Below are 128,666 nucleotides of genomic sequence, written 5' to 3' on the forward strand. Positions count from 1 at the left end.
TAGTGTGCTTCCAAAACAGATGTGTCTCTTTTTGTAAGAGGGAAAAGCACTGGATTCATGGCTTTTGCACACATCATAACCCAACTAACTCATTTTTTCATTCTGACTGAACCTGAATGAACATCCCCAACATAAAATTGCATTAAGTGACACAGCTTTATATTTGAATACCTGACATCTGAAGTCAAGACCACACACCTGCATCACGATAAATCTATTACACAACCATAGCTAACCAGGATGCCTGCTGTAGTCAATTGAGTTTATCCTCTAAATCTAAGTGCGACCCATCCAAATAGCTCTGGCTTGGCAAAGCTCACATGTTCAGATTTGCTCAATGCTGCCTTGGGTTACTCTGCATGCTGTACAGCACAACACAGCTCTGCTCGATTCAAACAAACCCTGCATTCAGGAGAACAGGTGGCGGCACTCTGGGGGGACAGAAAGAAACGAAGCCCATCTGCTGAGACCCCAGCATCTGTAACCCCGGGCAACACCCAAGAAATGATGCAGGTCCAATGGGGACCAACCAGATCAAAACATCAGCACGCTGGACATGATGTACTATCTAAACCCGTGTGCCCAAAATAAATCCTTCTGCTACAGTTAAAGTATTCACTTATAACTTACCCAGCTTCTATGAATTAAACATACAGTAAGTGTACCAACATGCGAAACGTGTCACACGTTTGGTAAACAAGCATTACACCGACAACCAAATAACACAAAAACAACCATATAAACAGATCGAAAATTCAACACTCACCTGCTACAAGCTGATGGTTTGGATATGCCTGATATGTCCACAAATCAATAATAATGTTCAAATAATAATATCACCTATACAAAATAATGACCCCACTGATGGCTGCAAAACAAAGAAAAGTTATAGATTTCCATTAAGAGACAACCCTACGGATAACAGCAACAACACTAGCTGGTGCAGACAACCACAGTAAGATGCTGTACAATAACAGCATCCCCTTTTCTGTAAAGGATGGATAAAGGAGGGAGTGACAACGAACTGGAGAAACAGAGTTGGGGGGAGGAGGGACACTACTGAGCATGCTCGGTGAAATCCCTGGGCATTTCAATGTCACATGACCCGCTCTGCGCTGTCAATCATTACGGGTTAGAAAATGAAAGGAGGGAGAGAGAAGGATATAGAGATTGACGGGGGACCATTATGCTGATGGGTACAGCAGAACTGCGGGTGGCTGCATTACAGCTGTCGTTTTTTTACGATTAATTAAAGAAAGAGGGAGAAACAAACCTGTAATCTCTCACAGCCCACCCCCAGGCAGACAGCCCACCAATGGCACTCATTTTCCCAGTTTAGATCCATGGATTAAGAGTTTTAAACCAAGCAATGTCTGATAAGAAAAAAGGCATGATATAGTAAAGTTAAATGTTTTAATTGTGTAATAATGTTTAATTATGTAAAAGTGATTCAGGTTGTGAGGAAAGAAATGATACGGTGTACAATGCATTAAATCTTAAAATATATTAAAAATGCATTTTAAGAAAAAGGTCAAAGCATAAGTAGTCAACGAAAGAAAGTGCAAACGTTTAGGTGCTGTAACTACTTCTAATTTGTCATGAAGCGTTAAGCGTAAATACAAAAAAATATGATATATTGACTTAAGAGAGAAATATTGTTCCCAGTACAGTAAGCGTGGAGTCAGTGGCAGGTGATCATGCTCATATTTCAGCTGCTGAACGTACAGCTGGATTTCATCTGCTCTCTAATACCTCACATTCCACACGCTCACAACTGTAGCAGACACTCGGCCGAGGCCCCTGATAAACACACGTCACTTCACGTTCACAATCTCGACATGTTTGACATTCAACTATGGATACAAAAGATTACCGCAATTATATTGGGCCTAATTCATGAAACATTCATAAATATAGGCCTATATATATATATATATATATATATATGAGACACATCTGTTTTGGAAGCACACTAGCTCTCTGTCCCTGACACCACATGCTGCAGAGATATGTTTGTGTTGCCACTCTCTCTCCCTCTCTTCTGTTTATCTGCCGCGTGATTGGTATATATACGTGATATATATATATATATATATATATATATATAGTGTGTACATTTTGTGTAAGTTACGCGTAAAACGGACCTTCCCGAAAACGTCTGATTTGATAGTGAAATGTGTGTATGTTAATAAATTCCAATCACTGGTAAACAGGGCGCGCAATTAGCATACTATCTCTGCAATTAGCATACTATCTCCGCATACAGCTACGCAAATGACGTATCCAGGAACGCTGGAATCCTCTTGACTTCATTCTCTGGTTTGGCAACATTATTGCATAACTGCATAATAGGTTATATGCGTACCAATAAATGAATAAATGAAACTGTGTCCAGCAAAGCCTTTCAGCCAGCTGAAATAATGCCTGGCGCCCTTCTTAAAATGACCAGATGGTGGCGCTTGGAGCGCTGCGCGTTTTTCCGGAGACACGTTGCGTTGGTTGCTGTGATTTTGAATATCCATGTAACATGTTACTAGTGTCTTCATTTAAAGCATTTTTATAAAAATGCCATATTAACTTATCCGTTGTTGTGTGTGATGGTTGGTCAATGTAGTGTTTGTCCCGCCTCTCCTCCGCTGTGGTTGGATAGCTGTGCAAAAAGGACAGTGACTCACGTTTTACCCAAAGTTAAAGAGTTAAAAAATGAAATAAGACAGGGCAAAATAACTGGTTAAATATAATTATGACACACGGTGCGTCAAAATGCAGTGTCATCAGTTTGTCTAAAAGACTAACAGAACGTTGAATATTTTAAGCACCATTTACACGTGGTATGCAGCTGGTGTACATTTCCATACTTTTCATATATTTCATACCAACTCACATTTTGAAATTACGAACATGTTCATGAATCCGAACAATTGCGTCAAAACGAGTTAACGACTTCGTGTTGCATGATGGAGGCGCAGTTGTTTTTTCTAGAGGGGCCACTGATTCTAACATTCAACATTTGGGGGCTGTCATTTGTATTATTCCGTAAAGAATATATATTTTTCTCTCTCAGAAAAGTCTTCCGAAATACAAAAGCATTTATTCTTGTGGAAGACGTTTTCATCATCAGACAGTAGCTCCATCTAGTGCCTGCAGAATTGTTGGAACGTAAGAGCACGTCTTTTAATCCGTTTCTAAAAAAAGGCTTTTAAAATATCAAATTCTTTCTAAAATAATAATATAATACGATACTAAATGTACCTAAATATGATGAGTGCCTATGGAATTCATTTTGACAATACAGCGTTGGAAAACTTGAAATTCCCATATCAACCCGGAAATAACTTATGGAACGGAACAACTTTTATCGTCAGCAGATACGTGTAGTTTTAAGGCTACTAAATCATTAGTTACATTAATGTTGCTAAATACTTTTTCTAAATCCAGACGTTACTTCCGGGTTAAAGTGGAAATTAGCGAACTTTCGAGAGCACGTTAAGGCAGCATTACATGGTAGGCTAATTTAAACAATGTGCGACCAAATGACACATCCCATCATCCAAAGTGGCAGTACGACTGTTCTAAAAACACAAATAAAGTACGTCATCATTAGAGCTCCATTTTTGTCGAGTCTCTTGGCTGCTACTGTGCTCGGCCTCTCAGACGGCACGCCCACTGACAGACCATAGTCAAATTTGAACTGGGCTCATCCGTTGACCAATGAGAATGTTCGAGAGGCGGGATCATTTGTGATGTTGGAAATCCTATTCGCTGGTTTCCTCCTACAACTCATAGATATAAAACAGCGCATTCGACGTCAAAGGCAACAACGAGAACATCTACAATAAAGTGGCGTAGCTTTGTCTGGTGTCTAAAAATCGTCATTCTTCTTCAAACTTCTCCATATATATATATATATACTACAGACTATTTACATGATAGATGGTTTGTTTATCTTATATTGCTTTAAGTCTGTTAGATCTGTAGATCTTCATATATAATGTAAAGTGTACATGGAGTGTAGTTAATTGTTATTGTGAATGTATGGAACTATGGAATTGGTGATTCAAATATGTGACACTACAATTATTTTATACTTTTCACTTGCCTCTGTTTTTTGTTTCATTTTTGTAGAATAATAAAATAAAAATGGAAGAATAGTTTCTCAAATTGTGCACAGACCTTCAAATAAAAACAAATCTTAATCTACTGAGCCACGTGCAAAGCTTTAACAAACAGTTTGGGGAGTATGATCTGATGCAGGCTAGTGTACAGTTGCAATATAAGAGTAAACAACGAGTCACATTTCTTGCATTACTTTTTAATTAACAATAATTAGGACTAATATTTCTGTCACAAACTCAAGATGCTTTACTGCTAAAATGTATTATAAAAATAAAATGCCTTTGTTAATTATAGTGATTAACAAATTACCTTTATGCTTCAACATCAAGCATATTATGTAGTTCAGCTCAAAAACATGCATTTTGTCCCTGCATTTCACCCTTATAGTCAAGATTTTACTGTACGTCACAGCTGCCACAGTTCAAAGCACAGAGAAAATACCCCGTTATACAACAGTGATTTCCACATATTAAGCAAAATGGTTGTCCAATATCTAGTCATAGAGAAAAGACAGTCTTACCATTTAGGATCATGCAAATACGTTGCACTAAGGCCCACGTCCATATATCTTTACTCTAACACAGGAACAGGTACTGAAGCATTGCTCGGCTCCGGTAAATACCACTAGATTCAATGTGGGTATGAGTGTTGTCACTCTGGAGGATCGGCATGACCCTGTGGCTTGAAATACTGAGGCCTGGCTTAATCATCTTCTCCAGAGCAGACATATGTTCTCTTTGGCTTTGAGGTTACAACACAAGGGGTTTGTAAAGTGACCTGCTAGGCGAAAACAATAGTAAATGAAACCTAACACTTAACATGGGAATATTTTCGCTTTCCTTTTACCCAAAAATGAAATTAACAAATTTTGCTTCCTACATACAGGTGAGGTTAGTGCATTTCTGTGTAATATCTGTACATCATTTAATAATTCTCTAATAAGGACAACATGTCAAACAGTTATTTAAACCTTGGTTTTCTTCTGAACTAAATGGGATTCCTTTAATTTATTTTTTCCCTTAAAATTAAATCACTGCTATTAGGCGTTGAAAGGACAGTGTGACTCATGACAAAGTAAAAAAATAAAACAAAATGCATATTTCCAAAATCTACTCAACAGTTCAGCACAAAACACGTGGACCTTTAGCGATTTAAGTGAAGTAAGGAACTTAAGAGTTTCTTGAATTTGTGACGCGTGAGCCCTTGAAACATTAAAGGGCTTTCCTGATGCGCTGAATTAAACTATTGATATATTATTTCTTATTCATTGTTAACATTTATTGTCAAACAACAAACAAGGCTTTTAATTAACTAGCATTGAATAGTCTCTGAAAAACGACCAAGCGAAACATTGGAGAAAGGCAATAGCTGATAGTCTCTTCAACTTCCTGCACACGGCGCTGAAAACGACACCGGTCCCGGGCAATTTCCTCCCAGGGGCCATGGCGGTCCTCATCACTGCTGGCATAGAATTCCTCCACCTCTTCAACAAATTGCACCTGTGAAAGAACAAAAAATATTTATATTGCTGCCAGAGAAAGAGTTATAAAGACAATGCAAAGTACTGCAACTCATTTAGCATTCTGTTCATCTACACCAGGGGTGTCCAAAGTCGGTCCTGGAGGGCCGGTGTCCTGCAGAGTTTAGCTCTAACTTGGCTCAACAACCTGTCTTGAAGTTTCTAGTCTGCCTACCGAGACCTTGATTAGCTGGTTCAGGTGTGTTTGATTAGGGTTGAAGCTAAACTTTGCAGGACACCGGCCCTCCAGGACCGACTTTGGACAGCCCTTATCTACACCATTGCATTGCTATTAGAGTTATATAACACTGCATACTGTGTCATTAATCTCTGGGACCCATATGCTGCCATTTTTGAGCCACCACTTTATTACAGTGACTGATAAACCACAGGTTATGAAAATCTAAATAAACATGAAACCTTATCTCTTCTTTGCTTTACAGTGGGTTATCTTGGGAGGGTAAACGTGGGTAAAGGTAAAGAGCAAGACAGACAGCTGCACAATTTATTTTTTATGCTCTTTCCAGACTTGCAGTCTCACTGTTGCTAAGTAACTTGTAATTGCACACTTAATTGTTAAAATAATGAGCAAGTACATGATGGATAACCTCAATCTGAGTGGTTGGGAGTGCTATCCCCAGACCAAAGCTAATGACTGTGGCTGCTGGTGTGATGCCAGAGTCATGAAATCCGCCACACCATCAAGTGATAATGAGTAATGGGCAGAGTAAGAACTCATGTCTCCTTGGAGACGGCAAAATGGAACCATTGCATCAGATTAGAACAGGCAGAGGGAAAAAATAAAAATGATATTGCATGGCTTTACATCATTTTCACAGACTGGCTTTTACAGCCATGGTGGAAAGGAATATAGCCAAGATATAAAGCCAAATGACAGTATGAAAGAAAACAATGTGTTGCAAGCATTGCAAGAAGAAAGTAATAAAGGAGTTTATAAATACTCTATAAGAAGACAAAGGCTGAATTTAAGATGAGGACAATATAGTCTTTTTAATGTTATTCACCATATGCAAGGCTCACTTTCCGTTATCTACATCTCTTAGGCCACTTTCCCTTAAGGTCTCAATTTCCTCCAGAGGGGCAATAAAGTCTTCATATCTTATCCATCTATAATCATTTCGAACAGATTGTGCCTGTTGACAATTTAAAATGAATTTGCCTCAGATTACTTTCCCAAACTAACACTGACTTTATTACCAGAGTTACAGTAGCTGTAACAGTACAGATCATAATTTTAAACCTTTTGGTAATTTGAAATGACAAAGTGGAGGCACTTTGTTATCTCTGTATCAACTAAACACCACAACATGTATATGAGTCAAGGAAGGAGTAGTTTTATCCATCTGATTCATTCGTCCATTCCAAACACATAAGTAAAGTGCTCTTAAGCTCCAACACCACCCTTAAGTACACCTTTTATGCAAACACAACATTACATGACTACATTACACAAGCAGTTTCAGTTCAGAACATGCATGTAATGCGTATAAACTGATAAAAAGTACAAACCTTTTTCAGCTGAACAACCATGACACCACTCGAGCATGGGCCAGAGGAAATCTCTGAAAAACCACTGTCCAACCTCTCTTCAGCCTCCTCTCTTTTGTAGTATGGTGGCGTTTTCTTTTGACAAGATTTACGAATCTTCTGAGTCTGTATAGGGGCCTGAAAGTTGAGGAGACTGTAGGGGTCTGCTGAGCAACTAAATGAGTTCCACAGTTTTAGGTTCTCGTCCTCATCCACCTCACAAGCCTCTTCGCTCGACTCGTTCTCAGAAAGCGAGGGTGACAAAGGAGAAGGTGAAAGGTGGGAGGACATATGCACCGGTGGGGACTCAGAGACCGGAGATTCTGTAGCAGGGTTTGGCTTGGAGGCCGTCCTTATCGGAGCTGTAAAATTCCTAGGGTTGTAAGGGTCCTCGTTTTGGCACAGAGAATTCCACAGTCTCTCCGTCTCAGAGTCGGCATCCTCTTCATCCGTATCTGATTCATCGTCGCTGTTGTCTTCCGACTCTGATAGGTCGGATGAACCTTCACTGTCAAACCCATCATCATCATTACTGTCCCAATCGCTATCATCTTCAGATTCAGATTCGTCACTGCAAGGGCTGCCCATGATATAGGCGATGCTTTTGTTTTGACAGTGAGGATTGGGCAAAACGGGTGGGTCATCAGGTGCTGGAGATACAGAAGATGATCCCTCGGACGCCTTGTCAGTCTCAGACTCAGAATCTTTCTCATGTTGCTGAATTTCATCCTGGCAGTCGCCAGGCTCAGTATTAGAGTTTTCTACAGATTCATTCCCTGTAGTGTTACTGTGTGAAGAGCTGTCCCCGGAGGCATCATGTCCATCTGATTCTGACAGCACCTGCTCCTCAGTGAGCAGCCTCATACTACAAAGCTTAATATTTGAGTGTTCTTCTTCCAAGCTAGAATAGCCATTATCCTGATCTGGGGTCAGAACTGCCACCTCACTGTAGGTTGTATTACAAACTAGAGGTTGAAAAACATTTAGCTGCTCATCATCTACTAAGGGAAGCTGGTGTGAGTTTGTAAGGAATTCCGTGCGTAGGCCTGCATTGTGGACCACTGTGGAGCACGAGGGTCCAGCACTTTCGTTGTTCATTGACGCTCCATCATCCCTACATACACAAAGTTCAGTCGTCATGGCGATGGAAGCCTGCGAGTGACTCTGACAATAGGAAATACTGTGGTGTTCACCACAATGCTGCCAGTTTGTACCAGTCTCGTTTGTATTTTGCGGTTGACTTAGCAGCCAGTTCTGATAGCTATCCTCAACTCCCAAAGGTCCATTCCACCACCTGCCGTTGGAAAGGCGGGCGGTCGCCGTATCCGTGCAACAAACGACTTCCGGTCGGTTTCCCTCAGCTCCCTTCAGTCTTTTTTCTTGCGCGGTGGACGCGTTCATAAACACCTGGCTGAGAAAATTCCTCGCCGTTCCGAGGTATCCGACAGATGCCTGCCTTTGCGTGTTGAAATCCGTTTGTGTCCCGTGCTGGATTCTCAGTTGGCTCAGCGAATCTTGAGTCAACCAGGCCAGAGTCCCCGGGTCTCCGGGAGACGCGCACACCTCGTTGTCACGATGGCAGTGGAGGTATGCAACTTTCAGTGAGGGGTCGCCCAGACCCCCAACTATCGAGTTTCCCATATCCGCAGTCTGGGTTCTTCCTGGTAAGTATTTCTGCAGGAGAGACCACGCGGGCCTGGAGACCATAGAAAACACGCTGATCCACGAGCTGTCATGACTCCTGTCACGCACGGACCGCGTGTCCTCTTTAGAAAAGTGTCCATGTGTGCTCATACTTCCGAACATGCTTCGCCTTAGAATTAAAACGACTAGATGAACTTAATATAACATTAACAAGCATAAACGTGCTGGGCTTTACAGAGAACCTTTTTAATGATAATATGAACGTTTACTAAGTAGCAGTCTGTCAAACACAATTTCGAGTTGGCGAACGCAGCTAGTTGCGAACTAGGCTTTAATGTTTAAACACAAATTTGCGTTTGGCTAAATGTTAGCTACGAGAAAAGGAAAACTGTTAAATTTTCATTGCTTTCAGCTCTTGGCAATCTCCATTTGTACTGTTTGAAACTCTTTAGGGATACATGAAATAGTACATGCCGTTTATTGTGCCTCGAGTCCGACCCGGCGCCAGCGAGCACCATCAGCGTCCATATTGACCGCGGCATTAACTCCAACTCTGTTGTCCTGAGGAAAATAACGCAATTTATTTCGGCTTGATGGAATTGTAGAGACGGCAGGAGGGCAGGAAAGGTGCGTTGAAGCTGTATGAGAGCATTGTAGACCAGTGCATTCCAGGGTAAAGCTCGAAAAAAAGGCCATTTTGTCGTCCGAGAGAAGAAGTGTACGTTCCTCAGCTGTCAGTATTATGTCACCTCGCTCGAGCCCGACCGCCGCGTTTTTCTGAAAATACTATAAAGACGGTTATAAACACCAAAAACTTGCCTATGCGATCCCCATACGATGGGAAAAACGGTTTCGCCTTAAATGGTAATACTTTATCGTTCAGGCTCGTTGGTATTCCCGTTCGGCTCGTCGGAGCTAGCCGCTGAGCTAAAGTGGAGAGATTTCATCAGAAACGTTGTAAGGGAGCGTCTGTAAAGTACAGGAAGTCTATCGCGGTTAGGGACCGTGGTAAAATGTAAATCTCCCGTATGGCTTGATAGGCGTTTAAGATATTTAGTGCATGACTCCTAATGAATACTGAAAGTATTATTATTTACCAATTACTTATTTATTTTACCAATGCAGTCAAGCGAGACTGAGCATGCATCTCGTCTGACAAATCTATTTATGCTTGGCCAAATATTTTTAGAGGACGTTCCTGCATACGATCTCTGGAACTGGTTAATGTTGCCCTCAATGTGCGTGCTAAAAACAGCATCATGTTGAGCCGCTTTCTGGTAAGATTTTCCTTCACAGTTTAACAGACAGACATGAGATACACAGTTTTGAACCAAAGTCTGCATTCAAGCTCTTTAAAACATTTCAGTGCATTTTATGCGAGTTTATAAAATGTCCGTTTTTATTTACAGGCTAAATTATAGATTAAAGCGTTAAATAGAATTTTATTCCCAGGTTGTCTTAATTTACTGTACTCTCAGTGGGATGTATTAATATATATTAACACGGATGGATGAGTCATGGTTCTCTAGAGATTTGTCTGAACAATAATGAGTAACGTGGAAGAACACAGTCTATGCAATTAAGTCTTGATGAACTCAAGCCTGATGTAATTCTTACCTCAGGGTGAACCAAAACAGCACATGGGATAAAGCAGATTGTTGTGGTCAATCAGCACATGTTTGAAAGAGGGGAACTTGTGTGAACACACCAGACAACATACATTTCGTGTTACTTTCATCATTCATCGGTGTTAATTGCACCACCTTAGAGCGAACAAAATAAGCAGTGTAGTTGAAAAATAAAAGCAAAATGCCTGCCTGCCAAGGCAAAAACATTCAAATGGGGTCAAATACGTTTTCCTGTGCATTTATTAAGTGCAAATAAAGTAAAAAACATTTTAAAATTAGACAGAACACTTTACATTTTTCTTAAAATAAAAGCGGGATAAAGCACATTTATATCCATAACTCGCATCAATTATATTCTTGGCATACTGGGTTTACTCTTACATTCTCTTTCAATATTAAAATAAGGGTCACAGATGTTATAAAAGTTCCATACTTCTAAATCAACTCTCTTCTGCACATTGACAAAGATACCATTTCCAAAAATCACTTTTTATTATTATTGGACTGCATGAAAATAAAGAAACTGTCTATTCAATATGTATTTTAACATGCCTGAATAAAGCTTGTTTGTTTTGTTAGAAAAAGGTATGGAACACTCCTTTGACCTGGATGACAGTACACCTTGCTTAAGGCTAATGGATTGTAAGAGCACCTTGACATATAAAGGGTTTCACTTTCAATTTGTAGGTCACTTGAATAATTTAATAGGTTCCTGCCATGGTGTACATTTCAAAGGCAAGAGTTACACAAAACAATGCCACTGGACATTTGTATGTGTATTGGACACAATTTCCAATCTCTCCATTATTCCATTCAATGCTACCTTTAGCTATATCTTTCTCAAATATAGTTATTTCTTTCTTCTCAAAATTAAACTAAGTGCAAAGTAAAGCAAATCGGGATTTGTGAAAATCTTTACACTGGGTTCCCAGGGAAAGAGAAACTACTGTTGTATATTTGGCATTACATTTGCATGCCATTTGACATTAAAAGGAGGAATGGAAATACTGACAGACTTGCTATAGTCCAAGCTTTCATTTTACTCCCTTTTAATGAAACCAAAAAAAAAGTTAAATTAACCAATAAAACTTGGAAAATGTGAAGTCAATGTACTTGACAAACAAATGCAAAAAAGCAATATTTATCCAGTAGTATTTCACAGCATGCAAATCAACCATTTTCGAAAACATTTCTTGTCGATTACGCTTGTATACCAGTAAGACAAAATCAATGACCCTAAGCTCAAGTCCTTCAAAACCTTGTGTGACTTATCTTCAAGAAATTAAAGATCTATGAAAAGAAAATAGCAGTTTGTGTCTTTTGTTCACTACAGTGTACATGCACTTTGGGTTTGTATTTATGTTATCACACATTTTACACAAAGCAAAAAATCTGCATTCACCGTTTTGAAATTTCCACTGCAATTGGTTTAAGCAAGTTGCTAAATCAGACATTTGTTTTTCAAACTTTGAGTGTTTTTATCTTACTTAGGTGTTGATGTTGTATCAGGCAAGTATCACAAGCAATCTGCACTTACCTGTCATTTTACAATATGAAAGCAGTCCCTCATTATTAATTACAATGTAAATCTGATACATAAGGACATAACCAATGTCACAAGACACAGAATAGCCCAAAATTGAGCTGCAATAAAGACATCTTAATGAGACAATAACTTAAATTTGAACGTTTCCGGACAGCAAAGGATATGGACAGCAGACCTTAAACAGATCCCCACCTCTTGGTTGTCGTCTCATCGTATTAGCAAGAACCTCTTTCTGTAATCCAAGGTCTGATTAACATGGTGCACAAAACCCCACTAGAACCGTATCAAGTGATGATGCTTCATCACAGACTCCTGGGTAGGAGAATCAAAAACCACACAAACACCCCCACTGGGGGAAACAGCCTTCTGAGCAACTGGGCATCTTCAACTTCCCGACCCTTAAGCAAAGATGGACAACAAACACGTGCATGTGATGGACATCAGTGAAACTCTTCACTTCCAATAGGCGTCCACACAAGTACATGCCAGTTTTAGTATTCTCTGTTAGCTCAGCTGGTGCCAATCCACCCAGCGATGGCCTGGTATGATGTCTTTTAAGTGAATGATGGTTTCGCCCAGCAGGGTATTTTCCCAGAATGCTCCCTCACTCAGTACTCGCAGGTGAATGGTTCTCTGCTGCAAGTCCCCATGCGGTATCTTGTCATATACCAGCTACCAAGAAAGACAGAGGAGATTATGTCATTGCTAAACTGAAGATTCATGAAGGCAGAACAATCTCATGTGTTGACTTACCATCTCATTATAAGTGGGGTTGCATGTCCGTCGGGCTGCCTTGGTCTTCCTCTTGCTAGTTTTCTGAGGGTCGGGGAGGAGGTACAATTTGACGTATGGATCTGGATCTGTTCCGTCCTGTAGAGTTTGCTGAAGAAAGGTGCATAACCCATTAGTTAAGACTATAATAGAGTAGGGGTTCTCAGTTTTGCAGAGCTACGATTTTACAAAAAGGGTCAGCACTAACATTACCAAAACTTTTGTTTTATAAAAAGGAAACCAAGGTATACTGTTTTGAGGATGGAGGTCATGTTATGCAACCTGTCCACCTGCCTAATTTAAATATGAAAATTTCACTCATCTAATACTCACCAAGCCTCTAATGTGCATCACCATAATACAAAGCTTTTCGCTCTTGTACAAAATCGAGAGCTTCACTTCTCCTGCCACTTTACCGGGTACAGTAGCACAAGACACATCTGGGAAACAGAAACCATATTTAGTGTTGAACAGCTGCATGCATGTGTCTACAAGGCAGTTAAAGTGGATTAGGTAAATAAAGCGATTGGATTTTCAGTTTTACAGCCCAGACTAACAAGACACTAACCTTTACCACAGATCAAATTTTGCCAAGATAGGTATTGACATTGATCCTTACATAACTTAAAATCGTATTATCTCTTCCAGAACAAGGATGTTGTTCTATGATCACGTCCTACTAAATCGATATCTAATAAGCTTTAAAATATCAATGCTTTTTTTTTATAAATTATTCCAAGATAACAACAGCAGATTTGTACACACGAAGACTCTGTCAATTTTTAACTACTTGTGATAAATTAATAGTGAGTGAAGTACAGAAATGCTTACTAACTCGTGTTGGGTTGACCCTGCATTCAGAGTACATGCTGTGTGATTGCAGGCACATTGCACTAGCGGTTAAAGATAAAACTCTGGCCAGTAACCGGGTGTGACACTTACTCACACTCATTGTCACATTGTTTCGGTGCATCTGATTGGATTAAAATGACTGTTCTATGACTGTTATGAGTTTGTGTAATAATGTGACATGATGGTGGACTAAAATTTATGAACTTTGAATTCATCATATGATGTGAAAGCATCTACAGTTATAATTCACATGGTTGAGTACGAGAGCGTGGTAAAGAGACAAATAAGGAAATTAACCTGCTGGCTTATTGTGGAGAGCATTGACAATAGTTCCAACACTTCCCGCCCGCTCATCTCTTGGAAGAGGGTGGAAGAAGGTGTAGATGAGATCACACTGAAGGTAAAAGGAGAGGGTTACGTTGCTGACGGACAACCACAAGTAATTCCTAAGCAGGTACCAAAATAAACAAGCAAACGAATACCAAGACAGGGAGCAGCCTTAGATTTTAAAGCACTGCAGTATGGACGCGATGCTATCTGGTTGCACAAGGTACAGGAATAAGAAAACTGAAAGTGTACACTGTTTGGCAGCTGGTTATGACAGACTTGGCTCATGATAGAGGCCTGTGGACAGGCTGTTTACAGACAACACGTGTCTGTTTTCACAGAACGTGTGGCTGAATTCCAAGAAAAAAGCCAGTCAAATTGAAACCCAGTCCTGACAGGTAGGGATGGGCCGGTATGAGATTTTGATGGTATGATTGCACAAACCTATCACGGTTTCACGGTATTACTAAAACATCTCTTAAATGTGTAATTTTTCCAATAAAAACTACTTTTCCACTGAACATAATACATTTTATTTTGAAGAAACCTATACAACATTTTGGAACAGTAAACATGTCAGGTTAAATAATTTAAATGAATAATGCGAGTTCTTCTAAATTTGTCATCACAAAAATGCTCTGAAATCCATTATTGTTATTTCAGTGTTGATTGCTAGTGTGTTGCAAACACACAAAGGGGCTCTTTCTGTACATTACCAGCAGTTTGCATTTTTAAATTTAGTTATTAACAGATGTAACATTACACAAATTACGGGAGCCTTAAAAGTATAAACGTGAACGGGATTTCAGCTAAATTGATGTATTAAACTCGTCCCCGCTCTGTGAAGTAACGTGAGGGAGGAAACTAGTTCATGATCGGCTAGTTGATTAGCCATGTTATGTATGTAACCCCCACTCTCCCCTCTCTGTGTGGGCTTCTATGACGGCATTACAATGCCGAATGGGAGACAGGCGCTCTAACGAGGAGGCTAAAGACCGCAGTCGCATCTCTCTCGGTCAGGGAGTGAGGTTTTACACACTGCACAGCTCTTCACTAGCTGTCCTCAGTTACATTTGCTTGGCGTAGAAAGCAGAATAGTATTTATTTTAACAGTGCTAAACACGCAAACTCTCTTAGATGGTTGCAAATGTTTATTTAAAAAGACAGCATTGCCTTTAGCGAAGAGTGATCTGTGGTGCTCCTGTAGATGGGCTATCATATCATATAAGTTGGATGTCCTTTCTCCTCCAAGCCGCTGCCGTCTGAACTTTTTCGGTACCAAAAAAATTCCCACACGGCAGACTTCGTCTTTTTTGACGGGGGAAAAAGTTCGAAAGATTCACCTCCTTCAGCCATTCTCCATACACGTGACTCACTCCCTCTTACTGCGTGTATCAACCGGAGAGGGATGGGTCATGTGACTCGTTACGTTCGCACACAACCTGAGGGATTCCTGTAACTTACTTTTCGTCTATGCGGAAGAGAAAAAGCTGCGCATACCGCAGAGACGGTACAGCGGACATTTTTAGTGGTTTTGAAACCGCGGGAATATTAAACCGCGGTAAACCTTGAAACCGGTTATCGGCCCATGCCTACTGACAGGTAGTGTCTGCCTATTGACCAATACCGTATGACTATTTACAAATAATATTACAAGTTGGTGTGGTTAATGACTTTAAGATTACAATTCACATAACATTAACATGAATAAGGACTGAGAGGGTCCAGTGCTTAAAGCAAGGTCAAAGGTTACCTGTGCCACCTCATGAGCAGCATGGATAAGATGCCAAACATATCCATTGAGCTCCTCCTTCCTCCTGTCTGCCAGGGCCTCCCCTCGAGATCGACCAATCCCAAAGCGGCTGGGAAAGCTAACGGGGTATTGCAATAGATATTATAGCTACCACACGTTATACATTTATTATACATCATACCATTTTGTGCTTGACTGTGAGAAGATCGGCAATGCTGTAAGCACTGAGAAGTTTTTTAAATGTGCAGCTTTCATTTAGTTTGATAACTTATCTCTTCCAGACTAAATATATCCATTGACAGCAGAAACCTGCATTATTTTCCACTATGGTAGAGTTTTTCTGAAGCTCGAGGCACTAAGGTCTTGTGATTGAATTCACATCACCAAAATATGTTTTATAATACCTGGGGAGTTTGGAGGATGGGAAGATGAGCTGAAGTTTACTGTGAAGCTCATGGAACTCTTCAAAGGTCCTCTGGACTAACGTTGATCCCTGTTGACCTTCCCGCTCCACTTTCACAACATAAGACTGCAAAGAGAGGAAAAATGTCATGATTGGTATATCAATTATTATAGAACTTAAATGCATTTGGGATACAATGGAGTGTAAATGCTGTCGACTTACATAACCCTTGCTTGGGGTACAGATTTTTATGTGTCTGCAAACAAACAGACTGCGGATCATGCCATCCGTTTTCATGGTGTAGACGCGTGGAGCAAATGAGAGAACAGGGCGTTCCTCGGAGGAAGCAAACTTCATCTGTGCCAGGTTATGGATGAAGAAGTTCAGCTTTGTCGCTACACTTCCAAGACTGGACTCAATCAGCCTAGGACAAGAGAGAGGATTGAGATAAACGGACAACAATGCACTTGTTTACAGAAAACAGAACTCTAGTTTGTTCTCAGAGACATGTGGGAAGAGATTCTAATGATAAACTATTAATATACATTACATCAATGTTAAAGTCACATTTTTCATAAACATTTTGAATTGGCCTGAAGATGTCCTCACCTGGTGAAGTGCATTGTAGCATCCGCTTCAGACTCATGCGGTCGCAGGGCATCATACACATATTTCAAATCATCCACATCAGACAACTCGGGTATTCCGCTAGACAGCATCTGCAGTCAAACAAGAGGTTACTAATAGTTTTTTGATTTAAGGCACTTAAGATGCAATGCAATTCTAAAACACTCACCACCACCAAAAAACTAATAAAACCCCTCATTTAAGCAATAACTGTTGTGGACTCACCAGGCCGAGAAGGTTAAGAAACAGATGTGCATGTTTCCTGATGAGATTATAGGCCTGGCAACACAAATCCACAAAATCATGGAAACGGCTGGATGGCTTGTCACCTCCATTGATGACATAGGCCATATCAGAGGTAAACACGAAAGGTGCCCGGTCCCTGCAGAGAACAATGGTGACTTTTACTATCAACACTCAGATCTGCTTTAGTTCAAAAACGTTCCTCTTGTTGCAATGCTGAGCCGGTCTACACTGTTCTACCACAACAAATCCAAATCGGAGACAAAAATTACTTTCATCATCTTTTGTATTCCTACCGTTTGATGTTGCCAAACATCTGCGCGTGCCCCAGGAACTTGCCAAAGTCAATATGGAACATGTGTCCGCTAGTTTTGAGCATGATGTTGTCGTTGTGGCGGTCACAGATGCCCAGAATGTATGTAGCCACGCAACAACCAGCACAAGAGTAGATAAAGTTTTCAACAGCCTGTGAAGACACACAACAAATGACCGATGTGAGAAAGAGGCATTCATGAAACAATCAATTCTTGAAACAATCAATTCTTATTAAATTCTACTTCGTGATAGAGATTTGAGTGAAGCCAAAGCTTGTCATTTCTGCACCACCACTGAGCATATTACCGTTATTAGCACATGAGATATTATAACATGATGCAACCTAATGCAACTGAAGCGGCGGTGGCGCTTTTGAAAGGTTTAATAAAACAGTTGGGTCCTTGTACGTATCAGTTAGACAAACAAGGCTTTGAAGTGTGAAGATAATAAAAAGAATGCAGCTCTACCTTATCGTACTCCTCCTCAGTGGGGTTGTGTTTCTGTAACCAATCTGCCAATGGACGGTCTTTAAAGGACCCGGTTACTCCATGCTCAACCTGGATCTTTCTGAGGGTTTCTGCACTGGGAATCATCTCAACCATGCCTAAAAAGACAAAAAGTACAGAGAAATTTAAAAAAGGAACCTAAAACAATTCACATCATTAAATCCAAGATCAGCTATTGTCTGTCAAATAGTAACAACTGGTGCAACAGTTCAAATCACAGTTTTGTGTTCATATTCTCATGTTCTGTTTAGTATTTACTTTGGCTTATAATCGTTTAAGGCCTGTTTTAAGTATATACCTTGATTTCAATAAAGCACATCCTTAATAGTAAGTACAAAGTCTGCACTTTTGAGTCGTTACCTCTGCCCCTTCCAGTAGAGAAGCAACGGAAGATGACCATCCTCATATCCAGTCCCTCCTGGATCCAGATCTTATTCATGATCCGTATGATCTGCAGGGTCAGCATGTCCTGCCGCAGGTCATCGCCCGCCTGAGAGAGAGAGGAGAAAACAACCACAGGTGACAAAGAAGAACATTTAAAAGCATCAGGAAACAATGAGCTGTAATGAACACAGCAGGTACCTTAAAGATGACATTGATGTTGTCCCCCAGAGAATCCTGGTTCTGAAATGATAGCTTCAGGGGAACTGCATTCGAGTTGAAGTAGGAACAAGACTACATAGAGAGAAAGTGAGACCTGTTGTGATCCTGAAAAGCTACACAGAGATGTCTACGTGATATGAAGTTGTTGTTTGTACCTGTATGTTGATGCCCTTGACAAGCAGGCCCGGGCTCAGGGGAAGTCGGCAGTTGCTGTTCACAGTGAAGAAATGTTTGACTTCATCAAGACCCTCACGGAGAATAGCCTGAACATCAGAGGAACGACAAATGAAAATAAATGTGGTGACCACATGGTGTCAAGAATATAATCCCCCCTTAGGTTTTGGCACTGACTTGGTTCTTTTAAACTAAATATAGCACAAGCTTTGTAATAAAATTAGAACTGTAGAAGAATGTTGGCCAATTACGTTTCAGTTACAAATTGTTTCCTTATGAACAGATATGAAAACACATGGAGACTCTTCACCTGGTACATTAATACGTGTGATGGGATATTAAAAAGAGGGGGAAGCATAGTGCAAAAAAAGTGTTTTAACGTTTCTATAAAATGTATCTAGCAATAAAACAAGAATACTCATTGCTTGAATTGTCACGTATGATTGATGGGGATGAGCGGCTTTTTGGAGTAGTTGGAGACACAATATAGAAAACGTGTGGTTTGATCAAAGGTGCTAAATTTATTATTGACCGGTGTAAGCGAGTCTAACTGACATTAGGTAAAGTGAGGAAGGTTAAATCTGACCTGTCTGGATGAAGGCGATGCATCTCTGACTCCCTGGGCCACTTTAGCCAGTATGTTAACCAGCCAGCCCTGCCGATCAAAGTCCTCCCTTAAACCCCGACCAGAGCAGCACAGCAACGCCGCCAGCAGATACTGATACCGCACACTGAACTGAGAGTCCTGAAGAGTATCTTTCAGTAACCTAGACACACAATGAATAGATGCTGTTTTTATTTTAAATTACAAAATAAATACTCCAGCTGTACAGCAGATGGCGCTGTGAACCAATTTCACACACTCATAACAAGCACTCTTTCATACATGCATAGAGGCTTTTGCATCTAAAATAATTCAAGACTTCAGAGGAAAAAAATCAGACACTTAAAATATATAGATCAGACACTGATCCTTATGGAATAACTTGAAAAAGAATGGAACATTTTCATCAAAGAGAAAAAACTGAACCTTAACATTGGACAAATTTTGGAAGAAAGTTTCTAACTGTATACGGGGCTTTTGAATATCACCTTTTCATATACTCGTTGTAATGAAGATAAATTAGGTAGCAGTTTAACACTTGCAAATGTGTTTGTTCTGATGAACACATAGAAAGAGATATTTGGAAGAATGCTCGTAACCGACTACCATAGTAGAAAAAATAACAATGGTAGTCAAAAGTCCCCAACAAGCAATCTTCCAAATATCTTTCTCGGTGTTCACTCGGTTTAGAACAGCTTGAGGGCGAATAAATGACTAATATATGTGAACGGTGTTTTTGATGTACAGTATAAATCAGCGAGAGATGACACACCAGAACAGGTAGTGAGCCACTCGCATATCCCCTATGGCCCTCCTCAGCAGAAACCGCAACAGGTGACTGTCCAAATAACACTCATACTTCAGAGCCTGTTTAACACAAAAAGACAGAAAGAGAAAGCATTTAAGAGCTGGTTTTTAAATGGGTGGTGGGAACAGGGGAACAAAAAGAAAGGAAGGTAAAACACAGACATACTATAGACAAACCAGATTAAAGTAAATGAAATGACAATGCTTGGATAAAAGCAATACACGAATAGGAAGGGAGTAAGAAAATGGGAAATGGCCTGTTACCTGTACTAACTGAGGCAGAAAGTCTAAAAGCTCAGGATCAGAGATGGAGTCCATCCACTGCACGGCCGTGTGCCGACACTCCTGATCTGGAAACCTGGTTTAAAAACATTGAAATAACTCTGTTGTTGCATTGTGAATCAGCCTTTAAACATCCACATAAATGTTGGTTGTATTGTTTATTAACATTGACCCAAAACAAGTCTATAGTTAAAAATCACGGTATATGTTAGATGACGAAATGTAAAACCAGCAGCTGACAGCTGACAGTAAATGGTTTTACATGATTTTAAATCAGTCCAAGTTAGTTTATATCATAAGTGATTCTGCTCATCATCAAAGTAATCATGGTTACAGCTAAAGGACCCATTTGGCTAAGCCCGTATGACCTGGTTAACCTTTTAAAACAACCCATAGATTAAGCTACTTGATCAGTCTAACGATTTTAAGCTGGTATGACCTGTTTTTCTACCATGTAGTTCTTCTTACGATAATATTTCTAACACCATTAAAGCTTATAAAATCATGTCAGTAATTACAGTGTGTTGGATGTGATTATCTATCCTGGCTTCTGCACATGTGTTCTGTTGGACAAAAGCAAAGGTCAATTCTTCATGGTCTACTCAAATCAAGCCTGTGGCCAACTCGACGGTCAAGCTCAACTTAACCTCCAGCTCAACAACAGAGTGGTTGCCATGGTTACCGGAACACTCACGAGGCATTCAGCAGGCCCAGGGCATCCAGGTGGTTCATGCACCCCCACTGTCGAAGCAGGGCGTAGATGTCGGGGAGACACGCCCACTCCCAGCTGGGTGCGCTGGCCAGAACCAACGGCAGCCGGCTGGCTTCCACATGGCAGAAATAACGCTTCTCCCACAGCAGACGCCGGTCTTCTGGAGACAACCTAGATACAGGAAGTCAGTTGATAAATTGCGATGAAGACATCAAAAGGGATGTTCTTCAGTCATGTGGGACTGTTGGAAATGAAGACATAAACAGACATCTCAAACAAGAACTCCAGCAAACAGAACAGAGGCTTTAATGCCGGCTTCCAGAGAAGTGGTCATGATTTACAACCTAGGCGAGAAAGCTAACGTAGCCTAAAAATAAGTTTATCTAATCGAAAAAAGCATAAAGGCGAGCAATCTTTCCATCTTAACACAATTAAAAAACAGATACCGAGATAAAGACTGTAAACCGTGTGGAGGAAGGTCAGTGCGTTGGCTCTCCTTGTAGTAAAGAATGGAAAATTACCAAACTGCATCTCTTGCGGATTTATTCTGGAATGTTTACCTCCCGATTCAGACCTCAGGGTCTTGTACACCGGTGGAGAAGAAAACACACAAAGACTCCAAGAAAGCATTTTTCTAACCAAAACTAAGGATCCTGAGGCTATAACCTGAACTCACACACTATCCAATGCTTAAAATTATGCTTAAACTTTAGGCGTTAGCACATACGGTCATATTCTCATCGGTGGACACCAGTTCATTTGAATGACACGTCACGTCATTAGCCAAGTCACCTGAACCAAACATCCCCACTCTTCTACTTTGTTTCTCTGCCGGCTTATGCGCTCATATTTGGGTGGTGGCTTCTCCCTCCAAGGATGACAGCCCTAGGGTTGGACCCTCAGATTACATTACCGCCGTGCCTGCTGGGCCACAACCATACGGAGTCATTAGACAGCTCCATACACTGGGGGAAGGGTTCAGAAAGCTGTATATGGTCACACCCCTGTTCTTCAAAGCAACAATCATGACCCTCATTGGGAGACTACATATCCCACAATTCACAGGGGACTGGAATAGTATTGATTCCAGACTGCAGTTGCCCGAGGCAACCCTGCGGCCCCTCTGTGAATCAATGTATAAAATGAAAGAGCAATTTAATGGGCTTGAACAATGAGGCAATAATCCATTTCATTTTCATTGTGTCGTACACTCCTTTGTTCCAGTAAGAACAAAGACCAATTAGAAGCTAAACGGAGTTTCATTTGATCGCCTGGTGGCTTAATAAGCATGCAAGTCAGCTTAGAAAAGTAGTAAACGTACCAGCAATACGCTGTACAGTGTGAGGTGTCATGTCTATCATTAGAGTGCCTGAATACTAAATGTGGCATTTTTTTCTAAATCGGTCAAGCAAGTATAATACAAGCAAATATGTTTTTTAAACTAAAGCTAATATGTCAACACCCACCGTGGTTCATATATTCACAACAAAGAAGCAATGAAACAAAAGAAGCTCAAAGTTCAACGCAAAGTGAGATATTGTCTTTAACAGAATTCGGCTGGAATTGGACTACAGCCCTTTACTTCCCAGGTACATGTCACTATTCAGAGTTTTTGAATAACCTCTGCCCAAAGGAATATGCCAAAAAAAGGGGTTAGTCCTTCCTTAGAGAAGAGACGCTGGAGTGTGTGGTTAGAGAGAACAGCTTTCACAGCCGATGTTAAAGAAAGTTATGTGTAATACACTGAGATTGTGTGTGCGCGCATACCTCAAATACTTCAGCAAACGTCTCCTAGTGCTTGTTTTATTACTCTGTTTAGCCTTTTTATATTGGACCCAAGTTAACGCAATCGATTCACATGTTTTTAACGGATGAAGTGAAGTTGATGTCCTTGTTACGGTTTATTGCTAAAAGCCAGAAGCTCGCTGATATGATATGGGTGGGACATCTTCAGACACAAGCTCTAAAAGGGGGGAACCAATCACAACAGACTGATGTCAGCTTTACCAATCAGAGCATTTCGGAAGGAGGGACTTTGAGGGAAACCAGAAATAAATTATAATTTTATGAGAAGAGGGACAGCGGTGAACAATAGACTTGAAATATAAAGCATTTTTGGAAACTATAAACATGAACATCCATAGTTAAACACCCAAAAAATAATCAAAGCATGGCATCTTTAACTTTCTGCTGACGCAACCCTGATTTTAGAGTTCAAACGTGTCATTCACTAAACCTTTGATCCGAGACCTGGAGACAATTTATGACTGAAAATTTCCAGGCTAGATTTTACACTGCAGCAAATGTTTAAGAGCTCCGCTGAGTCGGAGCACTAGCAGCAGAGATGAAAAAAATGAGGAACAGGGAGCAGCTGGAGATATCCACAACAGCCGCCTACAGTAACAAAGTGATTATTGTAAAGCCCCAAGCCCTGCTGTACACCAACAGCATATTTATTAGTGCTGGGCGGTATGCCCATAAATTAATAACAGTATTTTCCAGATTTATAACGGTTTCCGGTACATGGCGGTATTTTTTTACCACATTTTATATTGATTGAGGAAATACTAAAGTTGATGGACTTTAAATGTCCTTTTATACAGTCATGGTGAGTGAATATTATAGAAAAATGCCTCACTAGTATTATACAGGTCAGCAAGTCCCACAAATGATAGTGTTTATAAAGAGGTGGCATTCATGATGAAGGGAAGGAATCAGGATGCATGACAGTTCCAGTCAAAATACAGAACCTTTTAATTGGGCAAATTTCACAAACAACTGTTGTAAACAATCGACTTACCCCATTATAACTGCAAAGCTTAGACTTCTTAAACAACTGAATAGCATGCAAAGGTAACTTGCATAGATTTTTTTAAGCAAATAAATAAAAAACCTCGAAATTACATTTTTCCTGGGTAGCACCATATCTGTGGGTAGCACTGGTGCTCCCAACTTCAAGAGAATGTGCACCCTTCTGAAAATTAATACCATCTGTCTGAAATGTTGAATCAAATTAGTAACAATTTGGCCATTAAAACATGCATGTGATGTCTGCTGTGTTTAACATATTTCACAATGGCTTCCTGATTTCCTGAAATCATATTTTTAAATCATAAAACAACGGCTGAAATTAGATATGTGAGGAAATCGATCGCATTAGGCTGTCAATCCTCATAACATACACACAAAACAGTTAAAACTAGAAACACATCATGTTATATGGTTATATTTAGCAGGTACGAGGGGAACACGATCGCTTTTTGAAGATTTTTGCTTGTGAGTGAATTTAATATAACGTAATGCAAACGTTATAGCTCTCGGTGCATCTCTACATACCATACATACTGTAGATACATCATGTGTTCATTAACAAATGTTTGATTTCTTTAAGAGTATTTCCATGTTCGTTCCTTTACAGTGATCTACAAATGTTCAACCTGTAGAGTCATTATAGAGTCTGAGCTTCATATTCTCATTCACATCTGAGATCAGCTTCTCCATATCACCATTAGTCCATCCTCTCCTCCTACATGGACACGCCTGTGTGAAAGCCGAATAGAGATTTATGCCGAGCAATGCCAAAATTTGAATGAGTAAACCCAGCTGAAATTGAAGACATGTGCTGAAGAATTCCAAATCTACATATAGTAGACTTTTTCAAAGCGACTTACAAATGAGGTAAACAATGGAAGCAATTGGAACAAAATAAGGACAACAAAAAGCATAAGCCACACTGTAGCTTCACTAAAAGCATAAACCACAATGTAGTTTAACAGAGATGAAAATGAAATTGTACTTCAGTAAAATAAAATGATAAAAGATTTAGGATTTGGGCTTTTTTGTATTTCTATCAGGATCAGTGTTCAATGCATAATTTAATTTTATGAATACCTGATAAACATGACCGGTAATACTTTGATGCTAAATTCGTAGTTAAGGGTTGTAAATAGCTAAATTAAAGGGATAAAGGGTTCATCCAAAAATGAAAATCTGTAATGTATAAAAGTTTGAAACAACCTGAGGGTGAATACATGTATTTGTTCCAATGAACAATCGAAAGATATTTGGATAAAATGTTAGCAATTTTCAGGTCTGGGACATCATCCTCTATTTTTTTCCTACTATGGTATAGTATTATTTTACTTCTGTTGAACAATATATTTTGAATGACTATGGTAGTCTATGATGTCCCGGAACTGAAAATGACTAACATTGTTCCGATGAACACCAAGAAAGATATTTGGAAGAAAGTCATTTATACAGGTATGAATGACATGAGCGTGAGTAAATGATGATAACATTTTTGGATGAACTATCCCTTTAAGTGTGACCACATGACCACCGAACTAAATCCCGTAATGGCGAAACTATCAGTGTAAACAATCCAAACCTTGGAGGTTTATCTAGCCGATGACAAAGGATCTGTTCACAGCAAGACAATATCTACCTCATATACTACTGTTCCATGGCCGAGCTAGAATGACATGTAAATAATAGCTTTCAAAAGGTATAGAAGCTTAGCAAATACTCATCTAGTATACATATAGAAGTCAGGATTGCACAAGGAAGCAAAGTGCAAAATTAGATGACAATGAAGGAAATGGCCGAAGCTCTCTGTCAGACAGCCGACTCACCAGAAAAGGGACTTCTTGTGCAAGACATCGTGTAGCTGCCGCTGGCTGACTTGGTCTAGACGGGAGATGTCGTATTGTGGACTGAACTCTGCAGGAGGGGGGGTGCTGAAGTGCACTTCGAATGAAGAAGTGGGAAAATCCACCTGATAACACAAAAAGTGTTTGGTAAAAATGTCCTTCGAAGGGTTAAGATAAAAAACAAACAGTTTTCACAGGTACATCATCTCACAGGATTACATTTGGAGATGTGACGCGAAGCAATTGAAGTTCACTACCATATGTGCTACGTGTGACCTAGAGGAGTACAGTTGAGGCTTTCACCTCAAACATGCCAAATGAAACACCACTGAACACATAAGCCAGAGATCAAACGCACACAACTGCAGCCACGTGGACTCAAGAAACCATATTGGTGCAATGAAAAAAGATTTTTTAATGATCAGACATCTGGGTGCGTTTTCACACTTGGGCATATGTCCAATCTCTATTGCCAAATGCCTCTCAGCATCACACTTCAGCCATTACCAGAGCAGAACACACCACAGCTGATCAACACTAAAGTCCCTCATCAGTTTCATGAGCGTAACCCCAAACGTACCATCTGGAATTGTTATTACGCACTACACTGCATACAAAAACCCATTGGGGAACGTTAGTTCACGTGGCCATTAGCTTATGGTCCAGGCAGCATAATCTTTGCGCAGGAAATAGGCGAAGATGTACAGCTCCTATATACTTAAATCTTCAAAACAGGATGTTTTAATTCATTTAAGCAACAAATTTGAATCTAAATACATTTCTACAGGGCTTTTCGCTGTATGGCATCGTCGCCGTGGTGTTTTACTGTAAAAACAAACATTGATACACAAGTGACAAAAGTAGAAAAACAGACATTTTGTAGATGTAGTTTTTTTACTAATACATTGTATTATTTCCTAAGGTCTACACAGCATTGCATGTTTTTTTTAAGTATACACAATAAAATTGCAAGAAAGCTGATGTTTGCAAGATAACAATTTTCTAAATACAAAGGTAACTAAATTTAATTTTATTTAAATACATTTTTGAGCCTAATTCGATTCTGCGCATGACCAAACAAACAGGAAATGCCTTTTTTTTAAATGGACCATTTAAAACGCAGAGATGCTGTATTTTTGTATGCATTTGTACGGGTGTCTTAAAAACACCGGTTGCTAATAGGCATGGCTGGAGATTCATTCCCGGATTAGTCTCTGGGAACATGTTTTTAATAAAGTTTGAAAAAGTTGTCAGAGGCTTGTTGGTGGTGACGTTGTTATCGAGCGACCGTAAAACCTCACTTAGTTGTTTACTTCTGCTGATTGTATTTGGGCTTCAAAATAGCAAATGTGGCAATTTGTAAAGATTATCTTAATAGACAAAACATGTTAACAACAAAGCCTTTGAGGAAAAAAATGGAAAATAAATTTGACCTGTGATTAAAGTATATAGTATGTGGAAAATGCACAGGCTTTCGGTCGAGGTAACCAGTGTTGCGCTAATTTCTACTAAAAGCTTGGATTTGGCCGGTCTTAGTCAAATCGTGTTACAAACTGACGTAGAGTCGCCGGCGTGTGGTTACACGAGGCGTTTCAGGCCGGTCTGGGTTGAGCATTCACTTCTAGTTAAAATACATCTTTTGTTCTGGCACTTACATTTTTGCAATTGTATGTGTCTATGACATGCATGGGCAACTTATAACCTACCAAAGACAAAGAAAAACACATTTCCAGCAAATCACCCCTTTAAGCCACTTTTACCTGAAGCGCCTCATGTTAAAATTTAAATACGTGAGAATTCACTAGCACACGAGAGTGACCACTTACCAGTTTCAGTATTTATTGCATTAGATCTAACTCCATCAGCGGCAGGTAATGAAGTACTGTAGTCTTACTTTTTTTTGCTTCTTGGCTAGGTGTGAAAATCTTAAACAACCCCAAAGAATTTAATGAAAACTGAAGTGCAAAAAATAATGTGAATTAGGTCAAAGAAACAGAGCGAGAGGAACGCAGTAACGGTCAGGACAGGAAGAGAAGCTAAAGAGAGCAAGCACATTACTCAGGAGCCTTAATGAGCCCCAGATGTGCTATAAGACCCAGATGCATCTTGGCAGTGGGGCAGCTGAACGGGCAGATTGCAGGTCATGACTGAAGGGAAATACACATACACGCTCTTGCGGAATAACCTGAATAACCCCAGCACCTTAAGCGCCAGAGCCTACTGAATAGGAACAGGACCAGGCTGAGCTCACTGTTAATACTGCACAGCCCACTGCCCTCAGACAAAGCCGTGCCATTCGGGTACAAAAGAGGCCTGTTGGCACTGCCATGGCCTGGCTTGGCACACAGAGATAGCAGAAATAGGGTCTGTATGGGGGAGGCCAGAGCAGGGGGTGGGAATTTTATGGAGGCCAGACCGGTTTTTGAGAAACTAAGTTTTACAGAGCAGATTCAGAACAAGTCGTGGGGTGCTGTTTACAAAGAACTGGTTAAATGTCATGACTGAACGTGTAAAGACACAGATGCGTGTAGAGGAAGTGATGACTGACGGTGCACACGTAGGACTGTAGGGATAGAGCTCAGGTGCTTGCCAAAACAAACTCATGCACGGTTTCTTGCACTGCTTCTGCAACCGCAGCAAATGAATCATAGTCGGATTCAAAATAAACATAGAACTGTGATATTTCAGTGCTGTGCTTAAATTGTGGTGTTATCAAGCTTAGTATTAACAAACAAATGTGTGTAACTACTTCACATCAGGCTCGACTTAACATAAATTTCCTGACCCCGTAAAACTAAATAACAAACTAATGATTCACAAATTTAGTAAATAGTTTATTGAACCAGCACCGGTGCAAAACAAATGAAAAATAAAACAGAAGTGTTCACTATCTTTGGACAAAAGACATTCAAAATTAAAGTGCAGATCAAGCAGCTGAATAAAACAACAGCTTCACTAGCTTGATAAACGGGTATAAATGAATGGAAACAAAATCTGTTAATTTTTTAGAAAGTGCAAAAATAATTTAAAAATCAATTCGCAATAAAGCAGCTGAAATTGAGCAAAAAAAGTAATAGCTTTACTGCTTTAGATATTCAAAATAACATGAATCAGATCTTTTTAATGCTTTAGTCACTAAAGCAAAGTCCACTTAACTAAACTAAAGTTTAGAGAAAATACAATTTAACATCCAACACAGAAACAGATGAATAAAACACTAGCTTCCCTAGCTTAGTAAAACTGCACATGTTTGTTGCATTTAACGTGGCATTTTGTGGCACAAAATTCTCATCCAACCAGTGTGCGGTTAAACTTAAAAGCGACACGGGGGACACGTCGCAGCTCCAGATATCTGTTGTAAAACTTACCGCATTGACATCTTTAATTTTTTCGGATTTGTGTTTGCAGACTTTTCGGTACAGTTCAGGTAGAGAGAAATATCAGGTAAATATTTACGCTTCGGCGTGTCGTACTGCGGCTCCAGGTGGTTTATAAGGAGTCTGAAGCCATTATTCGCAACAACGGACAGCAGTTGCCCATCCATAACAATGAAAGCGATCGCTCTATGCTGTTCGCTGCTATATGTTCACTTGTTCACGTGCACTACGTACAGAGCACGTTGCTAGCGTATGATGTCGCACGTTGCGCAAAGCACAGCCACGAGAGTGTTTAAGCGCCGGTGTCTCCATGAACTTTTACATCGTCTAGCACAAATTTTATGTCAGATGGGGTATCGGTGACAAATTGCACCGATACCCGATCTAGAATTTTATTACGTATCGACGCCGATACCCGATACAAATATCGGATCGGAGCATCCATACTTGTACGATTTGCACTTTGTTTTGCCCAGGGCTGTTTAGATGGGTTTCAAGTTGAGATTTTCGATCTCTCTCACTCTCTCTCACTCTCTGCAGATCTCTGACCTACTTTTAAGACCTTCTGCAGGCAGAGGAACAATCCCTCCCTACATTTCCACTAACACACCAGCCCAACCATATTACCATAAAAGTTATAAGTTAACCGTACAATATACCTTTGATATGGTCAGACACATCAGCAGCGATAACATCACACATCTAGACATACACGTACACAGGGTTAACCTATAAAAAACAAACGGCTTCCTTGGTGTAAACATTAAGTATCTGTGTGTATCCTTGACTTATTCGTTTATTGCACAAAATCCATCTGGCTTGCATGTGCATATGAAAATTGCTATTTTAAACAGGAAGGCTTATCTGATGGTGGTTTATTTGGCACGTCACAGCCTCCTTGATAAAACACTAATCTGGCAAAATAAAAGCAGACAATGAGACAAATGACTGCGTGTGGAAAAAAGGGTGTGTGTGTTTAAGTACACCATTGGTGAGTCAGAGCTAACTGTAACGGATTAAGTATGATAAGCAGAAGACTGTTTCCTGTATGATGTGAAAGAGAAAAAGGCCAACCTGGAGGATGACGCTATCTGGTTGGCTGAAGTTGGGCGTGCTGGATCGAGCGTTTCCACTGCCTGGGGTTGAAGGCCAAAGACCGAGCAGCTTCCTCCCACACGTCAGGATACTGAGGAAGAAGGACAACAGCTTTGCTTAAACAACACCTAACATCCGCTCACAGATGCGTGAAAACAAGTGGCAACAGGATAAGTACAAAGATGAACTTTGCAAATATTTAGCTTTGCTTGTAAGATAAATATCACGTTTTGCTCACAGAGTTCATTTTTTATATGGATCCCACAGACAAATGGTTAAGCTATGTCTTGTCAAGTCCAAATCTAAGTGCGTTTTGTGTGAAGTCACCTACATCTTCTGAAATGTTGCATTCAATTGAGAAAGACACATGACCTAGATTTAAAACTATTTAGCTATGAAGCTGATTCATTAAATATTTCTGTTTGGCTGTGTCAAACTAATTTTATCCTTGTCATTCTTAAAGGATATAGCCAGTGTCCTAACCAGAACATGAAAACCCATTTATATGTGATGTCAGAATTTCTCAATATAGTTTTTCTTTTGAGGAACTGACACATAAAAGACGTGCTGTTTTTAGTGTGTGTGGTGGTTGTAGGCCAACGAACGAGTTGCAGAAGTCGGCCTGTTCTGACCAACACAACATGTTTACTGTAGGAGGTGAGTATCAGCAGAACTCTAGTGCTTAAAGAGTCTGTTTTCATGCCCTCCAGGAAGTGATGCATTTTAGTATAATGAAAAAGACAGATCTGTGCTTACTGTCTAAAGTTAAATAAGGGCATAGTGACCCATCCCAGAGCTTCAATATTGCGTTTCTGCTTGCTCTTGTCCTCTGTCCCTCCAGGCGGCGGTAGAGGGGTAGCGTATAGAGTCACAGTCAGTAGCGACTCTCTGGGCAACTGGTTGATCTGGACGGGGAAGCAAACTCTGTATTTTAAAGTAAAAATATAAATAAAATTAAATATGCAATTCCAGTCGGAACAACGTCAGATATGCAAACTCAAACGACTTTTTAAAATCCTTTATGTACATAAAATATATGCAATACAAACAGCAAGTCATTGTTTTATTTACACAAGCTTGTTTTATTTTCGCAAGCTAGTTTTATTTTAAGACACCTACATACCTAAACACGTTTAGAAAGATGTAGAAAATAAACTTCCATTGTCTACCAAAATACTATGACAATACCAGTACTCTACAACAAGGCGTCTGACTATAAAAAATAGCCACAGGAAGCCGAATTGGATGAGCTATTTTAAAATTGTCGCCTGTAGTAATGGGTAAACAAACCAAGATCCAACATGAATTCAAATGTAAGCGCTTGACCCAGTAATCATCAAGTACAACGCATTTATTTTAACAAACAGAGAGATTGTGCTCAGGCGTAAGCTCACCTCTGGTCCCAAACCACCAGGTGGAAAAGATATTTGCTGACCGACTGTTTACTGGTGTGCTGGGGGGCACAGAGCTCCACACTACCATGAGTGAGCGAACACGACAGGAAGAAATTTTCATAGCTGTTGTGTTTGGAAGAGGAAGAGAAACAGAGAGAAAGAGAGAGAGATCAGTAAATACATCTGAAAGATGACTTAAAGGAACGGTTTACCCAAAACTTCCATAATTTACCTTTTCTCCAGACTGACTTTTTTTGTCGTTTTAGTGTGTGTGTGTGTGGTGGTTGTAGGCCACAAAAGATTTGCAGAAGTTGGCCTGTTCTGACCCCCACATCATGTTTACTGTAGGAGGTGAGTATCAACAGAACTCTAGTGCTTAAAGAGTCTGTTTTCATGCCCTCCACTTAAAATGTAATGCATAATTCATACTAATAATCACTTTTATCATCTCATAGAGGGTTTTTGTTCATTTTGAAACTTTAAGGCTCCAGTCATTCGTTGAAACTGTGCAGAACCGTTTTCTCATACGTACATTCTTCACAATTTCTCTATATGTTTTCCACAAAAACAAGTGTGTCATAGAAGTTTAGAATGGTATGAGGAAATGTCATTATAATTTAAAGGAACAGTTCACCAAAATAAAAAATGAAATGCTGACTTTCCTATAAAATATGAGGTAACTGAAGATAAGGGTATAAACATTATATGCTCATTACTTCCAAAATAAATCGTACAATTTGACTCCTAAGGAAACCCCTCACAATTATTACTTTGATCATGAGAAAACAAACAATCCCCTTGACATCTACATGCCTGTTTGCCTTTAGATTTAGCTATCAAGCCCCAACTAAACTCAAACACGTATTTGGGTTAGTTCATAGCGGTGACCACCTTTGTACTCCTAATCCCAAAATGATCCAACATTATATCATTCATCCTCAAACAAAACTCTTAGAGACTCCAAAATGGGATCAACTCTCTAGAGACTGACACAAATAGAAGAGAAAAAAACATTCCCAAGCTAAATAAATCCCAGAGAGGAAAGAACAACAAGCCATTGAAATGCTAACGTTACTAGTTTGGAATACAAATGCGAGGAAAACCCAAGTAGCGAAACACTCATGGCTCTATGTCCCTTTTTGGTTATGCTCAGTGTTCATCTGATGGGACTCTAATTGCTTGGACCAGATGGCACGCAAAAGTCTCAGCCCTCCATCACACAGGTGCCTGGTACCCAGCCTGCCCTCTGCCTGGACCACACAGGTCAAAGGTCACACACAGTTCTCATGTACACGCCTTTGTAATGACTCGTTTCCCAGTCAGCATCAGTTTCAGAGCGAGACAAAGAGCATCAGCCCAGGTCACTGGGTGGGAGAGACCATTCCTATCATGTGCGGGGGAGGGAAGGGATGTATTATTTTATTACTGAATGGCCGGGTGAGGTGTGGTGAAATGTAGGGTTTGGTCTGCATGGTGGGAGCAGTCGCCTCAGTTTGCGCTGTTTTGGGTTAGTAAAGGTGTGGAAAGGGAAAAAAAATAAGGTATGGCATTCTCAAGAGATCCCTTGCTATCAGCACTATAATGCTGAATAATCACGCTGGATTACTGAAGGAGATCAGCAGTGAACAGCTGGTGGATAGCTGCGTTTGTTTCACATTCCTTTACTTCGGTCTCCACTAGGGTCAACTTTTCCTACAGCTTCATCATTTCCACAGCCCCCACAATTTAAACAAAGAATCCAACATTTAGTTACGTTTGCGTGGCACCTTAACATATTAGTACTTGGCTTGCCACTCCAGTACACAAAAAAAAGGCCAAATAAGGCAAGCAAGAAAGATGATATGACGAAAAGCCTTGTCAAAAAACCTGTAATTCCAGATCTCTGTTTGTCTTTCCAAAACAAACAAGACGTTTCGCAAACGTGAACTCGCATGACTCTAACAATCAACTCCTATTCATGGTCTACATGACATTCATATCACAATGTTTAAAGCGTTACAGAAGAAATCTTTATTTCACAGAATGATGGAACCAGAGGAAGGAAGCATTACCTGGCAGCCCATGTGATTGGAACGCGATGAGCCGCGTACACGCTGAAGGACAGGACGTTGGTGACCATGCCAGCTTCCTGTATTGGGGCCGTTGCTCTGCTGCTCTGTGGCATGGTGTGGAAATTTGCATTGAAAGTGCTACAGTACAGCTCCACAAGATCCAAGATGGCTGCGGTCAATTTCTCTACTATTTTTGCTGTAATGGGAAAAAAACACTAGGGGGTCACAATGCTTTTTTTGCCCACAGAGCACCAATCAATCTTTACATTTGGCCGTTGTCAGACATCCATTGTGCTAGCAGTTGACTCTTGCAACACTATACATGTGTCTCACATAATTCCAAACTGAATCAATATTTCAGGTCCATTTATTTGGCAAATAGCCATGTAAGGAGTAGGATAATGTACAGTGGACATTATCGCAAAATCACCCCCTCAGGATGAGACGAGATCCCTCACCTACATTATTATTATTACTGAAAGGTATTAAATAGTTGGTTCTTTGGCCATCTAAAGCTTTAATAACACCACTTTCCATTCGGAATACAAATATAGATTTTAAAACTGCGCTCGCGGTCTTACTAAAAATTCATGTCCATACATTTATACACATCCACATCACAACACAATAACATTGACAATACCCATAGACCCCCATACATTTGCCATTCATTTAGAATCCCAAGATCTACTTTGTTCCCCAACTTTGATTCATCAATTTTATCGACTGATAAAGATTTTTAACAGATATAAATCTGACCAGTCTAGTTTGAACAGAAACCATACTGTATGACACTTTGTATCACCGATTGAAAAAACTAAAGGATCTGTTTGCTTGCACCAAAAGATCTTAACCTCCCAAGACAGTATATACGTTGTTGTAAATTACAGCAAACATAGTCCATATGTTCACAATCTCAATTTCTGTTTTATGTAAAGTCACTTTGGTTTTCCAGAATATCCGCATCAAACACAAAAACACAAGACAATTTCCTTTTATATCTTCATTTATAACAAGTAAATTCATGTCACACCAATTCACTTGTCTGTTTATGCTAAACTGATGCTTCCTGGAGTCATCTTCAACCCCAGAATAAAAATACCATCTGGAATTTTTATATATGCGTTTATATACAGATGAGGATCAAACTGACAGTGTAGAGTAAAAATAAAGCATACGATTGAACCTTTGAATAGTTTAAGTGTGTGTGGTGGTTGTAGACCCCCAAAACTAGCAGAAGTTGGCCTGTTCTGACCCCCACATCATGTTTACTGTAGGAGGTGAGTATCAGCAGAACTCTAGTGCTTAAAGAGTCTGTTTTCATGCCCTCCAGGAAGTGATGCACTTTTGTGGTCATTACAGAATATATAGTTTATCCAAGCTATTCCCTGAGAGTGACAGAAAGTAGAAAAGAACAGTATATGTGCCGTACCTCGGTTTTCTTTCTTCGCCAAGACGCTAACATCCTATGAAAGCAAACAGACACACACACATATAAGCAAGCATACTAAAGTGATACACACAAACTGAAATTTCTCTAATAGAAACAAAACATGCACGGGTGAAACGTATCTTCAGCAACATTACAAGTGCTAGCGGTTTAGGAAAAGCACAAAATTATATGTCTGGTCATTTGAGGGACTAGAAACTGCAACAGTGACACATCAAGAAACAGCAGTTCTGAGGAACAGCCTGTTAATACATGCTTATCAGATGTCAAACTCTTCTCATATTGCGTGTGACTGTGTAGGAGAAAGTAATCAAAGGCACCACCTTCTGCACTTTAGGCTGTAGTCTACAGGGGCACGCTGGCAGCTGGTTCAGGGCAGCAGTGATGTCAGGTGTCTCGACAGCTGCTAGAGAGCTGCACAGGGCCTTTACTGACTGAACTAACCGCTCCACATGCAACGGCAACTCGGACTGTGAAAGACAGAAAACCAGATTAAAGCATAAAGTGCAAATTCAAAATTTTAAATGAAGAACCTTTTTTGCTTTATATGCAGATCAATTTCATTTTTCAAGAAATTAACCACTAACAATAACAAGGACAACAATATTGTCTTAACCAATAATATAAGTTTAGGTGTGTGGCTGTCTGCTTGTCCAATCAATTGAATACGAGTTTGAAAGAAACGTCTTTGAAAAGCGTGATATTTGCAATTCCATTTGGTAGGACAGACAGCACGTTACCTTTATTATGAACAGTATCAGTTTGATTTAGCTTACCTCTGATAAATGGAAAGATTCAGCTTCATTATAAAAGGTATCCAGAAGTAATGTCAAGGCCTCCCTGTGTCACACAAAGAATTATTATGCATCAAATAGTAGATAGTCAAAACTCAAAGACAACAATCTAAACCTTTCTTAATCTCTTCTCACCTGGTCACGGTCTGTTTCACTGGCCTTTCTTGCAGCAGAATGTTATGGTTCATGGTGGATTGAGTCTCATCATCTTCGGTCTTTTAGATAAAATGCCATAGATGTTAACGTTGTGCGATGAATGTTTGCGTGTTGTCAAAGTGCAAAACTTTCGGTTACATAATCATTTCACACATGCATTTATTGCACTCCTAGAAACCTTTAAAGATTTTTTCTCTTGGCTGAAGTCATTAGAGTGAAGAAGTAGTTTAATAGTCTTCAATGTTAAGTTTAAGCCAGGATATCAAATACAAACAAACTCGATTCTGGGAGGTCTTAAGTCACAAGTACACAACAGGAAGATTTTGGGGGTTTTGAGGTCTAAAATGTTTCCTACAGGTGTTTTCTGTGGTTCCAACAGATCGAACGAAAGAAAAACACGTGTCAACTCGGATCTTACCGTTCGAACGAGCTCCATGTTGATTGAACTTCTTTTGGTCAGAATGAGTCGAATGTCCCAGTCGAACTTCAGACACTGTTGGGTGTACTCGAAGCTCACCAGAGTCTGATTGCTAAGCAGAACGAGAAATGACAAAAGAACTTTACACTGCTGCCCTTGAGTCAATTTCTTGGTTTATAAGTTTACAAAGCAATTCAGGCCTTCATTGTAACTGTGTGTTCACACAGAGCGCGAATGAGGCGTCAAGCGCGAGTGATTTACATGTTAAGTCAATGCAAAGACGCGATAGACGCCCTTGCGGCGCGAATAGCGCGAAAGAGGCGGCGCGAATGGCGCGAATGACGCGTATTGCGCGAGTTGAAAAATCTGAACTTTGGCGAAAATTTGCGCCGCGTTAACCAATCAGGCGCCTGCTCGAGTAGTGACGTAGACGACGTAGCGAGCAGAGGCAGAAATAAAAAATGGAGGACAAGCTCATCTCAGTGTGTGGACACCCGGAGCTATATGATACGTGTTCATAAAAATAGGAATAAAAAGGATCTTGCTTGGAAGAAAGTGAGTGAGGAGGTCGGAGGATCCGGTAAATTGTAAAAAGAATTTCGTGAAGCAAATTTCACTCGCGAATGACGCGAATAGCGCGAATGACGCGAATTTCACACGCGAATAGCGCGAATGACGCGAATTTCACGCGCGAATAGCGCGAATGACGCGAGTAAACACAAAATGTTCAAGCGTCAAACTACTCGCGAATAGTGCGTTTTGACGCCTCATTCGCGCTCTATGTGAACACACAGTAACTGAATTCTCAAAGACAAATTCTCTTCAAACAAAAAGACAACCAAACATACACACATATAGATATAGGTTAATCTTAATAACTTTTATATACACATCTTCTTGAGAGCTAAATACCCTTAACTACACTTTAATGCGAGTACCAGTTAGTAGAGAAGTCAGCTTAAGTAAAGATTTCTGGGTTAAGAGAATACAGCTGTACGTTTAAGTCGGAGTAAAGTGACATTAAATTATGTGTTCCAAATTTGTCACATAACAGAAAAGTGTTATTAACCACCCAAGCAAATTTCAATGGAGAAAAAAACATCCAAGTAAATAAAAGTTAGCAAAATCTTGGAAAAATAAGCAGGACTCTGCTCTGAAACGCTGGGGGCGTGCCTGCTGTTCGCACTGAAGCCACACCCATTCACATTGCTCAATCTGAGTCTCCAGTAGGCTATAGGTAAAGATTTTTATGGGAGGATTTGAATTCAAACACAAGCAAGTCAATGCGCGCAATATTCAATAGATAATTAAGGAGTTGGGAACGGATGACTGTTTAACAGTTTAACGCTACAAAGACACAGAAGTATGTAGTACTGAATTGTGATGCGTTTCAGCAATACATTTCTAACATCTATAATGTGTTTAGAAACAATTCTCAGAATTCTCTTTACCTGGACTTTGAGATTTCTGGGTTAAGACAATACAAGTCTTGAATTGTATTTATACTAGTTCAATATTTAGCACATCAATGGCTTGTCACACAACACCTAACCTTTTACATTTGGGAAAATTAAGACAAAACAGCCCGAAAGAAAGCTATGCTAAAATTTTTCAATAAGTTGTCATAAAATCACTAATGCTTATCCATTACATATTCATGCATTCATAAAATTTTGCAAATACTTTGATCCTAGCCGTGTTGAGAATTAAGTTACAGATTTATAGATATTTAACATTCAACAATGAAGGCAAATATAATGTAACATTTGTAAGGCAATAGTTCATATGCTTCACAATTGCCTTTGTTCATTAGTTAACCCATTGGTTCATATTGTGTATTAATAATGTGAACTATGAAGATATGACAACCAAGGTTATTATTACACATCCAGGACATTCAATGTAAAGATAGGCACACTATAACGCACTAAAGAAACTAAATGAATTGACTAGTTTAGTCTACAAAATAATTTCGCTGCAACATTGCGAATTGTTTTTATTGTCAGACCCAGAAAAGGCAAACGGTCTAGTGTTCGGAAACTGAAGCACATTTTACTTTCAAAGTACAATCATACACAATGTACCTCCTTTTTCACAACCCGGTTATCAGGAAGGGACACACTTCCTACCGCACAGCTGCAAAACCAACCAACTAAAACGCACACATACACACACCCAACTGAACACCACCTGCTTTCAGCAGAAAACACTGTTTTGTCCTTTAACATAAATCCTACAAATCATCTCCTCAAAAAAGACAAATGGCCTTTGATTTTTTTTTTACAAAGGATTTATAGCCAAGGACGCCTCAAAAAGGTGGTCGTGTAACGGGGGAAACCCAATGTGGTTAAAGCAGACCACAGACATAAGCACTGCTTGTTTTAATGCAACCACAATTGATGGTTCGCAGTTATACTGCGGAAGTTTTTCGACCACAAACTGCAAATCTTCAGCGGACCCCTTTTCTGAAAAATTGGCCTATTTCCACCCGAGCGGTCTTAGAATGGAAGGGCTTGTAAAAATGAGGTTCATTATGCTATTGGCTAGAAACTTTTTAGCAACACATTGCGCATTGGCAGGCTGTAGTGGACAGTTGTGTCAGTGTTGCTTCGAGAGATATTCCATCCACTTGCTCATACTTTGGTGGGCATAAAGCCTCTAGGAAACAGACATTTAAAAACCAATCCACTGTCAACAAGCATTTATAAGAAGCCTAGATTATGAACTACTGTGTCCACCCCACAGAAATCACCTGCATATGTTGCATAAGTCACCAGCATTGGATAAGAGTAGACAGAGGCTTATTTCTCCTTATTCAACCAGCTTTATTAGATAGAAAGACCATAATGGACTCGCATCAAACTAGCATTGAATTGCATCCACATTAAAACACATAGAAAGATGGATTGCAGATTTCTTACTTTTTGAGGAACTCAGCCTGGCCGCAGATTTTCATCAGGTAATCGTCGACATCAATCATATCCAGATCCTCGTGGGTATAGCAGAGAGTCTGATAGATCAGCAGGTCGATGGTTGAGGATCCTGAGGAACCAGAGAAATGTTTCATTTGGAAAAACCACTACAGAAACAAACCTACGTGCAAAAGAGATTCTTCGTTTGAATTAACTAGGCACAAAAATAAGAGTCTTTTGTAACGTGACATTTAGGCTGATGAGATACCAACTTCAAAATATCTTCTTTTGTGTTCTGCAGAAGACAGAACGTCATACAGGTTGGAAATGACAGAGTGAGTTTAAATTATGACGAATTAAATGAACTGAACCAAAATGACTTTTGTAATCGACATCCTTTTTACATCTAAATATCTATATAAATGCTTCGTTGTCATTTAACTTCCCCAAAGAAGACTTTTTAATCACATGGTGACAAACAGATTTAAGCATGGCAAACAAAGAAAAAAGGGAGTGCAGAGTGTCTCTAAAGTATCGGTTTATCTACAGTTAGATCAATAAGAGGTCTGAATTAGTGACATCACTGTGCTGACCTTCCAGGAAACACACACACACACAACCATATGACCCAGATACAGCTCATTGGCACCTAGTGATCTGAATATAAACGCTATATAACACAAAGAAAACAGGTGGGAGTTTTCCTTTACAGAACTGTTCGCCACTACACACAGCAGAGGTAGGGATGAACCAGAGAAAGGGAATCCACCCTTCCTTTTACACCCTGACAGGGCAAATGCACTTGTGGGGTCACAGTAGGAGGCCGTGTCTGAGGAAACGCCCCTCTCTCCTTTCACCTCATGTCTCATCTACTCTCCTAGTAATGAATCTATCTATCTCAGAACATGAGGACAGACTTATTTCCTTTTTTTAGGTTAGGTCTGATGTCATAAAAGTCACATAAAATGATGGCCAAAATCAGAGACAGAGAGGGTGAAATGGAGTGTGCAGGAAAGCGAAACGTCAATTATGACTAAATGCCTAAATGTGTACCATATTACAATATTGTCTGACTGAAGCGCAACCAAAGGTCAGAGGCGGTGCACTGCACTTCTGATCCAGTAATCAAACATTATGGCGAGATTTCCGTTAGTGTGTATACATAACAAAGCTGTTATACACGCTGCCACAATATGAGAGGGAAATCATTCCAAATGACAAAACAAAAGAAAAACAAGTGCAGTGAATGTGTGATTGTGAAAACATGTTTACTACTCTCGAATCTCTCCACATGAGGCCATAATCGGTCCTTGGGTGTTTGAGGGGGGGACTGTGAGTGTTCCTCCGAGCAAGTGAATGAAAAGCTGCCTCTTTTTAATAGAGTACACAAAACAGATGGCTGGCAGAACGCCCATTCAGTGTAATGCTATTAAGAGAATTCAGGGGCCAATGCCTCTCCAGTCCTTCAGATGAGATTCTCTGGTGCCTTCAACAAAGATTTAGGATAAGGCAAAAAAATCCACAGTGTCGACACAGCTGATATGTATTTTTTAAATATCTGAATCTACTAGTTTTGCATCGGACTAACTGTATTGTTAGACTATAACAAAATGTAAAAGTTTTGATCTTACCATCACAAGAGAATGTGAGTGGTTCTCGGAAGTGTTCACTGTTAACCGTGACCTTAATGCTGACCCCCAGTCCCTGCTGCTGTTCGTCATGCGCGACGCACGGGCTCCAAACAAAGCCTGCATTTTTAGAGCGGTCGCCACACGGGTATGCCGATCGAAGCCTGTCAAAACAGTAAACAATGCTTTCAGCTATAACACAGGGTTTCACAGTTTTCCAACTGTACACATTTGTGACCCTGGACCACAAAAAAGTAGCACGGGTATATTTGTACAATACATTGTATGGTCAAAATTATATTTCTTTGGTCAAAAATCATTAGGATAATAAGATCATATTTAATGAATATATTTGCAGGGCTCCAGACAAAAACATCTATTAAGGAGCCATTGGAAAGACCACAGTCTCTAGTCTGTCGCTAAAGCACCTCTTTAGGTAGGGAAGTGAGGTTTACTTACAGCCCACCCGCTCTATCCCTTTGTTGACATTCGGGACACTATATTTATTTGAAAGTGCAGCTTTTTCGTTGAAAACAATACAAAAAAAAACTGTAAATTTACATGGTCATCAGATAATTAATTAAAATTAATATTTTTGGTCGCAAATGCAACCATTTTAGTTGCGGTCTTGAGCCCAGTTTTGTAAATTTCCTATCATAAATATATAAAAACTATTTCTGTGAGCGGATGAAGCAAAATCGCAAACAAAAATGGCCGGAACATGCCAAAAACTTTACTCGCTGCCATCTGATCTTCAGGAATTACCCATTCAAGTTTGGCATCTATATAAAGCTTAGGATTCCTGCTTATGGCATCATTTAATCTCCGCAACATCAGCTGACGCAAATAGAGGGAGTTAAAATAAACCAGTTCCTTCTTGGCATCGACCTGCTACAGCGCCTCTGATGGACAACTTTAAAGGGAAATCTTTCAATAGAGATTTTTTACACCCTCAGATTCTCAAATAGTTATATCTCGTCCAAATATTTTCCTATGCTAACAAACCAAACATCAAGGAGAAGTTTATTTGTATAACTCTAATTTGACAAAAAAATTTGACACGTTGATAACACTTTACTAAAAATATTGGTGAGAAACAATAAAAGAGCAGTAACTCACAAGTCAAGCACGTGACAGAAAGCAGCCACTTCCTCATCTCTTTCTTCAGACACCTGAAAGAGCTCATAGCCGAAACCATTCGACCTGGACCCCAGAGATACCTACAGGACATGCATTTGAATGTAAATTAAACATTTAAACCTTGTCTTTGTAAACAAGAATTTAATTGACAGAAGCTTGGACATGAGAACACTTACCGGATCAACGGATACTCTGCGCTGGCTTCTAGTGCTCTTCTGCCCTGGAACATAAGTGCGAGGGGGAACCTGAGGAGGAAGGGTGTTGCTTCTAGCCACCGCCTTTCCCGTTTTCTCCCCATTTGCTCTTCTTCCTCGGGGTGATGGCCGATCTCCATTCAGCTTGCTTAGAGAGTCATTTAAATTATCATAATTCAGAGCATCTCCAAAGGAAAGCTTGGGCTGGTCCACCTCGGGAGTATACAAGTTCACATCCCGTGGAGCTGGGCTTCGACGGACAATGAATGGATCATTCTGCGGGATGGGATTTCTGGGTGGTATCGGTGGGGGCTCGTCAGATGGTGGAAGCCCTTTCGACAGCAACTGTGACGTTCCCTCGAAATCGTTCTCCCATTCATTTAAGATGTATCGAGGTTCCTTACTAAACTCTTCTCCCGATCTCGATAAGTTTGACACCCCGGGTTGAACATGATTGAGCGCAGGATCCGATCCGGACACGCCCTGCTGACAGTTATTCCAGAGAGGGCTGGGATCACGTCTGGGCAAAGAGGGCTCACTCCTCGATGGAGATGACTTGCTGGTGTCAGGGGGTAGTGTACTTACAGGGCCCTTGTCCTGTCGGTGTTGGGCGAGGGCATCGTACTCCATCTGCAATGCTTCTGCTAGTACCAGTTCCCTCTGACTGAGACCCAGAGATTCCAGACAGCCCCATCGCTGCTCCCGATCGTTTTGCGTCTGTGCTGCGGACATATTCCTGTAGGGGATGCCACGGTGCACTAGAGGAACGCAGAAAGGAGCCGGACCGCACTACCGGCTCATTAGGCTCTGTTAGGAGATAAGACAAAGAGACGATGTTATTGCTATTTACCACTAATAGAGATTGATTTTTATACATATTTTTTCTTTACAGCTAATTCTACGGTTACACTAGAATTTCAGAATGTGAAATATCAATGCAGATCCCTGCATATATGGGCAGCAAACAAAAATGTTGATGAAAACCTTTGGGTTTAGTTATACAATGGATTTGACGCATTGTTGGTGTTATGATGTTTTAAAGCAGTTTGCACAGAATAGGATCGTTCTTTACGGTTATTTTTCTCAAAAAGGTAATGCTGCAATGTATCTTTAATTTGTCACAGTCTTCACGTCGCAATTAATTGCAGGTTGGAGTTCACCAAACTTGACCTCTGGAATTCAAGTTAAGTTTGTAGCACTGAAGGGAAGTCAATGGAACAAAAGGTTACCACAGCATAACAGCATAAGTGCATTGGAAACAGTATTTTAGGGCTCTGCAATCTTCCAAAAAACAAAGAATCTCGATCCACAATCTGAATTGAAATAAAGGGCTGTATTAGGGGTGTGACAAGACCCTTATCTCACGAGACGAGACACAAGACTGGGTTCACAAGAATTTTAGACATTAATATAGAAGTTTATTGTGTTTCATTTAAAGTAAAAAGAAATTGTTAAAGTGAATAAAATACTATTTTCACATTAAACTTCTATATTAATGAATTATATTACGCAGTAATAAACAATGTGTAAACAAACACTGCAAAATGTTTTGTCACAAACTCAAATGACAGTAATTACAAAAAATGTATGCTACAGGCGCAGCTGTGGTTGTTTTTTCTATATGCTTTTGCATAGTGCTCGTGTTAGAAGAGGTGGCATTTCACACCGTCAGTCCTTCTTCCTCCACGGACTGAACCCTCATAGCCTTCAGAGAAACAGTTAAAACTACATAAACACATGTTTTATGCTTACATGGCACATATGTAAGAGACAGATGATCTGTTTTTGCAGAGGTTTGCCTGTTAAAATAACGTAATGTCAACTTGCAGTTGCTATAATTTACCTGTGGTACAGTCAAGAGGTCGACCGATATGGGTTTAGCCTGGCCAATGCAGATTTTTACAAATCAGGCCAGCCGATGGCCGATTTTCTTTTTTCCACCTTCATATCATACAATCTAATTAAGTAATAAGTGATAAAGAATATTGCTTAATCTTTCTACATGTCTTCGATAAATGTGTAATTTAAGTAAGTGTTTATTTTAGGGTGCAAGAGTCTAATTCATAGTAATAATGCATTGCCCAAAACTTTTAAGCACCTTCTCAAACTTTTCTGAAGCATTCATTGATTATGACCATTTAACGAATAGCAGTGTCTACCAAAGTAAAAAAAACACTCATATTACATAGCCTGCAGCTCATAAATGCGTTTTTAGTTATATTTCGCTTTTAGCCTTTTTCTAGCCTGACAGAAAAGTAGACTCTTGTGGTCGAATGCGTTTACTTTAAACAGCCATAAAAAACGCCTGCGGACATAATGTGTAAACGAGGGGAAACAACGAGTCAGGCTTTAAAATTTGGCTGAAGACTTGAAAGTTTGGTTTAATGACGAAAAACGTACCAAGCAAGCACAATGTTTCTATCCATTTCAGATTTCTAAGACACATTTAAAGTGTTCAGCGTGTCTCGTGGCTGAAAAAGAAACTCTTCTCTCTGTATGTTTATCTGGCCCGGTCACGTTCATTTGTAAAATTGGGTGCACATATTCCGTACATTTGATAGAAAGATCCACTAAAACGCATCTTAATACGAAGTTCAAGAGCCAGAGCCACATTTAAGCAGGAAGGTTAATGTGCGTGTTTTAGCCTGAAGTTTCATCTTTTAAAAAGGCATGGTTGCAGAGTGCGAGTTTCTCTGTCTCAAACGCAGCCTCAGAAGGAGAGCAATTCCCCTTTACAGAAACATTATTGATAACGTCAGAATTTATCTACCTATACAATGCGGACAATGGTTATAATTTAGCCGCTGGGCTCGTCACCAGGTTTTGGTACCCGTGCCTACATGTAGCCTAAACTTTGTGGTTGAAGGCTCGCTAACAATAGAGTTCCAAAAAGATATTTGCATTCTCAAGTAGCATCACAGAAATCATAGGGCTCTAGATATAGAAGTAGGGTTAGGGACAACTCTATTTTTCAGGTTTTAAGTTTGATATATTTTTATTTGTCGAAATGAAACATTCAAGGTCGAGGTTGACAAGGTCAACGCAATCTTTTTATACTGAAGCCACCTCTGTGGATAGTGGGGGTCTCGAGTCCCTGACACTTATTTTGGGGTTCGCAGGCTGAAATGTTTGGGAACACCGGTTTAAGACGATAGACAAGATCATGATCCTTGCGATTCCGTTGAAAAGTGTATTGAGGATGCCTTCAAGATCGATCGCGATTTACCATTGTCCGATCGCCCACCCCCATCTTAGATGTTGCCCTACAGGAATAAATGCATAATATTAAAATAAACATCATGTCCTTTCTCAAAAAGGAATTAACTTCAAAGTGTAAAACTAAGGGTTTAACTTGGTAACCCCGATATGAGCAACAATAATGATGATTGACTTTACAAGCACTACTAACTACAATTGATTGGATGAAAAGTCATGTTACGTAATTTCTCATTAACTAAAGACTTCTAAAATCACATATGGATCAGAATGAAGTTTACTAACAGACTGCAGCTCTGCATTTAGAGAAATCTGCATGTGTCGCTCTGAATTTGATAGTCCTTGGCTCTGATCATCTGGTACTTATTGTCTTTGCTTACTCAGCAAAACACAGAGCCAAGCTGATCTTTACCATCCCTCTTTTAGCAGACTAATCACTAGAGCATCAGTTCTCATACAAAAGCCTGTTCCTGTGAAGCCACAGCTGGACTGAGGTTTGGGACTGAAATCCCAAATCGACCAGGCAACCTGCTGAGAAATGCTGCTCAACTGAGTTTCAAACCAGCATTTGATCAAACTAACGCCACATGTGGTGTGCTGGCAGACTACCATACAGGCAAGCAATCTATGGACTTGGTGTTCATCTAGACTTACATAATGGAAAACGGCTACATGTGAGAAGGTCTAAAGCCAAGCTATTGTTTTTGTAATGTGAATAAACTGTATAGTGGTGCTACACACCAATGCTAGACCACTTTACCCTGCGTTTATAACTCTATGGGCTATGGTTCACCTAATAGGCTTCAAGTTAAACAAATAAAATGTGACAGAAGTTTGACAGTGGTTTTATACCACAGTTTGACTCCTTGTGACCCCTTTCCTTTGTAATTCGACAACAGTAGCGGGGGTCTTGAAACTCCACCCACAAACACAACTGTAGGAAACTCAAGCCCTACACCAAAAGAGTGGCACTAGAACAAACGAGAGAGGGAACACGTGGGGAGAAGCATCTGTTGAACAGACATTCCCTTACGTTGCACATTTCGATTTCTTTTAAGCATCCCAAAAAAACTGTATGCCTCTGGATAGCACTGAAGTTAATAAAAAAAAGTTCAAAACGCAACCCCTTACATTCAACAACTTTATCAGGTCACTTACAATTTCTGCATTTTGTTTTCATTATGCAGTTATGTAGCGCAAAAGGGATTCCATTGCAGGCAAAGCTCTGTTTGTTACCACCTTTCTCAGAAGGCAACAGACAAAACATCTTTGCATCTTCATCTAGACAGCCTTTTTGAGGTTCTCCTACATTCCCAAGAACAACGTGTCCCCCCCCCCCCGTGTGCTTCGTATGAAGAGTCTCATGATAGTGTTTGGCCGGAGGGGAGCAGTAAGACATTAGGGGTGGCAAGAAGGGTAGATCTGCATTGTTCCACAGGGACCCCGGGCCAGACAGATACAGGCCCCCGGAATCAATCCCCTGCTGGGATATAATCCCATTCAACCAGGGGTGGCTCCCCAGATTGGCCCAACAAAGGACAGGGAGGAGTGAGGGCAGCCGCGTCACGTGAGGCAGGGCCGACTCCGACACGTTCACACGGCTCTGAGAGTCCAAGACAAAGAGGCCGCTGTCATCCCTGTCCCTTAGTTACACCCCTCCCCCAACATACCCACCCACAAATATCACACGGCTCCTTCCATGCCCAAGGTTTTTGCTTATGCTACTGCCAGCTGATCAGGGCTGGCGTTGCAGCTTGTGCCGTATGCTGAGGTCTTCCATCACCATACATCTCTTCTAATGTGGGTATCCCACCCTTACCATTGGTGAAAAGACCAACTGACACGAATCGGACAGGCAGATGGTTAGCCACTTTCGGTCTAAATTTTCAGCAAAATTTTGACTGTGGCGTCTGAAGCAAATCAAAGTTGAAAGTCAAATTTGTGGGTCTTGGATTATCAAGTACGCAAAACATACTTTGAACGGACCAAGCAACTGTAAAACCCAGACATCGTGCTAACATCCTAAAATAAGGAGTTGTGTACGGCAGACCACACAAAACCCACAGTAAGGTGACTCAACCAAACGCGTGGCACCTCTGACCTGTTGCAAGTAACCAAGAACTCAGGACAAGAATGTCTTTGCTCTATCGGGGTTCTGCACAGTTGGAATGGATTCTCCAGTTCCTGTTTCAATAGTGATGTTGGAGTCGATAAAACATCAATTACTGCTTTTGTTACTCCTGCCTGGCAGGTCTTGTCTTTCCCACATACTGCTCAGAACGTACACGTGTGGGTGGTTTCAGAGATACGTGATATTTTGCACACAGGACCTGAAAGAGGTGAATGTCTTGAAGCAAACCAAACAGTCAAAATAAAGCGTGCATTAAAACAAGGAACTTATTCTGAAAGAATATAGTTGATAAACATTTACATATACATAAACACTGCATGGCAATGTCATTTGTTACGCATATCAGATAAATAAACCTCCAGTCATCTAAATTAGTAAACAAAAACGTTGTTTAGTAATTTGGTGAATCATTAACCCAATTCTTGAGCTTTGAAAGCCGTTTAGTTAATACTGCGAGACATGTTTTGAGTTGACGCGTGCCGAGTGTACGCCATGAGTTCATACATCGAATCATTGCGTAGCAACAGACGCCATCTCGAACCTTAATGTTTACATCGTCGCCATCCTTGACTTCACGCATATTTTATATGAAAATGAGACAAATGAGCGCTACACAACGTTTGCTCTTGAAATCTTATTTTGATACATTCAAGACACAGACAGTCAAACTACACAATTATCTACAGCTTTACAAGAACTCTGAAGCTCAAACTTGTCAGGTTGATGTACAAAAGCACGTTAAAAACGACGCACTCGCCAATGTCAGCAAAACGGCGGCGGTAAAGGTCTTAAAACCATTAGAGCTGCTATTAAATGTCACATTTAGAGCAATGCAACAATGTTCCACTTCATGTTAGCAACGCGAGATCTAGATGAAAGATTTAAAACGGACGGTAATAATTCAAAACACATAATTGTATTAAATATGCCCTTGTGAGAGCGTTCTGTGTGATAGTAAATGGGAGCGCTCATCACATACCGTGTGCACGGCCTCTCCAGCGTTTGAATCATAGTCCTCGTATATTATCGGGATGCTAAATATATATATATATACAAATTCCAATCAGGCGACGGGTTCCGGTATCCAACGGCAAATGATCGTGTACAGATCACAGACGCGTCCCTGTTAATCCGTACGAGAGCCACGATCCTTCCTCTCACTCTTGCGGTCGACCGACCGGGTTGTGTGATCGGCGAGTCGCTTGCTGTGGTTTTCGCTTCTTCGCAGTCAACGCTCACGACACGCCGCTTTCATTGGAGAACGAGTAGAGAGAAGACGTGCCGTTACAGAGAACAATGGCGATCTCTGTTGGAGCAAACAGGTAACAGCATCCCGACACCGCCTGACAGACACTGCAGGGGTGTGTGTGGTATAATGATGTTTCCTGTCTTCTAAATGCATCTGAACACATTTGCAAAACGCGTTGGGGAAAAATTAGCTTAGCCAGATAGCTTTGTTAAGCGCTGGCGGGTGGAGGTGAACCAGTCTCCAACCCTGGCTAGCTAAAAAGAGTTGTTAGCTAAAGCTAGACCGACACGTGTTAAGATGTGAAGCCAAACAGGTTAAATGAGTAAATGCGTCCAGTGAGCGCCTTATTAGCCCAAATTCATACACACGGACGGGTTCGTATTTGGAAAAAGTCAAAGTATCTTCACATTCTGGAGAAAACGTTTGGTCTCACAACTGCCTGAGACCATAAAGCATGTTACCTGTTAACGCCACTTTCCGCGTGAATACGCTCCTCACGTATGGCGCTCCCATATTTATACACTTACTGTCTCGTAAGCATTGCTCAGCGAATTCCAATGCGTTTCATTATCGCACCTGGTTTAAAATAACTTTAATTTTATACGTAGGTCAACGCAAGCATTGCCAGTGATGTTCCCTTGTCTTTTAAATGAGACCACAGCGCCACCTTTGGTAAGAGCCCCATGTACTGCTGTAATGCCCTTTAATGGCCACATGAGGCATCATATCCCCACATAATGTGACAGACCAAAGTGCACTTCTTGTGTCGTGCACTCCACAGCAATCTCGAGATTGAACGAGATAGTGTTTGATCTTTATACAAAAGACTTGCAAATATTGACAGCAAAGTACTGAGCGGTTTACTTTGTATTACATGCATCTCAGCAAAGTTTGTCGCTGTCTGGCATTGTTGTGTGTAGGCTAATGTTGAACTAGCAGTGTAGTTCTTTGTGTTCGAGGTTTAGTATGCAGGGTTGACTTTTGCAAGGCGGAGGAGCCTGATACCAAAACTGCACAGTGAATACAAGATTAGACTTCCCAGTCCCCAGTAGACTGTCATTAAGTGAACTTGAAACTACTGTACACTAGGCCTATGCACATTTTTCCGATTCTTAATGGTCTATACTTGTAATATACATGTACACTGTATGTGTATGTGGTACCAGGATAATTGCCCATATAAAATAACACTGCACGCAGTGTTTTTTTTTGTGTACCTTTCTACCTGTTTTAATTTTATTCCTTTCTATTCTAAGTGAAAGACGCAGTAGCCAAATGTTTCCCAAGGTCGAATGCTTAAAGTATTACTAAATATTCTAAATCTAAATATGTGCTCATATTGATATAGGAAGCAAAGCACATCCAACCACTGCTCACACTTGAGATCTTAATGGAGTTTTACTAAAGAAAACTACAGGTCCCTTAAAATTATCTTCTGAATAGATTTGGATATTGCTTTCCTAATTTATAAAAATCCAAAAATAATTATACTTCAATACTATTAACATGTTACAAAACATATTGTAGATTGAAATACTTTTAATTCATTAATATTAAGATTAAGTATTAATTGTCAAGCAGATGCTTAACTCTTGAGCCTACATGTGAAAATACACTGTTGGACTTAAACTATATCTCATGAATCTACGGTTGGTCTCGTTTGAAAGAAGAAAATTTGCAGATTATTGCTAAAAAACCACACACACACAAAGTAGCTATTTTGTTATGTTTATTGTAAAAAGAGGCTGTCTTTCTTTAAAAGAAAAACAATAAAAAACGGAAAAGAAAAACGGATCAGAAACCAAAATTCCATAAATCAAAGTCCCAAGGGTCACCAAGTGTTGAATCAAGTTGGGTCATGATACACCAAATTTTGATGGGTCTGTTTTTTTAACCGCCCTACTACCAAATTCCACTAGGGGGCACATAGGCTTTCATTGGTTTTAACGCTTAATCTGAAATTTGACATTGAGATGCTTTTTGTTAATGTTTTTACTCTTCCAATTAACAGACACAATAAAACAAAAAAGCAAAAGCCCAGAAACAATCTATAAACAATACATGTGTATGAAACTATACTATACACTAATGTATTAATCAATTCATGTATGTATCAATTTTTCTTCCTTAATAGATTATTAGTCTAAACACTGATCAAATGTGTATTCTAGAGTCGTGTGCTTTTACAACGATAAATAGTTTTTTCACGATTAGCTCAGAATTCTCACAAAAATATGGAAGCAAACGTGGGTGTCCCGGTGACAATAAAAGACACACTCCTAATAAAAAAGAAACAACTACCCTTCCTAAATAAATTATTCGAAAATCCACCAAAGAAATCTGTATTCTAGAGTCTTATACCTTTCCAATATATAGTTTGTCATGATTAGAATTACATGCACAATATTGAAGCAAACGCAAGTGTTCAGTATTTGATCCTGTCCCATCAAAGTGTTTGTGTGGAATTTACGTCTACACTTTGTTATCTGAATGTCTGTGCCTTTACATTTAATGTTTATAAAATCCCTAACATACACTAAGACAATGCTCTTGTTCTTATTTTGTTATTGTTGTTCATAAATGTATAAATCACGTGATTTACAACGACCGCTTAATATCTGTGACGTTGTTCAAGTGCAGAATGAACGCAGATGATCGCGCGCTTTCAGAACACCTGTCCAGCTGTCATCGCTCCCCATCCCGAATCAGACTTTCTAACAGACAGGAGCGAGCGTGGGAAACGTGTGCGCGCTCTGCTGAAACGGACTCACGGACAGCGCGAAGCAAAGCAAGGGGGGGATTTCACCGACCATTCCACCGCATTACCCAAGAGCCGCTGGATGCACTGCGCGTGTAGGAGAACCGGACCGCATCCTATGTGGCTGAACCAGCAGCGGCACAGGTAAGCGAGAAAGCGCTATCACGGCTCTGTCGGGTTTGATGCGATTCAGAAGCGCACGAGATAAAGGCAGACCTGTGGCCGATAGAAAAGACTACATTTGAGCTGTCTTTAATAACGGTGCTGCCTCGGTAGTCGTGTAATCCCCGTGTGTTTCAGCCTCTCTGCGCATCTCCGAATGATGCGGTCTTGTTTTTCCTGCTCTGCGCAAATGACGACAGCCTTTTAAAAAGGAAGACACTGACAGCATCTGACAAAATGGCAGATATATTTGTTAACCCAGATTCACTCAGAGGCACGAGCAGTTAAATGTTGATATTTTGTTAACTACGGCGATTAGGTGAAATTAGTTGGTTTCGAGGCCGACGCAGCCGCATGTTGGTCAAAGATGCTGTAAGGAGTGAAGTTATCATCGCCGCACCAATTTAGGTCTGTTTTTCAATGCACATTGTTTAAGATCAAGGATATAGTGAAATTGAACACATATTTGGTGCCGTGTTTTGTTTTCATGGTAATATTCATGTCACTTTTGGTCGGTAAATATTGCGTTTCAGTGCATGATGATGGTGTGTGGGTTTGGCATGTGTAAACTGACAAGTTTGATCATCATGATGATGTTTAATATTATAATTTTGACATTCTAATATTCACAAATAAACAGTATGCGTTATTATTTTACTGGGTTTTACATTGGACATGTCACAGACAGGATGAAATGTGGTAGGCCTGAATCACATCCGGTCAGAACTCTGCCCATCCTTACATCCATCCGTCTGTCTGTCCATCCGTCTATCCTTTACCCATATGCCCTTGTTGATAAAGGGAAGTACAGCTCTGTTTAATAGTCTTCACTGATGAGTATTATTCTAACACTTTCATTTGGCTTTTAAGAAATTTCTATTTGACCATAACATGTGTGTACATGTGTGGGCCTACAGAGGTTAGGTTTCATAATTGTTGACTGCAGCAAACTCAAAGCGGCTGAATTAACCCACCTACCAAACTCACTTCTTTCCATCATGAATTAAAGATGCTTAGCTTCCCACATCAGATAATATCTGTGGCCATGGGACCTGGCCTGTGCCCATGTTCCCACCGAGCTATACCATGGTCTGAATGATCCAGAGATGTACATGTCATTCCTCTTTTCAGCACGCTTTGTCTTATTGTGTTCCAATCATTCATGCAAGTATTCCATAGAGCACTAACTCAGCAGTTTGTGAAATGTGATCTGTGTTGTTCTGTCTTTTAGCAACCAGGAAACCACAAGTTTTGCCATTTTAATGGTGTGCAGAGAACACATTAATGAATTTAAATTGCATTTAAATAAAATGTTAGATTTCTCACTGTTGGATATAGCTTTCCGTTGCATTTTCACTGAGTGAAACAAGTATCGTACTTCACAAAGTGAAGTTGAGATTGAATAAAAAAATAAATATTGTGTTATATCAGTGCGTGTATTATATGCCATAATACACACACTGATTTTAAGGACCACAGCGCACTTCTAGTTCAAGATCTGCAGTTACTTAAAAACACCACTAGATGCTGATATTACACTCACTTTCCATTTTTCGCTTTCTCACTTTAAATTGCTAGGCTGGATAAGATTATATTTTGTTATATTGTATGTAAGGTAATGATAGTTATATGATGACTATTAATAAGCGTTTTAGAGAAACAAGAGGATTCGCCATAAACACCCTACCACCACAAACCCTCTTTACCCACAGAGGTATTTCTGGCATATGGCAAATTTTGAAGAAATCCTTTTATTTGGCAACACGTTGTTGATGAAGCAACCCTGTGTATGCTCACACTGAGCATGCAATTAAAATCGCATTAGAGAAACCCGCTATTCTCTTCTGGACCCTTCTGCCACTAAAAGAAAACTTTAAATGAGAACAAACCCTCATTTTAGTCAAATGAATGTAAATGCCTCCACTTGGCTTGCATACCTGGAAGATTCATATCGTTTCTTCTAGTTATTTAGAAAGACTGATTCACCGTCTACATAATGGATGTCTGTAATGACTTGTTTGTGTTGAAATAAGGTCAAGACGTGACACAGATCAGTCTTGCATATATCATTCCATTCTTACAATAACATTCCCACTTTTCCCCACCTCCATAGCTCAAATTCACCATCTCTCAGGTTTCCCACACTACAGCGATAGGTAGGATAGAAGGATTCACCTTTCACTTAGCTGGCTATTGTTTCCAGAGCACTATTTATAGTTATGAAACAGCAGCTTTCTGTAAAGGGAGGTGAGGTAGTGAGAGAGGTGAGTCTGGACGAGAGGACCATAAGAGTCTGGCCCAGTGCTGATGCATAGGAAGGACAAACTGATATGTGACCAACCAAAGATGATGCAGGGAGGCAGGGCTTTATCAGGCACATTTGTAACTCACATATTTGAGCAAAACATTTGGTTTTATTTGGGCTAAGGGTTTTTTGAGAGACAGTGTGTCTGTGTGCTTCTCTGATTAATAAAAGATTGTTATAGCCCCTTAAGTGATCTTCGGCTGGGTTCAGCCGAGTCAAAGCAATTTATATTGCAGGAGTAAAACAGGAAGGGTAGATGACTAGCTGCATCTCAATTGATTTTTTTTATTTGCAGTACAAAAACAACTTGCTGGATACATTAGAGCCCGTTTAAATTTGGACTTTGACAGTTGGATTAGGAAGTGCACAGAATTGTAACTGATAGATTCAGGTTCATGGTCTGCGTTATGTCAATGTCATGAGACACAGCAGAAATTGTTGATTCATTTCATTAGATCATGAAATAAACCATGCATCTCGACCGCTGACTCATGGTTGAATCCTAATTAAGCTCTTCCAGTCTGACGCACAAACAGTATATTTAATCATAGCTAACATCCGGAAGAAATCCTTAAATGTACAAGATTGTCTATAATTGTATTTTCAAGTGTCACAGCCTCGCCCAAAGTGCAATATCAGACATCCTCTCATGTTCTTTTTGATCTGTGGTAGTGCTCACCTCTGCCTTTCGAACAATGACTTTCTATGACTCTGTTTTTTGATGTATAACATCAAAGCTTTGCAGTTTGTAGTAGTGCATTAAGTATTTTACGCCTCATTTGTAGAACGGTGTCCTATAATCTCTTGTTAGGATGGTCATCAGTATATTGTGTTTTTGAGTAACACACGTGCATAAAATGTAATAAAACGCATTTGAGGTCAATTTGGGGTGCGCTCATAATCTATTAGTCATCGACTTTATATAGCTGCGCTGTCTCTGCTGGTGACTTTGAGCAGGATGCACATGGTGCCTGCCCTCCTGTGAACCCATGTGTCTCATCTGCACCTGCAGAGGCTTCTGAAGCGCTGGGTCATTCGTATGCATCAGGGGCATGCATAGCACTACAAATATTGTTTGTGACATGAATTGTGAGCACAGGGATGACTAATAATCAGTTTATGTGACGTAAACAGAATCATGTGTGTGTTACATTTGCCTCCAATTTATGCATTGAATCTGATAACAATTGATGCTTTTATGATATAAAGTGACTTTAAACTGATCAATGCTTTCAGCACTCCCTGGTTATCCTTTGATTGTCAATTTTTTAGGCGGATGGACTTTTCACACTGTCGATGCGTTTTTTCTAAAGTCCCCCCAGAAGTCTGCAAAATCATTGTTTGCTGACCAACAAAAGACCATTCAGCGAAGTTCTTTAATCACATGTGTTGACATAAGAGGAACTTTGTACAATGCAAACATGATTCGAAAAAGGTTAGAAGATCTCTTTGATCTTGTTTTAGTGTTTCATTTAGAGTATAGTTAATTGTTAATCTTTATATAAAGATTTATTTTCTTTAAAGCTGCAATACAGACCCTATGGTTCTATTGAAGTCTTGTTGGAGCTGTTCTGTAGGCTGAAAGCCGTTAAAAATCATTGAATGACAGCTGTTGAAGTTCCAAGCTCATAAAAAGCCGGAGACTGTATGGAGCACATTAGATAAGATTGGTAACCATTAACTAGAATTTGGAAACCTTTGTTGCGGTTCACAGATTCCAAATTTATCCGATTGGGAGGGACATGTTACATACTGTTAGGTTTGAATGAGAATAGAAATTTGAATTTTGAAATGAAAGAATTAAAATATTTGTTCTACATCAAATATCTATATTCAAAACCATTTAGCAAAATTGTTCTTTCACAGATTAAAGATGACATAAATTAGCCTAATAGAAAATCAATAAGCCTCTGATCAATTTGGTAATGGAGTCATCTGATATGACACATTTTCACATCACAGCTTGTTCAGGGGTGAGGGTGGTGGGGTCATCATTAGATACTTGTATCCCGTGGGATCACAGACAGCCAGCAAGCCCTGGAATCTCCCTTCAAAAACTGGCTAGGTGAAAACACCTGTCGTCCCAAACAATGAAGAAAATGACAAACAGGCTAAGATTTTGCCACAGGGATGGATATCTTGAGCTATGTCATTTCCCCTGTTTGTTAGTTAGGTGTGGTCATGTGAAACTACGTCGGATTACGCAAGGAATGGGAAATAATCTGTTTTTTAATCTATAAAAAGCGCAGAAAAATGTGCATTCAGGTTGTTGTGTCTTGTTGATTTATTTTTAAACTACAACATGCTCTGTTTTTCCTAAACTACAACATGCACAAGTATAATTTGACTTCCCGATAATAAGATAGTTAAACTAAATTATAAATAGCAAACCATATTATAGACAGCGATTGTGGTCAGGGTACGAGAAGTGGTTTTGTCTTAACTTACTTTGAGGTGCGTGTGATATGGTTAGGAATAAAAAAACACGGATTTAACCTGCTATAGAACATCCTGACAGCTGAAATTGGCCACTGTGTTCTTATTAGTGTGGTTTCAGATGGACAGATGTTAAGTTGCTTGGGACATACAGCTCAAGGATATTAGACATATGATTCTTTATTAATGTCAACGGTCTTGTACAGCCACCCTGCACTTACCAAGAGATTGTGCTTTCTGTATCTGTGTCATTCAGTCAGCCACAGAACAAAATGATGTGAAAAATTGAAGACTCATTCCTTTTGGGAAACCCGAGCCTGAGGGCTTGAGGGGAGGGAGGTGTCGGGGAAAAAAGAAAATACCTGGTCCTCATGTGTCGTGTGTGTTTGTATGTGTATCTGGGAAGGGAGGGATGGTGGTGTTTTGGGGGGTTGGAGTCACGCTGGACGAGTATCATTTGACAGCTGACGGCGAGGAGCTCGACTGCGCTGTTTAAAACAATGAGAAATAGGCAAGAAAGGGACAAGAGACGAAAGTCTGGCGCTGCGTTGATGCAAACGTGTCATTTCTCTTTCGCGCTCTCTCTATCTTTCCTAATTTCTTTCGTTACAAGCAGATGGACGGTGGGGGACAGGGGTAAGCAGCTTCTTGGAGTCCATTGTGGGCTTTTGACATTTAAACTCAGCCTCCCGGGCCCTCGGGGGACGCCCGATTGTGTCTATTGTTAAGAAAAAAGTGGGCCAAGAAAGAGATAAATGAGTGGGGGATCAAATTGACATAAGAGGGAGGGAATGATTGGTAAAACAAAAAATGAAGACGATCTGAAGTTTCTGGTTTGGCCAGATTGGTACAGTAAAGTGTTTTGGGAAATGTGCTAAATATAGTGATGTGATAGGCATGATGAGAACATGGAGGTCATTGTAAGAGACCCATTTATTATTGTAAATGTTTTTTATGTCAACAAGTAATACTATGAGAAAGATAAAAATAGAGAGCCTATCATATTTACACTACATTGTGGATACCAGGCAACAATCACCTCAAGTCAATCAGCTTACTATCCATAATAAAGAAAACCAAAACTAAAATCATTATGTCGGTTCAAAAGCAGTTCAACCTCATGGAAAGTCGCATCCATGATATCCTAACAAATGTGTACTATATGTGTGTGGTTTATCAGGAGAGGTTTTGAAAAAAGGATCTTCAACTGCTAGACATTAAGTAAATAAACTATTTTTTTGCCTTAGCCACACCATTAAGACTTTGTTGTGAAATATTGTCTGCTGCTTTTACCGTCTCTAGGCTCATATAGTCAGTTCATGTCTCAATTCACCTCAATGCTTACTCCTCAATGATCACATATCACAGATTTCATGTGCCAGATGTATGCTGTGAGATTTTGGGGGAAAACCAGCCAAATTGCACAAGGTCACATCTGTACATCACGCTGCACAGAAAGAGATCGGAGAGCGAGAACACTGGCAACACAAAGCAGACGCAGGCCACGTTTACACGGTAAAAAACTGAAACGTTTTAACTTTGCGTTTTCATAAGTTACACGCACACGTGACAGCGTTATCAAAACGATCTGCATTTACACGGATCTAGGAAAACGGATACAAATGCTGTAGCATGCATGCCAGGCCAGTGTATGGCGATGTTTTTGTGTAAAGAAACAGGACTTGCCTCCTTGTCACATACAAATGCACAGTTATTAGCCAAAAGTGCTTTTTAATATCGTTGGTCGACGTTTATGTTTGTTTAAAGTCTGGCGAATGTAAATACTTTGTCTCGGATCTTATGGGTGCAGCAAATCCACAATTTGCTGGAGAAATGTTACTAGATAGTTGAGCAGCTAGAGCTCACAGGACGGGAAGCCGCCATATTATTTTGGCTTTACTTGCGCAACTGAGCACATAATTCGCATGCGCATGACATCATCATTTTCAAAAAGTTCCATCTTGCAGTTTACAAAGAAACAAAAATGGTGGTGTTTTCAAAAAGTTACACTTTGAGAACAGCCAAAACGCATAAATGATTTGCTTTTAGTTGAAAACGGTCTCGTGTAAACGTCCTCTCAGTAGTGTGAACTGGAAAGTGTCCAGCCTCTGAGATGCCAGCCCCAACTAATTTGGTTAAAGAAACCATCAAGTAACGTTTTTTATAAATCAATTAAAATAATGATAAATGGAAATTCTTGTAGTTATAATGAATCATCAGATGGGAAATGTTTTTGGAATTTATGTATGGGAGCTGTTCAGGATGATTTCGCGTTGAATTTCAATTATTTACATATTTATGGGAAGCTTATGGCAAAAGTTTAAGTGGATTCCATGTTGTTTAATTTTTAATTAGCCTGATAAAACATAAGCATTGTACTGCCGTGACCTGAAGAAAGCTAAATGAAAACAAAGAGTCTTAAATTATTCATTCAGTCATTTGTTGAATGAAATCATGGACGCCTTAGTCTACAACAAGAGCAGTTCACTGACTGTGTTGTCATATTTATACTATAATACCATACATTACCCATATAGGCCACATATTGTGCTATACGTCATAAAAACGTAGAGCACCATAATTTATTGTGAATATCTCATGCCTGTTAAACACCATGCTAAGATGTTTTACTTACATATTGCAAATGAGCATCAATAAAAAAACATGTTTAATTGTTAGCTTTCCCATGTCAAAGCTAATATTGACCTTAGGACAAAAAAGGGCCGTTCAATTACGTCGGTAACATTGTTTAGCGGTGCAGCTCCACTTTTATGATGTTTTAATTGGGTCACCATGGGCTAGCGGCTAATGTGTTTAGACACTCCTATATCCTGAGCATTGCTAAATGGTTAATCTTTGCAAAGGTCAAGAGAGGAGGCTTTGATAATGTCGGGGTGTCCATCAAAGCATCTCGGATCCTTATTCATTGTATTTCTCATATCCCTTGTCCTGGCTTTTAATTAGTCTAGCGTCTCCTTTAAGGCATGTCAGTCGATCCGTTTGTCACTGTGATTGCCGGTAAATGACAAAGATTGTGCTTTCTCTTTGCAAGGTTACGACACACGGTTTATTTTTCCTTCCCCGGTGCCGTAACCTAAAGGTCAGTGTCACCACAGCTGTTCCGAAGGTCATAACAACCAGTGCCTTTCAGTTTTTATGTGGGCGACTGTAGTTCCCTTAATAGGTGATTGAGGCTCATAACCTAATGCACCATTGGTTCAGATTGGAGGAGCGCATGGAACGTTAAATGAAAAATGGCTCAGCACGTTGCTCGCCGGGACCTAAGAGGCACAAGATGAAGGGGTAGAATGGGTGATCTTACTTGGGGGAGGGGAACCCATAAAAAATGTATGTCACCACCAATACATGATATATATTGCACTGTTTCTACATGTTTCGGTTTTTACAGGGCTGTATTTAGTATCTGTATGTGGCTCTGTAAGAGAAAATGGAAATGTCTCCAGAGGAAAAGCACATTTAACGCCAACGTTGAGTGTATTCATCTAAGAGTAAACTTCAAAAAAGTCTGTCATCATTAGACCCACCATCGAGTTGTTCCAAATCTGTTTATATATTGGTATTCTTATGAACACTGAGAAAAATACTTGGAAGAATGCTTGAACCAAACAGTTCTTGGCCACCATTGACTACCATAGTAGGACAAATGACAATGATAGTCAAAAGTGCCACAGAACTGTTTGCCTTTCATTCTTTAAAATGTATAATTTCTTGTGTTCAACAGAACAAAGACGTCTTTTTCTACTATGATAGTCAGTTGTGGCCAAGAACTGACGGGTTTACAAGAAATCTTGCAAATATCTTTCTCATTCTTTATCAGAACAAAGACATTTTTACAGATATGGAACCACTTGAGAAAAACATAAGAATAACATACAAGTCAATGGGTGACCTGTTCCTTTAAGTTTAAAATGACATGACAGAATTTATTAATGTCTAGGAATACCTTTCACCAGTGGCTGATATTTTTTAAAGCAGGGGCAACATTGGGGCCACAATTTACAGAGTAAAGTGCGCAATTTTGTAACAGATTTCTGAACAAAATGGAGATGAGTTAGAGAATGATGCAGGTTTATTGATGATAAACCGAGATAGAGAGTAAGGAAATACTCTATATTAGCAGCTATTGTACTATTGTTCTTTTATGACATATCGCTTATTGCTCCCTGAACTCTTTGTAAGTAGCTTTGGATAATAGCGTCTGCTAAATGACTAAATGTAAATGTAACTAAGCCAACACAATATAACAGAAACGTAAGCCAGTCCAACCTATATTTAATCTATAAGGTAAACTGTTAGTTTGTGTTAGAACTTTGGAATGGTGAGAAAACATTTTGCTTTGTACGTTTTTTAAATCCTGTCTGGCAAGTCTTTTGTGGCTGCTCGAATGCCTTCAACCTCATGAACGTCTACACTACAAACAAAATCCTGTCGAATGCGGAAGTATTCAAGCTCAAAGCGTTCTACACTCCGTATACATCTGTAATAAGCATCGTCAACTTTTGATCCGATCGACCAAAACGCATATCAGGTGTAGGCTACGGAGGCCCTGAGAGGACATGGGCACTTCAAGGGCCAATAAAGACTTCAACTGGGGCCAGTGCCCCTCTGCCTCCACCCCTAGATCTGCAAGTGCTTCTCACACCCAAGTTTCTCGCTTCTCTCTAGATGTAGGTCAGATTCAGTGTCTGACCTCAAATCCACAGAAACACAGTGACCTGTATTTTGCAGTAGAGATATAGTAACCCTTTCCCGTAATGACATTTAATCTGTTAATTAAAAAGTTACCCGCTTCTTTAAATGAGCATTAAATGTACGTTTGAAGGTGTTGTTTTGTATTTCGAGGATTTATGGGCATCTCTGTCCGTATTCGTTCCATCTAATTAGCAGAGATGTGAAAACCTTGGTTTGGCACAAGTGTTTTGTTCCTAGAAATAATAACCATCCCTGCAGGTGTTTCACAGAGGGGGTGTCTGTAATTTGACACATCTAATAACCTTATGGCAAACAGTGGCATCTCTAATCCTGTGTTTTCCCATGGCTCTGACGGGAATGACACTGCAATTGTGAAGACATTGTTGTCTGTTGTTTGCTTTGTTTAGGCTGCCTAGAAAAGTGCAAGGTATCTGTTTTAACAAAAGAGTTTTTAGATGAGATTTGAGTTTTCGGATTAATGTTCACGTTAATGTATTTATTTAATTATTGTCCAAATGTTCTGTTCTGTTTTTCCGCCCCAGAACGGTAATAAGGTAATTTATCCCAATTAGTGTATGGAGACTACACTGTCCAGAGACATACAGTACATACAATTGTAATGTGAAATGTTTCTACGCTTCATAGATGTCGACAGAGATAGTTCACCCAAAAATACAACTTTTGTATATGATTCTACGGTGGATCAAAAGAAGATATTTTGAGAGATGTCTCCGTGGTTTTGTGTCTGTTAATGGAGTCCAATGTTGTCTGGTTACCAGCATTTTTCAAAATATCCACTTTTGTCTTCAGCATAGAATAGAAAGTCAAACAGCTTTGTGATGATATGAGGGTGAGTACATGATAGATTAAAACCCTATGGGCGGGCGGATTGACCAAAAATCTGTTTCACGGAATGAGTCATTTTATTTTACAGTAACGATATATTTCACGGACATTTTAATTCTATATCTTATACTTTATTTTCTTAGATTACATTTTTGTACAAATGTATTAGAGATAAAGTTTTGAAAATCAGATTAATTATGATAAAGCCAGAAGATAAATACTGTATAAACAAATATGTATGTATACAGTAGATAGACAACATGTATAACGGTGAAGTCTGAATGCACACACAATGATAATAGATGTAAGCATATATGACTTGTGTTATAAACTGGTGTTCGTGGTGTCTGTACTGTAGCTCTTCATTGCTCTTTACTCTCTATTAGATGCGCACTGTTAGTGTGTCGCGAGTCTCTGTATTTTGGTTTGTTTATTCTCGCACTTGTCTTTGCACTGTGAGTCTCTGGTGAATCCACACGAGTCTCCCATAACGGGAGGTAGCAGTGCATCACGTTAAATGCGCTCAAGCGACGAGTATCATTGCGCAAGTTTCGCCTAAAGTTGAACTTTATTTAATCTATTTACAGCTTGACAAAGCAAACTGACTTCTGAAATACATGAGAATTGCTTTTTTCAGATCCCTGCGGCCCTGCATGAGCACTTCGGGTGAGAGGGAAAACGTCGGTGTCCTGAAATTTCATCCTACCAGGCATGCGCACATCAATGTTACGTCATTTTTTTGCGCTATAAAATCATCCTACCTGTTTATTTTATACTGCTACCGGAATTTGATGGTCTATTTCCATTGTTAAATCATTCTACATATTTAATACCAGTAGTACAATTTGATAGGGTATTGTGCAGTTGTGTTTATTTTAAACTGGTAGGACTATCTGACAGGTATTTTGCATTGTAAAATCCTACCTGTTTATTTTGTCAATGTGGTTTAGATTATATTAAGTTTTGCCCTGAAGTAGGAAAATCCGACAGGGTAGGACAATTCGACTGAAATCCGGACTGGCGCAGATGACGAAACTACAGACTGAAAGAAGGTCAAAAGAATATATGATGTGTTCATTTGTTATGGGTAGGTTAACTCGCATGTTTTTTTCATCATAATGCCCAATTTGCAGAGCGCCGAGTTAACCGCGCCTGATTATTTACGATTTGTAGCTTTGAACAGGTTTCAATGCTTTCATCGTTAACAGGTGTCCATTGAGCCCCTTGGGAATTTACAGATCTGTTTTAGGCCTTAACCGCACATTAAGTTATACTGTAGAACGGAAGCTTTCAATGAATATCAAACATTTTCTGAAAATAAAACACTCCTTATTTTTGCCTGTTATTGATCTAAAACAGATGTTATGATCCTTATGGCACAGATGGCTTGTCTTGGTTGTGTAATTACGTATGCAGGACTGCCTTGTGGTTCTGCAGGCCAGCTGCTTTGGCCCATTGTATTCATAGACGTTTGTTGTGTATGTGTGTGTGTTTGGGGGATGTTTGCGAGCGATGGCGGGAGACCAAAGCTTCCTCGTACGGACTTCTTGAGGGCAGATCGGGGCCCAGCCAGCAATTAACTGAAGAAACAAAATCATCCTCCTGTTGATAGCAACTCATGTTGTGTGGTGGGGTGGGGGGTCAAGGGGCACGAAATAGGCCTGCGCGTGACAGCCGCCGTTTGACCGACAAGCATGGAATAGCTTTTGTTATCACACACTCCGATTCAACCCTTTGTCAGTGTAAATGTAAGTAGCTATGGAGGCTAAAATGAAGGACGACCCTAGGACTTAACACACTGGATGTCAAATGCAGATTTGATTCTTTAGCCAGCAGTATGTGCCTAGGGCCCTGATCTGTGGCTCATTTTAACTTGGTTTATATGTGGTTAGTTTTTTCAAACAAACCTTTGCTTGAGTTACATTTGCAAATTCTTTAATAATTGTAACAGACCTCAAATAACCTGAAATAAAAGTTTGGATCATAAAAGGCTGCAGGTGCCGTCTCTTTTTTTTCTTAGCCGCTGAGGTCCGGAGAATCCTGTTTTTAATAAATAATATTGAATAAATTGGGCCTATCATGTTTTATCAGGCCATTTATTTTATATTCTGATAGCCACAGTATGTGTGAAACATGGAAGGCCTGAGAAAATGTGTTTTGTAGGCTCTGGTGCTAAACCGAAGTCCTAGTGGTCTATTTTAATATTTCATAAAACTACTGACAACAAAAACGCGCGACCATATAGAAACAGAAATGACAATGCCGCTGTTTTATTAAGATAAATAATGCTCCTTCTCCCGCTCTCCCTGGTTGACACGTGCTCTTTCATCATCATAATAAATAATCTGAAATTTTCAACCAATATTTTTGGGGCTGACATGTTGTTATCCATATACAAGTCTAATAATTGATCTGTGTTTGTTATAATTTCTTTTTGTAACTTTCATGTTATTTCTTGTTTAATTTATACTCAAACCATTATTGTGATTTTGGATTGGATTGGATTCAATTTATTGTCATTACACACAAGTACAGTGCAACGAAATGTATTTTTAGAAGAAGATAAAGCATAACATGGGGAATGTGAGGAGAAAAACATGTACACAATACACCATAGACAAGACTTGCAACAGGGATAAGTAATCCAGTTCCGACAAGCAGCGATCTGATCCTGCTGCCATGGTGGCGCCGTATACAGACCCTCTTGTCAGGCTGGCGGGTCAAAGCGACGGAGGCGATGGATCTTGGGATGGGAGACCGCCCTCGAGTGCGGCCTATGTTTGTGTGTGTGTGTGATAGTCTGTGTGATAGTTTACTGTGAATACCAGCACATCACGGTTACAGTAAAGTGGCAAACAGTACAACATTGATTGCCTTAAATGGGTTTGCATTTATATAATGGGTACTACATATTTAAATAATGTAAAACCCACTTCCTTGCGCTAGAAGATGTCATCCTTGACATATAAACTGTCTGGATAGTAGTAAGAATGTGTCCCCCTCAGTGGTGCTTCCAGCTTTGGCTGGAAGTCTGTATTGAATCCGAATCCAGCACCAGAACTATACATTTTGTAAATAACTACATGACTCTAGCATAATTTCAGTTTAGGTCTTTGTTCCCCCGCAGTTCATTCCTCTTTCAGTCTCTATAAGTCATCTCTTATATATTGTCTTTGCACGTTTATTAAATAACCCTTCAGAGAAACGGCCTAATTCACCAAGAACATTTAGATCCAAACACGTTGACATTTTACACCTCTAACAGCCCTGCTGTGCTTGGTCTTCATTGAATTACAGATTCTGTCTATGTTCCTGCTCGAGGGATGTGCTGGCGGCTTATTGGGGAAAGTCACAGAGCCAGGTACCCTGCTGTTGGAGTTATTGTGGTAATGTCCGAGGCTGTGGCCTACCTGACATCTGTTCTGTGGTTGGACTGGGCACATGAGCCTAACCTTTGACCCTTCAACTATTTAATGATTTACATAAGTGATGATGTCATGACCTTGTTCATGAAACACTTGCAACTATGAGGCCTATGAATTTAGTTTTTAGCTGTATTTGTAATGTAAACTCTTAACCTTTCAGTATTGTGTTATATACATATATTGTGGTTTTACACACAGCAAATCCTAGGATGTCGTTTTTATTTGGAAGTGATTTTCTGCCCTGAGGCTATGTTGAAGCAAATCAATAAAATTGATCCGGATAAAATTTATGGCGTTTCGGGTCATAGAAATTCTCTTTATTCTTGCTTTGATTTTCCAGCTTTATGTGGCTGTTAAGTGAGGGAGTGAATATAGTCAGAGGAGAAAGACACGGTTGTCTCAAGAGTGGCGAGACAAATGTGGATGTATCTGCTTTGCTTTGGCAGCAGCTGTTCTGAAGGACCACCATTAATCTGACCCTCTGACCAGCTCTGTACACAGCAGGATAAGTGGAGAGGGGTCTTCAGATCAATGGACGGTTGGACAGAATAAGACCGAATGTGTTTAGAGAGGCACACACCTGGTAAACGAAGGACCAGCTGTCCCTTAGAGCTCCTCATTTACAGGATCAAGGAGAAGTTGGAACATACTTTACATCACATTTATATCAGAGGTCTGTTTGGCATCATTGAATTTGTTTTAATGTTTGCTCTGCACTTGGTAGGGTTCAAAGAAAGAGTTCAGCATAAATGATAAATTATTACACAACTTTTTAAAACGATTGAAAACATTTGAGTGGATGACATCTATTGCACTGAAAAAGATTTCGATTGTGTTGGTGTAACCGTCTTATTCAGTATAATGTAGGAGCTGTGGGGAATGTACACCTGGATATGGTTCTATGTGACTTTAACTATTTGTTGACCTGTCCACCCATTGAGAATGTGATCACAGCCATGTTCCCCTTAGTAAACATCAAGCTAGCTAACTAGCGTAAAATTGCTAAAGAATCACTAACAGAAAATCTATACTGTGCGGCTATACAAACAATTTTATTCTTGATGGAAAAACAGGATCGTAGAAGCCGCTGGTTTACTCAATGCCAAACTGAATTGAACATGTCAGAGTGGGATTCACTCCAGTGGGACTATCATGGACCAGTTTCAGCTCATTACTGACAGCTATTATATATGGCCACACTCAAAATCTTGGCAGGCGCCTGCCTCTCCAAATGTGCTCTTCAGACCTCTTGTTAGCCTCTAATGAGCTGCCCCGTTGAGTGCTGGGAAAGCAGTTTGTCCCGTTGCATCTTTCCCTGCAAAAAAAATGCCTCACTTTGCTCACATACCCATGATGCACCACTACCTTTGTCTAGCTCACGTCCTGTTCTGGAGATGCACAAACAACAACCTTTCTTTCTCTCTCAAATACAGGCATATTCAGCTGCCCTTTCTTTTCCTGCCATTTCTCCTCTGTCTTCCACCCCCTCTCACTCTTTTAAACTCAAACCCCTCCCGGTCTCTCTGCCTTTGTGCCTCTGTTTGGTCGAGCAATGGCTTAAATATTTAAACAATGCAATTAGTGTTACACCTGATGCAATTGAAAGGCCTTTGTGACCGTATGCCAAGGGAACGGTGATGGGGCAGGAATGCCTTTGCTCAGGGCCTTTCATGTTGACAACAAATGAATACAGGTTTCTTGACCTCAAAACCGTACATAGACATGGAGTAAATGCGCAGATTAAAAATCTTTGTTAACGTTCTTTAACAGGAATTTTTTTTTGGAGCTTTATAAAAGGGTTTGTTCAAAGAGGTTTGTTAAAGGGATAGTTCACCCCAAAAATGAAAATGATGTCACTATTTATTCACCATCTTATTTTTTCAAACCTATATGACTCTCCTTCTTCTGCAGAACACAAAAGAAGATATTTTGAAGGACGTTGGCCCCCATTTACTTCCATTGTATGGACACAAGGGTGAATAAATGATGACAGAATTAAAATGTTTGGGTGAACTGTCCCTTTAAGGTTTTTTCTCTTTGGGGATGCAGTGGATAAAACAGAAGAACTAGACAAAACTACTTCTCACAGCCACCAAAGTCAAATGTTTGTACGTTTAAAGCCTGGAAAGCCTGTCTAATGTGATAGATGATGGCATGTTTATGAGAGATTTGGAAAATTCTTTAAAATGATTAGTAATCATTATTAAAATATATCCTTTCAGTTTTTAAATGAAATTTCTTAGAATTTAATTTTAGTTTATATTTACTTTTATAAATTAAAATTAGACTTCTGCATTCTTTGCTGGGGAAATCCTATTTCTCCAAGCCACTCAAAATAAATGAGTAAAAACTGTAAAAAAACAGATCACGTGCATAAATCTGGCAGAGCTAGTTTACTTTTGTTTGTGTTTCTTTTGTTCATCTCATTGTTTCCACTGAGCGATTAAAATCTCATTTATGTGCCAATCATGGATGACTGAATTCAATCTTTTATTTAGTCTTCCTCTGTTTTGCATCTGCCAACTCAGGAGCCCCCACAACAGACGTCACTAGAAAGGGAAAAAATGCGAAACATTCCTTACAATAAGAGAAACTCATTCTGCTCTTCGCTCTAAACGTGCTTCGGGGACACAGACAAAAACAGTTCAGCAACACACACAGTTTAATCTTGTCATTCTTGTATTTGTGTAGCAGTCGAGAGAAGCTGACACAGTGTTTTTAATCGAGCTTTGCATAGAAATTAGCGGTTTAACTGTTATCTTTGTTCTTGACTCCCGCTGAAAGACAGGCAGTCACAGAGGAGACCTATTATCATAATTCCTCACGACTAGTTGCTATAGAGATATAGATACCTGCAATTTGCAAACCAACATTGGAGACACAAGGTCAATGGTGCTGCTTTGAATTAAGCTGTCAATCACTTGTTTTTGCTGTTCTTGGCTTTTAGGTTTGTGGTAAGATTTACTAACATCAGCTTTGATACATTTTTCAAAAGGAGATATTTTTAAAATAAATTGGTAACCGAACAACGGCGGTACGCATTGACTTGCATTGGTTTTGTGTCCATGCAATAGAAGTGCATGGGTACCACCGTTGTTCGGTTTCCAACATTCTTCAAAATATCTTATTTTGTGTTCTGTTTAAGAAAGCGGGTAAATGATGCCAGAATCTTCATTTTTTTAGATGGACCATCACTTTTAAAGTCTTTATCGTTTAATTTTTTCCCACACTCTGTACTGGCATTTATTGATCTCTGTCTACACTAGGATGCCCTAATCGCATACGGCTACCATTTTCATGTTGTTAAAAAAAGTATTGATATGTCAGTGGCAGGAGGGCAGAAGTGTGTCGAGACATACAGGAGGGTGAAACGTGGATCATATTGGAGGGTACACGCTCAGCGAGAAAGCTAAGAGGAGGAGAGTCAGGCTGTGCCTGAGAAATACTAAATCCCTTCCAGCCGGCGAGAGTGGGGGAGGCCCGGTCACCTCGGTTACATGTATATATCATGTGCGCATATTTGTATCGTCCTCTGTGTGTGAACGCGTTTTTGTCATGGATTAGTGTGAGAGCACGTGTGTGTGTGTGGAGTTTTTTTCAAAGGGTGGAGGGGTTTGCCTACAGGGCTATTTATTATTCATGCAGTGGGCGGAGAGATGCAGAAGTGGGAGGTGGCAGACGGAGGGTTTCAGTGTTTGGAGTGTGTGAGGAAGGCAGAGAGACACAGAGAGACAGGGAATATCAGAGACAGTGAGAGCTTGAAGTGTGGATGCACCAAGAGATAACCGACTCCAGAAGGTTCATCATTGAGGAGCTACACGCATGCTTTACGTCTTGATGGCACAGAGAGTCTAAGGATTTTATACCAGGTGGCATATATGAGAGAGAGGAATCTACTCTAATAGGAATGACAGGCCAGCTCACTTTTATTAGAATCAGAGACGTTGCCTGAGAGGTAAATTGGATTTGTTTTCTTATGCTTTTTGGTGGGTTGTAAAGGGGTCTTTCACTGCTTGTTTTCAGCCAGACAGACTGCTGCTGGATAATTATTGTCTTTTATGTTTCTGGAAAGAGAGCGTGGATCTTTTTCTCATTGAGTGATGATTTTTTCCACATGCTTAACTATTGATGCCGGGCTTTGTTGCTCTGCTATGCTTAGATGCATTTATTCTACTTATTAGTATAAATGGGTAAAATGACACATTTAATTTAATCAATCATCCATCATTATGTGTATCATCTATTATTTAAAACAGTGTTAGATTCACCTTAAAGTTCTGTAGAATGATATGTGGTGTTGACATTTGGATCGTATATTAGAAAACATAAATAACAGATGGTCAGAATGTGTGTGAAGTTACCCTTGATTTAAATAAACATTTCAAAGAAATTATTGGCAAACTTGGAATTGTCCAGCGATCTGACTGAACCATACGTCAAAATTCATTTAGTTTTATCAGTTGTCTTTTAGTAAACTGGCATTGTGCAGTTGTCTGCCTTAGTAGTTTGACTTTGGATTGCCATGTTGTCTACTTAGTGCAGATTAATAATAGCGCTTCTTAATACGTTTTTATTATTTATTTATTTTTGGTTGTCCAGTCATAGACTATAAGTTAATTCATATATTATTTGCCAGAATATGAAAAGAGTTACATGTGATTTGACATTACAGTCATACATTTTTCGTTAAGTTCCCGTATCAGGACGCATTGATCAATCTGGCGCTGAACAACATGTTGCATGTTCTGCGCCTCGCAAACTACTGTGTCTGTTTTCTGACGTTGACCTTTGCTCTTTCGCTCTCTCTTTCAAGTCCTCTGTCTGTGTTTGTCTCCCGGCTACCGTCAGCATCCGTGTTTACACTGAACATCATTTCAGCTCATGTCAGATTCTGGAGGAGTCTTTGTGTTATCCTGAACACTAGATGTGTTCTAGTAGTCAGATGTTTTAGCTGGGGGTGTACAAGCAGCCACACACCCAGCACAAGTGAAGTGTGAAGCACTCAAAAGCTCGCACAAGCTCCCAGAGACAACCACATGCAGGGACACATATAGGGACAGATATTTGGTATTAAGTGTGTAGTCATGCATTCTGTTCGTGCCTGTTTGTGATATCAACATGAAGGATCATTGTTTATTTTCAATAGGTGCTTCTTGTGTTATGCTTACTGCCACATTGTTATAAGTATAATGAACTAATACTTCAACCTGGTTTAGGTAAAAGAGCATTATTTGTGGTTACATTTGATGATAAATTACAGAAATTCTCTCCTCTTGTGCACATTTTTTTATTCAATTAAATACAATATTATAAATGAGAATAATAATGCAAACAATTTATTTCGAAATTTTTATTGAGATAAAAAATCGAAGTTTTCTTTTTAAAGCACTACTGAAGCACAGTATTTGCACGTTTGGAAAACTCTCTCCACAGATGACTTATTTAGACTTGCCTTTGCACGCTAATCTGGAATAGTAGAAAGTGTTCTACCATTGATGTGGTGAAAGCCATTCTTTGTCACCTGCTTCATAAAAATAATAGCAGTCATGTGCCATCAATGTGAAAGGGACTTTGATGTTCTTCAGGAAACCCAGCTTTCACTGAACTGATGCTCAGTATTCACATGTGGCTTACCGAGACATGTCGGGATTTGTTCTGCCGCGTGTGATTCTGTTGCACACATGGGAGTAAAGGAACCAGTGTCATTTTACCAAAGCGCTTCTGTCGCGCCTTTTTGTAAATATTGCTTTGTGGTTTAGACGATCCTTCAAAACCACCCGATACACGGATGAGTGAATTCTAAATGAATGCACCTGAAGAGGGGGAAAATCTACTTGACATTTGACAGCATTCAGTAAGATCATCAGTGTTGTTGAATAAGCCGTACAGCCGGACATGGAGTACAAGGGGCTGATTGTGTAAAAATCTGTGGATATGTACATGTATGCATGTCTGTGTATGAGGGGCATGAAAGCCCATTCTTTTGTGCGGGCTGAACAGGACGAGGTTAATGTACTCACAGATAATACACAGAAACGGGCTTTCACTGTAAATATTTAGACTGATAACCAAAGGCCTCTCAATCCGCCCCTTTGGAAGTTTTCTCACAATGCTACATGCAGACCCATTCTTACCCAGAGTACACCTGTGTACGCATGTTTACGATGTAATACTAGTGTACTGCTTACTACAGAGTATACACTGAGTAGTGTCTAATATTTATTTCATATATCATGTGAAACAAGACATATTTAGAATAAACATTTTGTGGTTGATCTCACTACAACAACTTTTTCTTATTTGTCATATTGGCATTTGTAGGTCAAGACAAGCACATTGCTTTATGAATTACAATATCACACACAGCGGGGATTTGTGTAGTATAGTCAGTCGGTCAAATATTATACATAATTTGTGTCATTGTGCAATGTGTGTGCATGTTTTTCTGCAGTATGTGCTGTATATTGCATATTGTGCGGTCAGAACATAGCCTTTACCAAATTGCAATTTATTTGATATTTTCTACAAATAAAACGGGTTTCATTGGCACAAAGGATCAATATCAACATTAAATTTGCTGTCTTTATTTATTGATAAGAATTTCTATCAAATTTCCACTGCCTTTAAAGTGTTCCCTGATATACAAAGTAGTTTGGTATAGCTTATTTATATCATGAAATTCAGCCTGAAGATAAAATGAAAAAAAGTGAAACCGGAAGTCCTTTGTGGAAGTCTCATCATACAGTTTGCATCATTAAACATATGCACACAACATTGTCAGCAGACTTGTGCTTTTGTTGTGAAATGTTACTTACGGTTACAGGAAGAACATTAACTCTAAACCATGAGCCAGATGTTTGGATCACAGATAGCATTGCGGTTGTTGGACCCTTGAGCATTGCGTTTAAACTGCATGACATTGCAGCTGTAAGTGTGGGGCGGATGACAAACATGTGATGTTATTTAATGTTATGTATGTGTCATTCCTAAATACACATACAGTATAAATACCGACAACCAATATCACCAGAAATCTTACCTGGGCTCCTCTGCTTGGTTTGGGGGTTGGAATGAAAAGTCTACAGTTTTAGCACACGATCAAAGGCTTGAGTATATTTCTCATTTCCTCAGTTTTTGATCCGCTCTTAGCCGTTATTGTAGGCTTAATACTGTCAAAGTGTATTTTATGGCTGTTGGCTGACACAGGCGGATAAAACTGCTGCATAAATACATTGCTAAAATGAAGAAATAATCCACACATATATCTTGTAACTGAATGGGTTAGACTGTTTTACATTTCAGTCTTGTGCCTATAAATACACCAAAGTCTCAAATATATTCATAGATACAATTCATGTGTTTACAAAGTGCTGACCTGAACTATGACCTCGTGGTTCCTCACATACACAGGCACAATGCCGAAGGGCAATGGTAAGAAGAAAAACACACATGAAGTTCAACAGAGGCTGGCATGGAATATACATGAGTCTGATTCATCATCCACTATGATTTTAGATTAGCCAGAGCCCCATACTAGGAGAATCTTGCTGCTTTATATTTCGCCAAAACGATAGTATTAAGAAAGCATAGCGATTATCATGCGCATATATTATACTGCATTGACCCGGTGGCATTTGGAACAGGTTCAATCAGAATGGTTAAGACAGGGATGGTCTCCTACCAAGATCCTATTCCCTCGGCATCATCCGTGCTTCAGGGGGCTGGAAAATAGCTTGTGAACCTATTGGCTCCTCTGACGTGAAAATCTCAGTAATTAGCAGCGTTTCTTAGTCATTGGCTCTTTGTTTGGGCTGAATACGAGAAACAAAATGTGTTTTTGCGATGATTATGGGTTCTTCAAACCAAGCATCCTTTTCATAATCTTGATCTTTTTTGTCAAAAAGATGTCCTTTAATCAAGTTAAATTTATTTAAGAAACAAAATAATGTAAGATAGGACACCTTTTTTCAGGAAATAAAATAAACCAGAAATATCTTTTATAAATATATTTTATAAGGCATAGTTTGGATAACAAAAATCTGTTATCATTTACTCACCCTCTTGTTCAAAACCTGTATAAATGTATTTGTTCTGCTAACCACAAATGAAGATGTTTGGAATAATGTCAGTAACCAAACCGATCTCATCCCCCTGTTCACTGCCATGGTAGGGACTATAAATACAATGGGACTGGGAGTCAATGGGAGGATGAGATCTGTTTGGTTGCTGACATTCTTACAAATATCTTCCTTTGTTTTGCAGAACAAAGACTTTTATAAAGCTTTGGAACAATCTGAGGGTGAGTAAATGATGACAATTTAGGTGAACTATCCCTTTAAGTAAATGTATTATGCTTTAAGGATGTTTGGATATTTTTTACTGGAAAACAAGACAAAGATATTAGGGTTTGTTGTTGTTGCAGTTTTCTTGCAAAATTCAGGACTTATTATGAATTGGTAAGGTTAAAACATCATATCTCTTCTTTGTCTTCATATGAATGGACATGTTCTCCGTATCCAACTCATTCATTGGCTGGTTTTCTCTATTACGAGAGCTTTAATGGCAGCATGTGTCCAGAATAATCATCAAAGGAAGAATAGCCTATCCTCCCGAATTAGCTTCAGGGGCGTTTCTTGTACTTGTTATTGTGCACTGGATAGATTTCTGAGCTTTAATTAATGGATTTGTCAGCAGCTCATCTCTCAGAACCCCCTCTCTGTCACACACACCAACACACACACATGCAAATTTAATCACACACACATATGCATGCACACACGTACTAACACCCCGCTTCTTATCATTCGACAGAGAGCAGGGTCCCAGGGGACTGAATTCACACCCTGCACACTATCCACCAATCCCTCCTTATGATAAGTGTGAACAAATAGGATCCCCAAAAAAGGCAGAGACAGGGAGGGGTGGGGTCACGTGTCCCTGGAGGTGGGATGGCACAGCTAGGACCATTAAGAGATCCAGAATGTATTTAATCACCACGGTAACCCCAGGCAGATGGACACATCCAGGAAATGAGTCCCAGCAGCTATTTTTGTAAAGCATCATTCCAGTTAACTGCTGTGAATCTTGCCTTTTATTTAAGGGAAAGGAAATGAGAGATTCTTGGGACATGCTTGTTTTTTCAACCCTTGTGCAGTGTCTGTTGAACCTGTTATCGGTGTTTATGCAATTATATATATATTAACTCTGACATTAAAATGTATTCAAGAAAAACTGGATATCGTTTCACCCACAAGTGTCATAGATTTGTCTTTAGTTAAAGATGTTCCCCCAAAAAATCACTTTTATAGCAATCATTATCATTTTTTATAAATGTAATTTAACAGATGTAAATGGGAAATATTAACCATAGATGCCGTCTCTGTTGCTTGTAATTGGGATAAAGTGAACATGTAGCGTTTTTCACACATTGTCATTTTTACAGTATATGGATTCACTAAACCTGCAAACATCAGCTGTGTAATAAAAACATGAACAGTTCACAAGGGTTGAAAGCTTTTATGTGGATATGTTTTGAACCCCGGACAAGGAATTACACACTGTCATATTCTATCTAGGGCACCAGAATCACCAAAGGGTTTCAGAGGATTTCCTCGCCTCTAAAATCATTACTGAAAAAACTGTTTAGTTTTTCTATGCACTCAATCTTTAGGAAACCCTTTGTAGCCTTGTCAAACGCAGCGACTTTGTTATTTGAATGACAGTTTGAACTGGAATATATTGGGTATTAAATATTAAAGTTTGACCTATTTTTGACCTCTCAATCCATATGTAGTAAACATATAGTGCATATTTTAATCTTTAGTGCAGGGTTGCTTTTTAATTCACATGCAAAAAAGGGAAATTATATATAAATGAAACTGTCTGGGTTTTTTAGTATTTTATGAAATAACCAGTATATTCTGTGCAGTTCTTGTCTGTAACAGCTGTTCACCTGTAATGGACCCTTATTACTTAGTATCTCAGCAACAGCACACCACACAGGTGTGACTTACGTGCTTTTATGACGTTTTGATGTTCATTTCACATTTTTGTCACCTTGTAAGTCCGTTATACAGTTTGTTTCAACACCACAGTGTCTATTAGGCCTTATAATGCATATAAAGTGTTATAAATTTAATTTATTCCTTTTTTGTTTTTCTTTACAACATCAAACCCATCACAGACGCACACAAAGGCCTGATAATGGCAATACTACACACCCCCTCTGGGACAAGCTTACCACTGAAAAACATATACACACACACCTCGCCCGACGCTGTTGCTAAGGAGCCATAGCGACCAGGTTGTCTACCATTGGTCGTGGCTTGGACTCAGGCAAATGGAGCTCACAGGAATTGAGATGCAGTTTGGATAATAAGCCATTTGGTTGATTTTGGATATTCAAATGTAGGCAAGAAAATGTGTTTTATTTAAGAAAATGAAGGTACTTTATTGTATAAATTGGTTAGCTGGTTATTACAAAGCTTGTTTTGTTTGAGGGCTGGGTTTTGTTGTGTGCACGGGGGCTTTGTTTCTAGCCCACCTATCACAGTCTGCAAGCAGAAATTCATCTCGTCTTATCGAGTTACAGGACAGCCACATGGCAAAACAGATTTTTATAATCCACTAAAAGAGAATAAATGAGTTAAATCAATACAAAAAGATCTAAACACATAAAAAATGACACATGCTCACATGCTCTATCCAACCTTTCTGGATTGGATAAATAATGAGTCAAACAGTTGAATCGAGGAAATGAGTGAGAATAAAATGTGTTGGTGGACATTAGACACAATTCGGTTTCATTGTAGAAGCAAAGAGACTGATTTTATGAGTGGTTATGCGGGTGGTCTTCTTAAAGGCTAAAGGAGAGAAAGGGGGTCTTAAATATTTCAGTCGGGGCACAGCGTGATTTGGACATGAACTAACAAGATAAAAACAGGCTCTCTTGTATCTCGTTTGTGTTCACGGAGGAAATCCTGCATAAAAAATAAGGTTACGATGAGCTAATGAAAATCTTTCTTTAGAAGTCTGTTTAATGTAATGATACAGGAAGTATGTAATTGACTTTCATGCAGTTACATCTACTGAAGACCTTGTCAGCATGGTCAATAATTAGTTTAAATCTGTTTATTTGTCTCCACAAGCTCAGAGTATCATGACCCAGATTTTCTCCTTGCCGTAAGGATTCTCCTTAGTCTACCTTAGTGGAATAGGTCAGCATCTGGCAACTTCTAGTGAAATGTCCAGACAGTGCTCGCCTATCCTACACAAGAGGTTGTAAAACAAATATGCCTCATGCCATTATATAGAGTCGTGTGCCCCTGTCTGCGTTGTTTTAGTGTTGAGTTCCCTAAAGGACGTATGCAAATCGGGTGACAACGCAAATGCGGTCACAAAAGCTGTACTGCACGCAATTTGCACAGCACAATTCCCGAACTTTTGTAAGTGGATTTGAGTGATAGTTTGCAAAGCAGGCCACCATTACCTGTCGTACTTTAGTGGGCCTGTAGTGTCACTCCAATACATACTGTGATTACTAGATACTAGATTTTGAACACTAATTATCATTGGATGAACTAATGCTTCAATCCATAGAAAACAAACACAAATATCATTCATAGTTTTGTGTTGCTATTTTAAAGCCTGCACTGACCTGTGTGTTGTTTGTGAGAAAAAACAATTTTTTGGCCTGTGTAAATTATTCTTGGAAATACGTCAGCTAATAATTGACAGCAGTGAATGAGAAGAGGAGGAGAAAGACTTAAGCTGTAAACCAGGAAAAGGTGTGATTGATTTATCGCTTCCTGTTGTTTCCCTCAGGGCTGCACATATACCTCCACTCCTTTTTCAGCATCTTCATTTCTCCCTGCTCTCGCTTTCCTCCAAACTACTTTTCATTCTCATCTTCTGCGTTCCGTTTTTCTCTCTCCCCCCTTTCTCTCGCCGTGCCGCCCCTCCTCACATCGGTTCTCTGCATCCTCTCTTCTGGTATAACTAGGTCATTCTGCAACGTTGAGCCATCGCTCCTGCCAACCATGAGATCCACACGGCTCTGCACACTCGTCTGCTTCTCCATCTTACTTTCCCTGGAGTCTGCTTAGTGCATTTAGATTATTCACCGTAGGTGTTTTTCACCTGTAGGTCTGATTAAATCAGGCTAATAAAATTAGATTATCAGTTTTTTGAATAGGTGGACTACCTTTAATTCATATCATAAAGATATATAAGGATCAGGGTCTGTATTTACATCGGTAAACCAATGACCATCCTGCCGGGGAGGTTATTACCGGGACCTTTTGACCTGTTCAGCCTAATAAGATCTCGTAATGGACAGAGTAAGAGATCAGACAGGAAGTGCTTTCCTGAGGGAGCAGGTGCAACTGGACAGTGAGACAAACAAGCAATAGATGTAAATGATCCAGCAGATTGAAAGCAAGAGGGTGTGTTAGAAAAACCCTCCGTTTGGGAACGTCCATATTTGTAAAAATACAAAAAATATATAATAGATGTAGGTTTTCAAAATTGTAAAAATACAGAAATCGTTTCATTTTAGGGCGCGAGTTATAATGACAGTGTGATATTAAAACATTTGAAATGAGGTTTCTATCTTCTGCAAACACACATTAGTGTAAATTGTAAAATGTAGTATATTTTGTACATTTGAGAAAGACTCAGCATCTGTGTCCTAAGAGATCAGTCTGTGCAGGATGAGTCAGCAAGACGAGTGCCCATCTAACATTTCATCCATCGCTATGTATTAGCCACATCTCTCTCGCTTCTCTTAACTCATTTGTGCTCAGTTTATTTTTTCTCTCTCTATGTATATATTTTTCTTCCCCGCTCCCTCCCTTGATTTTGTGTCAGGAATGGCGTTAAGTACCTCTGTTTGACAGAGGTCAAGCCCCTGGGTTACAGAGTTCAAGATTACACAGTCTCATGTCCACTATGCTGTAATTTCCCTGGACCACAGATGTTGGGCTGAAAGCTAATGGTGGTACCTTAGTGAAATCTAACGCCTTCCTTTACAATAAAGCATATCATGTCTGCAGACAGAGGTGAGGAAGCTATATAACAAGGTCAATATCGTTTTTGCTTACTAATAGCAAAGAGTATAGATACCAAGAGGTGAAACTCATTAGAATGTTCAATTGCAACACCAGGGCCCTGCTATTTCTGTCATATTGGGGTGAAAGGAACTGTGCTTTTTGCTATTGCGATGGCATCATCCACTGCTTTGTTAAACAAAAAACATTAAAGCTGAAATTCAACCTGAATGATGATAATACATGATGACAAATGTCAGTGTCTGTTATGAAGCATTTTCACCCCAAAAGGGCGGCCACGCTTTCTCCCAAAAAGAACCAAAGTTTTCGCCTCTTGGTATCTATACTCTTTGCTAATAGGGAGTGATATGAAGGTATACAAATAAATGAGATAAATATAACAAAATTTTATTCTAAAACTTTACAGAAGACTCAATAAATAAATGGCTTGTTTGGAAAAGACACTCCACTGTAATAATAATACTGTTTTTTTTTTTTCAGGTATTAGAAGTCTCTGCCATCCTCCGTCCTAAAAGTGGCCGGATTTTCCAACGCATTTGTGTAAGTGTCTGTCTCTTATCTTGATCATTTACTAGCTGTTCGAAGAAAGAAAATGTCACAGTAGCTTGAAGAGGGGGTGTTTTTCTCAAAGCATGCCCCCAGGTTCGACGAGTGCAACACTTTTCCAATCTATTGAAAATGGAGTGCTAAAACATGCATATGCTGTGTGTAAGTGACAGCTGTAGGGCCATCTCGTCCAGCATCATCCTCGGAGTGTGTCTCACTATCAGAGGGATACTAGAGGAAGAGAGGAGCTTCTGAGGCACTCTCCACTGAGAGTAATTGGCTGTGATGGGCATGAGAGTATTTATAGAGCGGGAGTATGGGTAATGTGTGTGCATGAGGTTTTTGGATGAGAAGATTGCCTGGGGTTCTACTACCCTCAGCACACTAGGGACACGGCAAGAGCGATGAGACCCAGTCTGCTAGACCTTCAGCCTCCAATGACATCAAGGACATTTGACCTCACAGTGCCTTTTAGTTTTTTAGAGATATGCATCATTAAGTTTAACACTTTTTGATGCTGCATTTAATGGCCGGTTTAGATCTTTTGATGCATATCAGATGCATTTTGATGCATAGCTCATGTGTACAATCAATTCAGATGACTGTATTTATACTAGTGACTGCCAAGATTTATATACTGTATACACAACAAAGAATGGTTAAAGCTTTAAGTATTAGCGTTCTAAAATGAAATTAGAAATAGAAATGTTAACAAACATTACAAGATTGCAGTAAATTTGTTAAAAACGAATTTGGTTTACTTATTGGAATTACCAGCTTACCTGGGTGCCAGTTAATGGTTATAGACCAGCTAACTCCATGATCGCATTGAGATAATGGTGCCTTCATCTGTTTGTATATTGGTTTACTGCTCATAAAACAATGCTCTGTCGAAAATGTCTCCTTGTGTCTAAATGCCTTAGACATGCACAGATAAGCAAATATTCTGTTACAGTGGATATTTTTAGCATGAAATTGTGAAATATGAGAAGAATCGGATGTGTGTAGAGTAAAGTCCGGTGACCAAATAATAGATTTAGTGTCAAATTCAAAACCACATATGAAAGTGACCCAAATTGAATGTACATAAATCATCTGGTTTGATATGTGTTAAATCGTCTCCGTGCCAAATGTCAGCATAGAAATTGATGACAGTGAATAGTAAAGTTTGTAGATGGAGGATCTTTTTTGTCCTTAGAATGCCTATTTTCTGTTGTAGGTTGTCAGGCGCGGAGTCAAATGAATGTCTAAAGCTGTGTCTCATTTTGATGGCCGCCTCCTCTGGAGGTGGCATTTGTCAACCACATACGCCATCGAGGCTGTCTTATTTCAGAAAAGCAAGTAGGACACTCGGAATGCACCCTTCGAATGCAACCTTGTTTAACAGGAATTGATGCATGAGGTGTATCTTCCGTTGCTAGAGATAATCCACAATTCTTTGCGTCACCACAAACCACCATCTTTTATTTGAAATAACGGCAGCAGCTGCACATTAAATCAAATATGTGGTATTTAAATGTAAACTGTTTACAATTTTGGTGAACATGTTGGTGACAAATTCTGTTTTACGTTTGTCTCTGAATTAGAGATTTCAATGAATCCTGTCACCATCATCCATTCATAAGCTATGATAACCATGAACAGAGTGAAGTATTTGACATTACGCTCGTCGCTCGCCCACCCGCTCTGATAGAGCTGAAGTAGGTTTCAGGACTATTATATTGTTAATCATATTTCGGTCCCACGTTTAAGCCTCGCCGTCTTTAGCCTGATTCTATAGCTTTTTGTGTTTAAGTGCTGCATCTAAAGTCAATAGGATCTTTCTGTTGGAACAAAAAATTATAATTGTTTCTTTGATCTGACTGTTGACAAAAGGAAGCCAACTTGAAACATGAATACGTCTAGACGTCCATGCAAAAGAGAGAAGAAAGGACGTTTAGTTTTATGGTGTATGTCCCAGAATGCATCTTCTGAGCTACTGTTGACATATTTTGACATAAGGAACGTAACAAGGGATTCTGGGTGACTAGGGTTAAGCTGTTTCAAGGGATAGTTCACCTTCATAAATGAAAGGTCATAATTTACACGCCCTCTTGTCGTTTCAAACCTGTATGACTGTATGAGAACACAAAGGGGGATATTTTGAAAAATGTTGGTAACAGAAAACTCTTGGTCCCCATTGCCTTGCAGTGGTTCATATCCATACAATAGAAGTCAATGGTAAATATATTCTTTCGTGTTTTACAGAAGAAAGAAAATCACACAGTTTAAAATGACAAAAGGGTGATTAAATGATGACAGGACTGTTCTTTGAAGATGCTTTTCCGTGTACATAACTAACATTTAGTTTACTTATTGTGTAGTTGCTTATGAATCAAGAAAAATGTTGACTGTGATATACTCACAACTTACAATGAATTAAATACTTATTATATGTTTTTGTGCGTATGTGTGTGTATCGGGCTTTACACCTTGACATCAAGGTAGCAAAAAGGTTGACAGTATTACATTCAGCAGCTTCCTGTATTGTGCTTATGGGAATCTAAAAGTAATTTTGGCTCTTTGATAGAGAATGAATGTGAAATAAAAGGATGCTGGGATCCCTAGGCTGACCGTGACCTCTCTGGCAATATGGTTCTGGCACCATTCTCATCTTCTCTCCAGGCTTCAGACTGTCTGGCTTTCTAACCACCTGGACTCTGTTATGACGGGAAAGAATGGGGCTTTTGAGGTGGATTTACAGCACCTTGATTCTCTCTCAATCTTTTAAAACCATATCCATTCAAATATCTTCAATGTGGTGTAGTTAGCTACATTTTCAGAAGGGTAGCTTGACTGTTGCAGAAGTAGCTTATCCAAAATTGCTTCACGTGCTCATATAGTCCAGCACATTACTGTCTGTCTTCAGTCCTTCTGGAATGAGTGACATGCAGAGGAGGAAAGTGTTCACCTCCTGTGGGGGAGATTAGCTGCTTTGGACTCATGCAGCAGATGGTGTGTGCGTGAACATTTGACAATTATCATATTGGTTTGGTGAACGAATTGCCCTTGATCCAGCTCTCATTTTTCCATCTGTTTCCATTGCATTTCACATGCTAAATCTTTTTCATTCATGCAAAAGTGACAACATACGTTCATCATATACTGATCCTCACGTGGTTCAAAACCTGTATGACTTTCTTTTGCAAAAGAAGATATTTTGAAGAATGCTGGTAACCAAACAATGTTGACCCGCTTGACTTCCATTGTGTGGACACAGATCACTGGGTTATTTCTCAAAATATCTTCTTTTTTGTTCTACATCATCTGTAGAGTCATACAGGTTTTAAACCACATGAGAGTGAATAAAATATATTTATATTTTTTGGGTGAACTATCCCTTCAATCAAACAACAAAGCACAGGAGTGTTTAATATTTCCTTTCATTATTCCATACACACTACTATTGTGTTTGGTAGTGCGCAGAGAGAAAGAAGGCAGTGTAATTGGTTGAGGTATTCACAAAGCTCCAATCACATCCATGAAATTGCCTTTTTTGAACGTAATACAGACTCTTGCTTACCCGGACCACCCGAGGCATGTCATTTTTAGGGGCACGACTCTATTTGCATAATGGAGGTATGAACAACTATTCCAGTTGAATAGTATCAGCAAGGATGGGTGTGTTACTCGCCGCCAGAGTGTGTGTGATGTTATTGAAGGCAGAGAGAGCACAGTGGAAGGTCTGATACACAGGATCTAAAGGCATGATCTGACAGAGAATTGGCGAAGCATAGAGCTAAAGCCAGAGCGCAATGAATATGATATTTATGCATTCTGTTGCATTTATATTTTATGCAGTTTGTTCATTTCCATGGGAATGCACCTACGACTTTGGTGTTGAGTGCCCATGTCAAGAGAAGATACTAAAACACAACCTGCCCTTTGTGTTTTATTGTGCTGGTTTGGGGGTTTTATTGTCTTTGTGTGATGGTTTGTAGTTTCATGCTGTGCAGCAGTAATGCCATATTCAGAATCTGTGAGAGGGCCAATGGCTCCAGGGAACGCTAGTGTCAACTGTAAATGTAGGCCAGCTCACACAGCCCACGCCTGCAGTAGTGAATACAGCTGCCACATAGACTCGCACACATCTAAACACCTACCTATAAATAGTGAATTCACAAAAATCTAAAATGGCATTTGAAATAGTCAAAATGGTCTTTTGAATTTTTTTACGCAGTTGTAGATACTGTTATTTTTCTAATCCCATTGGCTAAATGTTGTGTTCTTGTAAGCTTTTATCTAAATGTAAAAGGAAAAAGGATTATGCAATAATGGTATTTAATAAGCAATTATTTTTCTTTTTACAGGTCATACAGGGTGACTCAAAGCGTGCAGCTAAATCAGTAGGGAGTTGGGACGGGAGGGGTCAGCCAATCGGAGGTGAGAGATGTGGACACAGGGGCGGTGGGCGGCACTGGCAGTGTTGTCAATAATCTTGCTGCTGTCAAAGGAGGCGGTTCCAATTGAAGTCCCACTAGACCGTAAGTCATCGTTACAACCTGAATAACCATTGCTGATTTGAAAAACATTGACAAGTTACTCCAGCTTCTTGTTAGTGTAAATCCAGTCAGTATCTGTATTATACACACTGCGTTTCATACAAAATAATAGTGTATGAATATAACGCAAAGAAATAAATCAAACTATGACAGACAAAATGTTTTGTACATGATACACAGGGGACAGAGAATCGCATTCAACCATCCCCACACATATCAACGACACCTTTGCAACCCTTTAGAAAGAGAGCTGGTCACTTTACCATGCAACATAAATGACATACTCGGCATGTATGTGATGAGGTTTTTAAGCCACTCAAAGCACTAATGGAGTTCTTGTTTTGCTATTATGCAAAAACGAAGTGACATCCATTTACAGCGATGCCATATTTTCGTATGAGAGTCAACATGTGAACTAAGCTTTTATAAACAGACTACACTAATATTATTTGAGATCTTAATTGAGGTCTTAAAGTGATAGTTCACCCAAAAATTCGGTAATCATTTACTCGCCCTGTTGTCATTTCAAACCTTTATGACTTTCTTCCGCAGAACACAAAAGAAGAAAGTTGATGACCGTACAGCGCTGGCCCTCATTCACTTCTATTGTGTGGACACAAAACCAATGCAAGTGAATAGGGTCCAGCTAACATTTTTCAAAATATCTTTTGTGTTCTGCGGAAGAAAAAAAGAAATACTGGTTTAAAATGACAGATTTTTTATTTGTGGGTAAACTATCACTTTGATAATATATTATAATATATTATTTAGCTTTAATGGTGTTGCATTAGGACCCAGTCTTTATATTGGGCATTAAGTAGTAGTACCAACATTTTTTATATTATCTGAGTAAACATATATTCAGCATCGCTTCAAAAGCAAATAGGCAAACTCAAAGCCACACAACTCCATTTGGGGCTTTAATTATTATTGTTTGCATTTAGCATTGTTCCTTTCATGCTGACCCGTCAGTGAAACATTGCTAATACTTGTATAGTTGTTACAAAAAATGTAATTAGAAAAATCCAGTGTATCTTGCACTGCACCCTAAACAAAGAAACCAATAAACCTGCTCCACATTCTGTACTCTGCATCTTTTTTAGCCATCGTTTTTTTCACTTTCTAATAATAGCTGTCCATGTTCGGTCCCAACATTTATGAAAAATGATTTGATAGAACCATACAGAGGGAGAGAGAGACAGACCCAGAGGCGCTCTGTTCAACAATAGAGGGAGATTCAGTCTGACCAGGAGCTGTCAGCACCAACCCACCCCACCTCCCTTGCTCCTGCTATATTCCCAAAGCCCCATCAATCGCTTTTCCTCTTTTTCCCACATTCCGTCTTCTATATTTTTTTCTCTCGCTTTCTTTGTTTCTCTCTTCTCTTTCTTCCTCTCTTCGTCTTTTTCTCTTCCTCATTCCCTGGCTTTTACTGCAGATCCGGGTGCCATGTGAATCTCTTATTGATTTGTGTAGATAGAGAAGACTTCAGTGTTGATCCTGCCTCTGAGCACTTCATAACACCCCTCTGACCTCTTGACCTCTCTGAATGTATTCTGCAGCATGGGATGCTGGGAAGTGACAAGCATCTGATTGCACTATTAGCGATTTGGTTCCGCTTCATTTTGTACACTTATTTGCTGGGGTGTTTTTCACCACATTAGCACCGTCTAAAACAGAGAAATGGGTTTGAACTTGATTTTAAAACTCACTTTCTGTTTTACTTATAGATTGTTACACCAATCTAGTTTATATATTGCCATGTAGCGTGTGTTTTGTCTTTCAACCCCTCTAAAATGTAATTCCATTATGTCTTCATTTTTTTATTCCCAGTGTCATCGGTCCCCAGTCGACCTTTGCCCCCATCACACACGCGCTCACACACACACTAACACATATGTTGCTGATGATGCCCCATCCCCCTTGACTTTGCTCATGTGCAGTGATTAATGTCACATGATGAATAACACAAAGCCAGAGATGCACCTGTCGCTACCCTATGAAAGGCACCACAGACACATGGATGCTTCTTCTTAGATGGTGCTGTAACCTGGGGATGAAGGTCATATTCCTTTAATTTGCAGGGCATAATAGCTGTCTTTGGTCTTAAAGAACATTCATCACAATGATCGTGGTTATTAACGCGTGCGAGAAAACCCCCCACAGGGCCTGTCATTTTAACAGTTGGACGAAGAAACCCAGTCTGAGATTAAATATGTTGCCACGTGAATATGATTTGCTAATGTAACAATGAAGTAAATTATCTTTGGAGTGATGTCATACTTGTTTTATGTATTTATTTGACTAATTTTGCATTTTCGCAACTGAACTTGTTTTTTTATGTTTTATTTCTCTACGCTTCACTTGCCCATGACCCATCAACAGGTAAGTTTATTTGTTTATTTTGTTGTTGCCAATAAAAACAAATGTTTAAAACCTACTGTAACTGTTGAAAATGTATTTTGCACTCTAGCATCCACTGACTAATACACATGAGATTGTCTTGTTTTATATCAGCACTTGAGTAGATATTTTAATACATTAATATAAATATGTTTTATTGTCATTAGTAATTTCTTTAACCAATCGTGATTGAACTCCTAACTCTTTCTGTTCCCTTCTCCACACTTAATATTCTCTCCATCCACTCCTATCTGGAACTAACAGCAAAGATCCAACAAGAGTGTAAGTCCCTCATTAACACAGATTAACTTGTTCATTAAAAAACTTCTTGTTTTTAATGCAGTTCACAACCATAAGTATCAGATCAGAAATGTAGGAAAATCCAGAATTTTAGGAGACCCATTCAAAAAAATCTAAAAACTCAATCCTCAACAGAGATCACATGAGGTTACTGTGCTAAATAATGATAAATCATTTATTGAAGCTTATTAATATGCTAATGTAAGCCCAAGAGTATGTATTTTGGCAGGCCGTGTTTTGAGAGGGCGGATTACTTTAGGGGGTTGTAAATCATGCCGGGATACCCACAGTCCTCAGCCAGAGAGAAGTAGAACAGAGCAGTCAGGAATCATGTGGTGAATCATGTAGCCAGTTCAGACTTTATTACATCGAGGCCATACGTTACAATTATGTAGGTTTCTATAATACATCAATCAAAATTCCTATTATAAAATGGATAGAGACTGTTATGGATGCTGATTGGTCAATAAACTGCCCGTGCCATACTAAAAGAAACAAATAAAAATGCTAAACCTAAACCTTTACCAAAAATAATGTTTTTTATAAAACATGGGTCTTCAACCGGGGCTCCGTGGTGGAACTGCAGGGGGTCCGCTTATTACTGTTTACTCACAGGCAGCTTTTTGTTGAAAGTTAAAAAAAATTGTTACAAAAATATTACAACCAATGTTCCCGTCACACATTTAGTATCAGGGGGCCCCAGTCCATGCATCTCTCATCTAAGGGGTACTTGCCCCATAAAACGTCGAAGACCCCTGGTATATAATTATTATGGCAGTTTTCACAATATAGTAAAAAATTGTTTGCTTAAATAGGAAATTGGGTAGTCAGGATGATTTGTGTTTTCCATCTATTACAATTCTGTCATTAAGTGTATGTTTGGCTTGTAAATGTACATGTGACACTGACGTGAGTGTTCTGCCTCAGTGCTGGTTAGATAAGTCTCTTTCTCTCTGCACCCCAGTGAAACAACCCCCCACCATTGTGAAGCAATCACTAAAGGACTACATTGTGGACCCCAGAGATAACATCATCATTGAATGCGAGGCCAAGGGGAACCCGGTGCCAACGTGAGAATGAGCTAAACCTTTTTTTCTGTTTGCTGTTGAGGCGTCTCGTTCTCGCTTTCTCTTCTGCTCCTCTTTGTTTGTTTCCATCTCTCACCACTTTTAGATCTCCTGTGTGTCAGCGACATATTATGTCTCAACCTGGAAGATACTGTAGAGTTATGTGTCAACCTGGCCTTAGATAAATATCCAAGCAACATCTTATCTAAAAATGTGTGGTCCATCCAATCCAAAAAACTACAGAGATATTATAAAAATCTAATTTGAGATTGGAAAAGGCATCTGAAAGTTTACGTCAACTTCCATCCTTTCTTCTTTCTTGTCACACCATCACGCTCTTTGTCTCACTCTGCCGCTCCATCTCCCTCTCTGTCCCTCATTCTTTCTCTTCTGTGGCTCTCTAATGAAACTAGATGACCATTAGCGTAAGCATGACAAAGACCAGCGCAATTTTCTAAGAGTGACACCCAATGCCCGAACCTGACAGTGGCAATGCCAGCTTTGTCCACCCTCCCTTTTTCAGTCTTCTCATGCCATCAGATATGCTGGGGCACTTTGTTTGGCTCTGGTCCCTTGTGCTTGTTTGTGTAAAGCAGGCCTGACCAGCTCAACACAGTGTGGGCATTCAGAAAGCCTGTTTTTGTTTGGTGATCTGCTGGACTTAACAAAACCTTCCACTCAGACTGGCCCAGTAAAGCCATTGTGTTTTAATAATACACTCCGTTTACAGTTCACGCTCACAGAATATTCAGTAGGTTAGGAATTGGCGCTCTGTCAGTTCCAAGCACGCAATCTACCGGTTTTACACCATTGTCGGGTCGACTGATATAAAAGCATGTTGTCAAGGCCTAATATACAAGGTTAAAGGAATAGTTCACCTTCAAAATGAAAATCCTGTCTTTATTTAAACTTTCTCTTGTCACTTCAAACCTGTGTGACTTTCTTTCTTCTGCAGAACACAAATAAATTATATTTGGAAGAATGTTGATAACAAAAAACAGTCTGTCCCCATTGACTTACATTTGTTTTGTCTCCATACAATAGAAGTCATGGGAACCAACGGTTTTTGGTTACCAACATTTTGCAAAATATCTTCTTTTGTGTTTTGCAGAAGAAAGAAAATCACACTGGTTTAAAAAACAAGGTCTAAATACAATTCTTACATAAAATGCATCAGGTTGGCTTATGTCCTACTCTCTGCAGGTTTCAGTGGAGACGAAATGGCAAGTTCTTCAACGTGGTGAAGGACCCGCGGGTTACCATGCGGGACCGTTCGGGAACGCTGGAGATCAGAAGCAGCGGGAAACCGGAAGATTACGAGGGAGAGTACCATTGTTTCGCTTCCAACGACTTTGGCACGGCAATTTCCAACAAAATCCTGCTACGAGTGTCAAGTGAGGGCCAGTTTACTCTATTCTTAAACATACGGTTTTCTTATTTTTTGTGATGTCACACAAAATCCATACTTCCTTCATCTTCTGTAGAAAACAAAAGTAAAAGATTGTATAGACAAAATATTTGGTATGTCATAATATACCTGTATTGACAATAACTGTGATGCTAAAAACCATTATTTTGTGTTAAATCTTGAGGTATGATAATTTCGCAAATTATTCAACACCAGTCTAAAGTTTTGTTCTAAGAGCCACAAGGGTTATAAACTCTCCTTTCCTTCCCATCACTCATATTTTGAGTGCGTTTCTTTGGCCAACAAACACATAAAGTAAACGAAACAAAATAAAGATAAAGATAAAGAGAACAAAAGTAAAAGATTAATTTGATTTCTAGAATTATTTAAAAATGAACAATTGAAATAAATCGCTTCTGTCCTTCGGAAAGCGCCATATTTTGTCATCTTAAATCATTATTTATTTTTATGTTTGCCAGTGGGTTTTGCAAAAAACTAACCAATAAAATGTATTTAAAGAGCTTGTTGACGTTGGAAAACACAACATTTAATCAATTTATTTGTTTTGTCCACAATAACCAAGTAGTGAAAGTCGAATATCGTGACAGCCCTAGTTTGTAACAACATACTACTGTATTAGACAATATTTTCCAAACATGTTGCACAACGATTATCTCTCATAGACAAATTTGAGTGTGATTGTTAATCTCAAACACTCTTCCCTATTGTTCAGAGTCTCCTCTGTGGCCAAAGGAAGTTCTGGAGCCAGTGGTTGTGCGTGAAGGGGAATCGCTCATCCTCCCCTGCAACCCACCTCCTGGACTCCCCCCTCCTGTAACCTTCTGGATGGACAGTTGTGAGTTTTACTCTTATCTTCCTGTGATTGATTGTGTCTCGTGACATTCACACTCCTTAGCAACACTATCATTCAGACTTCACCTTCACACATATTGTATCTTCCTCAATTCCTCTCTCTCTCCCTCACTTGCTCTGTGTCCTCTGCACAGCAGTGTCCGTTACTGGATTAGTGCTGAGCTAGTGCATGCATGCGAATTTGCACTACCTGACAAAAAGCTGAGAGAGCAGAAACAGGTCGTTTGAACAATTTCAGAGTCACGCAGAATAGACATTCACGCCAGTGTAGTTACCACATACAGTATCATAGGTGATTGTAACCTTTAATCTGTTATTTTTGCAACATTAGCATCACAAAACTATTCTGTCTTCCATCCCTCATCCCCCAATGTTGCTGTGTCAGGCTAGACAGAATGGAAAAGAAATAGAGAAATGTTTTAGTCCCACAAAGCCACAGTGTACACTTACAAATGGCTCACGGATTATTGCCTCTGCATATTTAGCATTGAAAAGTGCAGAAAATCTTGTCTTCTTCTGTTGTTTCAGGCCAGCAAAAGTTTATCATACTTGTGCGATTCTAAGCGTATATTTTGGATGCCATTCAGCTATTGTGCATCCATTAAGATCATCTTATGTTTTCTCTCCACAGCCATTATGCCTCTAAACCATGACAAGCGAGTATCAATGGGCTTGAATGGTGACCTGTTCTTCTCCAATGTTCTGGCGATAGATGCCAGCACTGATTACAGCTGTAACGCTCGCTTCGATTTCACACACACCATTCAACAGAAGAACCCGTTCATCCTCAAAGTCCAAACCAGTAAGTACAGAGGTTGATATCATATGAATTATGGCTGATTTCTGTGCTCTCCTCCAAGGGGCATGTGACTGTTGCCATCTAGTGGGTAGGAGACGGTATTACAGTATGTCAGTGGCTCTTGATGTTTGTCTCTTATAAATTAGATTTACTGACTTTTCCCTGAGAGTGTTTTATGAAACTTTCAATCAGCTTTATTTTTTCCATTATCCAACTGACCGCCATTTTAGGTCTTTGTCACAGGCTGCCCATGGAGCAGACCAAGACCGTTCTGTAAGACCAAATTATGTTGTAACTAACTTTCCTATTTCACAGGGTTGCAGAGCAAAACGGCTTTAACCCCACATTTTGGTTTTTTTGCTATTGCAATTTAATGTACAGAATTGATTTTTTTGTTATTGGTTGATATGATGATGATTTTGTTGCAGATGAGCCTTATAATGACACCTTAGTCAACTCCACTGATGTGTACGGTGGTGAGTTACACAAGCAGTTAGTGTGTCATCTGTATGCTTTAGTTTAACTCACTCTAACTGCCTTACTGCTGCTGTTTCTAACACACGTACACAAGAGGAAATCGATAGATAGAGCATCTGATGCTGTATATAAAACACAGATGCCCTCATGTAGTGTTTACAATATTACACAGTATTTGATCATTTACATTAGTGTTTAAAGGAGTAGTTCACCTTCAAAATGAAAATTCTGTCACCATTTAAACGCCCTTTTGTCATTTCAAACCTGTATGACTTTCTTTCTTCTAGAAGATATTTAGAAAAATGTTGATAACAGAACAGCACAGCCCCCGGTCACTTCTATTGTAACCCGTGCAAGTGAACAGGGCCTGTTAACAACATTATTCAAAATATCTTCTTTTATGTTCTGCGGAAGAAAATCATAAAGCTTTGAACTGATTAAATGATGAAATTTAACTACTTCCTTTAAGTTTTTCAATCTACGTCAATTTACCGTCAGCTAAACATTTTTTGCTAAATATATTTTTGTAGTTGTCATGGAAATCATTTGGCTCTGGTTGTTCCGAAGGACTAATAATTCAGATTCTAGTATAGTAATTGAGTTAATTATTCTAATCATCTTGTTCATTAGAGATAGATGGAAAGAAAAATTATTAGGTGTTCATAAATATTTGAGCAACTTCAATCAAATGATAACCATATGCAAATGTGTTCAGAGCTGTTGCCGGGGTGTTATTATGAATGTGCAGAAAGAAGAAATGTATGTTATGTCTTGATCGTATTTTACAGTGAGATTATATTATTTCATATAAAAATTATATAATTGCATTCAATTTGATCACTAAAACAAAACCTATTTTAGTGCCATTAGGATTGGTTTCGTGACATTATTTTCATGAGCACCATGAATAAAGAGATTGTTCTTGTTTTATTTTAGGGGAACATGTTTAAAGATTTACCTTATGTTGTAATATTATCGGAACTAGATTCGTAGCCTGACAATCGTACAGGGCTACAATGGTTCCTGACTGAAAATCAGTTCTTCACCAGGCAATTGTGGAGTCCCGCTGACATGAAACTGGCACGGCTGTCACCACAGACACACGTGACCCTGGCGTGAAACACATGTTCCTGGCAGCCTCATAGTTTAATCTCACAGGCATAATCCTCCCACTTCGTGTAACCAACAAAGCCAGTTGTCACTCCTTCTAAGAGAGCACAGCTCGCAATGCTAATAGCTGCAGGCAGTGCTAATCTCGGCATCTCATATACATCACAATAGAAGTCTTCCTTGGGGAGAGGATTGTCTGTGTCTTCACATAACAGGAGTTTTAACTAACCATCTGTCCGTTGTCACACTTGTATGGGTCTGCTTTTCGTGCTTATGTTGTTTATGTACTGTACAAAGGTTTCAAATGATCTTTGTTGGTCCCTAACACTATTAACTCATAATACAGAAATAACCCATTTGTACAGAGTACAGACCTTAGTAACAAAAGTGTACTGTGTCCTAGCTGTGCTGGAAATGTAACATTTTGATTCATTTTTTCAATAATTTTAAGTTAAATACAGAGTGATGTCATTTCCTGTATGTGATACATATGTAATTATCAGTGTTAGAAAGTGACACACTATGTTAATAAAATAACATATTGTGTATGTGACTGATGAAACGAACTTGCATAACAGAGAAGCAATTTTCTCTTATTGTTTGTAAGACTTCCATCTGGGTGCATCTTACCAAATCTCTTCTTCTTTTTTACAGCACGTAATGTGCCAGAAACGCATCCCTCCTTTCTGTCTCCAAGGGGCTTGTCCAGCTCCAAAATGGTGCTAAGGGGGGAACACCTTCTGCTGGAGTGTATAGCTGCTGGAGTGTGAGTAAACAGTACATGCAATACTCACTTAAATACACACAAAATACTAAATGTTAAGGTTGTGAAGCACCATCAGAGAAGGTTTGTGAGATGATGAGTTTGTGTTAAACTGTTTTCTCTTCTTTCAGCCCAACTCCTACCATCAACTGGTTCAAAAGAGGAGGAGATCTTCCCTTACAAAAGGTCAAGTTTGAGAACTATAATAAAACATTACGGATCCTCAACGTGTCTGAGGAAGACTCTGGAAGCTACATCTGCATGGCCAGCAACAAGATGGGCAGCATTCGACATTCTGTTGATGTCCAGGTCAAAGGTAAGTCGGTGAGAAAAGTTTTATTTAGAATTCTGCTATTTTTGGTCTTATTTATATGTATCTTTATTGCCCTGTTTAGCCGCCCCCTATTGGCTAGATAAGCCCACCAATCTTGTGCTTGCCCCTGATGAGAATGGACGATTGGTGTGTCGTGCAAATGGGAACCCAAAGCCCACTATCCAATGGTTATTGAATGGGGGACCTATAGATCGTAAGTCACTTTAGATATTTGTACTTGCCATATTCATAGTCCATAAAGCATCTCACTTCTTTATTTTCAGTTCCACAGCCACACCAGCATGTGCAGGGTGATACCATCATGTTCCATTCGGTGCAGATCGGCGGCAGTGCGGTGTACCAATGCAATGCTTCTAATGAGCATGGATACCTACTGGCCAACGCTTTCGTCAACATCTTGGGTAAGAAATGAGTTCGATCAGTAAAAGTTTGGACTGGTCACAGGACACAGAGTTTGTAAAATGTTGCCTTTGTCGTCTTTGTAGACATGGTTCCACGGATGCTAGGCCCGAAGAACCAACTGATCAAAGTTATTGAGAACAACAGGACTTTCCTTGACTGCCCTTTCTTTGGCTCACCGTTCCCTCTGCTGCGCTGGTAAGCTTGAGTCAATATCACTTTGTTTGACAGAATGATTGCTGGTAAACATAAATAAGCTAAGGAGTGTACTGTGTGTGTGTGTGTGTGTGTGTGTGTATGTAGGTTCAAGAATGGCCATGGTAGTGGTCTTGATGGTGGTCAGTATAAGCTGTATCACAATGGTACATTGGAGATCAAAAATGTGCGACCTGAAGATCAGGGCACGTACACCTGCGTCGCCAGTAACATTCTGGGCAAGAGTGAGAATAAGGTGATCCTAGAGGTCAAAGGTATGAATCAGACTGACCAATAATAACAATAATGCCGCTTTACTATTAAATATCTCTATATTTGATTAATTTTGTGTGTTGTACTATTTCAGAGCCCACAAGAATAGTGCGGGCCCCAGAGCACATGACAGGACCCAGAGGAAGCACAGCTCGCTTTGACTGTCGAGTTAAACACGATCCGTCCCTTCCCATTACCATCACATGGCTGAAAGATGACAAGCCTTTTAGCTTCGGATGGCTGTAATACACAAAAACATTACGATTTATTATAATTCAAAAATTATATTATACAATAAACTGTAGACTTTACAAGCATCAATGTTCACATTCAGCAGGTGTTTTTGTAAAGATAGTTGCACATTCTGCATGTAACATATCTGACATGTTTGTGTTTAAGGGGCCGGTTAAAAAAGGATGATGAATCCATGACCATTCACAATATCAATCCAGAGGATTCAGGGACGTACAAATGCACTGCCAAAACTGAGATAGATGAAGACTCTGCCTCTGCTCGCCTTACAGTTATAAGTAAGCATGTTTAACATTTTCTTTCTTCAATCATTCACAAATGAGTACTTACAGAATATGCCATAAAAGATCATATTTAAGCTAAAGTTTGGCCACAATTTGGCTGTCTGACATATTTTTGAGAATCCTAAAAGATTGCTACATCCCTAGGCTTAAATTAATAGTCTGTAATCACTACTTTGACATGTTCGCCGACAGCAACAATTGTAAAGACTGAACACTGTATACACAGCTTAAGCTAATTCATGGGGTTACATTTAAATTTTTTAAACATATACATGGATAGCTGACGAATAAAGAGGTAAATGTGTCCTATGCAAAAACAATTATAAATCTAACAATGAAGATAAATCTCTACTATGCTATTTTATAAGTTGCTAATATCGTATAATAGTATCTTACAAAGTAATTCATACTACATGGATATAGACGCGTGGCACAGAAGCATGGCACATATCCAGAGTACAGTATGTGAAACATAAACGTAGTGCTTTAAGCATTTTTTGTATTTTCTAAATCTGTCCCTTTAACTCTTAAAATTTTCTTTTAACTTACTCTTTCCTTCCCGTACTTCCCGGTAAGAAACTGAAGTATAGCTAGATTACTACTGTTGCCTAGAAAAACACCTATTCCTTTAGCTGTAACGTTCTTCTGGTATTATATTTATTCACTAATAGCTTCACTAACCCTTGACCTCTGACCTTTACCTCGTAGTGGATGACAACTCGTCTGCCTCAAATCGTAGTGCCTCTGCAGGTAACATATCTAGGACAGTTATTTCTAGTTTTGAATTAATGCATCTAGCAAACTAAATGTTATTTACCTCTGAAATGAAGAAAAGCTCAAGTTTAAGCAAACATGACTGATTAACATGCCGTTCTCTCTGCAGGTCGACCTGAACCCCCTCAGGATCTTGAGCTGTCTGATCCTTCAGCTCGCAGTGTCAGACTCACCTGGGTGCCTGGAAATGAAAACAACAGCCCTGTTACACGTAAGACTGAATGCTGTATAAAACCTGTTTGTCTTTTTTACCACGATTTGACAAATCTCTAATCAGCTGCTAAGAATAACTTATATGAAGCTCTGCAGCTGATATCGTGCCTCTGAAGCCTGAAGCGAGCTGATTGTAACTATTAAAACAGAACCAGTGGAATAAAATTATAAATATTTTGGTTTAATTCAAATTCACCTATGTTATAACCAATAAAGAGCAAAGACGAATTTCTTGCTACTTTAATGCACAGTTTTTGCATTACTTAGTATCTCTTTTCTCTATATCTCCTCATTCATTCATGCCTAAACATTCCTCTTCACCAAGTATCACTTCATAGTCAAATGCAAATTTTATAAATCACAACTAAGCAGCTCTGCTCATTTATCAAAAACATTTACTCAGTAACTATTACTCAAAAGTCACTGAATGCAGCTGTAATGCAATTGAGATATATATATATATATATATGAAATAAAATAGAATGGAATCGAATTGAATTGAATCTGCAGATTTCCTCGTCCAGTTTGAAGAGGACAGGTGGGAGCCGGGGAAGTGGCAGAACCTGTCAATACATGATGGCAACCTGAACTCAGTTAACCTGCAGCTGTCACCCTTTGTCAACTACCAGTTCAGAGTCATAGCTATCAATGCAGTCGGTCAGAGTCTACCCAGCCACCCCTCTGCACGCTATCAGACCAGCGGCGCTCGTAAGTTAGCCCTTACATTAACTGCACATGAATATCAGTTGGGAAGAAAGTTATAGTAGTTCTTGTATTTCATTTGGTAGAGCATTACATTAGCATTGTAAATGCCATGAGTTTGATTCCTAGAGAACACGCTTTAGTCATAAAATGTTATGTTGCTTTTGAAAAAAGTATCCATCAAATGCAAAAATGTAAATAGTTTTAGCTGATCAGTATTAAGTCAGGAATTAGGAATTTGGGGAAAGTGGAAGTCGACACATTTACTGACATGTAATGCTGCATTCCAGCTCCTGATGTGGTTCCAAGGGGTCTGAAAGGATGGGGAAGCAAGAAGAACAACATGGAGATCACCTGGCAGGTAAAAATAAATGAGACTGCGCATGCTGTTCATCCAGCATCCAATGCAAGAGCAAAGTCACGTCTGATACTGTGTGAATGCAGCACCTAATGAATCTGTACATTTCACAGCCCCTGCTGAACACAGAGAGAAATGGTCCGAACATGCAATATGTTCTCTGGTGGAGATTGAAAAACACAGATGAAGAATGGAACAACATTAACACTACTAAAACAAAGCACACTATCGATAATATAGACACCTACATTCCGTATGAAATCAAAATACAAGCGGCCAATGACTTCGGGCTTAGTCCGGCGTCTAATGTTGTCATTGGTTATTCTGGGGAAGACAGTAAGTACTAATGTATCACATCTAATCTGTCAAGGTATCTGTACTGTTTGGAGGTGCACTTACCCTTTTTGTGTCCTCAGAACCATCAGCTGAACCTACAAACCTCAGGGTGTCAAAGATCAACACCACCAAAGTAAACGTTCACTGGACCCCTGTGGACCCAAGCACTGTGAACGGAGAGTTTAAGGAATACAAGGTGAGCAGACAGTCATTAATACATTGTGCTTCTTTTTTAGAAAATGTTTTGTTCCTGATCCGATGACCGAACTAACTTGCATCTTTTCCGCAGTTGTACTACTGGAGGGAGGCCAGTCTGATTAAGGGCCTGAAAGTGAACCGGACAAAGCTGCACAAAGGTTTCTTCACAACGTCCGAACATCCCTCTGGCATCCTCACTGAACTCTATCCTTACAGCAAATACAAGATGCACATGGTCGTGGCTAACAGAGAGTTTGAGGGTCCACAAAGCAACACTGTGGAGTTTGAAACAAAGGAGGGAGGTATGAGTCACTATGCTCTGTTTTCGCCACATTGCTCAACATTTCATCATCATCAATATCAGATAGCAAATATGTGACGTTTGTGTTGAAAACATAATATGAATAGACCTAATCTTTTGATAGAGCCGGGCGCCCCAAAGTATTTCAAGATTCAGAAGCACACAGATGTGGTTCACCTGAAGTGGGATAAGCCCCTGGAACCAAATGGTATTCTGATTGGATACACGCTTCAGTATCACACAGGTGAGCACACCTTACACATCAAAAGAATAAAAGTATGTACAATGAACACTTATGGTGCTTTTCCACTGCATAGTATTGCACGGTACCGTGCGGTGCAGCTCACTTTTGGGGGGTTTTCCACTGGGTACAGTACCTAGTTCCTGATCCTTTTATAGGACCACCTCGGTTGAGGTTCCAAGAGAGAATCCGTACCAGCGTCATTGGATTTGCAACACATTTACTTACATTTTAATAAGTAATTTTGACATTTTGTTATATGCTTCGTGACAGTAATATAGAGATTGAGACCCTTAACGCAATGCTAAATGCTACACTAGCTTACCCTTGTGCACTGTCGAGCAAACCAAATTATCGTTGTTTGCTCTTTGCTGTAAGATTTCCCAAACTCTCTGTTATTTTAGTAGTATTTGGTTTTGCTGCCATCCGCCATACTCCTGTGTCGTGCATATGTTGCTGTCGCGTTCACATCGATGCTACGGTAGTAAAGGTGGCGAAACTATGACGATAAGTTTATAATCCCCACCCACTTTGAAGTGGTACTAAACTGCTGTGGATAAGCAAAATGAGCCGATGTGAAGTAAGCTGTACCGAGATGAGCCTTACTAAACCTGTCGGTACCATGCAGTGGAAAAGCGCCGTAAAAGTACTCTTAAAGGTACAGTTTGTGAAATGTATGCACACCAAAAATTGTGAATTGCAACCAACGGCTCCCTCCACACCCCTCCCTTTCAAAGCACTATGGTGGCTGACAAGGGACAAAGAGGTTATCACATTTTTGCTTCTTTGCCGAAGGAGATAACGTATTTATGAAACACACTCTGTAGAGCAGTTTGTCTGTTTAGGGCTATTGTAGGAACATAATGGTGAATTCCATTTAAGGGGCAGCGTGTTGTATGCAGATAGAAAATGCTCATTCTAATTTAATAAAACATAATGCATCATTATGTAGGGTCTTTATACACCTCTGAAGACCTCTGTGTCGTTTAAGTCCTTGTTGATAGAAACTGAAATATAATGTTTTGGCAACGTAATTGTGATTGTTGTGTCATTTTAATGCACCTGAAAACCATTAAATGGTCACGTGTCATTTTAAGTTAGACATACATAAATATCTCTTGGTCTGTTTTAAAGGACAGAAATTATTGACGTTGAACTTTTAAATGAAATAAAATAAATCCACGTTTCAAATTTGACAAGCAAATAATGTCAATACTGAATGTGATAAACTCACTTGTGGTCACAAGGACATTTGTATGAACATTGCGCAAAGGGGCTCATAGAAAAGTTAGTAAAGTTAGAAAATGTCTTGTATATTACATTAAAATTATGACTGACATTATTAGTTACAACATTTTGTTTACTCCGCATGTGCGTCTTCAGTAAATGGGACACAAGAGGGAGAGAGGAAGGTCCAGAGTTTCCCTCCCAACGTGACGGAGTACATGATGAACCTGCCTCACCGTTTCACAAGATACAAGTTCTACCTAGCGGCTCGTACACAGGTCGGCGCTGGAGAGGTGTACGCCGTAGAGTCGCCACATTTCACAAATGAAGGTCAGCAAATAAGTGTCACTGTTCTGTGTTTCTGTTAGTGAATCTGAGAGCAGAATCATTGGTCGGTCTTCTCTGTGTTGTCTGTGCCATCCCTGTTGTTCTCTTCCTAATACCTCCTTTCTCATTGGACACTGTTGTTTCCTGATGCTTTGTGGTGTCTTTAACTCTGTTTCTGTCTTAACTGCTTGATCTCTTCTGTTTCTTCTCTGACCTTCTCTCCTCTCTTCTTCACCTGTCTTGCTTGTGGTGTTGACTGAAGGCACCCCAGATACTGACTCTACAGTTGTAGGTAATGGGGGAATGGATGACCTGCCTGACCGTCTCTCACTTGCTCTGTTTCAGCTTTAGTCTCTGTCTGCCTCACATTCTTTCTCTGTCTTCCTTCAATATGCGACAGTGCAGTTGAGTGACTTGATCATATCTAATATATTATTGTATATTTATATCATATATAATATTCTGTGCAATCACTAGCACTCACACTAGCAATGTATATTTTGAACATTTGTAGATATAAAGATAAGTCATTGGTAATATAATATAGTATTAAACAATACATGAGGAATTACCGCTCTTCATAGGCACTTGTTTCCAATATATGGAAATGTATTATTGAATAGATTGTATTATATTTTCCGTTATATTCCCATATATTTTTGTTTCGTAAAGGCAAGTCTGTTTGGTGTAGGTGCTTCTAAAACACTCTTCACCTGTCACACATAAAAAAACACTGAAATATGCTGAACTGCACTGTCTACTGACGCCTGTCCCTCAGTGTTTCTCCGTCTGTCTGCTTGTCGGTCTGCCCTCCTTAATCATTGTGTGCTTTCAGGGATGGGCTTCACCTTCGCACTTTTGTGAAGTCACTGAATCTGCTCTCAGTATAGATGATTATAGTTTTGTGATGTTGGTTAAATGTTGCTATTGTGCCTTAAGAGACGCACAACTAATGGTTAAGGTAATGTTTAACTCTGCTTTAAGAAAAATATGATGTACGTGTACCTATTTCACCCCTAATCCCTGATTGCACCTTGCTACAGCAGCCCTGACATCACTTCCTGTCACATGCCTTGCTTGGCATATCTCAGCATGCTCGTCGCATCATTGATTTGAAACAATATAGTTCCATTTTCCTTCTGGTATTCAAAAATTGATTAGTAATAAATATTTTAAAACTTACATCTATTTTTTCACTATTAGAGCATAAATGAAAACATGATAATTAGTTTACAATTAAACGCAAAAGAAAGATTAAAAACCGATAGACTCAAAATGTAAAGACATTAGGAGAATCTTATCTGATCTGCGGAACATTGATATTGTATGATTGGAAACTTTTGTGTTAGTTAAATAATGATGCAGTATCCAGGTTAAAATGTTTGTTCCGTGTAGCATGTGAGGTGAAATGTCAAGTGAAGAGTCCTAAAACTAACTGAGCTTAATCAGGCACAGCTGCATAAAGAAACTTCTGTACTCTTTTTTATGAATACATGTTAAATCAGTTTGCCACGAATCACAAATAATTGCTTTGGCCATGCACGTCACCGCTTCTGCCTGTGTCCCCTTCATTTCCGCTTGCTTGAGGATTTAATTTGTTGTCAATCAAAAGGACACATACAGTACAGGTAAGAGCGCACCGTGCCGTTGGCTTGGTTGACTGGAAACCACACCCCTGCGCATAGGATTCACATCTTTTGGCATGGCCCTCTCTTGGTCTGGCAAACCGTATCGTGACCAAGCCTTATGGGGCTCTTTGACATGGGCTGGCTGGATTAACATTGGCTGGGGTTTTAATTGCTTTCATTTTTGCACGTCTGTCTTGGAAAAACGTGTTGTGGACACTGGTTATACATCGATTGTGTGAGATGGATGTTTGTGGAGTTGGTTGCTGTTGCTCTAGAAATGTTTCAAAGGTAAAATAACGTGTAATATATTCCAGCATCTGTTCTTGAATCTTTCTCTTCACCTTTCTACTAACTTAATCCACTGTGTGTTCTGATGGATTTCCCACATTCTCTGTTTTTTTTAGAGTTCTAAGAGTTTAGTATTCTTAAGCAGATGCCTCATGGGAATATAATACTGTGGCACAGTGGCTTGTAGAGGCACTGTTTTTCCTCAAGGTGGCGCACAACAGTCAGCTTTGAAATGACCATATCGTAGCCTGTGCAGGATCCTTGAACTTCTTGACATCTGTGTACCACACTTTCAGAAAGCATGTGTTAAAAAATAGTGTTATGGAATTTTAAATTAAAGTGTTAAATAAATAATGCTTTAGTTTTAACTAGACACAGGGATGTGTTCCGTTAAAAGTCCATTCAATAATATCTAGCTGCAAGGTTGCGAATTGGGTAATAAAAACAAAACGATTTATTGTGTAAGCTCTTTATACACCTCTGAAGACATAGCTATGTATTTTATATTGCATTTCTATCAATAGATCATCCCAAAAATGACACACAGGCTCTTAACATAACGGTTTTTATAGTACAATTATTGCTTGCAACATCCTGTTGTTTATTTAAACATTCAACATAATAAGAGATTTCACAAAACGACTTGAATTATTCATTTTGTTTTACATTAGAGGTGTCACAATATAACGACAATTATTGACAATAACCGTTATATAAAAAATTATTATTGATACTGAGTTAAGACTATATATAAAAGTAACAGTGGTTACAACCTCTTTCTTCACTCATTTTATGTGTCATTGTAAGAGAAAACACAAAATTACAAGATTAATTTGTCATTATCTGTTTATTAAATTAAGTATTACAATGTATATTTTGCGATAGTATAAAGATCAAGAATTATTTTGGGTACGGTAACAATGTGGTCAAAATCATGACAGCCATATTTTGCATATTTTTCCATATTTCGCACTTCATTTTTTTGCTGAAAAGGGAATTGTGGGATTTCCATTAAACATCTCATTCTCACAGATGGTTTGTCTCTCTGGTGTCTAACCCTAGAATCTCCACCTAAACTTGTGTGTTTTCTTCCTCTCTCAGCGGTTAACTTTACAGATGCCTTGATGTTCGAAACCCCTCCCCCTCCCCTTTCCACTGTCCCAGTCCCAGAAATACTTACCCCAGAAGCAGCCACATCTGCCCCTACAACTGCTGTTCCACCTAAACCAACAACAACTCCCACTACCACTACTACAACTGCAGCTTCCACTACAGTTGCTCCAGTTCAACCTCTTTCTCCCAAAACTGTGGACTGGAAACTGCTGGGTATCTGATATCATCACTGTGTGCATTGAAATAACTTAGTAGATGAAATCAGCAGAGAAGCGTTCAGATCAGATTGTTCACATGACACGTATTATATATGTTCACTCAGTTAGCCATCCAGTTAGGACAGGGGCGTGATTGATGTTCATAACAGTCAGATTACACAGAATTAGTATGGACATTTACTTTAAGAATAGCTTGATGTCTCGCAGTGGTGAAGGCAAAAGAAATATACGTTTGAAAGCATATGTAACCTTACCGTTCTGTGCATCGAAAATGTTTAAGTGTACTCCTCTCCCACTTGTTCTGCATAGCCCCGAATGTAAAGATCTGGAATGTGACCGTGGATGTTAACAGTGACCATGCTAATGTCAGCTGGAAGCACAACTTCTCCGTTGACAGCAGCGTGTTTGTGATAGAGTACACGCCGGAGAATAAGAGCCAGACGCATCTACCGAGAGCTGGTAAAGCACCTGCTGGAGACCCAAATCATCCGCTCGTACTGCGTTTCTTTGGGCCTTCATTTGTCTTACAAACATTACAGGGAGCTTGTTTTTATTTGAATGGGAGATATTGTAAATGTTATTTTCAATTGGTTTACGTTTATGATATTTCCCTGCTTTGATTCCCTGTAATGTTTAAAGCATTTTTATATTCTGGAAACATAAAGTAGCGAGGCAGTCAGCCTGTTACTCACTGATGGATAATAATGTGGAGATGCGTTTGCTTTGTGTCATCAGCGGTCATGCATGTTCCCTTTAGGAAGCTCTGTTTTTCACTGGTGGCTTGGAACAGGGAGAGGTTCGACTAAATCTATGAGGGGGAGAGAGGACTCGGGCTGAATTAGTCAACAACCAAGATCTGCACATTTTACTCTAATTGGGCCTCTGAGAATTTTGCTCCGTAAAGTAATAACTGAATTCAGCAGTCCGGTCGTATGGTTCATAGAGTGCTGTTCTCACTACAGAACCATTAGCTCCGTTTTCCAGTAAAAACCCTTCAAACAATGAAAATTGACTTGATACCTAAGGCTTAAAAAAGATTAAAGGGATTTTCAGATCTTCCGGTAACACTTTTGAATAAGGTTGGATTTGTTTTTATTAATACATTAGCTAACATGAACTTAAGCAATACTTCTACAGCATTTATTAATCTTAGTTTATGTTCATTTCAACATTAAATATTTTTTTTAATTAAACTTTGAAGCACTTTTTGGAGCATCAAAATCTCATCCTGCATTCACTCCCATTCTAAAGCTTGGAAGAGCCAGCATACGTGCTATTAAAACTCCGACTGCATTATTCTTAAAAAAAGAGTCATATACAAATAGAATTCATTTCAGGGCAAACATATTCTTTGGGTGAAATATCCCTTTAACATTAGTTTACGCACATATGAACCAATATTGACATTGAAGGGAGCGTTCACCCAAAAATGAAAATTCTGTCATCCTTTACTCGCCCTCTTGGCGTTTCAAACCTGTATGACTTTCTTGCTTTTTGCAAATAAAAAAAAAGATACTCGATGAAAACTGGTAACCAAACAGGGCCATCGCCCATTTACTTCTACTGTATTGTATGGACAAAACCAATGCAAGTGAATGGGTGCAGATTGACAACATTCTTAAAAATGTGTTCTTTGAAAGAAAGAAAGAAAGAAAGAAAGAAAGAAAGAAAGTCAAGACAGGTTTAAAATGACATGAGGGTGGGTAAATAATGACAGGATTTTCATTTTCGGGTTTCACTTTAACTAACATTATTAATAAATGCTGAAAAACTATATGGTTTACTTTTACTTCATGTTAGCTAATACAACCATGATGTAAAGTGTTACCGATTTTCCTTTATTTAAATGCGTTTCATTCATCATTAAGACAGAATGAATGATAGGCTCAAATTCACTTTCTCAACTTCCCTTCTCAATCTTGTTTTTCACATAGCTAGATATTGTTACTGGACAACAAGACAGCAATAATAATCAAGAAAATTATTTTGTGAAAACAAGAAAAAATGTTTAGCCGTAGTATGACGGTAGGTTTACGTACGTTTCTTTGGTATGCACTGAAGGACAGTACCTGACAAATAAAGTTTGTTGTGCCTGTGCATGTACGTGTATGAGCTAGCTCCAGCATGAAAATCTATGTATGTTGCTAATACACAACTGCCGTTCTACTACAGCGTTTACCACACAAAACTCTCTCTCTCTCATATTCCATCTTGCTCGATCTCTCTCACTTGCTGTTTTGTCCTTGAGCTATCTGTTTAGCTTATAAGATGTGATTGCTCACTCTCAATCCTTGCCATTGGCTTCCCAGCAACACACTTTGTCTGGCTGCCCACTGCTGCTCGGCTCATAGTTCATATTGGCCACCATTGTTGCATCCCATATGCTGGCAGCCCTGGCATATCTGATTGACGCCCCTTGGGCTTTTGTTTCTTTTTATCTGGGGTGGAAATGTTTTAGAGAGAGCGAGGATAATAGCGGGGTTAATGTTACACGCTCAAGGTCTCCTCCAGGGCAGAGTCACCTTGAAGTGTACTGTATATGCTGATGTAATAGCCTACCAGGGCAGTGTAACTGTATCAGCAGGGATCTGGTTTTAATTCAAGATGTGCATATGGGCTGTGAACCCATTTGTTTAACACTAAGAAGCACTGTGCTGGATATCGAGGATAGCCCTGGGTGAGGGGTTAAATCAAGCTCGCCAAATGTGGAAATGGATTTGCTTGTATAATTTCCTCCCTTGTCTTGCTGTTCCCTATTCGCTCATCATGTTGTGTCAAATCTGTGGCGGTTGCATGCAGTGTGTGTGTGGCATGGTGATCTCTGCCTAAATGAGATGGGGTTGATCTATCCCCATTAGAATTTAATAACATTCAAGAGTCATCATTTACAACTATAATTAGCAGTAATTCACTTCATATATGTAATGTGGGAATTAATGTAGTTTTAATAATGCACATGCTAATAGCTCCTGCGCGGTACAAAAAAAGAAAAATCATTTTTATTTTAATGTATGCTTAAAACAGGGAAAACCAATGGGGTAGGAAATATATGAATTAGTTAGATTTTTTTTTCCCCCGTTGTTTTGGAGATAATACTAATTTAATTATAATAATAATGGTATGTATGCAATAATTGTATTCATTATTTTTATAGTTTGTTAAACTAGGAAACAAGACTTATTGTCTTAGGTCACTTTGCTTCTCTAAATGCATATTTTTTTACATTTTATTTTTACTGGAAAGAAAATAAACTTTGATTAAGTACTTACTGTAATAAAGTGGTAAAACTTCCGGTTTATTTTTCTTACCCCATCGGCATATACAATATTTCTGGTTGTTTTAAGCATAAACTTACTAAATTGAGTTTTTTAGACTTTTCCGTTTTTAGATATTTGTAGCAAAACACTGATACAGTGCCAGATTATATTACAGTACATGCCATATTCACCTGTAGATTTCTGTTCATGTAAGCACAGTTGCACCTTCAAACTCCACTTTCGACTCTTCACTGCATATTTTATTGTTGAATGGCTGAGGCTGCATATGGTCACATTTTGCATATGTCGAGTTTCCAGTCTTTTCTTTTCCTTAAGCTCATGCCAACCCATGAGTTGCATGATGCATGATGTCTTAGGAACAACATTGAACCTCATTGGAACATTGCGTTCTGTGGTGTGTCTCTCTGCTTTTGAGCTTCCTCAGAGATAAAATGAGGTCTATGGATAACTGAGACAAGGTGCACCTCCCTCCACTCTAATCTTTGCCTCATTATAGCAAACGGTGTGAAACATTAGGGAGCAACTTAACATCAAAGCTTTTAACAGGCGCCATGAGGCATGCAATGCCCCTTATACACCGCTGCAAGACTTTGATGTGTGCTGAGCAAAGACTTTCTAGTATTCTTGCCCCGGCATCATTTTCTATCTCCTCAAAGTATTCTTTCCACAAATTGCCTCTTGAGAATTTTTCAACATGGCCTGTGGATGTCTGTCACCTAGATTTGGAGTTGGAGGGATGCATCAAATGAACTCTGTTAACAAAACATGACCCGCTATCTTGTGGAAGAGGCCTGTAGCTGTTCTGTGGGTCAGTCTTTCTCTTTGATGGACACCTCTCTTGTGTCTCTCCTGAAGGTAATGGTATAATGAAAAGCTTTCAAGTAAACCGCGGCCCTCCCATTAAGCTGTCCGGGCTGTTGGACGGGGTCAAGTATCGGTTGCGGGTGTATTCTCACGAGCACCACTCCATCAGCAGTGACTATGTCACGTTCGAGACAGGTGAGGGGTGGCCGAGATGCAAGAAAGGACTAAGAAAAAGGGCTCAAGCATTTGAATTAGAAAAAACTATGATAAAGTGTATGCAACTGTATTTCGTTATGTTTTTATTTATCGATTTCTGGGTTTCTGTAACTGGTGCCACCAATACCAGGGTCATGGGTTTGATTGAGGGAATGTGCAGATACACTGAATGCATTCCCTGGTGAAAAGACCAGATCTGATCAGTTAGCAGGTTCATTTCTGCTGTATTTGTTTTTTTCTGGTCTGGTTGGTGACGCCGGTAGGATGACATGGTCTTTTTAATGATGTTTCTCAAACAAGTTAGTCTTTCTGGTTATCTTACAAGAAAACCAGGTCTTTTCAGCTGGGTTATAAATCACAGTGTAATAAATGTAAGCGTTGGGGAGAATGTGATGCTTGGTAAAATGGTTTTTCGAGCCTTATCTATTGTATATATTGTCATTGCTCATTGTAGATCCATGAGCAGACTGTTATTTTTCTAGCAGCAGCTGTCTTTACACGATGTGTGCCTCAGGTGTGGTGAGCAAGATGAAAACTCACAGCGTTTTCTGCTCAAGAAGATATTAATCCTCAACATGATAAGGACCTTTCATACTATACTTCATACATATAAATGGCATTTGGGAGGTTTCTCATATGGAAGAGCTCAAAATAATCCAAACCGTCACCTTTATGGTTTGCTCCTATCCTTGATAGGATAGTTTAAATAAACCTGAAAAATACAGCTAGACCACACTGTCTAAATTCCATAAATGGCTACCAGACACATCTATTAGTGTAGAGTGTGGTATTAAAAAGTATTTGTGGTTAAACCAACCTGCTAGCTTTACTTGGTCTTATTTTTTTTATTTTAATTTATCGGATTACTCTGAAGATAGACTGTCATGTGCTTTGATGCTCTTATCAGAGATCAAGGATGGGTAATTCAAATTCAGATTCAATGTTCTCAATGTATTTTTGATAAAGGATGTTTGTCTGATTTCTTCTACCGTGCCATCTGGTGAAAGTCAGTGAGATTTATTGTGGTCTCATTTGGTGTTACATTAGTTCAGTTATTGTTCTTCTAATGCAATGGATCAAACAGAAAGAAAAAGTTCTTAATGTGTGAGATAATAGTGGTGTAATGATACACCGAAATGGATTGATACATCGATCAAATGTCTGACGGTGTGGTGTATCGATTCTACACTAACAAAATGAAAACCGGTTTCACATTTTTGCCCCAAAACCTGAAAAACTTTATTGACTTTTGTCAACACAAATCAGTCATTAGACTCTTGATTTTACCCCATTGTTTTTTCTATTATTTGTATTTAATGTGTTCAAATTGTGATACAGAACGTGCAATTTTTACAGAGTTGAATAAAAATATTTTAAGTGTAACAGGTTGCGCAAAATAGGCACATAGTATCATAATATGAAGAAACATACCCCTGTATCGAATCATAATCGGATTACAATTTTTTTAAGGTGTCATATAGCTGAGAATATGAGAATTGATATCATATCGTACCGTAGACAACACGTCTGATGTACATCCATATAAGATCTAATAGGAGTTGATTTCTCTACCGTTGTTTATGGATGCATCATCAAACATTTTATTTTCTACCTCTCCTTTTCTCCCGCTCTCTTCCGTGTGTTTGTTTGCTGGTTATTAGCCTACAAGGAGTCTGAAGACATCGCTACTCAGGGCTGGTTTATTGGGCTCATGTGTGCCGTCGCTCTGTTGGTACTGATCTTGCTCATTGTCTGTTTCATCAAGAGGAGTCGTGGAGGTAAATACAGAGGTAAAATCCAGTCGTTGACAGTACAATTTATTCTGTCTGCTGTATGCGAATTTTTCTTGTGTTGCATGTGAGTAGCACCTCAGGTGCACGATTGACTGCTGATGTTTATGTTTTTCTTTAGTGAGCGAAAAGAAAGACCTCCCATTAGATGCTGTCGACCATAAAGACCAAGATGGATCATTTGACTATCAGTAAGTTTGTAGTATTGATCACGTTTTACAGAAATTATGATAGACAGCTAAAGGTATTCAGTTAATGAAAAAGGACTTGAATGTTCCTTTTAGAGGTCTTTATATGCAGTCTTTGCTATGGATGATGCTGTACCGATGCTTATTTCGTTTTACCTATTACAGGTCCCGAAAGTAGCTCTTACCCTGCAGAGGGCAATGGGTCTTTCTCATTCTAAGCAAGCGTAACAACTAACCAAACAAATGCTATATAACAATTTAAAACAAAAAAATGTATCTTCTCACATAATGCTGTTAGTTTCCTTAAGCTCAGAATGATGCATTAGTGTCTCAGGTCATTTTAGGTACCATGGAGTTAAAAATTCTCCATTGTGCACATTTGTAAAACTACCCTGGCCTTACCAACACCAGCTACTGTAGTGTAAATATGGCCTCTGTGTACAATTCTACGTCAACTACCCAAACCAGAGATGGAAGAAGAAACCTCACCTTGTTTTTAAACAGAAAAACAAGACTTCACCCTTAAGTCGTTCAAACTTCCTTCTGTGGAACACAAAATAAGATATTTTGAGAAATGACTCAGCGGTTTTGTGTCCACACAATGGAAGTTAATGGTGTTGTTTGGTTACCAACATTCTTCAAAACATCATCTTTTGTGTTCTGCAGAAGGATGAAAGTCATACAGGTTTCGATGACATGAGGGTGAATAAATGATGACAGAAATTTTTATTTTTGGATGTGCTATCCCTTGGTGTTGGTGTTTCATAGGGCAGTGTGAACCTGTGACAGAAGTGACAGATCTTTCGTTGGCATTAGGGGCCTTTGTTAGTTTTATTGCATAAACTCATCTTTTATTAGTATTATAGATTTAAAGAAAGTGTCTAGGTTGACTAAAATCATTACATTACTTTAAAGTGTGAAGAGACACTAACTCAGATGTCTGAAAATCCAGTTTTTAACCAGGACTAGAATTTTGTGTCTGGAACAAGTGTCTGTGTACCATAAAAAACAAGATAAATAATATTTAATCTGACAAACATTAAAAAAGAAGAATTTAAAAAGAAGTTAACCAAAATAGCAGGCAGCTACTTTTAATATTAGCTAACTAATATTGTAACAAACTACTTAGCCAGTTACCTTTACAGTCAGCTACAATGGTAGCGTGACTTTATTTGTCTACATTAGCTTGTAGCTTTGCAAGTTACAGTTTTGACAATTCTTTCTCAGTTTCTTTAAGATTGTACCTGAGATAATACTCGATATGTCTGTAACTCTTGCTTTTGATTGACCCTTATACTGTGTATGTCTAACACGGCACTAACACATTTTACAACTACCAGTTAATTAAAAACTATACATCATTGGTTGTGTCACTAAGCAATTTCGTGTTTAACAGCTGTGTGATTATATTTAATGGTGTGTTTTGAGTCCTAATACAGTATTTCATCAAACACTTTGGCTTAGCCATGCTAACGTCTAAGCCCTCCCTTTCCATTTACACCGCTTTAGTTTATCTCCATTAACATGCGAATGATGTGATCAACATCTTCCTGTACGTTTCTGTTCCCCCCTCTTTCAAATGGCGGCTGGGTTGATAAGGAACGAGAACAGGTATTTGGTTTTAGCACATCATCTGAGCCTGAGCATGTCATTGGTTACATTGTGGATGACAAGGCAGGAAGTAAAGAAGAGTAATCAAGCTCTTCAAAGGTGTTAAACATATTGGTCCCTCAACATCAGTAGTTTTGGAGAACTGAACACATCGTGTCCTGACCAAACACAAAGCATATAAATAAGAATTGATGGACACTAAATGACAAAATGCAGTGTTTAATGATCAATTATTTGTACTTCAGCTAGAAGCTTGGCACTGTTTTGTATGCAGTGTAATGATGTCATGCCAAAACTCTGTTATAAGGTTAACAAAAAAGACATCTCTGAGAGTGAATTGGAAATAACAAACACTTTCACCTAAAATAAGATGTCAAATACTTGTTATATTACCTCTCCGTAAAACAAAATGATAAGAGTTCGTTTCTAAAAGTGAACATTTTTAAAATAGAGTATTGTGGTGTCACTGTTGAAAAGTTGTAGAGGGACGAAGGTTCTTTCTATTAAGGTTTAACACCCTTGAAATGCTGTTTAATGAAAATCGCGGTGCGCATTATTTAAAGATGGCGAACCATTCTCAAATGCACAAATACAATGCATGAAACATGGAAATGATTTGTCTTTGGTGAGAGAAACGCAGTTGAGATACAAGTTTGCATGCAAGAATGTGGTTAGCCATGTCTAAGATTTTTTCTTCAGATGTTCAGTGATTCTAACAACAGGTTTGGTATTCTTAAATGCATTTCTTACCATCTCAGACAAGAGAATGCTTCTGCAGATTAAAGCCATTGGGTTTGTCAGTAATCTATATTCAATCATTTTCAATAGGATGTTTCATCTAGAAAATAAACAATATGCTAATAACAGATTACATGCTCAAGGCTGTTTACCAGTTATGATGTTCAATGCATTGTTTTTTCTGTTATTAGTTTAAAGTGCCACTTTGATGAGACAATGTTTTGATCTTTTTTTCTTACCTTTTCTTCTTTCACCATTGTTATTCTTGGGTGTTTTCCATTCCTGTTGGTCCAATGAAGGTCTGTTGACAGGGAAAGGGAAAGGTATGGAGGAGAGGCACTCATTTCATCTGGCTTTGGAAATCTTAATAATCAACTAAAGCATTTGCTTTTCCTTTTTGATCTTAATCGATGAATAAACGTCCTTCTCTTTTATTTATGATTAATATGTGCAGTATTTATAATGAATGATTGACATAATAAAAAGTCCTAGTCTCATTTTCATTACCTCTCATTTAAACATGATTCATAATTCCGTTAGATTGTTGCATAATATGGTATTCACTAACTTAACAATTTATTTATTTTCTCATCATTTTACACTAAACATAACTATGACGAATTTTTGCCAAACAATAATATATATTATCACATACACCATCAAAAGTTATATGAAGGTAATATATAGGTTTGCTTACCCTTTACTAAAGATTTTTAAAGATGGTGATATTGATTGTGAGGATAGATTGATCGATTAAATCAAAAATGATTCTCATTGTCACTTGGGCTACTTGGAACTCAGCGGTGTGTGCGTGCCAATAAGGAAATTAGATTCATTGAATGTTCCTTATTGACTCTAAAGATAAATAAACTGATGTAATATTCCAGTTGCCACGGTGCATGCAGACGACCGTGCCACCTGGTGCTATAATACTACTTATGTTTCATCGACACGATTTTATTGCAGAGAAGTGCTTTGTTTATATTTATTAAGAGGATATATGAGGTTGATGAAAGCATTTTTATGATCCCAGAAATGGATAAGAGCATGTTGCCCGGGTGTAAACCATATTTTGTGATTGTGTATTTACAATATAACATAAAACAAAGATGTGTCTCCATTCGGACATAAAGATTTTTAAGATCTGTTGCATTGCTTTTTTGATTCCGCTGTGCCTGGTGCCCCTTAGTTGTCATAGGACCCCACGTTCCTCATGCATGATTGTTTTACCCTCCAAAGAGGTCTGTTTAAAGCCAGAAGCATGTTTTTGATATGTAAAGCACAGGAGCTGAAATATGTACCTGTTATTTCTGTAGCCTACAGTAACTGTTTATTTACAGACGCAACAAAATGTATAGAATATCAAGAGTGTAAGAAGAGTTTCTGGGTTTTTTGGTTTTGCTGTTGTGACTTCTTTTCTCAGAAGTGTGTGTAAGAAGTTTTTCACATTATGGTTGAGATAGGATTTTGATGCACAAAACTGTCAAGGACAACTTTGGAAATCTTCTCATTAAAGTTAGATGCAGAATGTCTGAAAAACAAGAATTTGACACTTGGTATTTTTAGCCGGGTTTCTTCTTCATTCTGACGCCCCAAAATCACAGACGACCTTGAGGGAGACAAGAGAATTTCAACATTTCAAATTTGAAGTCCTCTCAGTTCACGGCCCCTATTATCGCAGCTTGTTATTTTCCAACAATAATCAAACTGTAACTCTCGTTTCTCTTCCGTCCAACAGCAGTGATGAGGACAACAAGCCTCTGCAGGGCAGCCAGACCTCTCTGGATGGGAACGTGAAGGAGAGCGATGACAGTCTTGTAGATTATGGTGAAGGAGGGGACGGTCAGTTCAATGAGGACGGCTCTTTCATTGGCCAATACACAGTTAAGAAGGACAAAGAGGAAACGGAGGGAAACGAAAGCTCAGAGGCCACGTCACCTGTTAATGCCATCTACTCTCTGGCGTAGCACCTCGAGCCGGCGACGGCTCTACCAGCAGGCCGGAGGGTGCCACTACGCACTAAAATAATATATATACAGAGAGAGTTATGAAAAAGTATTCATATTCAAAGCACTGGAGTGCATGATCCTAAACAAGGTATGGGGAAGTGAAGAAGAGAAACACAGTTGAACTGTGAGCATCACCTGTGTCCCCATGCCCATCTCCCCAGCCCCCCAACACACATACACAAACTTTTCGTGTTACGGGGTTGAAACCTGGAACTTACAAGCATCTCGTGTGGCTTATGTTCAACTTTCTTATTTTTAAAGTTTCAAATCTGCCCCTCCCTTCTATTTACTGTAGCTAGCATCAAAGAAATGGAAACACAAGCACCGGTTCTGTCACATTTCAAGTGTGGTTCGACCCAACTGCAGAAGCAAATACGTTTATCATATTGATATTCCCGCAGTGAATGTTTTTTTCACAGCTGATAGATGCGTCCAAACACATGAATTGTCTATACAGTGCTGGCACAGGTTGCTGTGCTATACAAAGCTATGCACTATGTATTATCACATCTTGCTTTTGGGATGAAATCGGACGTCTCATGTTTCCTTTTTTATGTTGACTTTGCAAAAAAAAGCTATATTCCTGCGTATGCGACTGGACTGATATCATGCTTTCAATTGCCATTGAAGTTTGTTTATATATTTTCACTGGCTGCAACTATAAAAGGCCACCAATATTTATAGGCTGAGGTTTAGATGGCACCACTTGTAAATGACGATAAAAAGACATTATTTTCAAGCATGGTAGTATTTTAGCGCAAAGGACAATGGAGAGTTCGTAATAAGAGTCAAATCTCTTAATAAATACGCAATGATATATTCATTTTTTTTATAAAACATGCTTTATATAGTCCTCAAGGAGAATTATGATGATGATGAAAATAGGTCACATTTGTTTTTTTTTCGTTGTTTTTTTCACTTATCTTGGTGAAGATCTTGGTTACAGAATAAGTTTGTTCAAGGAGTCGAAGACCATTTGGGGTGCATCAATACATTGGTGGGGTGAAAGGCTTTTGGGGCAGACATAAATAACTGAACAGTCATCAACCGAACCGTCCATTTGACCTGAAATAAGCCCATCAGTTTCTTTCTCAAAGAAGAAGGAAAGTGTAGCCGCAGTCTACAGGATAAAGTCTCGAGTCCTTCATCTAGTGCTGCGTTGTCTTTGTTTAGAGCGTGACGGAGAAGTTTAGTGCCACTCACAGTTTGTTCTCGGTTATTTCGTGGTCTCACAGTACTATCATTCATTTTTCTTCTGCACTGCTGAATTTTTCAGTTCCTTTCTTTCAGAGGCCTTCAACAGTGGGATCCATAAGTCTGAGAAAACAAAAATAGCCAAACATTTAGTGAATAAAGCATAGCAATTATGTTGAGAGATGTTTAAAACTGTGCCCTGTTTCTGCATGGCTGACAAATTGGTGAAATGCATTCAGTATCATTTCTGGGATAAATGTATTATCATAAAATACAATATATAATACATTTCTAATAATGTAAAAAAAATTCATACACCCTTCTCACTCATATTCCATTTTAAATCAATATCATTTAAAATATATTTAAATTGGAAATGAATCAGAATGGAAGTGTTTTCAGTAGTCGTCCCAATCTTTTGGATACCACTTTATATTTATTTTATTTATGGAAATAATAGGGACTAATATATTAATAATTTATTGATGACTGTACATTCAGTTGTAATAGCTAATGTGGCTGATTTTAGCACATTGTGAAAGCGTCTCTGTGTACAGTAGGAATACTTCAGAGATCATGTTAAATAATGAAATGTAATGTCACCATTAAAGGGGCTATGTCTTATTTGTTATTTGTGCTGCTCTTTTTAGTATTACTATTGTTGTATCACCGCTGTTGTGTTCATATATTCGAATTTATTTAATGTAACTTAAAATAACAACAATGAAGATATTGTGTATTTATTTTTCTCATATAGGGCCTCAGTCTTGTAATCATCTATGTAAATAATCATTTGGTTTGGTTTTTACAGTTTTACTGAACTACAGTATCTGAATCTATAATAATAATTCATAATAAAAATGCTTTTGGTGCATCCCAAAATGACAGACTCCATGCACAGGTTTGAATTCGGGTTTAGCCAGATGGATTTGGGGTCTTTAAATTATATTTTAATGATTTTTGTGTCATGTCATTTTTGTTGGGTCATGTAGGTGACATAATGAACCTCTTTAAAAAGATCCAGGTTTGTCACTAACAACCTGATTTCAAGCACCTGGCAGGCACCTAGTGATGATGTAAATAGCAAATGCTGTAGAATTGTACCATTGTAGCATACCGAGGACAAAACAAGCTTTTTGTACTTTTGAACTGTGTTACAGAGAAGAAATGGTTTGTCATTTCCTGTTCATGTATTATTGCACCAGTCTCCCATAATGCCTTTCGCCTCTGACACATCTAGGCCAAGCAGATCACGTGACTGCTCTTTGAAAAGGACTGAGCATCAGGTCCTAACGTCCTGATAGAGCTGTGATGCCCAGTACAATGCCTTCAAATTAAAGACAAATGTGTTTTTGAAATCCCTGGGACCGCTCATTCATTTTGTTTTTTCCAATACCTCGAAGGAATACTCTCCTCGTTTGCCTTTTGACGTTTTGTTTTCTGCACAATAGGTACCAACTTTAGCAGTTCATGTAGCTAGTTACTGTACATGCAGAGATGACACACTTTGGTCATTTTGTAACCGGTGGGAACCTTTGTTGTTTTACTTTGGCTTAAACGCCTACAGCTACTCTTATCATCTTCACAAATTGTCGAACTGCTAAAGTATCAACTATATATTCAGTTTTTTTCTAATGTTATATTATTTGTGAGCTTAATAACTGGCAACATGCTTAATCAACAGTAGTCACCATACAACAAGAATGACAATACAACAACCGTCACTTTTCAAATACTACAGAACAAGTACACACATGTATGACAGTTGTTATTATCTTATAAAGTCATTTTTAACCAGCTGTCCACCAGAGCCGGTTTATAAATGGCTTATCGGGCAGGTTAACAGTGTTCTTCTGTAAATCTGGCTAGAGAGAAATGGCCAGTCATTTTGTTCACCATGTATGCATTTATGATAAGATGCTGCATCTTATCTGCTCGAGACGCCTTTCTTTAAAGTAAAGCTGTGTCAGTTTCTCAAGCTCCTGATCTGTCATCGCCTCTGATTATTCCTCTTGTGCTTCAATAAATAAGTTTGCCCGTGTCGACAGCCAAGAATTGTTGAATTTGGTTTGCAAACTTTCGCTCTTATCCTTCATTTTAATATGCGTGTCTTGTAAGGATAGTTAACCCAACAAATACAAATTCGTTCATTATTTACTATCCCCTCTTGTCATTTCAAACCTGTTTCTTTTTCCACAGGACATAAAATAAGATATTTTGAAGAAAATGTTGACTGGCCCCAATGACTTGCATTGGTTTTGTGTCTATATAATATAAGCTTTTCATTCAGCCCCATACCTTCTGTGAAATACAAAAGAAGATATTTTGAGAAATGTGTCAGTTTTGTGTCCACACAATGCCAGTCATTGGGAGCCAATATTGTCTGCTTATCAGCATTCTTCAAAAGATCTTCTTTTGTGTTCTGTAGAAACAAGTGAGTCAGTACAGGTTTGCAATAACACAAGGATGAGTAAAGTACTAGTCAAATATGTTATTCATAATTGGGCAGGCTTAACACTATAAAATACATCAATATATACATTTCAATTTCGATCTCTGTTTATCACTCTGACAGATAGTAAAGTGCTTGACCCTTGATGCACAGTTTAGATCAACATTCACAGATACACATTTAGTTCTTCCCATTGATTTTCCCACATCCGGATGTTCATAATGACCTGCACAGCTTAATGTGGCCGATAAGACTTCAGTCTTTAACTCGCATGGTAGCACAAAAAAGCAAGTGAAATTAATAACGTCCCTCTGACGATAAATCCGCTGTGGACCCGGGAAAGAGTGCACAACAGCCATATTTTATTTAGTAGAGATGAATACATTTTGCCTTGACCCCTCTGGGACTGGTAAATATTAATGCTCTCTGCCTTCCGCCGTCTAAGGCCTTTTCAACACCTGTCACATATATCTCCCACAGACACCATTAGATAAAATATCCATAGCCTGTGCTAAAAACCAGCCCGGTGTTTTCCGTACTAGATAGGTTTCTGTAATTACTTTCATAAATAAACAGAGTTAGGGTAGGTTCTTAATGTAGGTGCCATTGACAAACATCCTTCTCCAATGATTAATGAGAAAGAGATGCACAACATTAAAGCCAAATTGGGTTTAATTAAGTCTGTTGTTAAGTACCGGGAACAGCTTTGTTAGTTTATGCAGTGTTTAAGCTGACAGCAGTGCATGCATATATGTCAATCACAGGAGCTTCAATTTAAAGGTCCAGTGTGTGAGGATCTATGGACAGAAATGCAATATAATGCTTATGTCTTCAGAGGTGTATGATGATCTTATAGAGAATGTGAAGCTGATGTCACGCCCCATGTTGCAGTGGCGCCGCCATCTTTGGAGGTTAATACTCCACTGCTATTCTTTTTTTGATATGTACCGTTACTTGTTTTGTTTGATATATGGAGAAAGAACCCTGGACTTTTCCTGAACGACTCTGCATAATGCTATTGCAGTTTTGAACACAGCAAGACCAACCTACCATAGTTATATTTTCGAATCAAACAAGAAAAGCAAAACACTGCATTGAACCCGCTAGCAGCCATCCTCCCAAGATGGGGCAACGTACAACGTGGCGTTGATTAACAAGCTCTATATTACGAAGATTTTGTATTACCTTTGATTGAGCTATTTCTATCTACATATACTGCAGGACCCTTACGTGGAATTCGCCATGTTGTTTCTACAGTAGCCCTAGACGGACAAACTGCGTTGCAGAGCGCGTTTCGTATGTTATATCCATGGAAAAGTTGACGACATCTTAGTTCTGTGTCAGCCACCGAAGTGCTTTGAAAGGGAGGGGTGGAGTAAATCGTCGTTCGCAATTTGCAACCTCACCACTAGATACTAAACAAACAAAATACTCAGATCTACAATCGCTGAATTTAAGGGAGTTATCGAAGAATTGTACATGCCTTCTGTATGTTTCGATTAAGGGAAAACAGGAACAGGATAAACAGACAAATGCTCCTGTGACATCAACTAATGCCAGGTGTCACATTGCAACCTGTCCCGAACCTCCAACCACATTTAATCTTCCAGAGTGCTTCTACACAGCCACTCCCTAATTTATTTTTCACTCCATTATGGGTTTGGACTTCATAGCCAATTTCATAGCCAAAAACCTGATTGATGGTCCTCCGTGTCCATTTTTACTCATTTTGCCAACCCGCAAATGGTATTGCTGTGGCATAGTGTGCAAAGCTCTAGGGAGATTTACAATGGAACTTAATTGAAACACAACAATGGAATTGAATTGAAGAGCTTGAATCAGAATGAAAACCTCTCATTGTGTCAGACTGAATGAATATTCATGACTATTGTTGCAAAGGCAAACATGTCATATTCAGTGTAGGGCATTAAATGTAACAGAATCAAGAAACAATTAAAAAACGCAATATTGTTTGACCACGAACGTCAAACTAAATGAAGTTTACAGCCCTGCATGAAAGATACAAATATATTAAGAATTATGTGAATAGAACTTGACATGTCATTGTGATCTCCATATAGAAGACATGCAACACCAAGCTTAAGACTTACTTACATAGCATTGCACTTATCTACTTTAATGGTCGCTAAACCCATTTGTGTATATTGATTATTATCTGTCATAGAACCATAATTCACATTGGACATGACTGTCCTCTCTATAACATTAGCTCTCTGCTTTATAAGAGCAATAAAATCACATATTGCACAGTAGACCATCTTGTAGAAAGTCTGGAGAAAATCTGCTCCTACTGTAAATGCATGAATATTGTGCATATTATGTTGTAGGTTTTTGTTTGACTTAGTTGTATAGTTTAGATTTTCTGTAATTGTGTTTTTCTAACTCATAAGCTGCTTGACTGAGCTTCTGTCGTGGTGAAAAGTATTTAGGACACGACGGTGTTTTGCTTGCTACCAGTGTTCCACTATGTCTCACAGCAACCTATACTTCAAAGCTGAGAACAGCAATGCTGTCTGGTCTCATGTGCAGCTCTTTGCTCACTGGCAGAAAGCCAAAGGAGGTACTGAGACCACCTGCAAAGCTTTGCTGACAGCTTAACTAGCCCACGTCCCAAAAGTTAGCAAATTATGATGTCAGTGCATCAGATGTAATCAAGGAAAATATAACAAGTACTGAGCTCTGAATAAAACTGTAAAAATGTGTATTAACTGTGGCTGGCTAGCTCAGCTGGTGTAGTATGGTATATACAGTATACTGGGGCATATACACTGGTTAACTGGTTTGCTAAAATAATGCACGGCACTAAATTAAAATATTGTTGCTGTTGGACTGAAACCTAGTAAGTCAAAAACTGCAACTTGAAAAAAATCTATACTTAAATACAGTGTTGTCAATGTTGACTTACTTGTGTAAATAGTTTTTTGGTTAAATATTTGCAAAACATGAATGTTGACCATCGTAATGAAAATTATGAAAAATATATGGGTACTGTAGTAACTAATAAATTGTGTTCTATGGTGTGATAGCAAAATCAAGGAAACAAACTGTTAATATTAAATTGTTTTTAAACTTATCATATAAAGTAGCATAAGAGAATATTGTCTTCATAATTAGTTTTGTTTTCAATATTTTGGCCATCACAGCATAGGACACATTTGTCAGATACCCAGGTACAAGGTTTCAATCCGACCCTGACAATATTTCAAATAATATATTTCAAATAATATATTTTAAAACGTTGACAGGCTACTGTAATACATTTAATAAATAATGCAAATAATATATTTTTAGATTGATAAGAAATGTAATGTTATTGTCAAAGCTTCACACATACTGTATATGACACAGAATTTAATTAATGAAATAAATAGTTTTAATTTAAGGATAGTTTTTCTAACTTTCTAACAATTATCCCAAAATCTTTTGCTTTCTTTAATAATTTAAAGATTTAAATAACTTGATCTCGCCATTTCTCTTTTGGCTTATGATTGTTGTTGAACTGATCAAAAGTAATGACATTTTTGGTGATTAAACCTTGTGATTATATATTTATGCCGTACATTCCAAACAATCCATGAATATCGGAAATCAGTCAAAACCTCTGACAGCTCCAATGACATCATACATCACAACATGCACTCCAGTTATAGCATGATGCTTTCTTTTTAACTGTCCAGGTGGCTGACTCCTCAAATGCATGAGGAAATGTTATGTCAGCCTTTCTAACAAGAGTGTTATCAAAGAAATTAAGTAAGGGTCACGTAGGCACACTGTGGCGTTATCTCAGAAACACATAGACCTAAAGCTGATAACCAGGGAGCACAGGGAGGAAAAAGTAATCCCATAAGAAGATGTGTGTGTCATCGAAAGGGGTATAAAACATGACTTGCTCAGCAACCTTTCCTTCTGTTCCTCTCAAATACATGGCCAATATTGATCCTCACTGATGGACATGCAGTTGTCAGAGAACATCTGCTCCAGTCTCTATGACCTGTCACATGTCCAATCTCTCTGAAAGCCCTGTAAGCAATCGCTCATTCTCCTGTCCACTAAATTAAATCTCTGCTTGTGTGTGCTTGTTTGTTTTGAATGTATGTCACCTCAAATATATCCACTATAACTCAATGATGTTATACTTTTATATCTAAAACATTTTAGAAATAAAAAAGAACAATTGATACTGGCACGAATGGACAATGATTCGTTTAGATCACATAGAACAGTTTCATGTATAATTCACAAATTCAAAGAAAAATATTTGTATATTTTATAAAAACTTGGATGACCTTGGATGTTTCAGGAAATGGAAAACAGCTGTACTTTAAACATGACACTATTTAATACTTTTTAATTGTTATATTTGCAAAACTCAGTTAAAAACATAAAGGGTGACTTATAACAATGATATATGGCCAAAAATAAGAATATATTGTATTATTTTCTACTCAATGTATGCACCACATCATTTTGTTGGGTCATGGTTAAAAAAACTTTTTTTGAATGCATGAATACACAAATAACATTTCTAAGAATGTGGCAGTTGCATTGTGAATCTTTTTTTGTCATTGACCATGTGGGTTACACACCACAAAACCATCAAATGGTTATTTTTACTTACATAAAGCAAATATTTGGGTAAAAATAACGAAATGAAAGAATGAGGAATTTGCTGAGTGCAAGACACTGAAAGGAATGCTGTGTTGTGATGATGTATCTTTCTACCTTTCGACAATAAATCAAGATCATGTAACATTTGTCACCCATTGAACATTAATCAGGGAGGAAAAACAAAAAGCATCGGTGAGTAATCTTATTACTGTTCATTAATCAAATGGGTCAGGCCAAAACGTCAGGCTGCCTTTTGCGCTTAAAAGCTACAGCTTCCATCACTCAGCAAGCTCTCAATAATTCATGTCACTTAAGGCAACTGACCAGACTGCAGTAGACCAATATACTCCTCACACTAATGTCCTTCATGGCACAAAACGTGCAAACATCCAAACGCTACTTTTGCCCAATTTTTTATTCTTCAGCCTGTATTTCCATTCATCCATCCATCCATGAATCTTCTGTGGAGGAGTAGGTTTCTGTTCCCCGAGACCACATGAAAGCAAATCAGAATAAAGTACCCCAGCTTGCATGATGGGTGAATGCCAGTGGAAGTCAATTAGCTCACATGTCAAGGACCCTAAACCCCCCCCCCCATCCATGGTGCCATCACCGCTGAGCGTATAGTAGTAACTAATCACACCATTCAGAAGGGAGGGGTGTAAAATAAATACATATATGATTCATAATTAATGAAGGGTCTTGATAGTCTGAGGTATTAATCGTTCACATACGCATTTCATTTCATTTGATGTCTGGAGAGATAATTGAGTCATCTGATCTGAGCCATTTATGTGTTTTATGTATTAACTTAACTTTAAATAATTTTAAGTATTATCATTGGAAATTAGTTTTCCAGATTTGATCAAAATGTGGTGATAAACATGCAACAGAAATGAACCCTCTTGTAAAACTCTGGAAAGGTAGAAAATTCACTGTCTGCTGTAAATATCTAAAGAAAAACACAATTTAAAGGAAAAAACAACAAATAATTATTGTTATTATTATTATAGTTATTATTATTATTTGTATTGTTCTTATTATGAATATGGTTATTATTATTATTATGATTATCTAATGTGAATGTGAATGTGAATGTGAATGTGAATGTGAATGTGAATGTGAATGTGAATGTGAATGTGAATGTGAATGTGATTGTGATTGTGATTGTGATTGATTGTCATTATCATTATCATTATTTTTATCATTATTCTAAGCATTATTATTAACTATTATTATTTGTTATTAATAATTATTTGTCAAATTCTAAAGCCCCCCCCCCCCCACACTTCATGTCGCTCTCTCTCTAAAATATTACTGGAAATAATTTAATATAGGTGTCTGACTTAACTCTAATTTACACTGTTTAACATATATTAATATAAACTGTAAAACGGAATGTACAGTGTTAACTATGTTTTTCTGGTTGACTGAGAACTACCCTATGCATCTAAAGCTGTTTCAGCACACACAGCATCAATTTCATCAGATTGATAAAACTCCTTTTCTGAGAGACCAAATGTAGCGTAGACAAGTATGAGTAACTTATCCTCCCTCCCTTTGTTCACCTTTTTGGTTGCCATGTAAAAAACAAGTGCATTCTGCAGTTTTGTCAATCTCGCTCATCATTATGCAGATAGATTATTTTATGTCTGTGTCAGAGACACTGTCAGATCTCCTCCAGATGTCTGGTTCATAGCAAGTACACATCACTTTCATCTGGAGAGCTTTTTGCATGGTACGTGTCTAAAGGGAGGTTCATCTCATTCCGCAATTAAAAGTCTTCTCTTCAGTGGTTGAGACCTGAAAAGTGAGTCTGGCTCGGCCAAAGTCGATGCTTGTTTGGAAAATGGTCATCAGCTGGACACAAAGCACCTGTCATACGACAAAGCAAAGTCACCTCCCTGCTTCTGAGGACCTCCAAAAATGTCATCCTCCCCAGGAAGATCTAGCAGATAAGAGATGATAGCTATCTCTTCTCCCTCCCCTTTTACAAATCAATGGTTCTGCTCTCTCATATTCTCTCTATCTAGATAATGGGGTTTAATGGGTCATGCCACATGGGATTCATCCACTGTGATAAGAGCTGAGGGGTGTGGCTTATTTGAAACTTTGGTGGCTCATCTGTTGTGGGTTCACTCCACCTGTGGCCATCACTGATCCGTCCCTGTTTTCATGTCAGAATATTATTACATCTTCAATACGCATGTCAAGATAGAGGAATTCATCAGAATCAAATTACATATGCAACCATCTGCACACGCTGCTTCATATGACAGAGATTCATTGAGTTTGCATGGCTAATTATGCAATCCATCCAGGACTCTCTACAGAGGATTTGGATGAGAAAATCTTCTGGTATATATATATATATATATATACTGTATGTATATACAATTTGAAAAACAAGGCTTTAGATCTCAAGATTTATGCTTTTAATAAATAACAGTAAAAATAACAGTGTGAGTTTATGTGGAATTCTGTGTAGTCAATATCCCACCTCAAAAAATCAAAACCCTATTAATACTTAGTGACCCTGAACTGTGAGCCAACAGCGGCTTGGTAGAATAAAAGTCTTATAATAAATATAAATGACAAATTTGCAACTGGTGTTAATCATCCTTTTTTTCACTGCATAGTTGTCTCTATTTCACGTAATATACTGCAGACTGGCAGCGCCCGGGGTGCGCCGTCACAATATGCCCCGCAGGCAGATGGCATTAGGACTGCCAAAGCGTACATGCTCAATTCCCAGCCCGGGGATTTGCTGCTCTATAGCAGGCAGCCTGGCCTGACACTTTCTAAAGATAAAGATGCTGAAACTGGTCTGAGCTTTTTGTTTTCTTTCTGTTGCTCTCCATTTGGCAAGCTTGCCCGCACCACCCAGATGTGTATTGTGACTGTGGGATGAAATTATGAAATATAGCATGCTGGATGATTCAAGAGGCAAAGCGACTATGATTCTGTATTCATGTCAAGCGTATGTGTTTCAATCTGAACTAATAAGCTGTATTTTTCAACAAAAACATTATACTGTCCTGGGCACGTGTTCATAGACTATTGCAGTCTGACAAGCAGCCCAGCAGGACCTCCGATCAAGCCTCTCTGTCTCTACTCAAGTCATGCATACACACCAAGCATATGTACAGATACAGCTGGGGGCATGGTGTTTCTTTACGAGAGATGACAGACAGCCCCTAGAGGACCACGGCCAGGTGCCAGCCTTCAGTTAGGAGTGGCAGTGCCCACACTGTGACTGCTGCCGCTGATTCTGTTTCCCAAGGGTAGAGTTTTTGAGGGTGGGCCAGCCACTGTCTGGACCATCTTGGAGTACTCCTTATCTAAATGCTAATTGTCCCTTAGCCTGGAGACGTAAAAGGAAGGCACTGTGATAATAAGAGCTCTGCTGTTAGGACACAGGAATGGAGGAGGGCAATGGAATATATAGAACTTTAAAAGGCAAAAGTCACCCAAGAACATTGAAAGACGTTTTTTCATTGTGTTTCACGTGTGTGTATGTATGGTTGTGTATGTACGTTTTTGGCATAATTGTTTGAAACATGGTATAAATTACAACTTTTATCAATTTAAAGAAAAGCATTTTTAATAAATTCCTCAGCCATAGTTTTACAAAGGTACATTTTAGTAAATGCCAATCGTTTCCATCAATATTCTAAAACCGTTGGAACCATAAAAACATATTTTATGTATGACAAAGAAATGTTTAAACGTTTTCCACGAATGCCATTATTTTATGTTACCAATAGAAATAAACATCATGGATAATTTCTCTTTAATTTAGCTTTTTTTCCTCAGAGACATCAATTAGAACGAATGGAAAGTCTCCTGTGTCTGACATACAAAAAATACTCACAAAAAATACTCAGATTGTCAGAGTCTGCAATCCGCAAGCATTTCTCATTAAATTGAACCAAATACCGATTTACCACTTCCATACTCTTTGAACAATTAATCCCCTTTCATAAAAAAAAGACTGATTAGGACATTTTTACATTTACGTTTATCTTCAATATACCGAAGCCATCAGCATTGTTATATTAATATATATTGTATGTACTTAACTATTTAACTAATTCGCCAATTCTGATTCATGGGTATAGATTGAAGTCATTTTAGCAAGACTCTCACTGATCTCCAATGTTACACAAACAGATCGCAGTATCAGTCCTGTAGAGATATTGAGTGACCAACTTTATAAATGGGCAAAAATGGCAGTTGAAGGCAAGCAGTGGGGCCTTGGGCAGAATGCTCAAGTTACTCAGAGCTTTTAGACATCATTAGAAATTACAACTATTGATCCTACTGAAAGCAACAGATGGAGCTCTGCTCTCTTACAGAAGGTTTGGAGCCAGCTGATACAGTAAAGATTTTTGTGACCAGAAACATTATCAACATATAATTCAATTCATGTTGTTTACGTGTTTTCTTTTATTAATAATACTCACCTTGGAATATAATGGTGATATTGAGAGAAATGTGTCACATCTACAAATCTTAACTTCACGTATTTATACAGCAGCTGATGGCTGAGCGATCAATAAATAACAAAAATAAGATGTTTGAGTCTTAGTCTTTATGTGCACTAGTAAGTCATTTTTTGTTTTTACTGGCAGTGAATTGGTGATCGATATGACAGTGGTCTTTATCCTCGTGGATAGATAGACTGATACAGCATTTGGGTGCAGGTGTAAAACATGGATCTGTAAAGGGACAGTTAACCTAAAAACAAAAAAGTTCTGTCATCATTTGTTCACCCTCATATCGTTCCAACTCTTGTTTCTTTGAAACAGAAAAGAAGATTTTTTTAAGAATTGTCTCGGTGGTTTCGTGTCCATAATTGGAAGTTAATAGGCATCAGTGTTGTTCTTCAAAATATCTTCTTTTGTGTTCTGCAGAAGAAAGAAAGTCATACAAGTTTGAGGGTGAATAAATGATGAAGAATTTGGGGTGAACAGTAAGACAAGATAAAATCGATTATACAATTTTAGTTTCAGTCCTTAAATCTGATTCGACGAGAATGCTAATATACTGTATATCCAAACTTAACGTAATGTTGTTTTTCTACACAACATTTGTATATTGCAAATCACTGTTGTTCCCCTTGTGTACGTTTTCATTTTGGCAAAGGTCTGTAGACTCTTGTTTTTTCCACTCTACATGCAAATATACACAGAGTGACAGGTTTCCCTCTGACATCAATAGCTATTCATTACATGGGCAGAACAAAGAGAATCAGAATACGTATCACATCATCCAGTGCCAGAATCACACACACGCCGCCACAGTCTGTGACAGCATTGATGAGATTTGTTTAGGGTCCAGCAGTCAAAATGAAAATTAATACGACAGCAAGGACCAGCTCGCACAGTCACTCAAGGGCTGGCTTCTTAGCACTGGCCTTTGGAGGTCAGGCTTAGACGGGCAGTGTTGGTCTCGAGGGAGCAGAGCATTGAAAAATGATCACACCCTCCTGTCTGCGTTCGGTCAAGGAATCTGGAACATCCTGGAATCTTGTAAAATACATTTATTTAAAAGCATCACGCTCTGGCCTCATTTGCACTGACACGACAGCTATTTCATCATTCCTTTCATGACTTCATACTGAGAAAGCATTAACAATTAACAAATCAATTTTTCTTTGTTTGTGTCAATCTTTTTACATTTACAATTTTGTAACTTGTTCTCTCTGTCTTTTTTACGGACTTCAATCTGTGGTTTGTTCGATCTCTGTCTTTTTTAGGGACTTCAATTTCTAGTTCGGTAATGTTTTGCACCTTTGAACAATATTTGCCTGAAACTATTTTTTAAATCACACAGCTTTTCTATGTTGTGCTGCAGCATCCAATTTTTCAAAAACAATTAAAAGGGAAGAAATTGAATGTCATGTCTGTTTGCTGTTTCTCTTCGCTCTATACTAAAACATATCCTCTGGCACTTGGCATTTAATCAAACGAATAATAGTCTGGGTTTGGACAATTGCAATGAAAAGGACAAAAATCACACAGAGAATCTATCTTTTCACAGCGATATTCATTGTTGGGACTTTGAAGTAAACAGGAAATAAACAGGTTAACAAACCTCGGAAGTTTTAATTATATTGCTCAGACTGGGTCTATTGACTCCAATCCACTGAATTCTGTCGCTATTCATTAAAGAATCAATTTAGAGAAATAAAAACAAACCCAACTGAGATAAATATTGTCACACCTTAGAGCAATAAAATATTACGTTGCCCACATAATTATTTTTTTTAAGGATTTTTTGACAATAAAAAGGCTATGTTGGCAAATCTAAGCACATTAATGTCTCTTCTGCGATTTTAGGCCCTTTTTGGAGTAAGGGCCTAGCATTTAATCTCATTGCTGTCTAGAAGAAAAAATAGATTGTAGAGATCCAACCAGATCTCACGGCAATTCGTTACTGTTTAATAATGTTGCAAAGTGGTTTGATGAACATGGCAGCGTTCTCACTCCATTGAAGCCAGCCATACCTAAACGGTAAAGTATTAAACTAAATCTGTTGATAAGCAAACTCTCCTCTTTTACATCAGTTTGAAGATCCACATGTCTGTATAAGATGAGGTTTGTGTGAACTCGTGTGCATGCATTTTAAACACAAAGTACCATGTTGGCAAATCCTAGCACTGGTTTTGACATTTAAATCTCTTCTGCGATCTTAGACCCTTTCCGGAGTCAAATCTGAGAAGCAGGTGTCTGTTTGCAAGCATTAAATCTCATTGGTGTCTGGAAGTAAAAAATAGACGTTGTAGAGACCCAACCAGATCTCACAGGATTTTGTAACTGTTTTATGAAGTTAATAAATCGTATAAATCTGTATGTGAATTGCACGAAAACTACTATTATAAGAAAAAAACTATACTGAAGCTCCTCCCCATCCCCACCCCTGAATCTAAGGTCACTGGGGGGAAAACAAATGGTACTAAAATGAATAATAGGCCTATTTTATGACAGTATATTGTTTAGTGATATTGTCAACTTTGTATTTTTACAACCATTTACTTTCTATAGCCTGTTGTTTGTGTTATGAGCCTTAATACAAGTAAATAGTTAATAATAAGATCGTATACGAATTCGTACAAATTAGCGGACTATTAAAATAATGTGATTCATAAAAAATTTAATAAGTTTTTTGTAGATGGTTTTTCTGTTCTTTGCTTTCACAGAGTATTTGTATGCGGGGTTTTCTAATAAAATTCAGACAGCATTTCCAGCCTGGATC

General features: G+C 38.9%; 3 protein-coding genes across 5 annotated transcripts; 1 reads left to right on the forward strand and 2 right to left on the reverse strand.

Moving 5' to 3' along the window:
- Positions 1-4,291: 4,291 nt before the first annotated feature.
- Positions 4,292-9,855, reverse strand: ppp1r15b (protein phosphatase 1, regulatory subunit 15B). The gene is made up of 2 exons (XM_079483935.1): positions 7,166-9,855; positions 4,292-5,615 (listed from the first exon to the last, which is right to left on the reverse strand). Exons 1-2 carry the CDS (start codon positions 8,987-8,989, stop codon positions 5,424-5,426), a joined length of 2,016 nt encoding a protein of 671 aa, XP_079340061.1. The 5' UTR covers positions 8,990-9,855; the 3' UTR covers positions 4,292-5,423.
- Positions 9,856-11,482: 1,627 nt separating this feature from the next.
- On the reverse strand, positions 11,483-49,401 carry pik3c2b (phosphatidylinositol-4-phosphate 3-kinase, catalytic subunit type 2 beta). 2 transcript variants are annotated; one of them, XM_079482649.1, is made up of 33 exons: positions 49,299-49,401; positions 42,224-43,048; positions 42,027-42,127; positions 40,911-41,071; positions 39,289-39,409; positions 36,368-36,479; positions 35,929-36,008; positions 35,776-35,839; positions 35,323-35,469; positions 34,982-35,015; positions 33,550-33,745; positions 31,499-31,621; positions 30,861-31,028; positions 30,084-30,195; positions 25,615-25,757; positions 20,963-21,151; positions 20,251-20,344; positions 19,952-20,046; positions 19,162-19,342; positions 18,557-18,664; positions 18,381-18,473; positions 18,159-18,288; positions 17,760-17,896; positions 17,274-17,443; positions 16,960-17,116; positions 16,717-16,826; positions 16,330-16,531; positions 16,109-16,233; positions 15,705-15,822; positions 13,922-14,018; positions 13,106-13,212; positions 12,755-12,883; positions 11,483-12,673 (listed from the first exon to the last, which is right to left on the reverse strand). In XM_079482649.1, exons 2-33 carry the CDS (start codon positions 42,971-42,973, stop codon positions 12,506-12,508), a joined length of 4,722 nt encoding a protein of 1,573 aa, XP_079338775.1. In that variant the 5' UTR covers positions 42,974-43,048; positions 49,299-49,401; the 3' UTR covers positions 11,483-12,505. The 2 variants fall into 2 exon arrangements, with proteins under 2 accessions (XP_079338775.1, XP_079338774.1); XM_079482648.1 differs by lacking the exon at positions 49,299-49,401 and adding an exon at positions 48,568-48,812.
- A 19,787-nt stretch (positions 49,402-69,188) lies between these two features.
- On the forward strand, positions 69,189-114,948 carry nfasca (neurofascin homolog (chicken) a). Of its 2 annotated transcripts, XM_079482895.1 has the most exons (28): positions 69,189-69,437; positions 79,030-79,089; positions 83,445-83,618; positions 86,304-86,321; positions 87,304-87,409; positions 88,610-88,800; positions 89,548-89,670; positions 90,319-90,489; positions 92,728-92,839; positions 92,968-93,152; positions 93,232-93,363; positions 93,434-93,571; positions 93,656-93,767; positions 93,873-94,039; positions 94,132-94,279; positions 94,437-94,567; positions 95,282-95,323; positions 95,457-95,558; positions 96,071-96,268; positions 96,553-96,623; positions 96,734-96,956; positions 97,037-97,152; positions 97,246-97,456; positions 97,580-97,699; positions 99,080-99,253; positions 108,457-108,585; positions 108,707-108,776; positions 112,861-114,948. In XM_079482895.1, exons 3-28 carry the CDS (start codon positions 83,525-83,527, stop codon positions 113,087-113,089), a joined length of 3,513 nt encoding a protein of 1,170 aa, XP_079339021.1. In that variant the 5' UTR covers positions 69,189-69,437; positions 79,030-79,089; positions 83,445-83,524; the 3' UTR covers positions 113,090-114,948. The 2 variants fall into 2 exon arrangements, with proteins under 2 accessions (XP_079339021.1, XP_079339022.1); XM_079482896.1 differs by lacking the exons at positions 69,189-69,437; positions 79,030-79,089; positions 83,445-83,618 and adding an exon at positions 86,001-86,021.
- The last annotated feature ends 13,718 nt before the right edge of the window (positions 114,949-128,666 follow it).

This window comes from Barbatula barbatula, assembly GCF_947034865.1.
Source record: "Barbatula barbatula genome assembly, chromosome: 20".
In the NCBI taxonomy this organism is placed as follows: domain Eukaryota; kingdom Metazoa; phylum Chordata; class Actinopteri; order Cypriniformes; family Nemacheilidae; genus Barbatula; species Barbatula barbatula.

Coding starts and splice junctions, on each gene's coding strand:
- pik3c2b (XM_079482649.1), bottom strand. CDS start 42,973: ATGTCCGCAGCACAGACGCAAAACGATCGGGAGCAGCGATGGGGCTGT. Junction 35,470..35,775: donor AATCTTTCCATTTATCAGAG/GTAAGCTAAATC, acceptor TGTCTTTCACAG/TCCGAGTTGCCGTTGCATGT. Junction 18,289..18,380: donor ACATCAATGTCATCTTTAAG/GTACCTGCTGTG, acceptor TCTCTCTCTCAG/GCGGGCGATGACCTGCGGCA.
- ppp1r15b (XM_079483935.1), bottom strand. CDS start 8,989: ATGTTCGGAAGTATGAGCACACATGGACACTTTTCTAAAGAGGACACG. Junction 5,616..7,165: donor TGGTTGTTCAGCTGAAAAAG/GTTTGTACTTTT, acceptor GTTCTTTCACAG/GTGCAATTTGTTGAAGAGGT.
- nfasca (XM_079482895.1), top strand. CDS start 83,525: ATGTGGACACAGGGGCGGTGGGCGGCACTGGCAGTGTTGTCAATAATC. Junction 90,490..92,727: donor CATCCTCAAAGTCCAAACCA/GTAAGTACAGAG, acceptor TCTTTTTTACAG/CACGTAATGTGCCAGAAACG. Junction 94,040..94,131: donor GGTGATCCTAGAGGTCAAAG/GTATGAATCAGA, acceptor GTACTATTTCAG/AGCCCACAAGAATAGTGCGG.